Genomic DNA, 144179 nt, shown 5'->3' with positions numbered 1-144179 from the left:
TGGACTCTTCCGCTGAAGCCTGTAATTGTTCTCAGCAGTCACGTAAACGCTTTTTCTGAATTTGGTCCATTGTTCCCCAATTTTTGAACACAGCTTTTCACAGATCAGTGAACCTCTGACCATGTTTACTTCTGAGAGACTCTGCCTCTGTTCGCATCCAAGCTAAGAAGCATGGACGGGGATGATTATTATTTGTGGCAAAGACCGTAACAGTAACTGCTTTGCAGATGTTTTTAACAGAATGTCTATTTGTTAGATAGACTTGCTGAGATTCCATAACGATAGAGGAACGTAAGGTGGCATGATTAAATTAGGCCCAGCATTGGGGAAGATTTATCAAAACTAGGTCAAGAAAAGATGGAGCAGTTGCCCATAGTAACCAGATTTTAACTCACATTTAAAGCAGCAACATAATGGGATGCTATGAACATGTGCTCATCTTTTTGTTTATATCAATTTTCATAAGTCTCCACTACATTGTTAATATGAGTTTTGTGTAGAGTCCTTTATAGACTACTAGCCTCTGCCCACGACTTCATCTACATGTTGTTGGGGTCAATGATCCGCCTATATTGAGCAAATTGCTGTTGTCGATGGTTCGCCTGCTCTGGAGTTTTGGCAGCTCTCAAGCTTTCCTGCTGATGAACTTGTTCCTCACGCCATGCCTGTGATTGTTTCGGCATCTCAGCAGCTGGCTGGGATGCCATATAATGAGAGTGTTGTTGGCGTCGATGATCTGCCTGCTCCAGCGTTTTGGCAGCGCTCAAGCTGGCCTTCCGCTGAACGTGTTCCTTGCACCATGCCTGTGATTGTTCTGGCATCTCAGCAGCTCGCTGGGATGCCATATAATGAGCGTGTTATTGGCGTCGATGAGCTCCCTCAGCTCCGCTTGAGGATAACTCTGTTGACTTCTGGCTACCTTCAAAGCTGTCGTTGTTTTAGAGTTTTGCAACAAATTAGATTTTCTTTTTCCAGGCATGTTTAAAATTAGTAAATTGCCAATTTGGATTAATGTTGTTTTCCCATCCAATGTGTCAGCACACTGCCTAGAGCATATCAGATAATATGCAAATGCATGTACACAATGGACTCAAGGTTAGCTGTGTGTCTACATAGAGAGATAACAGACCTGGCTTTATTAGCAAACTCCAATTAACTGAGATAATGCTGCCAAGAGCAGTTTAATATAGTATATGAACATAAATTCATAACAGTCGTGAAGCCATGTCATTTATCGGGATAAAAAGTAGCTTATGTGTTAATCGAGGTTACAAACTATCAACCAAATCGGTTCAGCCGTTTTTGCGTGAAAGAGTAACAAACACACAAACTTTCACATTTATAATAGTAGGATTAGGTCTGTGGAGTTATCTCAGGTTAATTACATTACATTAAATTCATATTTTTTTAGTGTACATAGATCCTAACCAGTAGAATATAATTCCATATGCTAGGAAGGTGAAAGGACTTACATCAGGACTACTGAGTTTCAAGCTATGTGTGTGATAAAAATGTATCACTGAGGGTAAAGGTAACTGTACACCTTCAATAGCCATTGACCAATAACCATTCTTCCCAACTCCAACAAGTTTTCAGTGAATAGGGGGCCTCCAGAGATGACAAAGGATTAGGAATGTTGAAATATTCAACATGCCCAACATTTCCTTGCATCCCCTGTTAGGGTACAGACAGCTGGTCCAGCCAAAATATGCAAGTCCAGCTGCATTTGCTCTCAGTGCCACTATAACTTATAGTGAAAAATGGCCCTAGGGCCCGAATCTGAGCAACAGACTTTCTTCTCAGGAGAGCTCCACTTACAACTGGTACTGTTAAAGTCTATGACAGAGCAAGGAGCTGTAAAGTCCTTGCTCTGCCATAGAAGACTTACAGTTATGTGCAGGACTTCACCTGTGCCAGGCCTGGACCTTCACCTGGACCTTCAGCAGGAAAAGGAGTCAGCTGCTACACAGGATCACGGTGGGTGAATATTAGATTTATTTATTTATTTATTTATTCATTCATTCATTCATTCATATTATGTTGAAGAAAAAAGGGAGCAATAACAGCTGAGAGGGCACTTATTTATTAACTTGAGCGTTTTATTTATAAGGGGTATTATTTTTAGAGGGGGAACTATTATTTATAAAGGGGCTAATATAATGCGGAAATATGATAAATAATAGGCCCCTTAAAAATAAACATTTTCCACTTATAAACAATAGTTCTTCTTAAAACAAGTTTCACCCTCATAATAGTTCTCCCTTATTAATGATAGTTCCCCCTTATAATAGTTATAAATGAAGTGGAACTAATATTTATAATGGAGGGCTATTAGTTATAAATGGGGACTATTATTTAAAAGGAAAACTATTTATAAGTTAGTCCTATTATTTATAAGGGGAGACTATTACTATTAATGGGGACTATTATTTATTAGCGGGAGAAGTATTATTGAAAAGGGGGACTATTATTTATAATGAGGGACAATTATTGAGAAAGGGCACTATTTATAAACAGGGACCATTATTTATAAGGGGGCATTATTATTTATACGCAAGGAATCTTAACACCCTCCTTTTTATAAATAATATTTTTCCCCTTTTAAATAATAGTCCCTTCTTATAAATAATCACCATGTTACAAATAATATTGATAAGGGGGCAGTTACCTGTGAACTAGTATTTATAAGTGTGGAGGAATGGCCGCTTATATTGTATAGGGTGCGTAAGAAGGATATATACTATGTGGGATCCATTATAATTTAGAAGGGTCAGGTATGTCTAAGTGGTGGTGATGGAGGAGGGGGGGCACTTAAGAAATCTTTGCACTGGGCCCACCAATGTCTTAAAATGACCCTGTTTGCTCTTAAATTGATGGGCAACTTTCAGATGAGGGTAATATGGAAGACAGAGTCATATTAGTCCTAATCATTAGACTCACAGTCATAGATGTGAAACCATAGTACAGATACATGAACTGGCATATGGCTCATACATAAGATCAGTAATACTGAGAAAAGTAGTAGGAATGAGGCTTTACTGTAGCACATTCTAAGAAGGCAATATCCTTCCATTATGTACTTCAGTTCCATCTCCTCTATGGATGACACCACAGTTTTCTATATTAATTTTGCAGCACTGACCTTAGCTCCCATTGATTTGTTCAGACATCTTTGTGTGGATTGTGGTACTGTTGTCTGTCATCATTAAAATATGGATTTTCAGAGAAAGTGTTGTTTAAAGCCCAGTGGACTCATCTAGTAAAATGATCAGCCGTAATATATAGTCAATAATGTGGCTGATATCGTACTCTGCACAGCGAGCCGTCAGAGGGAAATATATTGACAGTATAGGAGAATATTTAGCTGAAACTTTCCCGCTGTGTTAAGTGGAAGGAGTAATATATATTGATGTCCTTATGTTGTTCTGACTAATGGAACTGTGCTCAACCAACCTATTCCTAGTACATACGTAGCATTAGGTAAATGGGGCCTGGACCTAGGAGCTGTTTGTTCTTAAAAGCAAATACTAAATGCATCATGGCGGTTGAGGAGATGTATGAGTAAAAGGATAAAATACTGCTTGTATCATATGTGGGGAAGTTAGCTTGGTAGAAGCAGTGGTGCGGACCCAAACAGTGTTTACAGGAAAATAAATAAAGCTTCACTTTACAAATGAGCAAAAACAAAATACAGCTTTAATGTCAGGAGCAGGACTGGAGCCTCCGCAGCGCCGTGCGAAAGCTGTTGGCCCTCCTCCTCCTGGGCTCCCAGGTCCCTCAATTCCAGGTAATGTAATGTAATGCTGAAGTTGCCGGCCTCCTCCAGAGCCAGACGGGGGACTTCCGGTTTGTGGCCTAGTGACGGGCTGGAACCTATTTAAGGTGGGCTCTGGCTCCAGCCCGTCGCTGGCTATTCAGTTGATCTTGTATCCTGATAGTAAGCGTTTTCCTGTGCCTGATTAGCTGTGTTTCTGACCCCCTTGCTTTAACCTCTGACCATGTCTTTGCTTCCTGATTTTGTACTGTGCCTAATCCTGTTTACGACTCCTGCTTGCCTCTAGACCTCCACTTCCTGAATTACTGTTTTGAACTTACTGACCATTTCTGTTACTGATCTGGCCTGCCTGACGTTCAATTGAATTACCCACTGTACTGTGTTTCCCTCTTGGTGATGACCCTGGACTGTACGACTACGCTTTACTCTCTGCTGCCATCCTCTGACCACCCACCACAGCCTTTTGGATCCTGGACATACACTGCTACCTGAAAACGTCTTCTGGTAGGAGATCTCAGTGTCTGATTTACTGTGATTTTTGCTGCACTGTGTGTTTGGCATTTCCTGACCCATACCGCTCTGCACAGCAGTGCAGCCAAATCCATCCCCACCATTTGGGGTTCTAGTGAAAACCGTTGTGGGGTTGGAGTTGGTGAGGCCAGGGAGATGTCGAGCACATGGTGCTGTATTTACCATTTAAATCTGAATATCTAGTACTTTTTGCTATTTTTTTGCTACTTTTCTTGCTATTAGCCCAGATCTGCATCTGTTATTCTAACGCTTAACTTCAGGCAAAAATAAAACAAATACCTGCTTGTCCGAGTGACTAACTAAACAGTAATAACCTAACTATACGTGTGGCTTACATGAAAAACAAGCACAACTTGGTTTCACCAGACTCAGGGTTATAGGACAGACCCAACACCTCTTCACTTCCTGGATCTGTCTTGAAGTGCAGACTCTGCAACCTTTTATGGCCCAGTCTATGACCCATACCTGGGGCTTAAACCTATTCCAGACCCGCATTGTACGTCACATAAGTCAGGAGTCTGGGGTTGATATAGGGGGACTCCAGCACTTTGCCTTTCACCTTTTTACACATATTAGAGAACGATGGTGAGAGCATCAATAAGGAAGCCCACATGAAAAAATGGGAGATACAGAAAGATTTTCCTCTTCATTCATCTTCTTTTAGATCTATTATCACCAAAAAGTAGGCTATAAACTACATTATATTACTACTGGTATGTTCATACGTAGTTATTTGCAGGCTGAAAAAATCTGCTTGATGAATTAGGAAAATTTTTTGACACTTTATTTTACACTAGCTGCTACCCGCAACTTCGTCTGCGGTGATTGTAGAAGTGGGTATATACAGGCGCGGGTAGGGTTTTCGTACAGTGTATAAGGGATGGGATATGAAATGTAACTGTGTATCTTGTTGTTGCTGTAATTCAGAGAATACGTGAGACTTTTGTGTTGAAGGTAATTTGTATTTGAGCTGCTATACGGTGTTGTGAGAAACTTTACATAGTGACTTTGGGACAGAAGTATTTGAAGTTAACCCTTTCCCGCCGATGGCATTTTTTGATTTTCGTTTTTGACTCCCCTCCTTCTAAACCCCATAACTTTTTTATTTCTCCGCTCCCAGAGCCATGTGAGGTCTTAATTTTTCCTGGGACACATTTTTCTTCATGATGCCAACATTATTTATTCTATATAATGTACTGGGAAGCAGGGAAAAAATTCTGAATGGGGTGGATTTGAAGAAAAAATGCATTTCTGCGACTTTCTTACGGGCTTTGGTTTTACGGCGTTCACTGTGCAACCAAAATGACATGTCCCCTGTATTCTGTGTTTCGTTACGACTCCGGGGATACCAAATTTATATGGTTTTATTTACATTTTGACCCCTTAAAAAAATCCCAAACTGTGTTAAAAAATTATTTTTTGAAAAGTCGCCATATTCTGACAGCCGTAACTTTTTTTATACGTGCGTGTACAGGGATGTATAGGGCGTCTTTTTTTGCGGGACCGGGTGTACTTTGTAGTTCTACCATTTTCGGGAAATGTTATTGCTTTGATCACTTTTTATTAAATTTTTTATCAGAATCAAAACAGTGAAAAAATGGCGGTTTGGCACTTTTGACCATTTTTCCCAAAACGGCGTTTACCGAACAGGAAAAATATTTGTATAGCTTTGTAGAGCGGGTGATTTCGGACGTGGGGATACCTAACGTGTATGTGTTTCACAGTATTTAAGTACTTAGTACTTTTATATGTGTTCTAGGGAAAGGGGGGTGATTTGAATTTTTAATCCTTTTTTATTTTTTATATTTTTTTTACTTTTTGTAAACTTTTTTTTTTTCATTTATTAGACCGCCTAGGGGTATTGACATGGGTGGGCGGTGTCGCGGATTGTCAGAGCGGTGGGGGTCGGCAAACATGGCTTCTCCGGAGCGTTAAAGAGAGCCTCCTGGAGTATCATTAAGGTGAGGGGCAAAGTGGTAAAGTCTATGTATATGTGATTGTGTGGGGTTAGGGGCGAGGCTGAAGAGGGCAAAAGGAATTTTGTGGCTTGCTATGGTCCAAAGTGTGTGAGATTGCAGAGATGGTGGTGTGAGTTTGGGTTTTGTGGGGGTCCTGGCACAAACGTATGTGCGCTATTGTGACAAAAAGAAGCCTATTGCGCAATCAGGTGTATTAACTATGTTTGTGGAAAATTTCAGCCAAATCGGTGGAGCGGTTTTTCCGTGATTGAGGAACAAACATCCGAACATCCAAACTCACAAACCCACAAACTTTCACATTTATAATATTAATAGGATGATGTGGTTTTTCATGTGTTTTTGTCACAGTTTTCTATCCCATCACACTATATTGACCTGGAAACTTAACTTTAAAAAATGCTAGAGATCTTTTTAATGTGTTTTTTGCAAAAACCAGATCAAAGAACACATTTAGTTTTTTCCGCCTCTCATATATTTCAATAGGTTTTTCAAAGTGGAATCTGTCTGAACTGAATCTGCTACTGACTCCCAATGAAGGTATAAAGTGTCGGTGTTAGAGTAAGTTCTCACAAAGATTTTTGGTCAGGATTTTGAGGCCATATTGAAATCAATGGGAGCCGGTCAGTTCTTTTTTCTGGGAGCCATTTCTTTCAGCTCCCGGGGGAAAAAAGCGAAATGTTCATTCTTCAGGCCGTTTTGCCCCACTTTTCGGCCTGAAGACACTACCTCCTACGGACTAGGCCCAGTCATTGGGCCTAATCCAGAGTGGAGTGCGCGGCTGGATTCCGGTGCAGTGCACCGGCTTTCAGTCGCGGCTACCTGTTTTTTGGTCCGGAACTTGAGGCAGCCTCCGCCTCAGGTTCCGGATCAAAAATCTCCGTATGAACTTACCCTTAAGGAACCCACCTAAATTAAGAAAGATAACCTGGTAGCTAATGGCCTTTTTCAAGAGTTAGGACTAAAAACTGTAATATTTGCCCTAAAAGCATAAGATGCGATTGGAGATGGTTTATGTAAAGTGGTGGAAAACAAAAATGAGGCAGTTTGTCACAACAACCAATCCAATGTCATTGTGTCTTTTGAAAATAATAAGAGCACTAATGTGAGCAGTTGGTATATAGACAACTGCTCCAGCACACCTTCCCACGTTGGATTATGTAGTAAAGTGCGTGACCTGTTACTGGCAGATAAATAGTAAAAAAAATAAAAAATGGCAAATCCTACTACACTAGACAGGTGCACTGGCGTAATACAGGCCATGTTTGTGGTGACCCTCTGATAATGGTGTATGTCAGTGAAGCTAAGAATTTACAATCCTGTGATAATGGCTAACAAGGAACAATAGATAACAGAACAATAGTGATTGCTATACCTTCTTCTTGATTCCACTCACTCCTCATGGACCCAGGAAACTGCCTTGGCTCTTGGTGAGCTACTGTACCACACCCAGAGCCTCGGCAGGTGCATGGACCAAGTGAGAAGATAATGCTGCCATAGCTCTCTAACCTGTTTGTTTGAATGTGGAAACCCATATACTAACAGTCAGTAAAAAGCATTTTCACAGAGTGGTGGTGTCCAAGCAAAAGTCTTTATGGAGTATGATATTTAGTGGCGACTGTGCTGTAATAGTAATATTAGTAAATTAAAAAATGGAGTTGGTTAAATAAGGCACAACATGGGAAATTGTAGGCTTATTACATTGTTATTATTACATTCATTGTTGTTTTTCATTTTATTATGGATTTTTTGGAATAAGGAGAATGAGTGGGTCAGTAAAATGTCCAATGTTTTAATGACGGTGGATATGCACTCTTAAAGGGTGCATTCAGACTACGTAACGCCGGGCGTGTATGAGAGCCGTACACGCCGGCATTACGGCAGACTGCCGAACACTTCCCATTCACTTCAATGGGAGCGCTCGTAAACGCCGCTGTTACGAGCGCTCCCATTGAAGTGAATGGGAAGTGTTCGGCAGTCTGCCGTAATGCCGGCGTGTACGGCTCTCATACACGCCCGGCGTTACGTAGTCTGAATGCACCCTTAGGGAATTTCACATGGAGTTTTTTGCAGGCGGATTTTGACATGGAATCCACGTCAAAATCCGCCTGCAAAAACGTCTCCCATTCATTTCAATCGGAGTCACTGGTTTTTTTTTCCCGCTAGCGATTTTTCTCAGCTAACGGGGAAAAAAAGCAGTATGCCCTATCTTTACATGGATTCCACAGCGGAGTCAGGCGTGGCATCCACAGTTTGAGACACCCTCCTGCTTTGGCCCATTTTGGCATAATAAGGAACGAGATGCCATGACGGGATATAGTGGGTAGCTGCACCAAAAAGCCACACTATGGAAAAGGTTTCCGCAGTGTGAACTTACCCTTAGATGTGCTATAGGTACTCATGAGTCCACATGGGAATCTGAATAGTTATTGAAGAGAGCCAAAACTTTTCCCCTTATTTGACACATGTATTTGTGTCTGCCTATTAAGCTATACTTTGGCTCTTTATTGTGATGTGTGCATTTTTGTATTTACTCTGGGTTGTATTGTACAGCAGGTCTGGTTTTGCATATGTATATATATATATATATATATATATATATATATATATATATATATATACTGTATATATCAGTTGTAAAACTGTATATTACGTGTATTAACTGTTAGATTTTGTAGGCAACCACAACCTTCTCTTTTCCAATCTTTTTATTGTTTTCACTTGGAACAATTGTTGGCTGCAATTATTTATAATAAAGATTTTTGTGTTCATCTATAATACATGGTATTTATTGTTGGGGGCACACATGTAGGTCTTTCTTTGTTACAATGGTAGATTCTGAAATCCACTGATACTCTCTCTGCGAGCTTGTATTAGCTAACACGGGTCATGTGATGTGATATGGAAGAAGGTCCTTGATGTGGAAGGCAGTGCTGGTATGTTTGCTATTGTGAATATGTTGGGATGCTGTAGTTGTCTAATAATGGTGTATGTCAGTGAAGTTCATAATCAGGGGCCTAACTACCGTGGTCGCAGCAGTAGTGGCTGCAACAGGGCCCAGGACATCAAGGGGCCTGGTGACAGCTGCTAACGCTGCAGATTTTTTTTTTTTTTTTTAATAGTCCGTTACCTGGTGGAGTAACTCCAACAGGTAAGTGGCCCTCCTGAGTATAATAATTCTTCATGGGTGTCACTATGCCATAGTGGCCCCTGCACACAGTATTATTTCCCATAGTGGCCCCTGCACACAGTATTACTCCCCATAGTGGCCCCTGCACACAGTATTATTTCCCATAGTGGTCCCTGCACACAGTATTACTCCCCTTAGTGGCCCCTGCACACAGTATTATTTGCCATAGTGGCCCCTGCACACAGTATTACTCCCCATAGTGGCCCCTGCACACAGTATTATTTGTCATAGTGGCCCCTGCACACAGCATTACTCCCCATAGTGGCCCCTGCACGCAGTATTATTTCCCATAGTGGCCCCTGCACACAGTATTACTCCCCATAGTGGCCCCTGCACACAGTATTATTTGCCATAGTGGCCCCTGCACACAGTATTACTCCCCATAGTGGCCCCTGCACACAGTATTACTCTTCATAGTGGCCCCTGCACACAGCATTACTCCCCATAGTGGCCCCTGCACACAGTATTATTTCCCATAGTGGCCCCTGCACACAGTATTACTCCCCATAGTGGCCCCTGCACACAGTATTATTTGCCATAGTGGCCCCTGCACACAGTATTACTCCCCATAGTGGCCCCTGCACACAGTATTATTTGCCATAGTGGCCCCTGCACACAGCATTACTCCCCATAGTGGCCCCTGCACGCAGTATTATTTCCCATAGTGGCCCCTGCACACAGTATTACTCCCCATAGTGGCCCCTGCACACAGTATTATTTGCCATAGTGGCCCCTGCACACAGTATTACTCCCCATAGTGGCCCCTGCACACAGTATTACTCTTCATAGTGGCCCCTGCACACAGCATTACTCCCCATAGTGGCCCCTGCACACAGTATTATTTACCATAGTGGCCATTCCTAGTTATGCCACTGCTCAGAATAAAGGCCCTGCAAGCTTCTATTAACTAATACATGTCTTTGATATGGAAGCCAGTGGTGCTATATTTGCTTTTGTTAATATATGGAGAACAATAGGTTGAGAGTGCTGAAATCCAGCCTAAAATCATTGTAAGCACATGATGTGTCCATATGGCAAATTTGGTACAGATTGGTCCTTGCCTTTAGCTGTGCACCAGCAACAAACAACAGAAATTCATTTTTATATATAAGATGTATGTATCAGACATAGCAAAATTAGAACTGGTGGACTCTACACTGACATCAGCAGGTCACAAATGGAATTGCAATAGTTGTGATCATTCAAAGGGTGGCTAGGACAGAGCCTTCTGTATATTACTTGTACACACTTAGTATTGTCACTGCAGTAGACACATTACACTCTTGTGAATGTGATTTTCTTGAACATTTTCCTAGAAATAATAAAACAGCAAATACAATACATACGTATTACAGGCTGCCCTCTTAGATATGACACATTTATGTAATCCAGACTTTATTCTAACAATATTCCAACAAAACTTCGTACACAATTCCATTTACCTTGTCGTAAGGAATCTCATTTTTTTTAATTAATATTTTAGAATTTTAGCAAACTAGTCAGTTTATTGGATATATACACTCGCCGGCCACTTTATTAGGTACACCTGTCCAACTGCTCGTTAACACTTAATTTCTAATCAGCCAATCACATGGCGGCAACTCAGTGCATTTAGGCATGTAGACATGGTCAAGACAATCTCCTGCAGTTCAAACCGAGCATCAGTATGGGGAAGAAAGGTGATTTGAGTGCCTTTGAACGTGGCATGGTTGTTGGTGCCAGAAGGGCTGGTCTGAGTATTTCAGAAACTGCTGATCTACTGGGATTTTCACGCACAACCATCTCTAGGGTTTACAGAGAATGGTCCGAAAAAGAAAAAACATCCAGTGAGCGGCAGTTCTGTGGGCGGAAATGCGTTGTTGATGCCAGAGGTCAGAGGAGAATGGCCAGACTGGTTCGAGCTGATAGAAAGGCAACAGTGACTCAAATAGCCACCCGTTACAACCAAGGTAGCCAGAAGAGCATCTCTGAACGCACAGTATGTCGAACTTTGAGGCAGATGGGCTACAGCAGCAGAAGACCACACCGGGTGCCACTCCTTTCCGCTAAGAACAGGAAACTGAGGCTACAATTTGCACAAGCTCATCGAAATTGGACAATTGAAGATTGGAAAAACGTTGCCTGGTCTGATGAGTCTCGATTTCTGCTGCGACATTCGGATGGTAGGGTCAGAATTTGGCCTCAACAACATGAAAGCATGGATCCATCCTGCCTTGTATCAACGGTTCAGGCTGGTGGTGGTGGTGGTGTCATGGTGTGGGGAATATTTTCTTGGCACTCTTTGGGCCCCTTGGTACCAATTGAGCATCGTTGCAACACCAAAGCCTACCTGAGTATTGTTGCTGACCATGTCCATCCCTTTATGACCACAATGTACCCAACATCTGATGGCTACTTTCAGCAGGATAATGCGCCATGTCATAAAGCTGGAATCATCTCAGACTGGTTTCTTGAACATGACAATGAGTTCACTGTACTCCAATGGCCTCCACAGTCACCAGATCTCAATCCAATAGAGCATCTTTGGGATGTGGTGGAACGGGAGATTCGCATCATGGATGTGCAGCCGACAAATCTGCGGCAACTGTGTGATGCCATCATGTCAATATGGACCAAAATCTCTGAGGAATGCTTCCAGCACCTTGTTGAATCTATGCCACGAAGAATTGAGGCAGTTCTGAAGGCAAAAGGGGGTCCAACCCGTTACTAGCATGGTGTACCTAATAAAGTGGCCGGTGAGTGTATGTATGACTATATATGGATGCATTAGGTGGCTGGGATGACATTTAGGCACAGATGCAGGACAACCACTATTCTCCCTATCTCCTTACTGTCACTCTGGGCTCCCCATCACCAATCATCATGCTCACAGAGCTAATGGAACCCTCATCTTAGACAGGAGTAAGGTAGTAGGCAGTATCGTAACTAAAGTCTTGTGGGTCCCTGTGCAATCTTTTGTCCGGGGCCCCCTACCTCATCTCTACAGTGATAGTGATGGTTATGGGAGTTTAATGAACCTTAGTGTGGTTCGGGTAATCTGTGGGTCTCCTTGTTTTATGGGCCAGGTGAAAGCTGCAATTTCAATACTGATGCCAGTGCTTATGGGCCCCCTAAGGCTCCTGGGCCCTGGTGCGGCTGCACCCTCTGCACCCCCTCATTTTATGCCCCTGGTAGCAGGCTAATACTGAAAAAAAAAGAAAAAGGTAATATTTGCATTTAACTGTATAATGTGCCCCAGAATAAGTTTTGCTGGTGGACCATAGACATCCCAGTCCAACACGCAGTCCATGTAAAAGGCATTGCTGTATGAATTGAACTTGAGCACAGGCACACATTGTTCCCAAAGATCCATATGTCATCAATGGATGGCATATTACAGGTTTGTACAATGCAGATCTATAACAGGACAATATGCATGGAGCCAATCCCCTCACTGTCTTGGAAAACAAATGCTCATGGACAAGCCATTAATAAATAGGAACCAGTATCTTCCCTTTCTTGGGGTTTACAACTATGAACCTTCATGAATGTAACTTTTATGTCACAATCGTGAAATAGTTTTGTTTCTGTGTCTTCTCTTTGGTTTCTTTCTGCAGTGAACGGAAACAGGTTACTTTACATTATGCACCTTTGCAGCAGAAATCAATCGCTTCCCATTACATTCTTATAGACATATTCTTACATACCTCTGTATTGACATTTACATCCCCTTGCTTTTCATATAAATTCCATAAATCTCTCTTTATACTCAGGCTTAAAAATTGTAGAAATTTGGTAAGCGCTGTAACTGTACACATCTGCCTGACGTGTTTATTAAGTATTCAATAATGCCACCGAATAAATGTGTGTGTGGGAAGTCTGGTGCAATCTATAGGTAGACATTTAATAATGATGTCATTTAGTTCCTTTAACCGCCCAGACAAGACCAGACATCTGGATAATACCGTCTTCCCCTCATCTAGACACAACAGGGATCTGATTTTCCCAATGGTTTCCCATTCACAATCTCTGACTCTTCCCTCTAGGGCTATTATAACTAGTATTGTTTATCCACTCACTTACAATAATACATTTGTGCTTTATATATACTGCATGTGTGGATAAATGAGAATGAGCCAGAAGCAAAGATACAATGAAATAAATAGACCTCTATAGAGTAACAGATAAAAGATAGATAGATAGATAGATAGAGATAGATAGATAGATAGATAGATAGATAGATAGATAGATAGATGAAGATGTACAGACATCAGACATATATTCTGTAACAGTGTAGTCTTAATTTATACATGGAGGGGTCACAAATTGATTACAAAGAACCCCTATACAAACACGAGCATACCCATAGCCCATAGTGGTCTGTATGTGTGCCATTGTTGCACCACAATATAATTTATACCAAGTGCACAGTCCAAATATTCAGTAGATATGTTCTTTCAGAATCCTGCTCCCCCCTCAAAGTCTCAGATGTAAGACGTAAAGTAAAATTTGAATGTGATACCTTGGGACCTCTGCTTATGAGCCAGATGAGAGAGCACTCACTCCAGTGGACTTAGCCTAATAGCTTTGGACCCTTGTCTATAAAGCCAAATCAGAGAGCACTCACTCCAGTGGCCCTGGCTTGATATCTTTGTACCACTATCTATGAGCCAGATCAGAAAGTACTCATTTCAGAGAACCTGGCCTGGTAGCCTCTGTCTATGAGCCAGATCAGAGAGTACTCACTCCAGTGCAAATGGCCTAATATCTTGGTGCCCTTGTCAAGGAGCCAGATCACAGTACACTCATTCCAGTGGACCTGTCCCGAAAGCTTGGGACCGCTGCATATGAGCCACATCAGAAAGCACTAAATCTAGTGGACTTGGCCCGGTATCATGGGACTCAGTCTATGAGCCAGATCAGAGAGCACTCACTCCAGTGGCCCTGGCCTGATAATGTATTGTATAAGTGTTCATTCATTTGAATGGCCTGTAAGAAAGTCTATATTTCCCCTGCAGCAGGATATGTCTGGAGAGCCACTGCTTATCTTGATAATAGCTGATTGCCCACCTATGCAGATTCTATGCTTGTATTTAATAGAACTGCATGTACAGAAATTCCCTAACTTTCTAATATAGCCCAGCAAGGTAGTGGCGAAGAAATCAAGTTCCCTATCATTTCTCTTAGGGCTCAACAGTAGATTACTGTATAAGAACGGTCCCAGAACATCCTAATACAGTTTGTGACTGCTGATGGATTGATTTTAACTCTGTAGCTACATTTCTGCTGTACTATCAGAATCAATCCGGCTGTTAAAAGAACGGTTCCAATAAAAGATATATATAGTCACAATTAGTAAGAGCTTAGATTGTGTTGAAATTCAGTTGCATAAATCCATATACAAGTTCTCTTACTGGCTTTATAACTACTATGGGCAGACAAAATATTCTTTTAAAGGGGTTTTCCAGGATAATAATACTGGCGGCTTATTGTTAGTATAGTGCATCAGTATCAGATTAGTGGGGACCTGACCCTTGGAAACCCCCCAATCAGCATTCAGGCCACAGCACTCACTTGAGCAGGGGTGCTAAAAGTTCAAGGTCATCAATTTTCAGGTACCTTGTGAAAATGCAGCGTTTTGAATGCGCCAATCCCATCCAAACACTTCAGAATAAAATCCAAAGCAGCAAATCAGCATATTCAATTCTCTTGCATTTTTTGAAAATCACAGCATGTCAGTTATACTTATAAAAACACTGGCGTTTTCCATGTAGGTATAATAGGTGCAGAGGGAAACTATGCAAGATCGCTATGAAAAATGCTGCAGATAAACCACAATGCGTTCCCGCTGCTGTATTTTCTCTCTTTTTGCGCTGTGGCTCGCCATGGGGGCCTTAGCCTGAGACTAAAGCCTCATGTTGGGGAAACGATGATTTTTTTGTTGTAGATTTTGCTGTGCTTTTTGAGCCAAAGCCAGGAGTGCATTGCTCAGAAAGTAGAAGTAGAAGTACTTCCTATATATTTCCCATTCTTTTTGTAGCCATTCTTCCATTCTTGCCTTTGGCTCAAAAATGCATCAAAATCTGCAGCAAAAAAAGGTGTGTTTCTGCAACATGGCGCCTCAGCCATAAAGGGAATATATCACAAATTTATTAAAATCAGTAAGTGAAATATCTCACTATTGTGCAAGCTGTTTTTATTTTCTGAATCTAGATTTTCTTATTTATTCGATTTTCCCTTACAAAATTCTCCAACAATCTACTGATGGTTAAATCTAAAGGGAACCTGCTCAGTACTTATTCCTGCGGATCTCTCATTATTATTTGACACTGTAGACCACTAACTCCTCCTCACCATGCTCCACTCTATTGGCCTCAGAGACACCACTCTCTCTTGTTTTCTTCCAATCTTTTCCATCACTCATTTAATGTATCATTTGCTTGTGACATTTCTTCTCCTCTTCCCCTAGCTGTTGGGGTTCCTCAGTCATTGGTCCTCTCATCTTCTCTCTCTACACAGCTCCTATTGAACAAACCTTCAGCAGATTTGGCTTTCAATGCCATCTTTATGTTGATGATACCCAACTATATATCTCATGCTCTACTGCTGTCTCTAACATTGTCTTTTCTTTATCTGAAACTGAATCTTTCAACAACTGAACTTCTTAGGTTCCCTCCATCTACTAACCGATCTAACCATGATATCTCCATTTGTTTCTGTGGTCTTACTATAACACCAAAGCAGTATGCCCACTGTCTTCAGTTATATTTGACTCAGATCTAACCTTCACCAACATATTCAGACATTTGCATGCTCTTGTCACCTGCACCTCAAAAACATTTGTAGAATTTTCCCTTTCTCATTGTGGAAATATCAAAAACCCTCATTGCCACTTTGATTCTCTCTCTTGGCTATTGCAATTGTCTTCTAATTGGTCTTCCCTTTACTAAACCCTCCTCACTACAATCTGTCCTGAATTCAGCTACCAGTCAAACAGGTACACAAATGCATCAACCTTGTGTCAGTCACTGCACTGGTTGTCTATCTACCACTGAATATAATATAAAATTATCTCTCCCACCCTTAAATACATCCATAGCGCTGCCCCTCCCTACATCTCTTCCCTCGTCACTGCTTACCATCCTAACCGTCCTCTCCGTTCTGCCATTGACCTTACACTTGTATTCTCTGTTATCTAAATATCCCACTCCCATCTCCAAGTCTTTTCTCAAGCTGCATGGGTGCTCTGGAACGCATAATGCAAACAGAAAGGACAACGTTACAAAGATCAACCATATCTTGCATGAGTGAGACAAAGCTGCAATATCATTGACGGCCTCTAGTAAGTACATGGACCAATGTAAACATTAAAGAGTATGGCATGTTCCTGCAAGTGGCCTTCAAACATCTGATCAGCCTAGATGTCAAGAGTCAGACACCCACCAATCTAATATTGATGGCCTGACCAATCCGACAAGGATATGTCATCACTATCCTGTTCCTGGAAAACCCCTTTAATGCCGACCATAATACAATGGTGTCAGTTCATGTCAATTTTCATATATTAGATGCCTAGTTGATAAAAAAAAAAAGATAAGGGTGTACATGCTGTTTTCTGCTGAAAGTGTCTACAATGGACATTTCTGCATCAGGAATGGACCACTAGGTAATGGAAGAAGGTGGCCCAGTCTGATAAATCATATTTTATATATAGTCATTTGACAGTCGGATATGTGTGTGCTGTTTAACTGGGGAAGAGATGTAACCAGAATGCGGTATTGGAAGAAGGCAAGCAAGCAAGTAGGCATTACTATGATTTGTACAACCTATATAAATATTGCTGCATACCAAGTACATCCCATTACATTCCCTAATTTCCTAACCTTTTTCCCCGCTGCTTGTTGCTTTTGCAACATGGAGCCTTAGCCTTAAAGTGGTTTTCTGATCCTTCATGCACTGATGACCTATCCACGGGATTGGTTGTCAGTGTTTGATTGGTAATAGGCCTAGAGTTGCAGCCCCATTCATAGCAGTGGAGCAGCAGTACAGCAGCATCTATTACTTGAAGAGGAGCAGAGATACTTCTGGCTTTGTCCATTCCTGTAGCTTGCCACAGCCAGGTTAGTTGATCAGTGCAAGTCTTGGTGTTACTTATCTCTTGCGTATGACCTATCCTGAGAATAGGAAGTTACCTGCTGGAGATGCTGCTGCTCATATCTGGTCACTGTTCATTAGTCAGTGGGAGACAGGGAACTAGAGGTATAGCTAGGGGTTTAGCACAAGGGTGGCAAACTCGTCCAAATGGGACGCAATTCAGGTACAGTCCTATGAAAAAGTTTGGGCACCCCTATTAATCTTAATCATTTTTAGTTCTAAATATTTTGGTGTTTGCAGCAGCCATGTCAGTCTGATATATCTAATAACTGATGGACACAGTAATATTTCAGGATTGAAATGAGGTTTATTGTACTAACAGAAAATGTGCAATATGCATTAAACCAAAATTTGACCGGTGCAAAAGTATGGGCACCTCAACAGAAAAGTGACATTAATATTGAGTAGATCCTCCTTTTGTCTCTAGTCGCTTCCTGTAGCTTTTAATCAGTTCCTGGATGAAGGGATTTTGGACCATTCCTCTTTACAAAACAATTCAAGTTCAGTTAAGTTAGATGGTCGCCGAGCATGGACAGCCCGCTTCAAATCATCCCACAGATGTTCAATGATATTCAGGTCTGGGGACTGGGATGGCCATTCCAGAACATTGTAATTGTTCCTCTGCATGAATGCCTGAGTCGATTTTGAGCATTGTCTTGCTGAAATATCCATCCCCCACGTAACTTCAACTTCGTCACTGATTCTTGAACATTATTCTCAAGAATCTGCTGATACTGAGTGGAATCCATGCGACTCTCAACTTTAACAAGATTCCCGGTGCCGGCATTGGCCACACAGCCCCAAAGCATGATGGGTAGCAAGTGTTTTTCTTGGAATGCTGTTTTTTTGGACGCCATGCATAACGCCTTTTTGTATGACCAAACAACTCAATCTTTGTCTCATCAGTCCACAGGACCTTCTTCCACACTGAAGCTGACTTGTCCAAATGTGCTTTTGCATACCTCAGGCAACTCTGTTTGTGGCGTGCTTGCAGAAACGGCTTCTTTCTCATCACTCTCCCATACAGCTTCTCCTTGTGCAAAGTGCACTGTATTGTTGACCGATGCACAGTGACACCATCTGCAGCAAGATGATGCTGCAGCCCTTTGGAGGTGGTCTGTGGATTGTCCTTGACTGTTCTCACCATTCTTCTTTTCTGCCTTTCTGATATTTTTCTTGGCCTGCCACTTCTGGGCTTAACAAGAACTGTCCCTGTGGTCTTCCATTTCCTTACTATGTTCCTCACAGTGGAAACTGACAGGTTAAATCTCTGAAACAACTTTTTGTATCCTTCCCCTGAACAACTATGTTGAACAATCTTTGTTTTCAGATCATTTGAGAACGGGCTGTCCATGCTCAGTGACCATCAAACTTAACTGAACTTGAATTGTTTTGTAAGGAGGAATGGTCCAAAATACCTCCATCCAGGATCCAGGAACTGATTAAAAGCTACAGGAAGCGACTAGAGGCTGTTATCTCTGCAAAAGGAGGATCTAGTAAATATTAATGTCACTTTTCTGTTGAGGTGCCCATACTTTTGCACCGGTCAAATTTTGGTTTAATGCATATTGCACATTTTCTGTTAGTACAATAAACCTCATTTCCTGAAACATTACTGTGTCCATCAGTTATTAGATATATCAAACTGAAATGGCTGTTGCAAATACCAAAATATTTAGAACTAAAAATGATTAAGATTAATAGGGGTGCCCAAACTTTTTCATAGGACTGTATATTGATATTATCAGTATACGGAGGCTGTATAGTGGTATGTGCCAGCTCTGCACAGGCCCTGCAGACAATTTAGGTGAATACAGCATCAGAAACATTTAGTGACTTGCAGGTGATGTCTCTGACTGTAATCTTTTACATTTGTTGTATCCTCCATCTGGAGCGCTAGGACCACTTCTTCCAGCCCTCACCCAAATGAATAATACCCCCAATGTGTCCTTAAATTAATAATGTCCTTCCATGGCCTTTTAAATAGTACACCTTATTAATAATCTCCCCTGTATGAATGAGGTCTAACTAAAGGGGTTTTTCAGGTCATCAATAAAAAAAAAATCAGAGGTGGTCTGATACCCAAGACCCCTGTTAATCAGCTGTGTGATGGGATCTACAGTGGTTGTGCAAGCGCCATGGCCTGTTCTGTTTACAAATTTATCATTTGTTTCATAGTGGCCATGCAATGTAACTACAACTTTGTCCTAAACACTTGTTTGATAATAGGCTGTAATTACAACACATAGTCGCTATAAAACAGATGGTGTGCAATGTAAACAATGAAGGTGTCACTGTACTGGCATGTGAGCCATAGACCTTTGAAACAGCTGATCAGATGGGGTCCTAGGTCTCAGAATCCCACTGATCTCTTATGGATGATCTATCCTATGGATAGATCATCAATAAATATGAGCTGATAACACCTTTTATAAAACCCAAGTGACTTCTTCTTCTTCTTCTTCTTATTGTTTATTTATATAGCACCATTAATTCCATGGTGCTTTACATTTGGGGGTTACATACAATTCACAAAGTATACAGGTACATATCATACTAACAGTGATCGGCTGGCACAGTGGGGTAGAGGGCCCTGCCCGCGAGGGCTTACAATCTATGAGGGAAGGGGGTAGAGACAGAAGGAGAGGGGGAGACTGTACAGATGGCGGTGCGGTGATAGTGTTATTGGAGCTTGTAGGCCTTCCTGAATAGGTGAGTCTTCAGGGCCTTCTTGAATCCTGTGATTGTGGGGGTCAGTCTTATGTGTCGTGGTAATGAGTTCCAGAGTATGGGGGATGCACGGGAGAAGTCTTGGAGATGGTTGTGTGAGGAGCGGATGAGGGCAGAGCGGAGTAGGAGGTCGTTGGAGGATATGAGGTTACGTGTGGGCAGGTGGCGGGAGATGAGGTCAGAGATATATGGAGGGGACAGGTTGTGGATGGCTTTGTATGTTAGCGTTAGTAGCTTGAACTCAATTCGCTGGGCTATGGGTAACCAGTGGAGGGACTGGCAGAGGGGAGCAGCCGATGAAGATCGGGGGGTGAGGTGGATTAAGCGAGCAGCACAGTTTAAGGTGGACTGGAGGGGGGCGAGGGTGTTTGCCGGGAGTCCATGCAGATTAATTTAATATTGCCCAATAATACCCCTTATATTCATAATGCCCCCTTCTATATCCCCATTTGTAATTATAAAGCCCCTAATGTCCATGTCCAGATATATATATATATATATATATATATATATATATATAGCACCTTATGTTCTTAATGTCCCCTTTTATAAATGATCCGTCATATAATCATAAATTCTCCTAATGTATCCTTACATAAATGATCATCCCCCTTAAATTCATAATGCCTCGCAATGAGCCCTCATATGAATGACCTACTCCATTATTTTTATAATGACCCTTATATAAATGATCTACTCATTATATTAATAATACCCTCTAATATCCCCTTTGATGCCACATATAAGGCTCCCAACTGCCCTTAAAAAAAAGGAAAAAAACTCGTCACCAATATAATTGAAAGTACTCCATGTGTTTATGGCCTGGGATGGTCCCCACAAAGTTAATGGACTGGGGTCGCTGCCCCCCGCATCTTCTCTTCTAGCTACACCTGTAGACTAGACACTGATGTAAACATGTTTGTTTGATCTACAAAATGGACCAAAGTAGTACATGCCCCCATTATCTCCACAGACCTCTGCATGCACCATTCAGTAGAACCGTGTATTATGTGTGCATGGCTATAATCCACAAACATGTGAATAAGTCTGAATACAGCAGGGTCCTGAGCAACTATAGATTCAAATATTATTAAGATAAGATAAGATATTCCTTTAATAGTCCCACAATGGGGAAATTTCAGTGATACAGTTTCATAGATGGTACAGTAGTATATAACAAGAGAGAAACACATAGAAGCTCATGGCAGATAGAGAAATCCTAGGAATCATAGCAACTAAAAAAGAAAGAAACACAGACATACTGCAGGATCATTTAGTTCTCTGTGCAGATTGATGTTAATAATAATAATAATAATTATAATAATAATAATAATACAGCCGACTTGGTTGTAGGACACGAGGAGGGGGGTCACAGCATGTGGATATAACAAGCAGAAATTTTGCAGAGGTGGGGGACATAAGCAGCTATCATGATAACATGTGGCAGTTCCTTTGGTAGGTGGTGAGATCTCCTGCTCACAGCTGATAGTTCGGCATCTTGCATCAGCACTATTGTCCTTTTAACCACAAAAAATGCCCCAAATGTCCTTCATCACAAGCCCTCCTCCTCCTCCTTACCACAGTGTTCTACTGCCCCAAGGAAGTCAGAGACCATCCAGGTATACATGGTGCTGCTCTCTTGCCAAGCTTCCATAACTCCTGGGGTAGGTGGGTGATGGTAGGTTCCCAGGTTGTAACAGTGTCCCACGTGTCCACAGTAATAGAAAGAAATACCAGTCAGCTGTAGCATCTTCACACATCAGCAATTGACGCCAGAAATCATCTCCTTGAACGAAGAAGTCCGCATTTCCATGTAGGTTTCTCTTCCATGCCGCATGTTGAGCCATGCTGTCCTAGCTGGGGGGATGGTAACAGGCACATGTGGAAACCAGCTGAATCAGGTCTTGAGTCCATGCTTTACAATGGAAACAAAAGGAACAAAAAACTCCACAGGGTCTTCCATTCGATTTATAGTTGCTAAATTCATAGTGCTAGATTGCTTGGTTACCGGATTCTTGAAGATATAGAGAAAAAGAGTGAAAAACGAAAGAAAAAGTTTGCTCCCAGCTTGGAGCACTGCATCAAAGGCAGCCAGCCTCTCAGGGGGCGGCGCCAAAAAAAAAAAATAAAAAAAATATTACTATAGAAATCTGAAATCTGTTCCATTTGATTTTTTCCAGTTGCTATAAAGTGAATGCTACGATTGTACAAGAAATATTGTAATATATGTGATATTTAGCACAACTGGAGTAATTTTTTTTTACTTCTAGTATTATCTAGGCTCTGGTGTACTTATGGTTAAATATTTGATGGTTGAGGGACAGATGTATATTATCTCCTGAGTGCTGGTAGTGGATACAGACTACAGCTGGATGTCACATTGTATTTTGTATCATTGTAGGGTAGGCATCAGTGTGTACTGATGTGAGGGCATCAGGGTGTGTGTTGGTAGAGATGGCACCTCTGTATGTGTAGAAATGGCACGTCTGTGTTGGTAGGGATGGCACCTCTGTGTGTGTTGTAGAGATGGCACCTCTGTGTGTGTTGGTAGAGATGGCACCTCTGTGTGTGTGTGTGTTGGTAGGGATGGCACCTCTGTGTGTTGGTAGGGATAGCACCTCTGTGTGTGTTGGTAAGGATGGTGCCTTTGTGTGTGTGTTGGTAGGGATGGCACCTCTGTATGTGTTGGTAAGGGATGGCACCTCTGTGTGTTGGTAGGGATGGCTCCTGTGTGTATTGTAGAGATGGCACCTCTGTGTGTGTTGGTAGAGATGGCACCTCTGTATGTGTTGGTAGGGATGGCACCTCTGTGTGTGTTTGTAGGGATGGCACCTCTGTATGTGTTGGTAAGGGATGGCACCTCTGTGTGTTGGTAGGGATGGCTCCTGTGTGTATTGTAGAGATGGCACCTCTGTGTGTGTTGGTAGAGATGGCACCTCTGTATGTGTTGGTAGGGATGGCACCTCTGTGTGTGTTTGTAGGGATGGCACCTCTGTATGTGTTGGTAAGGGATGGCACCTCTGTGTGTTGGTAGGGATGGCTCCTGTGTGTATTGTAGAGATGGCACCTCTGTGTGTGTTGGTAGAGATGGCACCTCTGTATGTGTTGGTAGGGATGGCACCTCTGTGTGTGTTTGTAGGGATGGCACCTCTGTATGTGTTGGTAGGGATGGCACCTCTGTGTGTGTTGGTAGGGATGGCACTTCTGTGTGTATTGATAGGGATGGCACCTCTGTGTGTGTTGGTAGAGATGGCACCTCTGTGTGTGTTGATAGGGATGGCACCTCTGTATGTGTTGGTAGGGATGGCAGCTCTGTGTGTGTGTTGGTAGGGATGGCACCTCTCTGTGTGTTGGTAGGGATGGCACCTCTGTGTGTGTTGGTAGAGATGGCACCTCTGTGTGTGTTGATAGGGATGGCACCTCTGTGTGTGTTGGTAGAGATGGCACCTCTGTGTGTTTTGGTAGAGATGGCACTTCTGTGTGTGTTGGTAGAGATGGCACTTCTGTGTGTGTTGGTAGGGATGGCACCTGTGTGTGTTGGTAGAGATGGCACCTCTGTATGTGTTGGTAGAGATGGCACCTCTGTGTGTTGGTAGAGATGGCACCTCTGTGTGTGTGTTGGTAGAGATGGCACCTCTGTGTGTGTGTTGGTAGGGATGGCACCTCTGTATGTGTTGGTAGGGATGGCACCTCTGTATGTGTTGGTAGAGATGGCACCTCTGTGTGTGTTGGTAGAGATGGTACCTCTGTGTGTGTGTTGGTAGGGATGGCACCTCTGTGTGTGTTGGTAGAGATGGCACCTCTGTGTGTGTTGGTAGAGATGGCACTTCTGTGTGTGTTGGTAAAGGTGGCACCTCTGTATGTGTTGGTAGAGATGGCACCTCTGTGTGTGTGTTTGTAGGGATGGCACCTCTGTGTGTGGTGGTAGGGATGGCAAATTTGTGTGTGTTGGTAGTGATGGCACCTCTGTGTGTGTGAGTTGGTAGAGATGGCACCTCTGTGTGTGTGTTGGTAGAGATGGCACCTATGTGTGTGTTGGTAGAGATGGCACCTCTGTGTGTGAGTTGGTAGGGGTGGCACCTCTGTGTGTGTGTTGGTAGAGATGGCACTTCTGTGTGTGTTGGTAGAGATGGCACTTCTGTGTGTGTTGGTAGAGATGGCACTTCTGTGTGTGTTGGTAGGGATGGCACCTGTGTGTGTTGGTAGAGATGGCACCTCTGTATGTGTTGGTAGAGATGGCACCTCTGTGTGTTGGTAGAGATGGCACCTCTGTGTGTGTGTTGGTAGAGATGGCACCTGTGTGTGTGTGTTGGTAGAGATGGCACCTCTGTGTGTGTGTTGGTAGAGATGGCACCTCTGTATGTGTTGGTAGGGATGGCACCTCTGTATGTGTTGGTAGAGATGGCACCTCTGTGTGTGTTGATAGGGATGGCACCTCTGTATGTGTTGGTAGGGATGGCAGCTCTGTGTGTGTGTTGGTAGGGATGGCACCTCTCTGTGTGTTGGTAGGGATGGCACCTCTGTGTGTGTTGGTAGAGATGGCACCTCTGTGTGTGTTGATAGGGATGGCACCTCTGTGTGTGTTGGTAGAGATGGCACCTCTGTGTGTTTTGGTAGAGATGGCACTTCTGTGTGTGTTGGTAGAGATGGCACTTCTGTGTGTGTTGGTAGGGATGGCACCTGTGTGTGTTGGTAGAGATGGCACCTCTGTATGTGTTGGTAGAGATGGCACCTCTGTGTGTTGGTAGAGATGGCACCTCTGTGTGTGTGTTGGTAGAGATGGCACCTCTGTGTGTGTGTTGGTAGGGATGGCACCTCTGTATGTGTTGGTAGGGATGGCACCTCTGTATGTGTTGGTAGAGATGGCACCTCTGTGTGTGTTGGTAGAGATGGTACCTCTGTGTGTGTGTTGGTAGGGATGGCACCTCTGTGTGTGTTGGTAGAGATGGCACCTCTGTGTGTGTTGGTAGAGATGGCACTTCTGTGTGTGTTGGTAAAGGTGGCACCTCTGTATGTGTTGGTAGAGATGGCACCTCTGTGTGTGTGTTTGTAGGGATGGCACCTCTGTGTGTGGTGGTAGGGATGGCAAATTTGTGTGTGTTGGTAGTGATGGCACCTCTGTGTGTGTGAGTTGGTAGAGATGGCACCTCTGTGTGTGTGTTGGTAGAGATGGCACCTATGTGTGTGTTGGTAGAGATGGCACCTCTGTGTGTGAGTTGGTAGGGGTGGCACCTCTGTGTGTGTGTTGGTAGAGATGGCACTTCTGTGTGTGTTGGTAGAGATGGCACTTCTGTGTGTGTTGGTAGAGATGGCACTTCTGTGTGTGTTGGTAGGGATGGCACCTGTGTGTGTTGGTAGAGATGGCACCTCTGTATGTGTTGGTAGAGATGGCACCTCTGTGTGTTGGTAGAGATGGCACCTCTGTGTGTGTGTTGGTAGAGATGGCACCTCTGTGTGTGTGTTGGTAGAGATGGCACCTCTGTGTGTGTGTTGGTAGGGATGGCACCTCTGTATGTGTTGGTAGGGATGGCACCTCTGTATGTGTTGGTAGAGATGGCACCTCTGTGTGTGTTGGTAGAGATGGCACTTCTGTGTGTGTTGGTAAAGGTGGCACCTCTGTGTGTGTGTTGGTAGAGATGGCACTTCTGTGTGTGTGTTGGTAGAGATGGCACCTCTGTGTGTGTGAGTTGGTAGAGATGGCACCTCTGTGTGTGTGTGTGTTGGTAGGGATGGCACTTCTGTGTGTGTGTTGGTAGAGATGGCACCTCTGTGTGTGTGAGTTGGTAGAGATGGCACCTCTTTGTGTGTGTTGGTAGAGATGGCACCTATGTGTGTGTTGGTAGAGATGGCACCTCTGTGTGTGAGTTGGTAGGGATGGCACCTCTGTGTGTGTGTTGGTAGAGATGGCACCACTGTATGTGTGAGTTGGTAGGGGTGGCACCTCTGTGTGTGTTGATAGGGATGGCACCTCTGTGTGTGTGTTGGTAGAGATGGCACCTCTGTGTGTGTGAGTTGGTAGGGGTGGCACCTCTGTGTGTGTGTTGGTAGAGATGGCACCTCTGTGTGTGTGAGTTGGTAGGGGTGGCACCTCTGTGTGTGTTGGTAGAGATAGCACTTCTGTGTGTGTGTTGGTAGAGATGGCACCTCTGTGTGTGTGAGTTGGTAGGGGTGGCACCTCTGTGTGTGTTGGTAAGGGATGGCACCTCTGTGTGTGTGTCTAGGGTTTTAGTGTCTCTGTTCCCAATGGTGAGAGTATATGTGCTGCTTCAGATGTAGTGTAATTTTAGACTGTCTCAGCCCCCTTCCTCCTCCTCCTCCTCCTTCCCCCTGGCTCTGTGTGGCGGTGGCAGGAGGGGAGTCTTAGCCTCTCTGTCTGCCTGCCTTTCTCTCTCTCCCTCCTGCCTTCCTCCCCTCCCCCTTTGTACAGTTCACTGAAATGTATGCTGGGAAGCTGAAATAGACACATAGAGAGACTGCAAAAATGGCTGCACCATGAGAAAAAAAACAAAATACATTTGCAATCCAGAGACGGAAGGTTTGCAAGCTGAGCCTTCTAGGGGGCTGAGGCGCTCTCCTGCGAGAGGGGGACCCCAAATCCAGCTCCATATTTGATTTTTTTTTTTTTTTTTTTGCTGGTTGATCACAGGAGCAAGAAGGGGAGAGAGAGAGAGAGATCCAGAGAAAGGAAGCTGAGGCGATTCTCTAGCAAGGAGGGCGAGACAGCCAAGAAACAAAACCCTTAAGATCCAACAAATAAATTAATGGATAGAAATTATCCAACCGCAGGCTTTGGAGATCCTTTGGGGGCTGGTACAGGATGGAGTTACGAAAGGACGGCAAAGGCAAGGTAGGACATGGAACAATCTAATGGTCACATGTATAGTGTGCAGTGTAACATACATGGGCAGGGGGTCGTGTGTGCTGCTTCATACGGCATGCATGGCTTCCAGGCTGCACAGATTTTGGCCCAGGTTATGGGTGAGGGGGTGGAGAGCAGCAACCTGGGCTAATGCTGTATTTACAGCTGCCCTGCCCCCCTTTTTTAAGCCTGTCTTACTTTAGGATTTACGGGGTGCACCCCAGTTGCACCCAGACATTCCAAGTGCAAACAAGAGGCGCCCTCCCGCATCAAATTCCTTGATGGTTGCAAAAGAGAGAGGAGCGGGAGGGAGGGAAAAAAGAATGAATCCAGCCCTGTCTGCTACAGGCCTGCAGTCTGCAGCACGGAGCACGTTGCAAGCAAAGGGATTTCCTTCCATTTTGCCTCATTCTTTCTGCTGCTGCTGGGGGATGGGGATATTGGGAACAAAAAAAAGAATGGGGGTGTTTATTGCCATAAAAATAATAGAGTGGGCATAGATGCCATTGCTTGTGGTGGGAGTGTGGGGCCAATTAGCCCCATTGTCTGAGGGCAATTTTGGATTTTTTGTAAATGTCTGGGTGATTGATTAGCTGTGAGGGGAGGGGGTGACTGGGGGGCAGGGGCTCTCATTGAGGGGCTGTCAGAGGCTTTGGTCAGTCAGACATTTTGCACAGTTTGTTTATTTTTGCATATGCAATGCTAAGGCCAGGTGTTGAGGAGGAGGGGACTGAGTGGCCATGTTCCCTCCCTTCATAACTAAGTATTAATTGCTATGGAAGCTCTCATGGTGCCCTTTGGTTTTGTGAAAGAGAAAGCTGCATCCCTTTCTCTGACCAGAAGCTGGATGCTTATCTGCAGGAGGGAAGAAGAAGATGGAAGGCATTGCGGTGAAAATCATTATCATTTCTGCCTTGTAACAATGCCTTGTAGACGCGACACCCGGGGGGTTATGGATTACTAAATAAAAAGATTTCTGCCTCGTGTTTATTAAAAATAAATATCAGAAAATATTCAATTTTTCATCTTCATGAGGAAAAAATTGTATGTTAATTGTATGTTACATTATTGCTTATTGGGGCCTAATGTAAGATTTCATGTGGTGTACAATATGCAGATTTTTTTTTTTAGATAAATTAATTTTTTTTATTTTTTAATTTGCAAGGTTATTTATTGAAGCACTTACATGTCAGACATGGTTATGCTAATAAATGAGCGAATGTAAAACAGATCACAGGGTAGTCACACCCCATATAAGTATCTTAAAGGGCATCACCACCAAGAATAAAAATTCACCCAGTCCTTGATATGTTCTCTCTCCTCTGTAATGCTTTATTTTGCCTGCTCTGCAATCTTGGAATATTGGACGTCCTCCAGTCTTGGCTGTTAAATTGGTTTCTACAATCTGGGCGACAACAAGTATCAGCACCTTTATTTCTTCACAGGGGTTGTCACCCAGCTTTTTAGTGCTGAACGGCACATCTATCTCCTAGTTCTATAGGATATATATAGTTAATGCATAACTAGATAGATTTGGGTCCTGACTGGTATATTCCCCTAGCTGAATTTCTGGTGGTGACTATGAATACTTCCTTCCACTTAATGTGAGTGACACCTCTGGATCCCTATATGCCTGTAATGTCGGGTGTCACCCACCATCTCTGCTCTCTGTTGCTAAGCAGCAACCCAAACATATTCAAGCTGCTGTTTAGCAAATAGCTTGGTAAAATAGACACAGCAAATATTGATTTATTAATAATTACACTGGGAAACTACATTTTATACCAGAGCTTCCCTTTACCAGCTCAGTGGGAAAGGTCGAATGAGAGATTTTTTTTTGTGTGTTATTCAGTAACCTCTGGTTTATGTTTGCAGAATATTTAGAAGGTGTTTTTATTGCATCTTTTCATATGTATAATTTATTTTCTTCCCATTACTGTTCAGTGGACGGTCATTCCTCTTAGCTTTTCGAGATAACTGAATTTGGTGTATAAAAATGACAGTTTTCGTGAACAGGAACCTTTATGTTAGATCTCTTCCTACTCATTACTTATGCATGACATTGGTGCAAGTAGTGAATATTCTTGTAACTGTTGCACACACAGAATATGAGGGTTACGTGAGACAATTTATTAATTTCTGTATTTATATAATGCCTGTATCTGTACTATTTCCATCAGGTTATGTTGTCTATTTTCTTTCATACGTTTACGTTTTTTTTTAAATCATTGGACAAACTTAATTTGCAAGGGTTTTACATTGTGTATTTCTGGCATTTTTCCAAAGGTCCCATCTAGGCAGCCAGTGCAGTTGCATTTTAATATTTGTGACCACAAAACCCGTATACAATTAACCATTACACCACCAAAGTTTGGTTCGCTTCAACCTGCTGGGATTTTGATATGTGGTAGCATATGGACATTAAAGTGTGGCATGATACAGTTGCAGTCTGCATGTTGTTTCTGGTGCACCTGTGGTCATTTACTGTATGGTACTCACCATTCATCAACATCCACTATATGGTACTCACCATTCATCTCCATCCAATGTATGGGGTCTACATCCACTATATGGTCCTCACCATTCATCTACATCCACTATATGGTACTCACCATTCATCTCCATCCAATGTATGGGGTCTACATCCACTATATGGTCCTCACCATTCATCTACATCCACTATATGGTACTCACCATTCATCTACATCTACTGTATGGTACTTGAATCTGCGCATCTCAACTTGGGTGGGGTGCGGAGTAGTTTGCTTGCTTGGTACTGAGTTCACAATAAATATTAAAAAAGTAAACAGTATCAGGTAGTTTCAGGTACTTTTTCACAGTGGAAAAGTGACAAAAGCAGGTAAAGTCAAGCCATTGCAATTTAGTGCAGCATTCTGGGCTTTGTCACTGAATTTTAGAGACACAAATATGTTGATATTACTGCTGCGCACATTTGTCCTTGGCTTGTAGTTGCATACTTTATTATTCATTCACCGAATTATTTTTTTTATGATGAATAACTGAGAAATTTACCTGCATACAATGTAAAAGTTATGAAGTTATGTGAGAAAAATATTTGTTGGGTGTCCCTGAGTGAAGGTTGGGTTCCTGGGCACGGCTACCACTGCTGTTTTTGCAGATGACAAAACGTATTATTCGCTGTATGTGGTTATGTGCTACATGAGAAAGGAAGATGCTGTTGTATAGTTTTGTGGTTGCTGAAGATCTTGCAGTCAGGGGGCTTTATTGTGAATTTTCTTTCATTTTGTACTGTACTATCTCAGGTTTTTACAGCTTATGTTATGTGTCAGCTACTTGCCAAATGTGTGATATACCACAGTAGAAACTGACTAGCCAAATATACACCACTGGAGTCCAAGGATATGAGGCACTTATGTGGGTTGCATTATATTTACTCAGAAAACCTGTTACTGTACTTGTAACTTTTTTCTGCCCTTTTTATGATATTGTGGGTAAACTACTTGCTTGTTTGGGATGTATATCTGTTTCTTGCTATGGAAAACATACATACGTCACCAAGAGTCTCAACATCAAACTAAGTCACAGTGCATTGTTGGGGATATCATATTGCACTCCATAATTCCTTTTTACATAGTCTAATAGCTGCATCATTTCCTTGAAATCTGTTTCTAGAAGTATACAAATGAAGCTGAAGTGTAATGGGGGTGTGCCAGAGCCTCCAAGTTTCCATATCCGCCCCCGTACACTGGATTGACAGTCTCTTCTTTTCCTACAGCTATGACTCCTCAGAATTCCTGCACACGCACCTGGTGTTTCCTGGCTGGAGACCTTGGAGACCCTGGCACCTCCCATTGCACTTGAGCCTCATTTGCATATTTCTAATATTTGGCTTTTTCAAGGAAACGGCCTATCTGTGACTTTGCTGGTGATCAACATAATGTCCACCTACTACTCGAGTTTCCTCGTCACCATTTCCCTTTAATTCTGCATCACTGTATATACATTTAAAGATACAGCTGTGCCTACAAATATATGGCAAATATCTCAATACACATTTATAGCTGTTCACTTATTACAGGATTTCCCACATTCCTTATGAGAGGGGTAACCCTGAAATGAAGATGTTCCAGTTATAATTGAATATTAAGGAATTACCGGGAATGGAACACTAGAGACTAAGCTGATACTGTGTTACGGCTAGTCCAGGTCCTCCAGCCCTGCTACTGATAGCCTCAAGGGTGGCTGGGAATGTGACACTTGCCATAACATATAATAAATTGTCACTATTGCATTTTCCTAATACAGTCATTCCAGTTGACTTGCACTTTCTCATTTGCCTTTCTTCAGGTGTGATTTGTGTCGATGTGTTAAAAGCTGGATCAGATTACAACTGCTTTGACAAAAGGCAGATTTTCATTGCTGGACTAATAGTGCAACCTGCTAGAGAAGAGGTCCATGACCCTGTAAATGCTACTGCTTTTTGGGTATATCTATAGTAACATATATGGCATCTGCAGCATGATACAACTATATATTGAATTGTAGCATAGATTATCGCAGGGACATTTGTTGCATTTCATCAGTCAAATCTTTCCATTCAGGGTTACTTATATATTATTGGTGGGGTTCATGTTGTTGAAGGACGTGATATTCCCTCTAAATGACATGCTTGCTCACAAGGGGAGAGGGGGGCACAACAGGTGTGTAACTTGGGTGCCTTTTCAGAATCCCGGAGTGTGCTGGCTAGGAACCCGAACATCGTGACCTAACGCCTTTGCTTTGCTAGAGGAGCTGGTAGCTAGAGCTTGTGCAATGGTTTCTGGCAGGCATATATAACAGGTGTCTGTATCCCTCCTGTGCTGTGGCCCCCAATATCCAATTTCACTGGAAGTGATGTACTGCCCACTCACAGCTCTACACTCTACAGATAAATCATTGCTTATTACAGTCAGGGCAGACATGGAATTGTATCAGGTAGCGCATACCCCTTGTGTCCTGCACTGCGGACTGGTCACTGTACCCCCCGGTGATAACAGGTCTTGCTTGTAACGATTCTTGGTCATTACTAATTAAACAGTTTATAACTATCAAAATACAGTTTGACACAATGGACATAACTGTTTAGAATAAATGCTAAGGGTAAGTTCACACGGGGTTTTTTTGTCAGGATTTTGAGGCCGTATCCGCCTCAAAATCCTGACCAAAAAGACGGCTCCCATTGAAATCAGTGAGAGCCGGTCAGTTCTGTTTTCCGGGAGCCGTTTGTTCCAGGTCCCAGAAAAAGAAGCGAGATGCTCATTTTTCAGGCCTATTTGCCTCTCGATTCGACCTGAAGACACTCCCGACTAGTTCCATTCATCGGGCCTAATTCGGAGAGGAGTGCGCGACTGGATGCCGGTGCAGTGCATCGGCATTCAATCGTGGCTACCTGTTTTTTGGTCTGGAACCTGAGGCGGCCTCCGCCTCTGGTTCCGGACCAAAAAACCCCTTGTGAACTTACCCTCATGCACTATTAGGGTGTATTCGCACATTGAGCTCATATTGCATTTTGTTCTGCATTGTGCATATAAGGGCTCATGCACATCTTAAAACTGCGAACAGAGTTCATATGGCTAGAATGGAGTGGTGCAGGTACTAATGGATGCTGCACGGACACATTACCTGTAGTATGTAGTGGAGCAGGCACAGCACACATACAGTGGCACTTAGAGTACCGATCTGTAGGGGGCGTCAGTTCCGCTATTCAGGTACTGTGCATAAACCCAAATGATAAGTATGATTAGTTACATTTAATTTACTATGGAGGATTCTGTAATACCCACTCACATCCAAAATAAGTGACACCCGAGGTGTCTGGTACTTACTCACTAACCTACATAGAAAATAATCTACACTTTTGTCAAGCTATTCAGCGGTCTTGTGTAACAGAAAGGCCAACAGGTAATTTATGTGTATGGCCTAGAATCTAATCCATGCAGTTAGATACAGGCCTTTGGGTCTTTTGTCATTCATTGTAATGAACGTTTTTGCTTTGGATGAGTCTAAGTTACGTTCTGATATGTTGTTCGTTTTTTGTTATAACACAAGGAAACTCCTATCTGTGATAATGTCCTTCGGTGTTGTTTTATTACTATATTTATGTTTTTTATTGCTTTAACTGCTTCCTAATTGGCCGTGTCTTAAGACTTTACTTGCATGTCCTAAATGCTCACCCTGGACACTTCTTTTATCCAGCGCAGATATTACAGGATTTAGATGATAAGCATTTTATCTCTTGCTCGGATTTGAACTCAACCTTTAAGTCACCTGCGGGCGGAGACATTTCGCGTACTGTTGGCGGCTTCTACTTGGGATTTTCCAGGCTCCTGAATAGTTAATTTTCCTAGTATGGGATTGTAGCATGCCTTTCTGATAAAATGACTCCTAGACATGAGGACTGTCTGATAGAAGGTGAGAAGTGAACAGAAGTGTCTCCGTTCGGAGCATGAGACATATGGTTAATTTTTTTTTTATCTCCAGCCGCTGCTTTCATTTTCAGCATTAATTATCTGAAAGTGAGGAAGAAAAGCGATCTTGACACAAAGACTAATTAAGACTAATACCATGAGAAAGGCAGGTTATAGATCCGCTGGCTGGAGATTTGCTCTGGTCTGATGTGAAGGCACTTCCTGATGGCTGGAGGAAGTGGCTGTCACACACATTTATGTTGTATTTCTCCTGCGTCAGGAAGTGTTCACAGCAAATAGACTGCAGGCCTCACTGCCTGGATTGTCAACACAGGCTGTAGAAGGAGAATGCACTATGCTGGAGCCCCAACATACAGCTCTGGGACATAGAACTCTAGATTTAATGTAGGCGGAAGGAAGGGGGTGACACACTTATGGGGGACAGCCTTCATTTTAATATTCTATGGAATATATAGCAAGTGTTTCTATTGTAGAGCAGTGTGTAGTTATGTGTGGGGAAGTGATGTCTTCCCATTTACAAGCTGTGAATACATGTGTGTAGTTGAGAACAGGCTTGGGAAAATAAAGAATAAAGTCCACATGCAAATCTGAATCATACTTAGGGTGTGTTCACATGTTGAAGATTTGGCACAGATTGTGACCTACACTACACTATTCAGACTAAGTGGGCACATTTATAAAGCTACCCGCGGCTTTTTGCCATCATTTTATGCTCCCTTTTTTTATGATGCATTTGAACTTTTTTTTTTTCAGATGTTACGCTGTTCTTCCCATTTTTGCTGGGGTAAGAGAGCATGGCCTTAATAGAGACGGCATTTATGACTTAAAAAAAAAGGGGGGGGGGATAAAGCGGTTCAAATGTACCCTAGTACATGGGCAGCCAGTTAGGTGAGAAAGTATTAAAAAAGGACAAAGTGCACATATCGTATCGAGGCGCATCTGACATATGTGCACACTATTTAACAAGGAGGTGTGTCTACATCATAAATAGGCACTACAGTAAACCACATATGAATGCAATTTTTGTAACTGCTCATTTACGTTACAAAGTATTTTACTGCAAGTCCGACTTCGTCCAAGGGATTCAGTTTAAACGAACATACACTGAAGATGCCCATTATAGCTTATGGGATTTTTTGGGCTACGCATGGGCTGGACGACCAGAACAACGGATATGCTGATGCTACTGTGAACCAAGCGTTAGGAAAACAAGACTGTATTCTTCAAGAAACAGTGCCACACCTGTCTACAGGTTATTTCTGGTATTGCAGCTAGTTCCCTTCACGTTAAGTGGAGCCATGTAGCTCCACTGGACGAAAGCAACCATTTAAGGTAAAGGGGTTTTCTTGGAGTTGTGTACAGATCCATAGAAAACAGAAAGAAGTGTGTATGGATGGTATCCCTGTGCAGTCTGTCTTATTTATGGACCCTATCAATAGAATAGACGAAACCAAGCCCCCAAATTAGGCAGTGATCGTACATGCTGTGTTTTTTAAAAATGCACATTTTTGAAAGCAGTTTTTTTTTCTTTCGCTTTTTTTCCCAGTTGTAAAACAAAATATCGGGCTTTAGCCTAACTTCTCGCTTATTCTTTACCATAGACTTGATTTTTATTTCATTTTCCTCTTTGCAGTGACAACAGGCGTGATAGTGATAGCAGTGATAGTATAGGTTTGCCTGTTCTGATGTATGAATGCTTGTTTCTTGGGTAACTGTTTTGATTTAAATTTCATTAGATTTAAGGTTTATAAAAAAAATTTGATGGTATGAAGATTTATTTTTTTAGTGAAAGGAATCATCCAACAATAGATGAGGAAAGCTGGCAGGTAAGGCCAGGCTGGGCAGAATTCAGGTCTCTATTCTGGGAGACTGTACTCCTTGTCATGGATGACTGCTTGTGTCTGCTTATTGACAGATCTGTTATGGAGCAGTTCCAATTGTAAAGAAGTTACAAGTTCATGTAAATGATGTTTGTATTCGTTCAGTTTTACCACATGGCGTAAACACTGCAGCAAAAACGGCAACATTTTACAGAAACTACAACATGGATGGGATTCTAGCAAATCCCATTCACACATTGCAGTAAAATATCCGCAGCAGACATGTTGTGATTTCAAAAAACGTTTCGCTTTAGTAAATTGTAGCAATGATACCTATGGAAACACTGATGTTTTCCCCATAGGTGTAACTGAAGCAGAAAGCGATGCATGAAAAACCGCAATGTGTTTTCGCTTTGGTTTTTCCTGCAGCGCTTTTTGGCTGCGCCATGCTATGTGGGGGTCATATACTTTCGATGTAGTACGGCTGCACCTGGTGATTCTGATGGGACTGACAAAGTATGTAATGTATATGAGTGTATCCTGACTCTTCCCTGGGGACAGCATGTAAAAAGGATTGGTCATTTTAGTTTTCAGCATGCCCAGTTTTTCTAACCCACTGGAAGAAGAATTTGGTAGTGTTTTATGCTAGATTGTAGGTTTTTCAGAACAACAGATACACTAGGTTCACACTAACATAGCCTAAGAGAGTGGCCACAAATTTGTGATATACAGTGGGGGAAGCTATTAAGATTGACGTTTCCTATGCCAGTCTTAATAAAGGCCCTGAGTGGTGCGAGTCTTCCCTAAATTAATAAGAACCTCCAGCCCCATAATAAATCAGGTACCTATGTACAAGAACCGAATTCTATACTATTAGCTGGCGAAGGTTCCCCATTCATTCTGGCTTCACTTATAATAAATATGTTGGGCTGAGGCATGCCCTCACAGAAAGTGGTGGGCGAGGCGCAGGATGTGGAATGTGACGCATCTTTGGAGCAGGAAAGGGCTGTGCCACAATACCCATCTATGCCTGAAAACTGATATAGATGTGTTGATAAACTTCCCCCCCCACTCTGATCTATTGCATGTGCGAGTCTTGTTTTCACTAGTTTTGCACACAGGAGCGAGGAGAAGCCACACCTCTCCTATGTCTGCCAGCATTTCTGATGACATAATGCCATTCACGCATGCTTGAGTTTTCAATCTGATAAACAGAAGAGGATGTGAGAGATGATGACAGATGTGAGGCAAATAAAAATAAATGGGGAGTAGAAACGCCCACTAAAATATTGTCATCCGTGAATTTGGGTTGTGTTAAACATGCAGCTGGTTCAACAAATGCTGGATATAGTGGAAATACCTGTATATGCAGCTGAGGCACGAGGCACCAAGTGTCTCATTATTTAAAAAATTGTAAGAATGATTTATTTTTGTATGTACTGTTGCTTTTAATATTCTAATTCCTTCAAAGGGACCTTAAATCTTGATGCTGAAGTCACTTAGGGGTGAGCTAGGTGCAATGTGCGGGTCACGTCCTCATATGGTCCATGTCTGCACCACAAGGCTCCAGGCTGGAATGCTAAGAGCAGTAATGCATTGCAGATTACCAGCTGTGTATTCAGGCCAAATGTGTGAATACTGTATGTATGTGTAATTGTGATAGGAAACACACTGACGCAGCCTGACAAAACACTAGTAACAAGTGTAATTCCAGATCTCGCCATATCTATGTAATGTGATAAAAAGACAGAAAATGTGTGTACTTCATTTGTTCCCATATAGAATGTGTGCTAAATATAGTCTCTCTTTCAGGGGCCAGTTATGCTTCATGTACAGTAGGATTCCTCTTGTCTGCCACCCACTGGTTTGCAAGGCTTGCTCTTTCATCATGCACCTGAACACAGAGCCACAACCCAATTGTCTGGCAGAGTGAAATTGTGTAATATTGTTTGCACATTTTCCATTACACTACCAATTGAAGCCTTGAACGTGAATTAGTTTGAGCAAGGTTATATGACCCTCTCATAAAAAGTAAATCCTATTACCAACTAATGAAGTCATTTTTATTACAATTTAAAATGATTTGATATTATTCTGTGCAGGTCCTTGCTTTGCCAACATGTACTTATCCGTAACATACTGAAAAAGGACATGTAGCCTTATATATACCGCAGTATTACACTGTGCAGTAATATAGAACCCACATAAGTCTATAGGCCCAAACATACATAGACTTTATTCTTCCTTATACAGACTCTGGGTGTAAATGGTGGAGCAGGAAGCTGAAGCTCTCTTCTCCTTGTCCATAAGGCCTTATGGGTAGTTTAATGTCCCAACCTGGAGGTCTCAGTAGGTTTTTTTTTTTTTTTTTTTGGCACCTCACAGAATATTTGGGAGAGTTGGCTTCTTTTAATATGATGCTATAAGGAACTCCATGTGGTAGGAGCATGAAGGCTGTGTGCTACAGCTGTGTCATATACCCATGAGGCCCCATGGCATTCAGACAGCCATAATACAAACACAGCTCATGGACCTCGTACAGTTCATCACAACCGGTACTAGGTTAGATTTGCACATTTAGGTTTTGTTAAGCTACAGGAACAGTGAGGTCCAAATCAGGAGAAGCTAAAAAAATAAAGTAATATCTGTTGTAACAAACAAGGCCTGACTATGTGAATATACCCTTACACTTTTTGATCTATGGCGGACGCTGGTGTACTAACTCTGTTTCTGATGGATTAGGGGATGATCCAGGTGTTGTGTCCATAATACTGGTGCAAAAAAAAAAACTTTGTCAGTCAGGTAGTCTAAGGGTCCATTCACACGGAGTAAATGCGCGCTCACTTTGGCAAAATACATGTGTAAAGAATACACGTGTAAAAATAAGACTCCCATTGACTTCAATGACATTTTACACATATATTTTGACGTGTTTTTTTTACACATGTAAAAAAATGGCATTGAAGTCAATGGGAGTCTTATTTTTACACGTGTACTTTGCCAAAATGATTGTGCGTTTACTCCGTGTGAATGGACCCTCAGTGGTCATCATAATGGCTGTGTAGTAAAGCCAACCTACTTTCTCCATGTATGGTACCGAACAAAAAATACATTAAGGATGTTGTACCCCCCTCCTGCAGTGCTGTGAGATATTATGGCTAGGACAACTTGAATATATTCTCTAAAGTGTCTTTTGTTTGTTTGATTTTTCATTTATTTTTATTTCTTCATTTTTATTTTTTATCGTTTAGCTTTAAGTTCTTATTCTACAAGCACAAACATCACAAAAGACAATAAAGCATTGGAAATGAATTGTCAGAATGCAATAATAAATTTGCTCATCTCCAGAGATTTATGGTGTGTAGTAAACTAAATGTTATGTCCCAGCAACTCTGTGTTCTTACTTTATTTTATTCAATCTATTTCTTCAATTTGTATTCATTTCTGAAATGCTAAATTGTTTGGTGCTGTATATCTCGTTTTAGAAGGTTTTTAGAAAGATTTTTTGCACCGTACTGCAAGGCAAAAATCTAATATTGGTGCCAAAGTTTTTTGTGTCAGCTTTTCTTTGGACTCTGGAGGCTAGGTTCCCACAGGACATACTTGCAATGGATTATCAGCTGTGAGGCACAGCGGTGGCAAAAGTGGGTGAGATTAAAAAAAAAAATTTATCCACTCAGCAGAAATTGACCTGCAGTGTGGGTTTTCAGGGCACATCATATCAATTTATGCTGCAGATTTGCACCGCAGCATTTCCTCTTTGAAAGCAATAGGATGGATGAAAGCAATGGGACTTCCATAGTGTTTATCATGGGAATTCTGATGCAAAACCTACTCCGTTTTGTTTTTTTTTTAAACACACATTACAGAAAAACTGGTTGGTGGGGGTCTGAAACCTGGCATCCTCAACGATCAGCAGACACAGAGAATGAAGCAGACAGTGCTGTTCTCTGTGTAGTAGTTGGACCAGGTTACTTCAAATAATCTTCCATATACTTGAATGAGAGGTAAATTGCAGTGACTCAGTTCAGCACTACACTAAGAAAAGAGCTGTCTGCTTCCTGCTCCATTCTTTGTCTATCAGCTGCTGGAAAGGCTTACCTGAAGGGGTTTGGGGTGTCAAGCCCCAACTGATCTAATATTGAAGACCCCATTAACATTATCTTATGTCTGGTGAGTTCTAATACTCTCAAAGTGTGTGAACCAGTTCAGCTTGGAAATATTAGTTGGAAGGTCAGATACATTAAAATATATAAGCATTACAGAAAGTCTTTGTATTGAAACAATGGAGAAGGACTGTAGAGGATGAAGAAAGCATTTTATATAGCTGGGAACATAATCTTAATAATGCATGTGCCTTGAGTATCCAAAATAAAAGGAAAAAAAAAAAGGTCTTCAACTTCTGAACTGAATGTGGTTTTGTTCACACCTGTGAACAATTTTTTCCCCGCATATATGTGAAATTTGGATTGGATTTGGATTACAATGGCTTATCCACCAGTGGAAATTGGTTCCATATGTTGCTGCAGTGTGTCTAAGGTGACCTGAAGCCTCTCCTTCTGTTAAGAATCAATTGATATCACCTGGATAGATGAAAGGGGTTGTATGCCATGAGAGTAATGGTCTGCATTTTTTATATAATAAAATAGGGTCATGGTTGTGCATGGGCTTGTCTTCTATTGTGGCTCAAATGGTTGAGGCTCACGTGCAGTACCTAGCGGTAAAGACAAGAGTGGTGATATTACTGGGAAAAGCAAATTAATACAACCCCTTCAAGGTCAGAGTTATAGAAGACTCGCTCCTTCATAAAATTGTGCCACACAGACAAAAGCTAGCAGTATAATATATAGTGTACATTAGTACAGCATCATATACCAGCACAGAGCTAGTGGAGCTGTAGTATACTCATGGCACAAAGACCCTCATACAGGCTAGGCCCTCATATACTACCAGGCCCTCATATACTGTGTATACTTTGACTGTAGAGATACAAAGTAGGGTTTAACATATAGAACATTACAGAACACTTCACAAGCATTTCAGATACCGGGAGCTCTCACAAGGAGACTCTGATGCTACCTGCACTTGTGGACTAGGCCTTTGGTTATTTGTGTCACCATAGCTGTTTTCATCACATTTTGGACCACTGGATGGAATGGTTCAACTCAATTTGACTTCCAAAAGTTGTAAAGGCTCCTCTATATTTAGAGACCTTATTTATTTTTTTTATAAGCAGGGGTGTTTGACAAGCAAACATTGAGAAACACTCCTCTATAATAAGTCATATTGTCCTACAGGTCCCCCCAGTCCTGCAATATGTGCAGGGCTATAGAGTCAGTAGACCAAACCACCAACAGCTCTTTTTTGACAGCCTGACGCTAGGTTCACACCTGCGTTCATCTGTCCGTTCTGAGCTTTCCGTCTTCTGCATGCCAGAAGTCGGAAAGCTCAGACCGGGTCCGGCCGTGAGCGGCGGTGAGCATTTTAGGCTCTCCGCCGCGAAACCGGATTTTTTAATCCGGACTCAGAGTACTGCATGTCTGACTCTGTGTCCGGATTATAAAACCCGGTTTTGCGGCGGAGAGCCTAAAACGCTCACGGCCGGACAGCTTTCTCACCCATTCAAATGAATGGGTGAGAAAGACTCCTGCAGGTTTCCGTCTCCTGCTCTGTTTTAGGCAGGAAATGGAAACCTGAACTACGGAGTTCACAACACAGATGTAGATGTAAGATGTGTGGACTATGACTCCTGCTCCAGTTTTTTCATACATGGATGACAGCCTTAGACAGAAGCAGGAAAGATCTTCTAATTTCTTAAGAAACCAGTGAATAAATTACTATGAAAGTAAATTTACAAGAAACGATGCATCCCAAAAATTAAACATTTCATCAAGTGAACACATACCCAATGTCCATTTAGTAATACTACCATTCTGCATTAGCAATAATTGCATAACATAACTCAGAATAAGGAATCCTTTAATTTTGAAGCCAGAGTCACTTATGCGACTCCAACTCCACCCAGAACTGGCCATGACTGACTTAACAGCTCTGGTGAGGAGGGCTGAGGTTTCCCACTATATGTATATGTGTGTATATATATATATATATATATATATATATATATATATATATATATATATAATACATGTTTAGTTATATTGCTGTTTTCTTGGGTGAATTGCGGCTAGCGTATAATTTGGATGCAGTCGTTGAATTATCTTAGGGGTGCTGGATACCCTCTGGTGAATAAAACATTGCTCTTGTTGGGGTGAAACCTATTTATGCCTAATGTATATGGCCAGCATTTTGGCCTCTTAACCTAGGCGTCACATTCTAGTTCTCCACTTCATCACGGTTACGATAGGCCTGTCAGTATGAAGCATGGCCTCCTCATGTGGGTTTTAGGGAGAAAATCCAGTAGACTGTGAAAAATGGCTTCCCGCACAGTCATAGTCCTTGAGGACTGATGGGTAAAGGCAAATATCCATTTGAGAACAGTTTTGCTTCCACATGTGTTCACCATCTGTTTAACTATTTCCTGTCCAGATCAGATGCATTTTTTTTAAACCTCAGGAATGAGTTTCCCATTTAATTGCTGGTGTCCTGGTATTTCTCTCCATCGGCCTTGTTCACAGTCACTGCTGGTTTGTTTTAGCAGGCTTGTAATACTGAGCGGCACAAAATGGATTACTTACTTTCACTCCATCTAATTGTTTAAAGAGAATCTACCACCTCCCCCAAGCATATTCAACTAACCACCGTGTTACAGAGCACATCACGGTGATACACATCATACCTTTGCTATGTATGTCACTTTAGTAGATGTGGAGAAATCTTTTGCAACTGAAGAGGTTGGTGCACTAGAGGTGGTCCTTCTGCTCCCTGGAGCACTGCTCTGGCTGCTCCAGTAGGGTTGGTGATGTCATAGCAGTGCGAGGATCATCTCTCACTTCAATGGGGTGCTTCAGGCAGGAGATGGTAGGGGTCTGAATGGCAAGGACGTGGTGTCAACATAGCCTAATGTGGCAGGAGAGAGTTTGTTTGCCGATATTTCAGTTTAAGGTTAACACTTGGTTTTTTTCTTCATTAGCACCTCATGACAACCTGTAGTGGCAGTGTATTCAGAGATGGTATAACCAAAAAAATATCCTTTACAACTCTGGAGCGTTTGCCTGCTGCATTATTTTATGAATTAAAATCATCAAGTGTTCTTTTTCAGACCGCTGGATCACAGCCAAATATTACATCTGTAACACTATAAAGAAGTTTGGGTCAGCACAAACATTGGGTATTTATTATGGGATAGTACAACCATCTAAAACTAGCCATATTTGAGATGGCAGAAAGTTTTTTTTATTGGTTCTCACCCTTTATTATTCACACCTGGTTTTCCCCTCAATACTGCTACAAAAAGCTGAACATGTGTCCTTACCCTCAGGGTAAGTTCACATGGGGTTTTTTTGGTCAGGATTTTGAGGCTGTATCTGTCTCAAAATCCTAAAAGACGGCTCCCATTGAAATCAATGTGAGCCTATCAGGTCTTTTTTCCGGGAGCCGTTTGTTCCAACTCCCAGAAAAAGAAGCGAGATGCTCATTCTTCAGGCCGATTCGCCTCGCGATTCAGCCTGAAGACACTCCCTCCTCCCGACTAGGCCCATTCATTGGTATTCAGTCACGGCTACCCATTTTTTGGTCCGGACCCTGAGGCAGCCAGACCAAAAAAAAACCATGTGAACTTACCGAAAAAATTCTAGTATATAGAAATGGTTACTTAAGCAGTTTCCTATTCCAGTCTTTAAAGTGGTTCCACTGTTCTCTCCTGTAGTGGATGTCATTCTGCGGATCTCAATTCACGTAATGTACACAATGATCATTGCAAATTATGACTGTCCTCCACAAATTCTAGGGATTTTATAAATTTATGATGGGCATATGAGGACTCCTGAATTGGAAAGATTAGCCCTACAAATCTTACTCTAGTCACAATGTAAATGATGGGTTTTGGCATCACTAACACACCAGGCAGCACAGAGTCATTACGGAGACAGTGAATCAGAATTGCCATAAAGGAGTCATTTAAAGTGCATTAATGTCATTTCTTACTACAGATCTACAGCCATTACTACCTACATACTTTATAGAGATGGCTCATTACAGCTTATTTACTGCAATGGTGTAAAATAAACCCCAGCCACTATTTAGTTATTGACTTTCATCTGCGTAATGCAAATCCAAAATCATTTTCATAAGCATCAGGTTGCTGTGGGAAACATGGCAAGCGTATATAATTTGTACCTGGTAGTACCAACTAAAAATAGCTCTAGTGCATTGTGTTGTCGAGTAATTAAGGGGATTGTTCATAGAACTGTTGGGGCATTGCTTGAGTAACACTTCTGCAATATAATGTAAGGCCTGGTTCACATATGCATTCCGTTCGGGGAATCTATTTGGGGACCCCTGAACGGAATACCAAACGCATTAAAAAGTGGTAAAGAATGAAAGCACACGGACCCCATAGACTATAAAAAGTACTTCAAGAACTACTTTTCTCTCTGCACTATTCATGCGGACATCGTACATGGGGTCCATGTGCTTTCATTGCTCCCCACTTTTTAATGTGTTCGATGTTCCATTCGGGGGTTCCCCAAACAGACTCCCCAAATGGAATACCGAACGCAGATATAAACCAGGCCTTAGCAGCAGGCATCAGCAGAAAACACCATGAATTTTGTCATTGTATGCACATAGACCAATTTCATAGCCTGCATTTTCTTAAGCAACTTTTGCATTGCCTTAGTTGTGTTCTTTTCACAGTGGTGATTTGTCTTGAGGTAAGGTTGGAAAGGTCTTATTCACACAGTCTGTTCAAAATCGGATATGTCTTGATTTTGTCCGCTTTCACGAATTCCCGTCTCTGAGAGATCTGTCGAGATGGCTGCCCCTTGGATGTAAAATGGCTGTGAAATAACAGGCCACTGCATCTGTCATTCACATCTGTTTTGCAATGTGCATCTAGCCCAAGATTGAGGTCATATAGTGGCTGCAGTCATATTGTGCTTGAAGCCCATACAAAGCATTGGGCTACTATTATACAACGACATTCACCGTATCTCATGCTCAATATTCATGATGTATGCCACAGCCAGCCATTGTCCATACAAATTTTACCTACTGTTTTGTTTAGCTTGCACTTTCCTTATAAATCTGCTTGTCAACCTCTTGTCTATGGTATGCTTATATTCTATACATAAGTGTGCTCAGTTGAGTCCCAGATTGTTAACAACTGCATATGGACAATACAGGCTGGAAAATTTGGTCTGACTGGGATACCTTGCGCGATAGTGATGTATGGTGTGAAGTGTCCCTGCCAGCGCGTCACTGTCCTGTACCGAAAGTCTGGCTGATGTTCTGACTCACTTTTCTGGCCCAGATTTTTCTGTGTATATGGGGCCCTATGAGTTTGGAGAATTGAGCTACTTCTTATTCAGAAACGAGCCCTTCGGTTGTGTCTGCTATTTCATTTGCCTCCCATTCAAATGACTAGGGCAAAGCTGCAATAAATAACAGTTCTCTGCCTTGTGGGGTTTCCCCTGTTATCTCTCCTAGAAATTTATGAATACATTGACAACTTGATGTTAGCTCTCTTGAGGCTACAGGGGTGTGTACATGTATATATAGGGACACCCACCTAAGTGATAACATCCACTTATCAGTCTAGGAACAACAGAAGAATAACACGTTATAGACTAGTTATAATAAAAGATGCTCCACTATTGTTTTTTTTTTTTTTTTTTTTATAAAGAAACAAGTTTTTTGTAAAACAGATATGTCAGGAGAGCTGTGAGGTTCAGTGTAAGAGAAAAGGCCTTTGTAGAGACGGCCAGAGTTGGCTCAATGTGCCATAGCCTGTCGTCTAAATGAAAATGTCCCTTTCATTGTGAGTAAAGTGTCCTTGGCTGCATGGAAATTGATTCAGGGGCTTATATGCAAGAGCGACAACAATCAATACATTATTCCATCCCGCGGTTTTATGACTGTGCAGATACCTGCATTTTTTCCCTGTAAGCAGCTGTTCTATTAGGATTATTAATCTGTGTATGTATCAGTGGAGCATGCAGCACGTTTCGCTTGCTCTCCATCTTGCAGTGAAGGGCTTAGCACAAAGGTGAAAACTCGTTCTTCAGAGCCGCACTGCCAACTGGCGTGGTACAGAAGTGACATTCCATCTGTTGTCAGTTTATCTACTTCAGAGCATTTTAGTGGAGAGCTTATGTGTGCAGGCGGCCTCCCTCCCTCCCTGCCTGGCTCCGACTCACATGTTCACCTTCTGATGATGCTCACTGGGGCTCTGTTAGGGAATCATCCACTTACAGAAATTTGGAAAGGAATACATTTTAGTTTTTCAGTATTGTGAATATCTAGCAGTGCATTGTCAGGCTATGTAGTCTCATGGGTGAGATTTTCCTTATGCAAATGTGGAATGGATTTTGCAAAGGAAGTACAGCAGAAATTCTAGGCTGAAACTCTGATTTCTGTTCTGGATGTGCCAGCAGATCTGCCTGCCGTTTAGCTCCTTTGTAATATTCCTTGCAGAATCTGCAGCAATAATAAAGCTGATTTCACCATTCTGCTGATTTATTGAGAGCAGCATTTCTCAACCTGTGGGTCGCGACTCCTTTGAGGGTCAAACTATTATTTCACAGGGGTCGCCTAAGACATTCAGAAAACACATATTTCTGATGGTCTTCAGAACTGAGACACCACTCCCATACCTCCCAACCGTCCCAGATTCTGGGTCACGTCCCACAGTTCCAGTCGGCAGGTGGTATGTCCAGGATTCAACTCCTCTGCCATTGGAGAAGACACAGATGAGTTGAATACAGTGGCGAAGCGGCAGTGGACAGCCCCTACTTCACCACTGTGCCCCCTATGAGCTCTGACTTCAGGAGCTGTAGGTGTGATGTCATGACGTCTCTCACATCACTCTTTTAGCTACTGGGATAAGAGACTGCAGACTGCACAGCAGGGGAGCGATGAGAGGTGAATATCAGTATTTTTTATGTTAAACTTTTACAGCTCAAGACCTAGATTAAACTGTGGGGGCAGATTTAGGGGGGCATATAAGGGAGACATATTGACATAATGATAGATTGTGGGGGCAGATGGAGGGGGCATTAAACTGGGGGAACTGGAAGGGGACATTAAACCTAGGGGTAGCTGAAGGAGGATATTAAGATGGGGATAACTTGAGGAGGACATTAATCTGGAGGCAACTAAAGGGGGACATTATACTGGCGGCAACTGGAGGAGGACATTCAATTGAGGGAAGCTAGAGGAGGACCTTAACCTGGAGGCAGCTGGACGTTAATATCCCCCTCGGTTGCCCCCACGGTTTAATGTCGCTCTCCAGCTGCCCCAGTTTAATGTCAGTTTAATTAAACTATGGATTATAATTACTGGGTAAATGTAAAATCGTCAACTACTGAAAAAAAAGGTAACAATGAAAATACATCCTGCTTATCAGATATTTACATTATGATTCATAACAGTAGCAAAATTACAGTTATGAAATAGCAATGAAAATAATGTTATGGTTGGGGGGGGGTCACCACAACATGAATAACTGTATTAAAGGGTTGCGGCAATAATAAGGTTAAGAACCACTGCCTTAGAGTGACCTTTAAGGTACTTGTCGCCCTCCAATTGACATTGGTTATATAGTTAGCTAATGTAAAAGCTGATGTCTTTTGTTATTTATCTTGATATGCTTAAAAAATTGCTACCTTGAAACAATGAACAAGTAGGGTCTCTTCTGCTGGGGACAGAGCTAGATTCAACTCTGTTTTAGTACAAGTATGTTTGAGCAAAACTGTAATACAGCATCCTATCTTATAGGGAAAAAAGCAGGCTTCTAAGCGGTTGAGGTTTTCTCAGAAAACTATGACAACCCATCTAGAGCTATAATAATGGTTACGTTGGTTGTCACCCAGCTTTCCCTATTTCCCATGGCTCAGGTATTATTATAACTTGCTGACTGATGATGATGCGGCACAGGTCACAGCCTTGAATGTGAATTGCGTATTACTTGGAGCATTTAGTGGGGAGATTATGCTTTTTCCGCAGAGTACCCTTTTATTGTAGGGCCAGGAAATGCAAAAACACACATTTCTTTACTTCCATTTGTCAATGTCTAAACACAGATGTGCTGTTTGTGCACTGATACCTGTGCAAATACTCCAGGCGTGCCAGTTGCATGTGGAGTCTGTACACAGACACTGGAGGTGAATCACTGTGACTCCCTACCCTTCATGGATCTGTGATATATGGACATGCTAAACCTATAAAAGGCCATATAAAGCACACTTGCAGCTTCCCATATTTCCATGACTTGAATGTATTGGTTTGTGTGTTTTCTAACTTTGTGACATTGTTTGATCCGTTTTTCCTTTCTGGCCTGGTTTCTTTTCATTTCTATGTATTTATGCGCTCAGGTTTGGTAGTTTGTCTTCTTGCTGTGGGAAATGATGTAAACCTTGTCTTTCCATAGGTAAATAATCCTGAAGCCTTGTTTGCTGATGCTTGAGGCTGTTTCCTGACAGAATCTTCTAATTAAACAGAACCTACAAGATATTATTTGAGGGTACAGGCGATCGTACCCGGCCCAGCAACCTGCTCAATTAGCAAGAGTGTCTCCTGACCTGGAGGTCATTATAATGGTCAACTTTAGAAGAGGGATTGTCATGGTGGGAAACCTGGATGGTTGAGAGCGTTGTTCTATCTGATGCTTTTATTCTCTTCGGAAATGAAAGGTGCCAGATGGGTCCAACCATTGCTTACCATCCATGAAGATGTTTTGAGTTGTAACTGATCACCTTTATCTGGACTCCCTGAGCAGACAGATTAGGTCAGAGGTCAGTTTTGGCAATGGATTCTACCATCACACCTCAATGCCATCTATACTCATTGACAAAAAAAAAAAACCTTCCAAGAAGGAGTTTTTGGAATCAAATAAATCTCTAGATTAGTGAATGTAATGATGATATATGTAAGGGATTACAATATTAGAGCGAAAAGGTAGGTTTACTGGGGAAACTGCAATTGAATGTAGGCTTTAGCATCCTTTTGTGCTGACTCTTACCTGGATACAGTGGATACAAGATTGCATGGGGTATATAGGTTCCATATACTGTAGTATCCTATAGCACATTTGTCCACAGAGGTGGTAGCTGAACATGTAGATCCTGAACAGTCATGGTTGGCCAAAACTCGTGTCCCAGTTGGTCCCATAAATGCTCATTTGACGATAAATCTGGTGACTGGGCAGGCCAAGGAGTTGTTGCAATGTGAGCAGACATTCCTAGAAAACCCTGTATGAATAAGTGAGAGAGTAATACGTATTCCAGATCTAAGAAGCAGAGGGGTAAACCGCTAAAAAACATTGGATCATAGATCGTATAATGACCAGAAATAGCGTTACTCTTATGAACACACAGCAGTGTATCCTGAAGCTACAGATACACTTTTAGGATCCAGATGGGTTAACCAGTTTCATTTTTGTTTTTGTTTGATTAATCTCCCATTGTTTATTGTGATATAATTATAATTTATTATTTTACATGATTTGTTTTGTTGAGTAATTTTATACCACAGGTTTTGTTGTTGTTGTGCTAGCGGTCTGTTAAGTGTGTGTTCAGCAACTAGACCCTACAAGTCTGTATAATGCATCTATTTTTAGGTAAATCTGACACTTCTTATTCCCTTGTTGGCAGTAACTGGATAAATATTCTGTTGGTGCTACTATAATATGGAGATCAAAAAATGGAAAAGGGGAATAAAGCAAAAAACAAAAAGGTGCACAGTAAATAAATAAAAGATACAGTTTAATGGACTGTATCACTTAGGAAATAAGTAGCGTTGCAGATTGTAGAGTTCAATTTATTAAAGCGACAGGCAGAGTATTTATCCAGCCATCATTGTCTTGGTAAACGTTAATATGCAATCCATCACATTGTTTCGCTGTATACAGCAATGTTCCCCAGACTCTCAGTGGGACGTCCAAGACAAATCAGATTTTAGGAATAATCAATCACGAAGAATAAGTGTTCACACAACTCCAGAATGTGTGATGAGATGACTGTCCCCAATCTGTAGAGATCTTCAAGGAGAATGTTCCTGTTTTGTTATGCAGTTTTTCTGACGCAATACAGTTTTTGGGAATATCTTAGTGTTTTTCCACACTTCTGGATGTGGAGAATATTTGGGATAATAATACAATGGGTGAGGTGAGGCAAGGTGTTGCCCATAGCAAATATTTTATATGATGGAAACCCTGAAAAGTTTATTTCTCTGTTAATACAGATTTTCATATCCATGCCTATACCTCAAACAAATTGGTTGCAGACATTTCTGGATCCATCACATTCATCTGCATGTGCATGGCCTCCAACACAATTGAATGGAAGTGATTTTCATTCATACAAATGTCTGCAACAAATTTGCCGATGGGAACATTCCCCAACAGACTCCCAGAAAAACATATCCGTGATTGCCCAGAGACAGAAGGTGCAGCCAGATGCATCGCAAGATGTAGTTCAGCAAGTTTGACTGTTCTTTTGTAAGGAGGAACACAAGGGGATGAATATTGTTACTTCTTTGTCATATTCTGAGTGACTCATGGGTTTTGTCGAGCCACAGGCAGCAAGGCAAGGGCATTCTGCATTATAGATGCCTTACTAAACAAAAACTATGACTGAACTTTATACTTATGTGAACTTGCATGTGTGTCACTTAGGTTTGTTAGTAGACATCCTGAAATATATGAAAAAATATATATATTTATAGGAGGATGTTACTTCAGAAAGGTAGTATTAAAGAAGTGCTCTCATATAGCCCAACACATTCCTTAGACTTGGACTTTCTTATGGACTAGAAGCCAGAATAGAAAGCTGTTGTACTTAATGTGTGTGTGTGTATATATAATATATACTGTATATATAAATATCTATATATATTTTATTTATTTTTTAAGGTGGCAGTATTACTTTTTAGATGACCATTGTGACTTTTGTATTATGTTACCCCATTTTTAAAAGTTAAAGAAATACACATTTTTGCCCTGGCATCAGCAATGCATGTTAGTGCAGTTTTGCAGGGTCGATGTCTTCCCACCTTTCTAACCTGTAAGCTTTGATTAGCCCTTTAAAAAAAATAAAAATGGAATTTTGGGGCACTATCACTCCATAACAATTAGGCATTTGTCAGGAAATTCCTCTGCCCCATAGATAAGACTTGTTAACACCAGTATAGATCTGGAATTTTAAGGCCAGTGGAGAATTCCTGTGGAATTAACAATAAAGCGGAGTATTTCAGGAAGCCTATGAGGCAGTCCAGTCTCTTGAGTGCCAGAGGGTCCGTAGTACCTTTCAAAGCAAAAAGGATTAAGGAGGTTATCTGTGTGAGAGGCTGTTTTTCTTCTTCTTCTCCTTCTTTACTGTTCCTGCTCCTGCTGCTGTTCACCCCTTTACTTCCCCCACCCCAGGACTGTGAGCCATGTAAATCCTGGCTATCTGCCCAAACTAGAGCAAAGTGAACAAGACAAAACCCCATTGACAAGGAAAGGAATTTGATCCCTGGATAATTTAAAGAGGGGTAGGACATGCCTTCATGATCACTCTTCTGCAGGAGGGAATGGGAAGGAGGGGGCTTAGAGCAGGCAGAAACTCTCCCAGGAGGCAGATCTGTATATATATATATATATATATATATATATATATATATATATATATATTTATATAAAAATCAGTATTTTGGGAGGGGGAGATAAAAAAAACACTGTTGACATGAATAATACCTCAGGCCAAATATGAGCAGTCTGGTTTCAGAAAATTGCAGAATGATAATAACTAGCACTAGCTTTATTATAGATTATTAACCCAGACTCTAAACCCTATGACAGGACGCATTGGTTGTTGTGGTATAAACACAGGATTATATTGTCAAAGATAAATTCCAACAGAGAGATTAAAGGGGTTTTCCTACAAACATAAGAATACTTAAAATCAAAACATTTCTGAAAATATAAATAATTTTAAGGAATTTTCTCTAACCATCTTGGCATGAGTTTTCACTCATCAGATGAAATCTGTAACAAGCAGAGCATATAAGCTGATATAGGGAGGGAAGGATTCAGCAACCCAATAGCGTATATGCACCTAATAATTGTCCCTGGCAAATTATAATTTACCTTCTGACTAAATGTATCAATACAGGACCCAAAAGGAATAGATTCCCTTTGTTACAATGAATAAAATGTTCATATGCTAGCCCTACTAAGGATCTAAGGATCTTCTAGCACTATAATAGCCATATATATTCAGGGATGCCCTGATCAGGATTAGTCTCTATTGCCCCCATGCTTGTATTCTGCTATGTCCCTCATGGCCCTTTCCCTTACATAAAACCGGAATTTAGCAGGAATGCAGCTGGTTAGGCCACACTGACATAGGCTGAGACAATGGGAGGCAGATTTAAAGGGTTTTTCCATGCTGATTTGGATGTGTTTTTCTCTATATCTTTATTATATGCACATACATGTGCGAGCTGGGTTTGATCAAGGTACTGTGCTTGATCCTTTTCCCCAAAAATTTGCAACTAGAGGATAATAAAGGCAACCTATACTTCAGATGCTCATATGGTTTTAGGAATTTTCTCTTTAGTGAAGCAGGCAATGGCCAGTTTGATCTGGGCAAGCCAGAGGCTACAAAGATGACAATCTCTAGATATGACCACTAACAGTAAGCAATCGAGGTATGTTCATGTCTATGGTGGGCCAAGTACAAAGGCTCCTAAGTAGCGTGTTCCGGCAGCAACACGTTCTGGGGTCGGTTTGTCATCCAAAGACACTTTGATCTAAATTAGGTTGTCCAGGATTCAAAAAATATGTCTCCTTCTCCAGACATATTACACATGTCCATGTTTGGTAATGAAGTGAATGTGTGCTACATATGATAGAACCTGTTGTTTGGAGTTGTTTATTGTTGATTTCTACAGAAACACTTATTGCCCATCTACTGGAGAGGTTTTACTCACTCATACCCTTAATTTGTCCATCTCTAATATAATATGTCCTGTAAGTCTTTATATTTAGTGTATTACACTTTGCAGACTCCACTACATTTCACTATTGAGTACAATGACGTATTAGCCATGCATTAAGGAGATGTAAACAAGCAAGGTTGTCCTCAGGAGTCTCTCTTGGCCTCACTTGTACTTTTTATGGAAAATTATCATAAATCTCTGGGTAAAGTAGAATCTGACATAAACAGAATGATGCCGACTGAGACAGAAGTGTGTGCTGCTTTGTGTTTCCCAGGGCCTGCTGTGCTGTAGGCAGTGCTGCTGTGTCCATCTGTCAGTATGTCCAACCGTCTGGTCAGCTGCAGCTGCGTTTGTATATACTGTATGTATGGAAATACATGGGCACAAACGTACATATAAAAAAAACACTCGCACATATTTATTGTATGACACTCTGGGTGTAAAAAAAGGAGAGCAGAGTAGTTGTTAACAGGCAAAAAATATATTTTGGTAAATGAGGTTGTGCGATTATAGTGCATTTTAGGAAACCTTAATATCTAGGGTTGGCTATGTGTGTGTTAGTATTGCGTGCGCCTCCTCCATTACTCATATTAATTCATTGCTTAATACACCATACCCCCAACCCATGTTAATAAATATAACTGAACATTTTCCAGAAGTGCAGCCAATGTTTAGTTGACATTTTCATTTTGTTTCTAGTGAATTTGGTAGAGGTGGGTTGAGGATAACTAGCCGTGCTTAATCTAGAGTAATATTACAATTACAATATTAGGCTGCCTTTTACACATTGGTATCTATAAGCCAAAACCAGGCCTGGGTCCAAAAACAGAAAAAGTGCAAATCTATCCGTTTCACACTTTTTCTTTTTTTGGTAGAAGAGTCACCAATACAAGCAGCAATAATCGTGGAAAGGAAAGGATCGCTCGACCCCTTGTGACTATCTGGATTTACAATGGTACTCACATAGCGAGTAACAATACCCACAATAGAGAGACAAAGTAAAGAGTAACCTCAATAATTTCTTGTTAAAACTTCATTTATTTTGGCTCATAAAAACATAGTCCATGCACTTTCCTCTTTCCCCGCATGGATGTTTTCAATGAGCTGAAATAAACAAAGTTTTAACACAGAATGGTGAGTTGCTGATTTTTACGTTATTCCTTCTAGTGTGGATATCTATTTTCAGTTTTGGTTTACAGAAGACCGAGATACCGAAAAAAAAAAAAAAAAGAAAGATGCATATCTAATAGGAGTCATATCAGTGATGATGATAATCCCTTTAACTTTTGACATAAATGGTCCATTTGGAGGAGTAGTAGATGTAGCGTCCTATATCGATGATAATGTTACTTATAGTATCTATGATTAGTGCCAACCATACCTATGGAACACAAAACATAATAGAAAGTCTATTATTGTTTATTGTCTGTTGTTTTAGTTACGATATATATAATCATGAAGGATACTCTTGGGATGTAGGCAGTAAAAGCTGTAAAGCAAACCCATGCTGAAATGCGCTGTTCACACCTTGTGACACAGATGGCGAGGTTACATATGGTATCCAAGGCTCTATGTGTCAGAACTTTTGCACAAGCTGTATGGGTATGAATCTGGAATAGCACTGCACACATCACTTTTCTTCCAGTCATGATGACCCTGGCCTCCATGGTGAATACAGCCTTTGGATGTTGCATGTTGAGGAAGGCTGTGTTCACACTGACTGGCCTTGCAATAGACTATTTTGCTGTGGATTTTCATTGGGTTTCTTTTGTATATTTGCATTCATTGTGCAATGGAGCTTACACTGCCAATATGTTTCCCAGTAAACACAGTTCTACGATGAATGTTAGAACATGTAATGGCATTACAGAAATCAAAGAATAATAATCTTTTTTACTGTAGTTCTTGCTGTGGTCAGCACGTGGGAACAAGCCGTGTCTATCACGTATACAGATTTTTTTCTGTATTGACTGATGCTACGTTCATCAAAATGGAAATAAATTTGTACATTTAAAAAATTCTTCCTATAAAAATACAAATTTCCACAGTATAGTAAATGTGTATAGAGATTATAGTTTGTCAGTATGATTGACAGAAGTCATGGCTATAATCCCCTCATCCTATAGAGAAGTGACAGTAATGTATTCCCCCCAGAGCACTGATAGCTGCAATATTCTCAGTGTCTGGCAATGAATAGAAGCTTTTGTGTGAGGATTTATTCTTTTGGCTTAAAAAAAAAAAAAAAAAAGTCATCTCAGAAGACAAAGTCTAGGAGAACGCAGATAATTTACCACTAATTCTGAGGAATGCAGCTCCTCTTGTCAAGTAGGAGAGTATTGTTACCCAGAAGACCATGGCTTTCTAATGGTCCGAGTAAAATAATAGGGCTATTCCGGTTATAACAAGTTACTTGCTGATTGGTGGGGACCCCCCGACCATCTCTGGAGCGATTGGTCTTACAACGCCTGCTGCTCCGTTCATTAAATAGGGAGTACCAGAGATAGCCGAGTAGCTAGTATGACACCCACCGATCATCCTTCAGGTAGGGGGTAACTTGTTCTAGCTGGAATACCGATTTAACAGTGTGTCTGTCTGTTGATACAGTTTAAAGGGGAGTACCTTATTAAAGCTAAGGCTATGATTCCTGTCGCACGACCAAAGGTTGCTATGTCTCCCTGCGACAACTCCACTCATGTTAGTTAAGTCGCGCTGTAACCATTGCAAATAAAGGCGATCAGTGTTCAACTTTTTGCAACTAGAAGTCGCAGTTGCAGCAACCTAGGGGTCGCAATGCAGCTCAATTCACTACCATGAGAGAAGGCAGTCACAGGTTAACATGGTGATCTTTGTTTGCGCAGCGACCCCTAGGTTGCCGCAACCGCGACTTCTAGTTGCAAAAAGTTGAACATCGCTGCCTTTTTTGCAAAGGTTGTAGCACGACTTAACTAACATGAGTGGAGTCATCGCAGGACGGCATGGCAATCTTTGGTTGTGTGACAGGAATCGTAGCCTTAGCTTTAAAAAGGTACTCCCCTTTAAACTGTATCATGAAGATGGCTGCCATTTCTCCTCTGAACCATGGCAGGCTCGAATATCATTGCATTGGGGATATTTATCACAATTCTAATCCCTCATTACAATATTTGATAAATCTTCCTGAAGATGTGATGTCCTGTCCCCAACACCATCTGTGGTGCAGGCAGCCATATTGTTCAAGTATTTTCATTGATCTTGGAAAATGATAGGAAATCTCTGCAGATGTTACTTTTGCAGATTACCATGTAAATGGGCATGAAATAACGAGAGAATTAAAAAATAAAACTTTAAGGTGCCTGTTCAGAAGTACACAATATGCTTGTTTTCTTAATTTATTATTAAGCCTGTGGTACCATGAGCTTCCTCTTATCGGAGGTTTTTTGGAGTCTTGTTTACTTGTAGTGTTATCACAATTTGTGCTATTTGTACTTGTTTTTGTGTAAATATATGTATTATTTGTTTCACTTCTGCACTATGAGACATGATGTAACCCAATAAACATTGTAGCGTAGGAAGATGTCAGATTCATTGTTCTAGATAGAGATCTATCAATGTAGGTTTTTTTTTCTTTAATGCGTAGCGACCAAGCTATTGCTTCTTCATGGTTGTACCACCAGGTGGTGCCATTGCTTGTAGCTGTAGAGCCTTGCATATTTATGAATGGAAACTGATGTTTTGTGGCATGTTTAAATACACAGATGTAGCATAGCAAAGTAGTAGTAGTAATAATAGATAAAATAAACATGTATTACATAATATTTCTGTAACACCAAAGACTCTTTGGGTAATAGATAACTTCATAGCATGGTTACATGTGTCTTAATCACAGTCACTGGCATTACAGGGTCTTCAGTGTCTGATCTGTTATGGTCCAACACCCGGACCCCACACAGATTAGCTGTTTCGGCAGCCTCCAGTCACCAGAAGCTGCTGCAGAGCATGGGGGAGGCTATTGCTGATTAGATAGGGCACATATAGAAAGAAGGGACAAAACTGGACCAAAATATGAGATTTGTTATCTAACAACACAGTTTACAATATGAGGACAACAGTGGTATTTGCTATAATCCCAGAGCAGACCAAAATAGCAATACTATCTTATCCTCCCAGTCCGTGTAAGATAATAATGGGCCATGGTCATAACCTGTCACATGTCAGCTATATAATGTAACCCAGTACACAGCTAAATCACTCAAACAATACAAAAAGGGAGAGGAAAAATTTACCTTAACAAGTCACAACATTAAAGTCAGTCCTGGCGCCAGTCTCAAAGCACTTTTCAGGACCGATTTCTTCCGGTAATAGGAGCAGCCCTATCAGCCATATAATAGCAGGTTTTGGGAATTGCAGTGCCATTGCTATTACTTGAATAGGAGCAGCCTGCATGCATCCCCCATTCACTGCAGCAGCTTTCGGCAACCTCATGGCCCCCCACAGATCATATACTGATGACCTATCTTGTGGAGGATCAGATCAGTATGAAATATCCATTTGGGGCCAGAGTAACCCTTCTAGAGGTAAAAACTTCTTAATAAATCAGAAAACTGGCATAGATGGATTAGTACATTTCTCCCATTGCTGCCACTTGTCTCCACTGTAGGGACAGAAAACAATTTTTTTTTTTTGTCTCAAAGATTCCAAAAGATTCTACCCAACATCTTGCTGCTTCCATTGTCCATTCCGATATTATCAGAATTTTTCTGGTTGTTAGTGTAGCGGTGAAGATCCAACTGACAAAGTTTCTTTCATGTTCCAAGCCTGTAAATGGGACCTGTTGTGCCCAATGGTATAGGAGTGTGTATTTGTAGTGGGCATATTGCGCGTGTCTCTGATATAACCCAGTAGACAAGTGATGAGATGCAAGGAAGTCTCGGCTCTTTCTCGCCTCCTCCTGCTTATTACAGTCGTAGCTCATTATCACACACTGCGCTCCTGATTTTAATAATTGTCAAGAGCGGGGAGTGCGAGGCTTCCTTTCTTCTCGCACTGACAAATTGCTGGAGGATTTTATTTTGGTGTGAAAGGCCGGCTCAGGTCCTGTCTCTGTATTCAATTATTATGTAAACATCGTATTTGCTCTAGTTAAGGCAGAAGGCGACACGCTGAGCGTGTAAAAAAGAATAATATACGTATAATAGCCATGGCGTGTGTATCGGGAGAAATCTAACAAAATAATCCGTCATTATTTCTCGCAATCAGAATACCTATAAATAGAGAGGACTGCGTAGCTTGTGTGAATTAACAGCTGCTTCACGTATATATATTTAATGCATAACCTCATGTTGTCTCGTACGTGTCTGACTCAGAAATATGTTTCTGTCGGTAGAACTGAGACGCTCTGCCTGTCTAGACTCACGTGTAGCGGGAAATAGGAAGAGGTTACTAAATGAGTGTCACCGTTGTGCTTGGCCGATCAACAGCGCCCCCTTCCAGCAGGGCTGTAATAAAAGCTAGTGGGTACAAGGGTCTGATTTTCTTCATGAGAGAGGGGCAGAGTGACCTGGGTGCTGGTTCCAGTCATGTGGCCCTGTGATCAGGACCCCCAGCTCCAGCTTGGAAATATCTCCAGAGGAAGTAAGAAAGATGAAACTTTCTGGACAACCACTTCGAGGGACATTGTAAGCATAGGAGATATCATAGGGGTAAATGTAGTTTATGCTATAAATATCTGATAGTAGGAGATCCCCACTTTTGAGAAGATGAGGGTCCTATATAGCCTTTTATGAAATCCAGTCCAGTTTGTAGTGTTATTGGAGTTCGGGAGGCAGATGAATACGCTGGTTCTTCAGTTATATGGTACAATGTAGTGGAGGACGCATTGTAATGCGTAAGCATCCCCATACTCTGCTCTGTGCTAAACTTTGGGCAGCATGGTGGCTCAGTGCTTAGCACTGTACCCTTGCTGTGCTGGAGCCCAGGGTTCGAACTCTACCAAATACAACCTTTGCAAGGAGTTTTTATGTTCTCCCCATGTTTGTGTGAGTTTCCTCAGAGTACTCTGGTTTACTCCAAAGACAATATAGGGATTCCTGATAGGGAATGTAGATTGTGAGCCCTGTATTGGACATTGACCACAATGTCTGTGGAATATGACAACACTATACAATAATAATAAATACATTTAGTCAAAGGCTACGTTCTGCTTCCGAGTTTACATTAGGAGACTATGTTGCAGTGTTTGAAATATGAAAACAAGAGACCTACATACATGTTTTTTTTTAGTGAGGGGTGACACACTATGTACCTGGTTGTAGTTATACCTGCACTTAGTTCTGGGGTCACAGATACAGTCACTAATTACACTACACTACAGTCACTCATTAATTCCAGGCTTTTTTACCCCCATCTCCTCCCAGGGATCTTGAACCAGCGATCATTAGATTGCTTCTGCCATACATTACAATATCAATGTATTGGAGCCTAAGGTAAAATTCTTGTATAACTACTGAATCCTGCTACGGGCAGGCCTCAACAGTTATATACAATGGCAAGCAGACAAACCTTCAGAAGCAGAACGATCTTAAAGTGTGGGTGCTGTTCGGAGGTGATGGGCAGGGATTGAGTGAAACCAACAGAAACCCTTAGGTACTGCTGTCACATCTGATCATCTGAGGGGTTAAGTGCGATCAGAGATATCTCCGATCACAGGCCCTGCTTTACAGTCTCTGCTGTCTGCTATGGCACATGCTCTTTATGTGGGTGCCGTATTTAAAACATAGCATCTACTGTACTATTGTGGTGGATGCCGGGAAAATCGAATTAGATGATTCTGTTAAAAACAGAATAGTCTGAAACACTTTGGGCGAATTCATTTGATTAATTTCCCAGTTGTACCAGAGGGTTTCTTTTTAATGGCTGTTATCATACATGTGATACTTATAGTAACACGTGCTATACATTACTGCAAGTATAAAGTGCATGCCGTTCTTCAGCAAAAAGCAATCGGTCCTCACTTTTTGTCATTTAATTATTGCATACATTGCATCTTTCCTCTGTCTGGGAAGCAATAGTCTTCTTTATCCGGAGTTATTAATATAAAGCTGGAATACAGTAAAAACTGACACAATGTGCAGTAAGAAATAGGGAATAATTCAGATTTTTAAACCTGTCTGGGTCTGTGGAAATGCAGCTTTTCAGAGACCTGCTTCTATTTCTATATGACTAGGCACAATGTAAAATGGTTGCCCTATAACAGCCCCCTTCTTTCAGGGTTTGCAGTAATAAATGTTTGTGGGTAAGGGGTTATGTAAAGGTGAATACAAGCTAGCCTTTACAAGCACAATGAAGCTGCGCTGAGTGATTCTCCATTGTTTAAGCATTTAGTGCGCATTGCTCTCAGGGACAATAGGGTGATATAATGTCAGCGCTCCGCAGCTACAGACTGGCTCGAGTCTGTGGCTAGGTTTATTTTTACGTGGTTAATGCATTCTCTTGTTACTACTGAAACAATGTGCCTTGACACATAGCTGCTGCTGTCTGGACCTGGAATCTGAAGTAGAATTCCCATCTCAACTCCGGTACGAGCTGATCGCAGTGGGAAAAGATGACACAATTCTTTCTGTGTCTGTATTACTATTCCATTCACAGTTTGTACTATTATCTAGTCTTAATGGAGAATACACTAAAAGACAATGATAACAGGCCCAGTTCTTCAGATCAAAACTTTAAAATCAGGTTTTAATATATTACTTTTATGAGGCGTCACTACTGAGATCTGGTACAGGCTCAGTTTTGTCATTGAGATTAGGACATACATGTCCTAAAGGCAGCCCATAAAGCGGGTATGGAGCCATTCAGGGGAGTAGTCGTAGCCCTGGTTGGTCCCCATCCCCTTGCTTTTAGGTGGCCGTAATCTAGCAGAAGTCACGTAAAGAAGGTCCAGGCAGGATAATCCATATGGAGACCTGGTATGGATGAATTATCACCAATACCTAAAATATATACTGACCTACATGGCTAGAATAGGCAGTGGATATGAACATTCATGTTTTTAGTGATGTAAGTCTGGGTAAGGTGTCCTCGATAGCACTTGGCAGCAGGTATGTGGGGTTAGTAGGCCAAAGCACCAATGACTCCTTCATACATGGCTGACGGTAATGGTCAGACAGAAGCAGTAAAGATCCTTTAATTCCTTAACAAGCCAGTGATAGAATTCCTATGAAAGTAACTACACAACAGATTCTGCATCGAATTATACAATATTGATAATCGTATAATATCATTGGAAATAATTAACCAATTTATTTTGAAGTGAGTTTGTAGCATTTTTCTAACTCTGATGGTGACTTGGACTCCACCTCAAACTAAGCCCAACTCCAACTCTACAGCCTTGCTTGGCAGAAATCAGAAGAATATGGCAGCCCTGTGGCTTTAAGCAATAGTAACTGCATAGAGATAAGATAGATTCTCTCTCTCTCTCTCTCTCTCTCTCTCTCTCTCTCTCTCTCTCTCTCTCTCTCTCTCTCTCTCTATCTCTCTCTCTATCTCTATGTTTGCATGTTGCCGTTGTCTTGCACTTGTTTGTCTTTTTGGCAAACCTGTCTTTTATTTGTCACAATTTTTGGAAAACGGAGACATAAGCCACAATATGGCCACGCATTGATGGATCTTGGTGAATCTACGTGCGACTATATTGTACTTTTGTGTATTTCTGCTAGCACATGGATCTCATAAGGTGTGCTTTATTTATCAGCATACTAACTTGGTACTTGTTTCTTGTTATTCTGCACATGGTATATCGCATTTTACCAGTTATTTACCAGGCATCCATGTTTTCCAAGTGACTTATGAAAGACAATAGCGCTGGCATGGGATGCCATTTTGCTTTTATCTACACAAATAGTCCTGGGCTCTAAGTGAGATATTTCTGGCTTTCCCGACTATAATTGCTGCTTTAGCCAGTAGTGCGCTAATAATATCTGAGCTTGAATCTCTTGGCATAGATGGCTGGCACCTCCTGGCTCTTGTTTGGCTGTGTGTAGATCTTTCTGCGTGGGTGAATCACAGTGAATCAGAGTCACTTGGGTGAAGACACTTACTGACTGCTGTCACTGCCTTTGCTCATTGTGATCAAGGGCTTTTCTTGGGATATAATGATTCATGTTCATGTTTAACAAATCCGTTATTACACACGTAGTACCAGACCTTCTACCTAGAACGTGGTTGCTAAGCAAACATCATATTCTTTTCTATAGAGTTGACGCTTCCTGTGGGGTTATATGTCACTCTGCATACTGAGGATGTGGTTTCATAACCGTTAGATCAAATTAGTTTAATCATTTCCTCGATAGTCAAAAATACAAGAGCGAATCGTATTCCCTTGCTTCTTGGGTGCATCTGTTTTTTACACACTACTTTCCTTGACTAGTAAATGATATCTTGGCCTTGTTATTAACCTCTGTGATGGTAGTCAGATTAGATGTCATCCTGCATTAAAGAATGTTAAAGACAGTCTGTCAGCAAGACTGGCCCTAACAAATTAGCAACATTGCTAGACGTATATGTACATATTCAGATGTAGTGGCGTTAACCCGAACTTCTGCAGTTGGTTAAAGTGCTGCAGCGGGATATCTTTTCATACAAGACAACAAATCCATTACAAAGTCTGGTTGGCACTCTCTATTTAAAGATGGGTCTTTGCTGACAGACTCCCTCTAAACTTGATCTGTCGTTGTGACTTAACTTTGTTTAATTCCAGTATCAGAATAAATTCTTTTCTACTTGGTCTTTCGACATTTGTTCATTTTCTACCAGTATGTGTTTGCTGACAGTAAAGGTTTGGTGGCCAGAACTGGGCCAGTCGACCAACTCCTCCTCTGATTCTGACTCCTTCATCTATGGCTGACAGCCACGGTCAGTCAGAAGCACTAAAGATCCTCAAATTCGTTATTAAACCAGTAATTGAATTCCTATGAAAGAAAAACTGTAATAAACTATACATGTCATTATTTAGTACTAGTTAGAAAATTTTTAGTGTTTTTTTTTTTTTTTTTTCAAAAAAAAAAGCTCTTTGTTTCCCCAAAAAAATTGCAGCCTCCAGGACCGAGACTCTGTAGCCCTGCTGATGGCGGCACTATAATACTTTTTTTTAATTTTATTATTGTTCGAGGTTTCCTCACAAAAGACATTGTGGCATATACACAGGATACGCCATAAATGTCTGATAGATGCGGGTCCCAGGCCAAAGCCACCATGCCCTGCTACTTAAACAGACACAGCATAACGTCTGAGCTTTGTGTTGCCTTTTTTTTCCTACAGTATGAAATAACAGTAAGGTGTAGCAGACATTACTATACTTGTCACCTGTATGAGAACTGCCAATACACCAGAGGTTTTCAGTGTAATGGCCATCATCATACAGGTGACATATACTGTATAGTAATAAAACAATATCGACTTCTCTGATTCCTAGCGTTCCAGTTGAGATCTGGTAGTCCCACCAGTCTTTCTTTACTATTGTCGGATAACCCCTGTAAGGGTCAGCACTTTGTTTGCAGTATCGGTTTGGTATCTCTTTAGGTGGGATTACTGGATATGGAATAAGGGTTTTCTGGGACTATGATATTGATCCTTTATCCTTGGGATGCATCATCAATGTAAGATTGGTGGAGGTTCCACATCAGTACACCCACAGATGAGCTGAGGGATTGGACTACAATATTTGGACAAGTGTTCTAGCTTCTCCCCTGCCTACCAAGCTCAGCACTGCGACTCTGCTTGTTGTTGAAGCTTAGCCCCATTGATTTTAAAAGGATTGAGCTGCATCTTGGTCCTATGGACAATGGATGTGACTTCACTGGTCTATGAAAAGTAGGTTGAGCTCACCTAAGAACTGCATACTCTTCAAACATCAGCAGAGATCTTAGGTGTCATATGTTACCAGTTTTAATATTACTGGTCTACGGTATTTTTAAGGACAGGTGACCAATATCATATTCACTAGACAACTTTTTAATTCTACCTTTTTGGACAATCCATTTTTATCAGGCGGTTGTCTCGCTTGACTCTGACCACAGACTGCCAACCTCCACTATTGGAGTTCCGTGAGCAAAACCTGTTTCCTGCAGCGCTACCACAGGTGAAATGAAGCATTGCATAGAACTAGTCAAAATGATTGAGCTGACATTAAACTCTGTCACTGGGAAACTCCATATCACACCAGCCACAGTACATTGTAGGGACTTTATGCTGAGCACCATCATACTTTTAGATGGTTTGGTCATCTTATTGTATAAATATGCCAATGAATCTCAAGTGCAATGGAGGTGTGCCAGAGTCTCAGGATAGAGATGCCTTAAAGGGTCTGACATGCCCATTGCAATGGGCCTCGAATACATAATGGGTTAATATCTGGTTTCCTGTTGATAGACTTCCTTTAATACTTGTACTATACATTTGGGGGTATTAATGCAGGCAGTGTCTCGCTACAATTGGGTTGCTATGCAAATGCCTATGTCTGTGTCACAATGCGACCCAACCCCATCTTTTTCTTCTGTGGTGCTGACCCGAATTTTGGTTTGTGATATTTTCTGTGGATTCACAAATGTAAATAATATATATGTAATTTTTTCCCCACAGTTGTAACTGAAAACTGAAAAGTCTGTTCTATCTTGTATTGGTAATGTTAGCTTTATCAGCATGCCGGGCACAGTCACCTGTGTCAGACATATTTATAGCCAAAAGATTGTGCGTACTGTACAGCCTGAAAGCAATAAGACTGCTGTAAAGGCGGCAATACTAACATGTCATTTCTCTTCTCATTGCTAGCTTGGTCTATGGAAGCTCAAGAGGCTCCCACCCCGAGACCGATATTTTGCACAGACAGGCGTATGCAACACCTCACCCCCTTCAGGGTTACGCCACCAACCACCACCCAGCAGGTAAGGCCTATTTAGGAGTTGGGGACATTTTTTGGGGTGGTATTGCTATCAGTGTTGTATGTGCCAGTGCTTGCAGCTCTTCTACCCCCTGTGATGCCACATTTTACCGATTCACCATCCTCTTCAATGGCCATGTAGGAATGACAGGCATTTCTGTCTGTGGACATTGATGTGAATGTTGATTTTGGGTATGGAGGGTTATGTCTAAACTGAACCAAGACCATAATTTTTTTTTATAGAGGGCATTTTATATAGTAAATGTAGTAGTTCTTTCTTAAATGGGTTTTCCATGTGTTTTGGACCCCATGTGTTATGGGTACTGATACCTATCCATAGAATAAGTCAGTATCGGTTGGTGGGTGTCCAACACCTAAACTCCTCATTGATCAGGGAATTTGGCTGCTGGAAACCATATACAATGTATACGGCTGGAAACACCTCTTCTCTTAATCAAATGAATGGGAAACTGCAGCTTTTCTCCTGTTGTCACCACTGGAGCTGTGTACACTTTAATGGTGACTCTGGGGAACTGCAGCTCTTTTTCTATTTACCTGTATAGGAGCATTTACAGTTGCGCTATTTCTTCCGGGCAATATTGCAATCTATGAGAAAATCACTGTGTTACTATTGAGACCTGCCACATTCTAACTACTGTATTTTTCGGACTATAAGACGCACTGGACTATAACATTTTAGAGGAGGAAAATAGGGGGGAAAAAAATTTGAAGCAAAAAAAATTATAAAATGTTAAAATAATATATGGGAGTTGTAGTTTTGCAACAGCTGCAAGGCCACATTGACAGGTGACCCTACAGCTGTACGGAGATCCATAGAGCGTTTTTTTTTTGCAGGGCCAGATGTACTTTTTAGTTATACCACCTTTTATTTAACCCCTTAGCGACACATGACGTAATTGTACGTCATGGGTCGCATGGGGATGTATGGAGCGAGCTCACACGCTGAGCTCGCTCCATACAGGGCAGATGCCGGCTGTATCATACAGCCAGGACCTGCCACTAACAGCAGCGGTCGGTGCTGTTAACCCTTTACACACTGCGGTCAAATGTGACCGCAGTGTGTAAACGGCGCCGGCGGCACGGGCGCCGCCATGTTTAGCCGATTGCCGCCCTCCTGAACGTCACATGAGGGCGGTGATCGGTTGCTATGACAGCCGGAAGCCTATTGAAGGCTTCCAGGCTTGTCTCTGCACGAGATCTATTAGACGATGCCAGAGGCATCGTCTAATAGAAGTGCTGCGATTTTCCTATTCACTGCAATACTGTAGTATTGCAGTGAATAGTATGAGCGATCAGACCCCCTAGGTTTCAAGGTACCTAAGGGGTCTGATCATAAATGTATAACAAGAAAAAACAAAGTTTTTAAAAGTATTGAAAAAATTAAAAAAAATATAAAAGTTCAAATCACCCCCCTTTCCCTAGATCAGCTATAAAAGTAATTAAAGAACATTAAACATAAACATATTAGGTATCTTCGCGCTCCAAAATGCCCGAACTATTAGAATATTAAAACATTTATCCCGTACTGCGAACAACGTAGCGGCAAAAAAAATAAAAATAGCCAAATAGCGTTTTTTTCAACCCTTTGCCTCCTATAAAAAATTTAATAAAAAGTGATCAAACCATCAGATCTTTCCCCAAATGGTATAAATAGAAACGTCATCTTGTCCCGCATAAAAAGACACCACAACCAGCTCCATACATGGAAATATGAAAAAGTTAAAGGTGTTAGAACATGATGACACAAATTTTTTTTTCTATTTTGCAAAGTTTATCATTTTTTTAAAAGTATCAAAACATTTCAAATACTATATAAATTTGGTATCACCGCATTCGTACTGACACGTAGAACACAGGTAACATGTCATTTGTACCAAATAGTGAACGCTGTAAAAATTAAACCCATAAGAAAATGGCGCAAATGCATTTTTTCTCCAATTGCACCTCATTCTGAATTTTTTTCCAGCTTCCCAGTACATTGCACAGCATATTGAATGGTGCCATTACAAAGTACAATTTGTCCCGCAAACAATAAGCCATCATGTGACTCTGTGAACTGAAAAATGAAAAAGTTATGGCTCTTGAAATGTGAGGAGGGAAAAACGAAAATGTGAAACAAAAAAATGGCCTGGTCCTTAAGGGGTTAAATCAGAGGCAAAACGGTGAAAAAAAACAAAGCACGGCGGTTTGAAAAATATCAGTAGACCGGGCATTTTTGGACACAGGGATTCCTAATGTGTATGTGTTTCACTGTAATTTTCTACTTTTATATGTATTCTAGGGAAAGGAGGTGATTTAGAAGTTTTATTTATTTTATTTTCTTAAAGCTTTTTTTTTTTTTTTTCCACTATTTTATTGCCCCTTCCCCCTAGGTGGTTTGAACCTGCAATTATTTGATTGCAAGTCCCATAGACGGCAATAGAAGTGTATTGCCGTCTATGGGAGATTCTTTACATTACTATTACGGCTGGTCATAGACCAACCGCAATAGTAATATATCTATGACAGGCCAGGGAGCCTTCAGTTGGCTCCCGGCTGTCACCAGAACAGGTCGGCTCCTGCGACCTCGTCGCACAGGAGCCGGCCTGCAACTTTAAAGGTATGGGGGTTTATTTTACACTTAGAATGCATTCTAATTGTGGGCATTAGCTTTGGGCCTCCACGTATAGCGAAGATCCGGTTGCTATGGAGACCGCTCTGCAGCAGAACGGCCGCCATTATTCTTACAGTCCCGGCATCAATTCTTCCCCGGCAATAGAACGGCGGATGCTGGGAAGGGTTTTAGACGCCGGCACAGGTGCCGGGGCCTGCAGCATTGCCACGCTCCTGTCGATGCAGGAACAGCAGCGGCAGGAACATGACCACATTCACACTATAAGACGCACCCTCATTTTCCCCCCAGATTTGGTAGGCCTGTGACTATTTAGAAGGCTTCATTGTATACACTGTATATACAGTACATATACTGAATCAAATGGTTTCTGTGATCTTACTAGATAGAAAACTGAAAGTAAGTACAGCATGCATAGTAAAAGTGTCTGGCTTGTTAAATTATATCTGGACTTGTAATCGTTATTTTGCATATGGGAATACCCAGTTTATTGTTAAATTTAGCAGACTCTATAAGCTTTATAAATAACTGGGCATGGTGTACAAATTCATTGTTGTCCTATATAAAAATAAATAAGAAATGGCATATTTTCCACCACTTCAATGCCGGGCAAATTTCTTTGGTTCAGGACCAGACACATCTTCGGGTTTTTTTGCATCTTTTTTTCAGTGACACATAAGGCTTTATTTTTGGTTTTAGTTTTACATGTTTTTTTTTTTTGTTTGTTTGTTTTTTAATCTGGGAAAATATGTTTTTCCATTTTTTGCTCTTTATTTAAAAGCACAAAGTGCTACTAAACCATTTTTTTTTTAAATAGTTTTCCCTCTCAAATTTTTATTTTGTATTGTGTCATTGGGGTTGGGGCTAGAACCTTTGATGAAGGTGTGGTATTGGCATATTATTTATTTAAATTATTTTACCGTATTTTCCGGACTATAAGGCACATAAAAACCTACGATTTCCTCAGAAATCGTAAGTGCGGCTTATAGTCCGGTGCGGCTTATATATGGATGGAAGCGGCGGCAAAGACTGCGTGCCGCTTCCATACATACATAAAAGGCACCGTAAGGGTGCATTCACACTACCGAACGCCGGCGTGTATCACAGCCGTACACGCCGGCGTTACAGCAGGGCTGCCGGACACTTCCTATTCATTTCTATGGGAGCAGGCATGCGAGCGCTCCCCATAGAAATGAATGGACAGACACTTCCCATTCATTTCTATGGGAGCCGGCATGCGAGCGCTCCCTATAGAAATGAATGGAAAAAAGCAGTCCATTCATTTCTATGGGGAGCGCTCGCATGCCTGCTCCCATAGAAATGAATAGGAAGTGTCCGGCAGCCCTGCTGTCACGCCGGCCTGAAACAGAACGTGAAACTTACCCAGCGGTGCAGGGCGGGCGGGCGGGCATTCAGGCCTCCTCTGCCTCCGATGTTCCGTCCTTCTCCTCCGGCGCTCGCTGATAATGGCCGGGGCGCATGCGCAATATCATAATGCTTCTACTGCGCATGTGCCCTGGCCATTATCAGCTTACGAGCGCCGGAGGAGGACGGAACATTGGAGGAAGAGGAGGCCTGAATGCCCGCCCACCCTGCACCGCTCGGTAAGTTTCACATTCTGTTTCAGGCTTTTATTTTAAAACGGGGGGGGGGGGGGGGGGGGTAGTTTAACCTAACGTTTACGGTTGGGCTCTATCAGCATGATTTTGCTGATAGAGCCCCTCCTCGCCTGCCGAGCGCTTCCAATAGAAGCGGCTGGCACGCGGGGGGGTTAAGCGGCCGCTGGCAAAGTCTGCCTGCCGCCGCTTTCAATAAGATATAATGCGCACCGGACTGCGGCTTATAGTCCGGTGCGCCTTATATATGAACCGAGACGGACTATAAGGCGCTCATGGGCAATGCGGCTTATAGTCCAGTGCGCCTTATAGTCCGTAAAATACGGTACTTTTAATTTTTACTTTTTCCTTTTTAATCCAAGATATAGAGATAAAATTGTTAAAAGCTGCTTAATAAATAATGGACATAGGGGTAATTAAAAAATCTAGTCTATCCTGTCAATATGTGTACATTTTATCAAAGTGCCACAAAGTCATGAACGGGCGGTACAGAAAAGTACAAAAATAGATCTGTGTTTCGCCTCTAGAGGAAGCTATTGACAGGCTGTACTATATTTTTATTAGCCCCTATGTCCATTATATATTGATCTTCTTTTTACAATTTTACCCCTATATTTCCCTCCTGGTTTCGTATTCCTTGTGCTATTTCCTGTATTTGTATGTTCCCCAATGTGATTATGTTGTATGCTTATTTGTTAGGTATTCAATAATCGTGAATTTATTTTATTTGTTTGTGGGCATAAGTTTTAGGAGCTATTTTATATAAAGTGAATTACATTTTGGTCCAGCTTCACCTGCTAGATTAAATGAGACTAAGTTGTCTGAAAAGTTAGTGACCGTTTAAATGATATTTAGCCCAAAAATAAGGTGAACTCTTTAATCTACTATAACCTCTAGTTTTATATTGTAGCTTTATTATTGAATATGTTCTCTTCGTAGGATTGTCGGGATTGTTTGAGACTGGGCTCCATCATGCCAGTAGTGCAACCCCAGACGCATCAGTGATGAATCTCATTTCTGCTCTTGAGTCTCGTGCACCTCAGCCTGGACCCTCTGCTTCATCCCTTCTCTCTCAGTTTCGGACACCTTCATGGCAGACAGGTAAACCCATTATTATGTAATGGTTTTGTTCTACAGGCCGCAAAACAGCTGCTGCATTGTCTAGTCTGAGGTAGTCTGGATTACAGCTGCGCTGTTTGTCTTATTGAATGCAGTGACTGCTGCTTTGCCTCTACTCCATGCTTTACACTGCAGCTGTGCTCCTTCAAATTCAGTACTGTAAATATTAATCACATCAATTGATAAATCTATTTTGCATCTTGCTATGTCAAGTTTTCTGAATACTCTTGTGCAAATGATTTGGATGGACAGAATGAGATGAAGTCAAAGGGGGTTTCCACACTTGGAAATATGGCTGCTTTCTTGCAGAAAGGCCTCCACTTTCCCTTCTCAGGCAGTGGCATCACATCTCTTAGTGACATTGCCATGCCGCGGCTCACATACCATGCGAACAGCAGACATGATGTCACTGTCTGAGAAGAGGAAATTGAGCTCTTTCTGAGAGAAAGCAGCCATGTTGTCTAAACCTGGATAACCCCTTTAATTCAATTTTACATACCTGTTCCACTGCTTAGTGCTGACCTCCTCCCATCCAGGCCACTTGCATTACACATGAAAGATCCTGATCATAAATGGCTGGTATGGTATGCTATTGCCGGCATCTTGGCACCAAAGTGTCACAGCATCCTGGGTGTTGCAGCACGCCTGTTGGAATCGGGCCTGGTTTACATCTGTGTTCGCTATTCTGTTTGGGGAGACCACTTAGGGACCCCCCTAACGGAATACCAAACGCATTAAAAAGCGGTTAGCAGCGAAACCACACAGACCCCATTACAGTCTATGTCTAGTTTTCTGCGCGGTGTCCACATGAGTCATGCAGAGAGAAAAATACTGCAAGCAGCACTTTTCTCTCCGCATGTTTCGTGCGGACACCGAATGGAAACCACATTGACCCCATTATAGTCCGTGTGGTTTCTTCTAACCACTTTTTAATGCTGATTTTTATCCACTGCACTCTGAACTTGAGCGCTGGAGATCAGTGAGAGTTGATTTGTCCTTTTATTTCTTTTTTTAAGTTAAATCATGGACAACCCTATTAAAGAGAAGGTAATGGTGCTTGACAGTGTCAGACTATTGAATATATGATTAGCTGGAAAGAGTTTGAGACAACGACCTCTTACCACCAGTTTACTAAATATTTCCCTATATGAATGATGGGAGTAAAATTAGACTACATGAGTTACTCCAAAGTATCTGTATATAGTGATGATTTACTCTTTATCTGGTTCATTGTTTTCTTATGGCTTTTTTTTCTTTCTTGGTTTACAGCCATGCACACCCCTGCCCCAGCAGAACTTTTTATATCTGGAGCCATTCCAGGATCCGGTACATTTCCTTCATCATCTGCCCTTTCTGCTTACCAGCACCCAGCATCTTTCAGTGGTAGAAGCTTTCCTGTAACATCTTCACTAACGCTTCAAGATGCAACATTTAGCCCCACTTCAAATGGACTCCTTTCTCCTCATGATCCTCTCCTCCATATAAAGTCATCCCAGTCTTCAGTTCCATCTTCCCTCAGTTTTGACCGACTTGGCAGCACTGTATTAGGCACTGGACTTCCATCTCAGAGCTCAGCCTATCGCAGTGCCCAAGAGTCGGCTTCACGACACCTTCCCTCCCAGTTCAATCTTCTCTCCTCCTCCCTTGGTCCTTCTGAACAAACATCCCAGCTCTACAACGCTTCTGTGTTTTCAAGCTCTCCAGCTTCTTCAATTGAAAGAGCAATGCCTCGACAAGACAGCGTTATTAAGCACTACCAGCGGCCCTCCAGTGCCCAGTCCCAGCTACCGTCTGCAGCAGCTGCTGCTCACTCCTTGCAGCATTATTTAAGCTGTGGAGGTAGTTACCAGCAAATGCAACATCGTTCCAGCCTGTCCTGCAGTCCGCTTGGTGATCAGTCTCCTGTCAGTAGTGAAGGGTCACAGCAGAAAAACTCACAAGCGCGCCAAGAGCAGTCTCAAAGCTACAGACCAATCATTCAGTCCCCGGGTTATTCAACATCTTCCTCTTCCAACAAGTCCAAAAGCTATTCAGCTTCTAGGCAGACTCCTCGATCTACCGCCACTCCAAAGTGCCAAAGTATTGCATCCACAGGACAGACACACAACTATTCCTCATCCACTCCAAAGCCCAGCTCTGTTATTGCTAGCCAGTCTCAGGCTTACTCCCCTGGACAGCCGCAGAATCTTCTTTCTATGTCCCAGTCACAAAACTATGCTGTAACTCAGTCACAGAACCTTTCAGCAGTCACTCAGTCACAAGGCTTTACATCTAGTCAGGCCCAAGATCTTACCAGTGGGAGCAAATCACAAAGCTATACAACAAGCCAATCTCAAGGCTTGCAGACATGTGTGAGCCAGAATCAAACCTACTCCCCTGAGCATTTGCAAGGGTTGTCATCCGTGGGCCAGATTCCAAGTTACAGTGTCCAAACAGAGTCTCATGTGTCTGCCAGCCAGGCTCCTAGTTATGTCCCTGCTCATTCACAAGGTTTACCAACTGCCAGTCCTTCTCTAAGCTACAGTACTGGCCATTCCCCAGCCATGTCTAGCCATGCCCCGTCAATTGGGTATTCTTCAGTTAGTCATGCACAAAATTTATCTGATTCCAGTCCTTCACAGATCATTCGTCCTCTTCAGTCCCCTTCATCAAGTCGTTCTCAAAGTGTTGCTTCTCCTGGACAGTCTCAAAAGTATTTGACATCAGTACTTTCACCGTCATTCATGCAGGCGTCACACTCGCAAAGTTACCAAAACTCCCAACCCACCCTAGAAAGAACACCTTCCTACAGCAAACCCAAATCTGATTCAGACCTACTGTCCACTGAAAGGACAGATGATGAAGACTTCCTTATTCAGCACCTATTACAGTCACAAAGTCCCCCTCGAGTCTCCTCCGAAAGTCTTGTGGAATGTGAGGAAAGATCTAGTAAATCAATGGGCTATGAGATGAGCAAAACAGAGGAAAGATATCATCTGCAAAGTGTTATAAGGACTAACTCAAATTTGGACAACCAAGGATTAGAATTATCGCTTCAGAGTTTAAAAGACAAGAAAAAACCTGATCGGCATAAGGACTATGCGAACACAAGGTCAACTCCAGAATCTTTGGGAACGTCTGTTGTCCATTATAGTCATCAGACCGGTCCCATGGATTCCTTCACTCAGGACATTAAAAAGTCAGTAGATCACCTACCACACATGGACACCTCAAGTAAAGACTTGAACTCTGCGCATTCATACATGCAAAAGACTCCTGAGCATGCATCACAGGCTCACAGAATGGTGGCTGAGAGTCAGTCAATGGAGACTCACAACATGCTCCAAAGCCAGCAAGGCACTCCAATGATGATGGATACATCTCCTGATCTGCCACTTTCTCTTACCCACCAGCCAACTACTCAACAGTCACAACTTTTGCAGTCTGTTCTCACTCATACCCAGAGTCAAATGCAGGCACACCAGAGAAAAGTACAGACACCCATGGATGTACACCTTTTGGAACCCCAGAGGATCCAAGCTGAAGCACAATCTCCACAGCTACAGATGCAGCTGCAGTCACAGGCTCTGGAGGCACATTTACAGTCACAACAAATGCAGGCTCATGTCCGCTCTCAGTCCCTGGAAGTACATTCTCGTTCTCAGTCGATAGAGGCACAGTTGATGGACTCCCACCAAATGCAGGCAGACCAGCAATCCCCTCAGCTCCAGGCACAACTCCAATCTGAGCGCATGCAGGCAGAAATGCAGCCTGAAAGGATGCAGGCTTCACTTCAGTCTGAAGCCATGGAAGTACTCCCCCAAAATGATGCAATGCAGGCATTATCTCGTCCTCAAGAAATCCAGGACTTTTTGGAGCCTGACCTGAATTTGGAAACACATTTGGGCCAGAGTGGTCCTGTGCAGGGTCAGCAACACCTCATGAATGATGCAGGGGACCCCTTGCGTTTAGATCCAGAGTCCTCCCAACAGGTGCCTCAAGCACAGATGGAGCCTAAGGATCAATTTGATAGCCCTAGTCCACAAGGATCCAAGCAGCGGTTTGTTCCTTTGACCTCAATCTGTTTTCCTGATTCCCTTTTGCAGGATGAAGAGCGAAGTTTTTTTCCTGGCATGGAAGATATGTTTTGTCCACCACCTTGTGGAAATGATGAGTTCCCCAAGTCAAGCTGTGGTGGTGATGATGGCTCCCAGAGTATGGATAGAAATGATGCTATGAAAAATAGTTATGAAATGATGCAGTCTAGCCAAGGTTATTCAGGTTACTGCACTTCTGAAAGTAATGACAATCAGCAAAATGTTCATCTAGGCCTGGACTCAGTATCTGTAAAACACGAGTTACCCTCTACTGTCAATACAGAGCAATTAGGACTTATTCAATCAAGCCATGGACAGCAATCCTCAGAAGTAAAACCTGGCCTAACCTCACCCATATTCTGCTCTTCCAAACCCAAAAAATTACTCAAGACATCATCTTTTCATTTACTGAAGAAGAGAGAACCCTCTTTTCAGCCTCCCAAGAAAAACTATGCCCAGGAATATGAGTTTGAAGATGATGAAGATAAAGAGGATGTTCCTGCAGATATACGATTAAATAGTCGTAGGTTGCCTGATCTTCTCCCTGATCTTATCTCTAGTTGTCGTACTAGGCCTAACATCAGTCCTATGGGTGATATTGATTTTTGTCCCCCGAGTATGGATGGACCAAAGCGACGAGGCCGGAAACCTACAAAACCTAAAAGAGAGGGACCCCCAAGACCCAGAGGAAGACCAAGGATCAGACCACTAGTAGAACCTCATGTATTAGGTCATGATGGTATTAGAAAGCCTCGTGGAAGAGGTAGAGGGAGAGGCAGGAGGATAAGCGATGAAGGAAGGGAGAGTATGCCAATGGAGCCACTGAAACCACTAAAGGTATGTGGATTATTTTTCCACAAACTGTAAATGGAAACATTACAAGTTAATATACACTAGCAGATATTGAATGGACGTCGCACATTGTTTTTTTTTTTCTTTTTGTCTATTGTATATAAAGCTTTAAATGGACATGTATGTCATATTTTTATTTTATTTTGTTTTATTTATTTATTTTTTGATAATATAGCAGCTGGTTAATAAGTTGATCAATTTCCCAAAGTTCATAGGCTCACACTGTGCCTTTATATCTCTTTGGGCAGATCAAACTGCAAGTGCCAAAAGGGAACAATACAATGCAGATGGATCAAGCTGAGATGCTTCCTCCTCCCCAGGAGAATGCTTTGGACAACAGCCAGACACGGGAGAAGATCAAACAGAAGATCAGAGAGGTAGAAGAAAAGCAACCAGAAATAAAATCAGGCTTCATGGCCTCCTTTTTGGATTTCCTAAAGTCAGGAAAGAGGCAACAGCTGCCCACAGCCAACACCAGCCCCTCAAAGAACCGACCACCATCTGCCCAGCAGCCTTCACAAGCTTCGTTTGGTATGGCTTCTCAAATGCTGTCTGGGCCTCTAGACTCAACGGAGAGTGATAGTTTGGTTATGAGCTGTACCAGTCCTTGCAAGAGATTGGATGATGAATTAAAACGGAATTTGGAGACCCTGCCTTCCTTTTCTTCAGATGAGGAGGACTCTGTTAGCAAAAATCAAGATCTACAAAAGAGCATTTCTTCAGCCATCTCTGCTCTCTATGATCCTACTGACCGAAAAGAGTCAGAAAACACAGGTCAGTTAATGCATTATTGTTATATGCCCTTAAGTAAATTTGACTATTCCATTTCACTAAGTTAAAGGGAGCCTATCACCACCCCTACATACTTTAAACTGCTCCCATAGTGCTTTAGATTCTGTTGGTAGAATACAAACCATACCTTTCTTAATTTTCAGAGCCCCTGGGATGTGGAAAAAAAACAAACACTTTTATTCTTTATTCAAATGAGGATGTTGGAGCACAGGGGGCGTTTTCTTCAGCCACTGAGCACTGCTGCATCATCACTAAACTCATCCCATCCTGCATTTAGCTTGTCCCCCTGGGCTGTGTGAAATTCTTTTGAATGCAAAGTTTGCTTAAGTAGTCCCGGGTGTGCTGGAACATACTGAACATTCACCATCTCTAGGCTCCGCCCTATACCCAAAAGAAAAGGAGAGGCTTCTTCTCTTCTGAGTATAGAGCAGAACAAACAGATGGCACATGCTCTGTATTATATATTCAAGCACACCCAGAGCTACATGAGCAAACTTTGAATTTAAAAGAATTTTACTATGGCTCTCCATGATGTTGGAGCAGTGGAAGAATCAACTGATACTGCCCAGGGGAATGAGCTAAATGCAGGATGGAGTGTTTAGAGGTGATGCAGAAGTGTTCAGTGCCTGAAGGAAATGCCTCCTGTGCTCCAAGGTCCTTATTTGAATAAAGATTAAAAGTGCATATTCTGTGCATCCCTGGGGCTCTGAAACATAAGAAAGGTATAATTTTTATTCTGCTAACAGCATCTACAGCACTATGGGAGCAGTTAAAAGTAGCTCAGGGCGGTGATAGAGTCCTTTTAAATCTGAAGCACGTCTAGACAGATTCTTAAAGATAATCTGTCACCTGTTCTGAAATGTATTTGTCTTTTAATAACTGTTCTGAATCATCTTTACTTATAACTTTGGGTTGTTACAGCCCTTTCTTATTCTTACTAGAAATTGGAGCAGCCAAATAGGCATTACGAGCTTGGGGTGTGTCCCTGCAAAGGCTGGCATTTTTGGCACTATTGAAACATGGAGTTTACAAGTATTTACTACAACAAACACGTCAGAGAAGGTTGCAGCAGACACATGTGGCTCTTTTTGTATTTATTCATGCTGTGGTTTGTTTTCATTCAGTTACCAGCATGTCACCACCAGCAGTGGCGTGTGTACTTCATAATTATGGGTTTAAGAAGAATTGACTGGAGGATCTGTTACCCGTAGGGGGCATTTGCACTACCATTGCCAATGTCCATTGCTGTCTTCCCTTATGCACGACTTTATCTGTTGTTACACAAGTAATCAAACATGACGGAAGATAGCCTCCATCTTGTTGTTTACATTAGTGTGAAAGGGAACAGACACAGAATCAGTCTGTGCCAGTTTAATGTCCGTTGCTGTCTTTCTATGACGGAAGACAGCAATGGACTTTGGCAACGATAGTGTGAACTATCCCCTTGGGTCTGATCATGTGACATTAAATAACAGTAGTGTGAACCCACTACCAGTGTATTAATATCGGTTAGGGCGGGTTCACCCCTGCTCCCGATCTACTCTTTGTGGGTTTCTGTTTTCTGACCTCGAGAAACTGGACAGGAGAAGGAAACCAGCAGTCAGTTTTCAAACCTAGTCACTTGAATGGGTTTGTAAAGTGTCCGCTCGTGAGCATCTTGTGCCTCTCCATGGCAAAACCATTTTTTTTTAACCAGACACAAAGTCCTGCATGTCTGACTTTGTGTCCGGTTTAAAAAACTGGTTTCGCCGCGGAGAGGCACAAGACGCTCACGGGCAGACACTTTGCAAACCCATTTAAGTAAATGGGTTTGAAAACTGCCTGCCGGTTTCCGTCTCCTGTCCAGTTTCTCGGGCAGAAGACGGAAACCTGCAAAGTGGAGACCGGGTGCAGGTTTGGACCCGCCCTTACAAGCATATGTCCATGTTCTCAAAAGCCTTTTTTTTTTTTTCCTATCCTCTTAAGCACCTGCCGTTGTAGAAGAGAAGGTGGCAAGTCCTGTGCCTTCTGAACCTTCATCACAGCCAGAACCACCTGTTGCAGTTTCACCACCATCTCCGCAAGAAGCTCCAGCTCCTCCTCCTCCTGAAGAACCTCCAGCCCAGTCATCTCCTGAGCAGGAAGAACCAGAAGATACCAGACCTCTACACTTGGCCAAAAAGCAGGAGACAGCTGCTATTTGTGGAGAGACTGATGATGAAGATGTTGAAAGTAGTGGCGAGGGTATCTTTAGAGAGCGAGATGAGTTTGTTATTCGTGTGGAGGACATCCAGGCACTAAAGGTAGACTTGACTAACTTGAATACATTCTACACAAAAAAAGGTGCAGAAAAGGAAGACTTAAAGGGATCCTATCATTCAGACGAAATTTTTTCTAAGTACCACGTCAGAGTAGCCCAAAATACCTTTCGTTGTCTTCTCCGTGCCGCTGTTCGCCTACAATCCCGGATCTTGTCTGTATGTAAATTAGCTCTCTCGCAGCACTGGGGGCGGGCCCCTGCGCTCAGACAGCACTGGGGGCATCCCCAATGCTGCGAGAGAACTCTCTCCAGTGCTGCCTCCTGTTCTTCAGCATAATCATCTTCAGCCTCTTCTTCCGGCGGTGGCTTGTAACTTCTAAGGCCTTCGGCCTTGGGCAGAACAGACTGCGCATGCCCATAGGCCATGAGAAAATGTCCGCTTGCATAGTATTGTAAGTGGCCATGTTCTCGGGGCATGTGGGCATGTGCAGTCTGCTCTGCCCAAGGCCTAGAAGTAAGAAGACACCGCCAGAAGAAGAGAATGAAGAGTCCGTTCCTGACGAAGATGGAAGCGGCGCCGGAGAGAGTTCTCTCTCAGGATTGGGGCCGCCCCCAGTGCTGTCTGAGCGCTGGGGCCTGTTCCCAGTGCTGTGACAGAGCTAATTTACATACTGACAAGAACCGGGATTGTAGGCGAACAGCGGCGCGGAGAAGACAACAAAAGGTAGGAGAAGAATAGCCTTTCTTAAGGCTATTTCGACGTGGTACTTAGAAAAAATGTCGTCTGAATGATAGGATCCCATTAAGTAACTCTTTTGTGTTACAGCATTCACCATACTTGAATAATGTTTTTAATTTCTAGTTAAGGCATTTTTAGACCTGTTTGACTGAAGCATCAGAAGAGTTAGGCCTGGTTCACATCTGTGTTTGGTATTCTGTTCGGGGAGTCCGCTTTGGGAACCCCCTGAATGGAATATCGATCGCATTAAAAATCGGTTAGCTAAGAAACCACACAGAGTACTGCAAGCAGCACGTTTCTCCGCTTGATTTGTGCAGACACAGTGCAGAAAACAAACGGACCCCATTATAGTCTGTGGGGTCCTTGTGGTTTATAAGCTAACTGCTTTTTAATGCATTCGGTATTCTGTTTGAGGGGTCCCCAAGCAGACTCTGCATTAATGCGTGTATTCTTAAACTGTATATTGATTTTTTTTTTTTTCCTTTTTGTTTTATTTGTTATCTTTAGCTTGCATTGCAGACTGGGCGGGAGCCACCTCCAATATGGCGGGTACAAAAAGCTTTATTGCAGAAATTCACTCCTGAAATAAAAGATGGACAACGCCAGTTCTGTGCCACTAGTAATGTAAGTTACTCTATGAACTCTGACATCATGCCTGGTAATCTTGTCAAGTCAGAACCAAAGATACTATAGAACGGGTTTCCTTAAAAGTCTGTTGGAAATGAAAGAGTGCATTCTGTTCAGACCACCATAGATAGATCACCATCACTCATGGTCTGTAGCATATCATCTGGGAAACAGATTGACTGACTTCACTTAAAGAGGACCTGTCACCATTCCTAACATAACTCTGCATTTCAATGAATGAATTAACAACTAGCAGTTCTTATTGCACTTGTTAAAGGGGTGTGTCCATTAGTGGCAGATTGTCAGGAGAGCCTGTACCTCATGAGTACACCATACTCTTTATTCATAGTGATGATATAACATTGCAGCTATGAACCTGCTTTCACTGGTGCCGTTCACTAGTACCGTTTCCCACTGTTAGAAGGGTGTTCCTGATAGTCTAGCTGGGCTGTGAGGAACGCCCCCCTGACAGTACTCGTCCATAGCCCTGTACTGTTAAAAGGGGCGTTTCTTACTGCTCAGCGATGACACTAAGCTGTGAAGAACGTCCTTCCCAGTACTAGTCTATGGACGAATACCGTCACCAATATCTTCAGCCCCGTGCACATAGCTGGAAAGCCGACAGTGCAATGAACTCAGCGCACTGTCGACTTTCTAGTGGTATATAAAACTGCATGTGCCTGAGGACGTGAAAGGTCCTCTTTAATAGTCCTCTCTTCCCTACACCACATTCAGGTACAGGTACTGTAAAAGGTTGTAAGGCCTATCCGCATAATACTGCAATACAGAATTATTTCTGCTAATAGAACTTGAACATGTTTAAGTTCTAATACAATCTAATATATACCTTATCAATAAGAACCCTTTCTATAAAATAATACATTTATCCAGTAGGGTTAACACAAACAAATAAGAGGCTAAATAAACTTACCTCCAAAATGATACCATTGCAAAGTACAGTTCACCCTGCAAAATCATAAGCCTGTAACCAGTGGGAAAAAAAACAATCTCTAGTGTGAACACCCCAAGTATTTTTCTTAACAAGGCTTCCAGATGAAGTGGTTTGGAGACACTGGCAATAATGATGATCTAAAATTATGTTTTGTATGACTACTTGAATTATAATGTTGCTTATTATTTTTAATTTTAGTATTTGGGATATTTTGGAGATGCCAAAAACCGCTACCAGCGACTGTACGTCAAGTTCCTTGAGAATATCAACAAAAAGGACTATGTGAGAGTATGTTCTAGAAAACCCTGGCATCGTCCTTTGCAGACCATGAGGTAACTTGTTCCATATTTTCAGGTTTTAAGAGCAGTTATTTGCTTTCATGTAAAGTCATGCAAGCCCAGGGTTTACAATACAGGTAACTTAAGATTTTCATAGAGGTGATGAGCCAGCTCATTAGTAGGTGGGCTCTAAAAATACAGGTATACTTAGTATCTGAACCATGAAGGATAATTGGAGAGTAGATAAAAGGAAATGTTTCATCGAGTTCCTCTGGTGTGTGCAGATTATAGACCATTAGGAAGGTGACTTTGACAAGTATCCTCTCTATGAGACTTCCATGCTGATCAGAAGGTCTGATGTTGCAGCAGTTTGGCAGCAGAATTATGTGTGTCATATTCTCCCTCTTAGTAATAGATTATGTGACTCCTGAGCACTCTCCAAGAATGACCTGGTCTGACAGAGTCAATTTTAATCAATTAGAACCAGAAAATACCCCAAGAACAGAATGCTAGCCAAAAACTCAAACAACAAATAGTAATAATCACACAAACCAAAAATTAGAGCAAGAGAAGAATAATGCAAAAATATAAATTTATTAATAATATATTAACATCAAAAGGCAAATATAACAACAAAATACAGTACAACACTGAAAGCAGCAGTCAGATTTAAAATATAGTCTATACAACATCAGCGGGAGAGATTCCAAAAACATCTGGGAGGACTAATGAATAAAAGGTATGTCTGGAATAGCCTTTCTAAAGGTTATGCGAATATATGCTTAGTTAAAAATCACTGTAGCCAATGATTCCCTTAAAAGGACAGTTATGCTGGGCATAGGGGCATTTCGCCCTGTTCCAAATAACAAATATTCAGTCATTATTGGAACATTTTCTTTTTTTTAAACCTTTTTGGCTACATGGCTTGTTGATTGTACACAAAGGAAAAACCTTCTATGACTCACCTTCAGTGAATGCAGACCGGTAGTTTATAATGCTACAAAATACAAGTAGATTGACATTGTTCTTATGTATGTTAACTATCCAGTACCTGGCTTTATTTGTTATCTGGAGGCTTAATCTGGTAATGCAGAACGTGATGCAGATATTTCTCTAATGCTGATATCGTTCTGCATCTCTTACAGGAGGCAAAGTCAAACAAAAGCACCTGGAGCTAAAAGTCCGGTGGCCGTGACGAAGTCAGAGAAGTGTGATAAACCAGATCGCTTAGTCAAAATGGAGCTGGTGCAAAAACCTGAAAAGACAGAGGTTGGAGAGAAGACAGACAGACCAGAGAAGCCTGACAATGTTGAAGAAGAGGAGAATATTGAAAAGAATGAAGCTGTTCGCAATTCTGAAAAAGCAAATATAGTGGAAGACCAAGAACAGCAAAACCTTGCAACCAGTATAGTAAAGGAAGGGGCTACTGTAGAAATGGAAAAAGGAGAAAAAGCTGATCCAGTGGAAAAGACAGAGCCCTTGCTTCAGAATGACAGTGAACTTCTGGTTGAGGCTACTGAAGTTTGTGAGCCAGTAGCAAAGAAGGATAAAATTGGGGTTGTGGTGAAAACAGATAAAGCCGAGACAGTAGTCAAGGCAGAGAAGACTGAGCCTGCGGCAAAACCAGAAAAGACTGAACCTGCATTGACACCTGAAAAAGTTGAACCAGTGACAAAATTGGAAAAACTAGACACAGCTGTAAAAACTGAAAAAACCCTACAAGTGGCAAAACCTGAAAAACAAGAAATTGTTCCAAAGACTGAAAGAATTTCATCTGCTGGAAGGCAAGAAAAGTTGGAACCAGGTACAAAGACTGAGAAAGTTACCACAGGTGGTAGACAGGAGAAGCCAGAAAACATCTTAAAGACAGAAAAGGTTTCCACTGCTGGGAGACAAGAAAAATCTGAACGTAATATAAAACAAGAAAAAAGTGTTCCAGTCACAAAGCAGGACAAAGTAGAACCTGTTGTAAAGCCTACAACTCCTGTAAGACAAGAGAAGATGGACACTACAGTCAAAGCAGAGAAAACCATTATGGTGGTCAAGCCTGATAAGACGGAACTAAAGCCAGAGACAAAAATGGAGACCTCCCGAAAAACTCTAAAGACTGAAAGTCATGGGAAACTGCCTTTGCCAACAGAAAAGCCAGCGAAAGATGTGGCATTGGAGGTACCAGAGAAAGAGGAAGTGGTGAAGAAGACTGAAAAACCTGAAGTGCCCAGTAGAGTGGAGCAGAATGAAACCTCAAAGCGACAAGCTAAGCCAGAACCAATGGAGCAAACCACAAAATGTGACGTACCAAACAGATCTGAAGGAGAGATATCACAAGAAAAAGCAATGAAAACTGAAAAAGGAGATAAAAGTTCAAAGAATGACAAACCTGCAAAGACTGAGCGCTCGGACAAAATTGGGAAGATGGAACGTCCAGAAAAACCAAACAAGACAGAAAGAGCTGATCGATCTCCAAGGTCAGACAGAGCAGAAAAAACAACCAAGGTTGAGAAGCCTGATAAACCTGTTCGTGCTGAGCGATCTTCTAAAACTACAAGAACAGACAGGCCTTCAAAAATGGACAAGTCTGAAAGGCCGGAGAAAATGCCCAAATTAGAAAGAATGGAAAAATCACCAAAGCTTGAAAAAGTGACAAAAAATGACAAAGTTGAGAAACCTGTCAGAACTGAGAAAATTGAAAAGCACGTAAGGGTAGAAAAACCAGAGAAAGTAGAACCAACACCACCTAAAGTAGCACTGAAACCGAAACAGAAACCCACAAAAGTAAAGGCTGAACCACCTCCGAAGAAGAGGAAAAAATGGCTGAAAGAGGTGGCATCATCCTCCGATTCTGACTCTTCCCCTGACCAGCAAAGTGAAGAGGGTGAGATGGTGGTTGGGAAATTTACAATTTATATGAGTAGCCAATAAGCTAAATCTAGATGAAACGTGACTACACTCTTGTCTTATCATTTTAGGAAAATGTCAGAGTGGTAACGTTTCTTATCAGCATCAGTATTGTCTAGTTTACACAACAGCCTCTGTTTCCGCCCTGTGAACTAACCCTAAGGAAACATCACTAAGTAGTCTGTTCCAGTAGGCATGCTCCTTTCCATCTGTCCCTTACCAAATGGATTTTAGTATAGTGGACATATGGGAGAGAGTGTAACTACAAGGCCTGAACAAAAAGTGTGTCATATTTTATCTTGGAAACATATAGGTCTGCACTGGAACTGTACAAACAAATGTATAAGACATATTTTATTAAGACATTGCACAGATAAAAATTGGAGCAGTGCGAATAAATACATAGGCACACATAACGTTACGAGGTCGCTATTTATGCAGTTAAACCAATACTTCCATGCATAAACACTGAAAACAATGGGAGTATTTTTGAAAGCAGATTTTGAAGTGGAAAATGTCTTTACAATGCTCTAAAAATGCAGTGTGAACATACCCCAAAAGATGTGTGCAAATACCTAGCATCTTTATAACAGGCTTGATTCACTTAACAGTTAATACAACTCTTAGTGGCACTGGTGGGACCTAAAGGGGTTTTCCGGCCCTACTATATATTGATGACCAATATTTCTGATAGGTCATCAATGGGGATGCAACACCCCTGGGCCCCTTGCCAATAAGTTGTTGAAGAGAAAACTGCATTTGGACAAGCATTGTGGTCTCTTAACTGAAAGCAAAGCACAGCGTTGAACATTGTAGTGGCTGTGCTTGGGTTTACAGCTAATCCCCATGGACTGGACTGGAACTGAATTGCAAGCAGGCCATGTGACCAATGAATATGGTGCCAAATTATCTGTAAATTGAAAACTGTTGCTGATCACTGGGATTTGGGGTGTTGAACCACCACTGATCTTTGATTTAGGGCCTGTCTAAAGGTCAGTTCATCAACCTTAAAATGCCAAAAATATGTTTAAAGGGATTCTGTCACCAGGGTGTGACATATTAAAACAACAACACCAGATAGATCTGGCTTAGCTAAAAGTAACACCTTCTCCCCCATGAAAATGATTGTCTCTGTTGCAGAAATATTAATTTATTTCACAATATGCAAAGTATAAAATCCGCCTGAAGATAGGTGAAGATAGGCAGAATCTGCCTCAAAATCCGCCTACAAAAACGTCTCCCATTCATTTCAATGGGAGTCACTCGCTTTTTTTTTTCCTGCTAGCGATTTTTTTTCAGCTAACGGGAAAAAGAAGCGACATGTCTTATCTTCCCGTGGATTCCGTGGCTGAGTCAGTCGTGGTGCCCGCAGCTCAAGACTCTCTCCTGATTAGGCCCATTCATTCAGGCCTAATCAGGAACGGGATGCCAACGCACTGCGCGGAGAAGTCACACAGTGGAAAATGTTTCCGCCGTGTGAATATAACCTAAATGAATGGGAGTCGTTTTTTGAGGCGGATTCTGCCTCAAAATCAGCTTGCAAAAAACTCTGTGTGAACATACTATAAGAGATTGGTAGATTTGCATTTAATGCAGACAGTACTCTAAACCCTAAGGGAGCCTTCACACGGAGTTTACGCTCTGCTCATTCTGAACGTAAACTCAGATCCCATTGATTTCTACGGGTGCCGTCATATGCGTGTATCACATTGAAAGCAATAGGTAAAAAGCCTCCCATTGATTTCAATAGGGAGCGTGCGTATGCGGCACCCATAGAAGTCAATGGGATCTGTTTTTTACGCCGCTCACTCTGAACGATTTTTACGTTCAGAATGAGCGAGCGTAAACTCCGTGTGCAGGCTCCCTCAGTATGTAAGGTATACTTACACATACTAGCCATATTCTTTTGGTCTCTGTCTAAAGTGTTTAGTTCAAGGGGGATTGCCTAGAATGGGAACAACTGTAGCAAACCCTCACCTTCAAGACGTTTTTTGTCTGTCTTCATTTTTTAAGAGGCTGAATGTAAACAAGACTGTTCCACAGTGATAGCAAACGGAGATCTTTCTATTATGCAACGCAGTGCATGAAGCAAAGTGAATGAGATTTCCTTTAATTCCATCCATAATGCAGAAATAAATGTTGCATGCTAATTGTACCTGCGAAAGGAACTCTGCATGTTCTCTATGGATTTGTAAAAGGAGAGACCTACAAATGCAAAATGCAGCAGAAAAGTTGTGAAAAAAACTTAATAATTTTGGGATTATTTGACCTAATATGTATTTTTGCTGTGTAACCCATGGGAGAAATCCAAGCCTGAGCCTCAGATATCTGCCGTTTGTCATCTTGAACCTCTGTAGTTCAGTTGGCAGCAAACAAGTTTTTTGTTTGTTTTTTTCCTTCCCTTTCCCCTTCATTTGGAGCCTGCATGCTGAAAATTTCGCACTGTATGAACTATGGAAAGGATTCCCATTGAAATTAATGGGATTCGGTATTTTCCATGCTGTAAATGAAAACCGTATTTGAATAAGTGTGCAAATAACGTGTGAGCAGAACTGTAGCGTCTGCAGCAATAGATTAGTCCTGTCTTGTGCCTAATGTCATTCTTGAGCTGAGATATATCTGCCCATTGATCTCCTAGTACATGGCTCCACCTGCAGGCATGTACACAGTAGTACACCTCTATAGATGTAGCACATATGTATTTACTCCATAATGAGTATGTCTCATCGAGAACCTGGCAACTCATGATAAAAGATATATATAGAATACTTATTATTTATTTAGGAATCTACTGGCTTCTACTAACATTTGTACATGTGCTTTCTAGAGCGCATACCTGTCGGCCGGGTATTGAACACAAGAGCCATGAAGGAAATGTACCGAAGTTATATTGAAATGTTGGTCAGCACGGCATTAGATCCAGATATGATTCAAGCATTGGAAGATACTAGTGGTAAGTAGTCGCTTGCAGTTGTAGAGCCTCTCCTGACATACATGACTTAGTAAATCCTTATACTGCCCATGAAATAACTATATAACAATTGTGGCGTGTCTTTTATTACAAGTCTTCAGTCAGAAGTACACTATATGGACAAAAGTATTGGGATCACCTACAAAAGATTTATTTGGAGTCCTCCCCTTCCCATGAATCTAATACTACTCCAGCTCTAATGGGAAGGTTTTCCACTATATTTTGGAGTGTGTCTTTGGGAGTGTTTGCCCATTCATTTGGAAACTGCATTTGTGAGGTCAGATACTGATGGTAGACTAGAAGGTCTTGCCTTCTTCCATATTGAAGGCTCCACCATACCTTTATGGACCTTGCTTTATACACCGGGGGAACTGAAAAGAGCCTTCCAAGCCGTTATAGTGTATAAAATGTCTTCACGGTGGCTAAGTGGTGTAGACCAAACCCTGACATATGGCATATTGTAGTCAGGTAGGTCATCTGGTATCCACCAAGCCCAGATTTGTCCCATTATACTGTCTCTATGTAGCCCAGTCAGTGACACCATGTGAATTCATAGCTCCGTTTCCCTTAAGTAATATCACTGTTCATCTTCTGTGTCTTTCCAGACGAACTTTATCTTCCACCCATGAGAAAAATTGATGGAATTGTAAATGAACATAAGAAGAAGGTTTTGAAAAAGATCTCTCTGAGCTCGTCTATTCAGGTAAAGCTGTCCCTGATGTCTTTTGTGCCATAGTCACAGAGAGAGAGGAATTTGTTCATTAAGAATTGCTGGCTTTGGGGGTAAGAGAACACTTCCATTAGGTTCACACCTTATTTGCTTAAAAAGTGGGTACCTGTGGACCCCATAGACTATAATGGGCTCTGCTCAGTTTCCACCTGAAAATGGCTGCTGGCAGGACCTTTCTCTCTGCATTTGTTTAAGTGGAATGAGGGATGGAATCCGGGTGCAGGTGTGACCCGGGCATTTGTTGTCTTATTTTTGGAGGCGTCATTTTCCCGTAAAGTAGATGATCTGCTGATCATGTACTGATTTATTTCACCATATGTCTTTCTAAAAGTTTTAGTCCTGTAGCTGTCGAGCTACTTGAAATAATTCTGCCATTGCTAGAGGGAGCTTATTGTATACATACACATATAGTAAACTGCCAGCTAAGCTTAGGCCTATGGTTACGGATAACTCGCACGCTTTAGTGCTAAGGCTGTGCTATATCTGGACTTGCCTTTGTTTCAAATTGCAATTTCAGATGCAGCGAAGCAGTAAGTGGTAGACGGCAAGCACTGTGCGCAGCCACTAATAGCACCCTAACAGTATTGCAAGGCCCTCATAGAGGAAGGCGAGCTGTGATTGTTTTCAGACATAATTCCTGGTGATTTGGGCTTTTGCAGTGTTTCCTTCTGCTTTTTAAGTATTAGATTTCCATATTTATTTTACTGTTTTCTGGATTATTTACTTAGCACATGTCTTTTCTAATGACCTGCAGGAGGCGCTTCATACGTTCCCACAACTGAATATTGACCCAGGAGAATCTAGTGTGAAGATGAAACCAGGAGGAGAGCCCTACAACCGGAAAACACTCAACAAATTAAAAAAGAATGTAGCCAAACCACAGGTAGAAAATGGTGCTGGTTGGATGTTTAGGACAGAGCCAAAGAACCCAGTACAGTATAATGATCATACAGTATATTGAGTGACAGTACTGCTGATGTGGACCTTAATGCTAGTTTAAAGCCCAATAGTAGAATCTTATCTCTGATTGAAACCCAAGTGTATATCAACCTATCAAGATTCTAAACCAGTTCTGATGAAACTGAATAGATGCACAAAATGGCAGCTATTTGTGTGTGTTCAATATTACATCTCTAATGTTAACTCTTTGCTGTATTTGAGTCCCTTGTTTTTGTTTTTTCTTCAGGAATTTAAGGTGGATGTTGAGAAGTCACTTTATTACTCTCTGTACCATTCCTTGCATCACTACAAGTATCACACCTTTCTACGTTGCAAGCAAGAGGTAAGTGAATTCCATAGGTAATGGTAATTGCAGGTTTCCATCATGTTGGAAAGATTTAAAGGGGCTCTATCAGCAAAATCACGCTGATAGAGCCCCACATATGCGTGAATAGCCTTTAAAAAGGCTATTCAGGCACCGTAAATGTTATATTAAACTAACCCCCTGTCTTAAAATAATACCCTAAAAAAGAATGTGATCAACTTACCCATCGTGCATGCTGGGCGGGCATTCGGGGTCCGCCGTCTTCTTCATCCACGCCTCCTCTTCTTGCGATGTCCTCAGGTCCCGTCTTCCTCCGGCACTCGCGAACTGACACTGCACAGCCTGGGCGCATGCGCAGTAGCATGCTGCTTCTACTACGGCTACTGCGCATGCGCCCACGCCATTTTTTTTTTTAGCAATGTCAGTTCGCGAGCGCCGGAGGAAGACGGGACCTGAGGACATCGCAGGAAGAGGAGGCGTGGATGAAGAAGACGACACACCCTGAATGTCCGCCCACCGTGCACGATGGGTAAGTTGATCACATTCTTTTTTAGGGTATTATTTTAAAACTGGGGGGTAGTTTAATATAACATTTACGGTGCCTGAATAGCCTTTTTAAAGGCTATTCACGCATATTTGGGACTCTATCAGCATGATTTTGCTGATAGAGCCCCTTTAAGAACCTTTCATGTCTTCGTGAATGTGCGGTTTTAGACACCACTAGAAAGCTTACAGTGTGCGGATTTTAGGGACTGGAAAGAGTTAGTGGATACAATGACTTGTACACTATATTAGGGATCCAGTACCCTTACTTAACTGCAAAGCTTCCACCTGATTATAAAGCACCCTTTTTTTTTCTTAGAGAGGACATTTCATGTCCACATGAATGTGCAGTTTGATATACTGCTAGAAAGCAAACATTGTGATGAATTCAGCGCACTGTCACGTTTCACAGTATGTGCCCCGGTGGTGGAGGTATCGGTGCTGTTAATTTCGGCATTGATATCTATACACTCGTCCATAGACTTGTTCTGGGAGGTTGAGAGTTCCTTACAGCTCAGCACCATCGCTGGGCCTCCTCTGACATGTTAGAGTACAGTCGGAGGAGGCATTCCTCACAGCCTAGAATCATTGCTTGTGGGGAGAGATTGGTGCCAAAATTAATGGCACTGACATCTCTACCACCGGGGCACATACAGGGATATAAGACTGCACATTCACGAGGACATCAAAAGTCCTCTTAAAGAAAAATAATGTGCTTTATAACCAGGCACCAGCTTTGTAGTTAAGTAGGGTACTGACTCCCTAATACAGTGTACAAGTCAATGCACCCACTATGGCTTTCCAGTCCCTACCCAAAATGTGATATCTGAAGAACAGGTCAGTGACTCATGTGCTTAATCTGAAACCACTAAGATTACTCTGTGCTTTTAAGGCCCCATGCACATGACTGTGAAAAACAGACGTGTAATGAACGGACCAGAAAAGTGCTGAAAGATAAGTGACACACTGATGGAAAACAGAGTAAAAACTGACACCTTCATCCACTTTTGATGTCCGTTTTTTTCACTGTTCACGTAGCCTAACTGATCAAGAGTAACAAGTGAATATTGGCAGTTCGTGGAAGCCATTATGTATCATTTAGCGATCACAATGCTGGTCTTTAAAGGAGAGCAGATAGGTAGTTACTGTGTTACAGAAACACATAATGAATAAAAAATAAAAAAAAAAGACACAAAAAATATTAGAAAATTAAACATTAAAAAGTCTCCTTTGTACATTCCAATTAATACAATAGTAGCAAATCCTATTAATATTATAAAAAGTTTGTGGGTTTGGATGTTTGGATGTTTGTTCCTCAATCATGCAAAACCCGCTCGACCGATTTGGCTGAAAGTTTCCACAAACATAGTTAATACACCCGATTGCGCAATAGGCTACTTTTCGTCACAATAGCACACATACGTTTGTGCCAGGACCCCCACAAAACCCAAACTCACACCACCATCTCTGCAATCTCACACACTTTGGACCATAGCAAGCCACAAAATTCATATTGCCCTCTACAGCCTAGCCCCTAACTCCACACACTCACATATACATATACTTTACCACTTTGCCCCTCACCTTAACGATACTCCAGGAGGCTCTCTTTAATGCTCCGGAGCAGCCATGTTTGCCGACCTCCATCGCTCTGACAATCCCCGACACCGCCCACCTATGTCAATACCCCTAGGAAGTCTAATAAATGCAAAAACAAAAAAAAGGGATAAAAAAAAGTTAAATACTGTGAAACACATACATGTTAGGTATCGCTGTGTCCGAAATCGCCCGCTCTACAAAGCTATACAAATATTTTGCCTGGACGCTTTACGCAGTAGCGGCAAACATACTGAAAAGTCCAAAACTGCGGTTTTTTCACTATTTTCATTATCATACAAATATCAATCAAAAGTGATCAAACCAATACAATGTCGTATATCGAAGTATATTAACTTCAAATACCTCTGTCCCAAAGACACTATGTACAGTTTCTCACAACACCGTATAGCAGCTGAAATACAAATTAGCTTCAACACAAAAGTCTCACGTATTCTCTGGATTACAGCAACAACAAGATACAAAGTTACATTTCATATCCCATACCTTATACACAGTACGAAAACCTTACCCGCGCCTGTATTTACACACTTCTACAATCACCGCAGACCAAGTCGCGGGTACCAGCCAGTTATTTCATAAGACTACATCTGCCACAACAGTATAAAAATATCTATATACTATATTATGCTGGGTTCACACTAGCGCCTGGACTCCGTTCTGAGCTTTCCATCTTCTGCATGCAGAAGACGGAAAGCTGTCAGAGCGGGTCCGGCCGTGAGCGCCGGGGAGAGATTTATGCTCTCCGCCGCAAAACAGTTTTTTTTAAAAAACTGGACACAGAGTACTGTATGTCCGACTTGTCCATTTAAAAAAAAAAAAAAAAAAAAAAAAAAAACGGTTTCGCTGCGGAGAGCATAAAACGCTCACCGGCGCTCACAGCCGGACATCTTTCAAACCCATTCAAATGAATGGGTGTGAAAGACTCCTGCAGCTTTCCGTCTCCTGCTCTGTTTTGTGCAGGAAACGGAAACCTGTATGAACGGAGACCGGGCGCAGATGTGAACGAGCCCTTAGGCTATACTATAATTTTAAAAAAAAACTCCCTATCTACACTATTACTCTCTTCTGTCCCTATCAGTCCTTGACTGTAATCTATTATCTTTTTTTAAAAACAAAAAAACAACAAACAAACCTATATTTGCCTGTCCCTGGTGTTCCCGTGTATTCCATCGTGGCCAGGTCCTGCTGTTCTGTTCTGGGTGTCTTGTTTTGACAGAAGTCCCTAATACATGTGACTGCTGAGGCCAATTAGTGGCCTAAGGAAAGGAAATAGGACTTCTGCTGGAAGAAAACAACAGGACCAGACCACGCTGTTTTGTTTTTTGGGTTTTTGTTTTTTTTACCTTGCACGGTCTTGTGAACAGAAATTACAGACATTTTCCAGGAGACTGAGGAAGGTATGAAAAAACCCCAAAAATCCACACTCGCCTGTCCCTGGTATAGCAGCACCCGGGATGTTCCTCACATCGCCTGTGACGTCCAGTTTCTTTCCTTAGGCTAGTGCTGTCCAAATCATAAAGTGGATGGGATTTATTTTCAAGAGTCACCCAGAACCTAGGTGGACACCCAAGTACTTATAGCTATCCAACATTTTCACAACTAAACCATAAAGAAAAAAAGTCACTTCTCTACATTTCCTATTCTGGTCAATACAATATTTTTTTTGTCTTTCCTACATTGAGAATAAGACCAATCTCAAAATTGTTGACTTGATCCCTGTCCTCCTTTTACCTCCATTCCCTACACACCACACCACCACGTATCATCAGAAAAACGGGAGTTTCTGGAATATCTTCAGTCATGGTAATTTATGTACAAGAAAGATGATCACCTGAAGTAACAGGCCCAAAGCTTGAAGAGTGGGGCACTGGATGAATGCAGGAACATTCCTTACTCAAGTCATTATTATTTTTATTTTTTTTGTGACTGGGGTATCTTCTCGTGCGTACACTGTCCCTATCCACAATAAGGAAATCATAGCTGGTTTTCTGATAAGTTCTAAACCATAGAAAGTTCCTGCATTCGTGGTTGTATCTATCTAGAGAAAATCCTTAAAACATTGCAAAATTTTTAATAACTTATATTTGCAAAAATATTTAACATTTCATTGTCTGCAAAATTCTTGGGAATACACCTTTAATGTACAAGAATTGGCCCTTTATATAGTTTATTCACACTTTCCAATCACGTCACAATATTTGATGAACTTTTCTTTTTAAATGGTGGCAAACGCGTGGCAGTTTTTACACATTTTGGGAAGAACGACTGCTGTAAAACTGAAAGCTGTAACAGGCCTCTTTTAATCTTAAAGAGGCCAGTACTAGTCTATGAAAGAGTACTATCAGAAGGAGGGGGGCTTTCTTCACAGCTAGCGTCATGACTGGGCGGTAAGGAACGCCCCCACAGTATAGCACTACACACAGTACTGTCAGGAGGGGCGTTCCCAGTTAGACTGTAAGGAACGTCCTTCTGACAGTGAAGAGGTATCTGCAAATGCACCGATAGCTCTTCCACATAACGGAAAAGCCGACAGTGCACTGGATTCAGCGCATTGCCGGCTTTCTAGTGGTATTTAAAACCGTAAGCGCCCTGAGGACATGAAAGGTTCTCTTTGAAGACTATCTACCATTGGTGTGTTATTCGGATATGCAGGCAGGTGTTTTTTATTATTTAAACTGCAATATTTCTGTGTAACCCAAGTAGAATTATAATATATAAAGTTTTGTTCATTATGACAGGTCATTTTCTCTTGAGTTTATGCACCAGGTTGGCTCTAACCATCACTGTTCACCCATCTTTTGCAGACCAACGCAATAGAAGAACAGAATGACGACTTGGGTCAGGAGGAGGTGGTTCAGCAGTGCATGAGAAACCAACCTTGGCTTGAAAAGCTCTTTGATTCTTTCATCGACCTACTCACGCAAGCACAAAATAAGTGTGCATGACCAAACTCATGTCAGCTATTTGAGCTGCAGTACAGAATGAAACCTGTTTACCAGGGATTCAATAGACAAACTGAAACCATGTGACTCAAAAGATGAGAAAGAGAGACATGCCAGGCAAAAAAGGCAAAGTGTTCTTTCCTGAACTTAACTTTGTGGCCGCGGAGACCAGCCACACAAAAGCTATAAGAGGAGTAAATGAGATTTTGAGGCCTCAACTTGACTTTCAGGCCTCTGACAAGTGATGCTTGAATGGAGGTGTCCTCTCTTTCTCTTGACTTCTGTCTTCTTCCTTTTTTTGTTCTTTATCTTTTTCTCCTGCAGAGAATCGTTCACTAAATGTCCGTTGTTTTCTTTCTCCTCCTTATGCCACCCCCGTCACACCCTAAAGAGGATTTTTGGCTCTGCCTTCTGCTCAGACCCGCTTCCAATGACTGACATACTCTGACAGAAGACGGCAGGCTGACATTTGCCCCTGATTATTATTTATTGGGAAGCATGTGTGTATGTGTTTGTGCGTGTGTAAGAGCCAGAACCTCTGTTGGCCGGGGTGGTGGGCATTTTAGATTTTGGATTAACAAATCTTTTCAGCAATGAGGGTAGCTCACCACAAAATATGAAACGCTCACTTTTTACTACTAGTTTTAGTTTGGTCACGCACTAAAAATGTAGAAAGATTTTTTTTCTTTGTTTTTGGATTGTATTTTTTTTTTTACATTGAGAGTGCAAACCTATTGCCTTTTCTAATGTTTAACCTATTGGCTACTTACATTCATATTTCTCACCCTTAGTTTTTGTTTCCTGTGGACAGAAAGTCATGAGTTCTTTTCATAGATTTGGCTGCAGCTGGCCTGGGAGAAAATGCTAAAATCTTCTAAAGCGGCACAAGCCGAGCTATGGCCACCTTACTGGAGGTGGTAGGTGTAAAGAGGAGGAGGAGGAGGCATTCCTGAGCTTTTCTTTTAGGAGTAAGAAAAAACAGGGTAGAATTACACATACAGCTATTCTCTCCAAAGATGTCGAATAAATTGGGAAAGATAATAGTTGTAAGAAAATGGTACCATACCTGTGTTCTGCTGTATTCATGTAACGTAGGATCATAAACAAAGCTTTGCAGCCTCTTGCCGTCACAGTAATAAAGCTTTGTTAATCCAATATCAAAAATTTAATTTATTCTTTATTTGGAAAGTCAGCTTACTGTTAACTTTACATTCAGTATTTTTCATGGCGCAGGATCATTTCTATATGTCTTGTTAATGTCCCTTGACACAACCATGGTGTTATCTACATTTTATACATGATTTGTTTAATTTGAGAGGACGGGTGGAGCGACTCTTATGGTGTTAAGCTCGTATGCCATTGGAAGTTTGGAAAAAAACGTAAGGAAAATTATTAGGCATTTTGTAAAGAAATTTCTGTTACATTTTGCTATTGTTTCCATATTCAGATTCTTCATAAGCCTTCCATTAGTATAAAGGCTAATAAGTTATTTTGCCCTCACTTATTGAGGTTACACAAGCAGCCCTTAATCTACCCTGATATAATTCATTAGCGTATCACTCATAACAAAAAGCAAGTGTGGTTTTTTTGTTGTTGTTTTTTTGGGGGTTTTTTTCAGTAGATACTTAGGGTGCAGGGGCTGCTGCTCCTTTTAAATATTAAAGGGTGAGGCAGAAAAAAAAATAAAAAAAAAGCTAATTTTTTTTTTTAATTCACAGTTCTAACATTACTTAAACATTATTACATGGTAATTGTATCCCTTTTTTTTTTTATTCTTGTGCATAAACAATATAAAACCGTATTTTCCCAGTATGTTGCAATGATGAAATGACAGCGGGAGATGAACTGTTTGTGTGTTTTTATTTTATTTTTTAATTTTTTTTTTTTTTTTTTTAAACTTACTGTAAATATTGTATAGGAGAAAAATCTATGTACAATATTGTATTTGACTATATCTAATTGATAATGATGATGTTGCTTAGATGTGAAGTGTTCAGTTTAACTGAACTTGGATTAGTATTTTGCTCAGAAAAATAAACTTAGAACAGAGAGAAAAAGAAAAAAAAATGGGGTATTCTTAAGCTACATTGACATTTTCCACTACTCTTCCCTTTTTATCTGATTTAATTTTTTTCTGAAGTGGAGGGATATTGACTGTCATGTTTTATTCCCTCTGGCATGCATCTGCCCGTTTTACAGTCGCCACTAAAGCGGTTTGTTTTTAAAACCTTGTTACCTGTGTCCTATGCATGAGAGAATATATGACATGGAAGGGCGAGTCAGAATTTGCCTTGGCGTGATTGTTTTTCGTATAAAATCAGTGACCTTAAGGCTGGGTTCACACAGTTTTTTGATATTTTTTAATCAACTAATAAAAACAAAAATTGAAGCCAATCAGCACATGTAAGTACAGCCTAAAATGTGTGTTATATTAGCAAGTACAGCGACATCAGGCTTGCAGGTTGAGCTCTGCTCTCACATGTCATTTTAGCTGTTAATTTTCTCAAGAAAAAGCTGCAAGAAAGACACATGTAAACACAGCCTTAGGCTAAGGCCCCACGTTGCAGAAACGCATTTTTTTGGGTTGCAGATTTTTCTGTGGTTTTTGGAGCCAATGCCAAGATTGGATTGAGCAGAAGGCAGAAGTATAACTTCCTATATATTTCCTATTCCTTTTGTAGCCATTCTTGGCTTTGGCTCTATAAATCACAGCAAAATCTGCAACAAAAAAGCTGCATTTCCGCAACGTGGGGCCTCAGCCTTAAATGGTTTGTATCACGTTACCCGCGTCATAAGCCACTTGTCCTTTATCAATGTGTAGTATGAGCGCCATAATTTATTTACGTCTGTCTTTACAATTTTTGAATAATGGAGATTGGACAAACATATTTCAGGAAGTCTGTTCCCCTCTCTTAAATCCACTTGTCAGCAATGTATTCACCTCTAAAAGCTGTTGTGTTAGCAAATGATTTAATGGAAAACTGCAGTCAGAAAATGAAAAATCCTCATCATGTCGTAGTGTATGTGCAAACGTTTTATAGCGCTCAGACCCCACCACCAATTGACAGCTCTGTAGATTAAAATTCTATATGAAGGGCTCATGGACCTGGTTGGTATTTAGTATTATGAGCTCTGCAGTGTTTGGCAGAACCAGAAACTAGAAAAACTTGCCATGCCCAATCCAAGAGCAGGATATGATGGGGGATAAATCATGTTAGGACTCCTTGGAGATAGAGTCTGGTTTGCCTGGAAGTCCTGTTATTATAGTCTCTGCTTTTTACTCCAAATCCTCTAAACCTATATTACAGAGCTCAACCTCACTCCTTGGTCATATGCCGCTCACATACAGGTTCATACAATGTGGGCATTTAGTAGCTGATTTTTCAGTTTTGACTGTGATTTTCTATTAAGTTACAAGGTACTCATGTAAGTTCCTATATCTGAAGACGCTTGTTAATATAGGCAGTGCAACACTGGTTGCTTTCTTAGAAATGGAAGCAGAAGTGAATGCTTTGTTAATGCGTACCTCTGGTGTTTGGGTAGTTGGTAGAATGGAGAGGACAATACCTTGAAGGAAGTACCTAAACCCAGAGGAGACACCATATTCCCAGTACAGGGTGTTGCGTTCCCTATCACTGGTACTACATGAAATATGATTTTGCATAGGATGACGGCGGTTTGTAGTTTTAGTGATATTTTTTCTTCTTCCTTTTGTATACGTTTTTAGGTGACATGATAATCTACTGCAGTATGTAGGTTTTGGTAGCACTTTAGAGCTAATGTCTTCAGGTAATTTTTTTTTCTTTTTGTGATAGCTTACTATAGATGTAAGTATACTTTAACAAAGTGTTATGAAACTCCTTTACTATTGGGTTTAATGTAAAATACCAGGATAAAGGAAAATGGCAGCCATTGCCCACATCTGGTTGGAGTATGGGGGTATAATGGACTTGTATGGATGACTGCTTTCTTGTTTTCATTTTTGTTTCCGGTTACTAAATGATATGAATAGGATTATATGGACCCTGATATCAATGGATTTAGAGAGGTGAGTCTGTTAGGTAACAGCCGCTTTCCATAGTGTATATTGTAGACTGGCTTTGAATGTTGCTACATTTTAATGCATCTATCTACACAGTGGCCATTTTCCGAATATATTTGCTAAGGGGCAAACCTAGATAACAGTCTTGCCCTACTTCATCAGTAATAGCAGACTTTTATTAGGCCTGGTTCACATCTGCGCATAGGTTTCCACTTGGGGACCCCCAAAACGGAAACCTAATCCGCATAAAAAAGCAGTTACCTAAGGAAACCCGCAGACCCCATAAACTATAATGTGGTTTCTGCACGAAAAATGCGAAGAGAAAAATGGTGCTTGCACTACGGGTTCATTTGTCAAGATGTAGTGGAGCTAAACCTCTTATTGTAGCATTTTGCTGACGCGTTAAATTGAATGTTTTAATCCAAATTTCTGTGCTGATTTACCTTTATTATATCTTTATAGTTGTGAGAGCTGAATGCTTGGGATGGCTCCAACATCCAGTGCACCGACCTGGTTGGCTGCACTTTTTCACCACCAGCGGTGGGTCTATGCACGTACTATAAAGATATAGGAATTAGCAAATAACTTTACATCTATTTACATGAGAATGCTTTTCATAGGTGCACAGTACATGAAGTCTAACGCCTAAACAAAACTGGTTATACACGTAAGATATTTATCTACAGACCTCTGGCTGCTAAGTTTGGCGAATTCCATCTGCTAAGAATCTGATCTAAGCGGTTGTCATACATATAAGATTAGTAGCTGATGCTGAACGTGCCAATGATCTACAGCTAAATGTCTGGCCTATAGCCAGCTTTACACATTGTTATCTCACAATGACACGCGACAGACTCTGCTTTACTACATCTTTTACTCCAGTCTGCATCGTATGTACGGATATTATTGTTGAAGAGGCCATTCGAATACTCAATACCATGTGCAGTGCATGGGTCATTCCTAAATCACACACTTTGGAGAGAATAGTGGATGTAGTTGGTAATGGGTATCATGGGAAAATTGGTAATTTCACGGTCGATGATGTCAAGTGTAAAAATGTAATGACAATTGTCAGGTGAGATTCTGTGAGTATTTTACATACAGCAATATCTATTCATGAGAGGGTGAAATCATGGAAATGGCTGCTCTAATGTAAGTTGTCCACCAATTATAATAAATGCCTTTATATTAAAGGGGTTGTCTAAAATTAGGAAAAAACAAACTTCTAGAAATGGTGCCAGTCTCGATCACATGAGGTGCCTGGTATTGCAACTTGGCCCCATTCAAGCGACTGCGTGTGTGCTGCCATAGCAGGTACCTCTGTGGACCAGAATGGCTCCGCTTCTCAATATTAAGCAGACTTGTGTTTTTTTACTACTCTTCTATACCTTTAAGACATTGGTAAGCTAGAAGCTATACTGATATGCTTTCATAATATTTTATGTCTTGTGTGTAATGTCTGTTTGGCGACTGTTAGTTTACATTATTGTGTATGACATAAGGATGATGGGCTCAGGTTGTGACAAGCAGTAAGGGGGAGCAGAGAGCTGCACCCCTGACCGAGGTTACAGATCTTGTGACCAAAATATGTATCATATTGTAAACAAAGGACTCAACGGTTCAGGGCGGTTTTGCAGTGAAAGACGGTGACAACATTGTATCTGAAAAGTTTTGGGTTTTAATAAGCAAACTGACTTTGTAAGTAGTAGATAAAATGGGTGTAAAAAGTATTTAAATAAGTAAAAAATAATAAAGAATAGCCAAATGTTCACTGAATAATTATGGCCCCTACCATTCTTCTGTGGGAAGGGGTGGGGGGGAGTTTATTTTTTAATTCATTAGCTTGGTTGGAAACTCAAATAATAATTTCTCTCCCCATGTTACCAAATGTATTTCTCAGCTAAATCCATAACAGCTCCCGATGCCCCGTTCACTTGCTCCTTTTTATGTGTCCTAATCTAGACCTTTTTTACGCTGTGTACTGCGTGTATCTTGTTCTTGCCTCAAAGGTATTGTTACAATAATTGAATTTGTGTTCCTGTATGGATGTTATTATATATTTTTATCGTCAATTAGTGTCTGACGTTTTTCTCTCAATATGTACAACTCACATTGTATAATGTGTACACAAAAGAAAAAAAAACACTTTTCTTTGCATCCTGTTTGCTCTTCTCGTTTTCTTTGTGTTTGTGGTCTGTGACATCTAAATAAGCTTTTCCAACCCCTTGACTAGCTAGCACTTGTGTTTTCTTGCAGATTCTCAGTGCCTACAGTCCCCACTAGGTGGAGCTCATGTCTCAATGTATATAGCAGTCACAGATCCAGGTAAAGTGAGGAAACCTGGCAGTAAGCATTTAAAGGAGTTTTCCAGGACTACATTCGGCACAGGCCTGACACTCTGCACACCTACCCATCAACTAAGTGAAGTGGACATCATATTTATGTCACATGGCCTGACGGCGGCACAGTCTCATTCAAGTAAATGGGACTAAGCTGCAACACAAGGCATAGCCATTATACTATTTACTGCGCTGTTCATGGTAAAAAGTGAAGAGACCACTGTGCCTATGTGAACACTGCCGCTTCTCCATACAGATGGTTGGTAGGGAGTCATTGCCAGAAAACCCCTTTAATTTTAGTGTCGCAAAATCAGAGGAAATTAAGCATTACATACAACCCATTGAATGGTACCATGCGGAAATGGGGAACAGGATCACCAGGGTGCGAGACACTCCATGTAACTGCTCCCTCATCTAGTCAACAGATGATGGTATTGAACTGAGGAATTCTTTCTTCTAAGGCTTCCTACACATAACGGTGTGGAGTTTTTGTGTTTTCCAATATACTATAGGATCTGCTCTATAAATACAGAACATTGTATGAAGCCTGGCTCTGAATTCCCTAATGCGGTGTATAAAATTGTTATTGTATCCATTTAATGTGGGGTCCAGGGAGAGAAATAACTGAAGGTAAACTGCCTGACTTTCCTTACGTATAAACTATATGGAGTTACTGCTTTGTCCACATATAGGGAAAGATTTAGCAAAATGCACTAGAATTCTGGCGGAATTAGGGTATGTTCACACAGTTTTTTTTTGTAGGTGGATTTTCACACAGAATCCGCCTGCAAAAATGCCCCCCCATTCATTTCAATGGGAGTCGCTCCCAGTTTTTTTCCACTAGGGATTTTTTATTTTGCTAGTGGGAAAAAAATGTGACATGCGCTATCTTCATGCGAGCGAGATGCCAATACACTGCACTGGCATCCCGGCGTGGCTAGCTAAGCGAAAATGCCACACGGCGGAAAAAGGTTTATGTGAGTTAACCCTTAGTGCCAAATAAAACTTAAACAGCACATTTTATCAAGTTTTTTTTTTTTTTTAAGGCACTTTTACCACTTGCATGGAAAAGGGGTGTATCCTCAAGAAAAGGATGTAGCTTACTATGCTCCAAACCAGGTGGTATAATATGACAAATTTATCAAAGCCTCTGCCCCACAGTGTATAGTTTTACTTTGCTGCTGCTGTATTTCCCCATGTTGTAATATTGTACCCATCTCATGAACAAAGGTGTCACCGTTTATGTATGAAAGCAGCCAGCCATGTATTGTGATGTTATATCAAGTATCCCACTACACAACATGGGAGTCCTATAGGGATGGTTAGGTATAGACGCAGTTACAAAGTAACACAATACCAGGCAGGATCATTACAACATACCATTACTTTAATGAATGTCTGAAGACAAGGATATTGTGATTATACTTATGTTGACTTGTAAACAATATACATAGAAATGAACATGGTCTTTTGGCTGAAATACACTGCTTTTCATGGCATTGTTGGTAACTACTCTGATACGGACAAGTCCCATACGTTTTATCGTAATTTCATCGGTTCTTTTGGAAATAAGCGACTGCAGGCTGTAAAAGCCTTGACATCTCCATTCCACAGGCCAATAAGAATCTTATATTACAGGATATAAACCGTAGGATCTTTTGTCTATCTTTGCTCTAAGGCCTTAGAACACGGATTAGAAAATAGAGAATTTGGCTGAGCTGCAATCCTAAACACAAGTTTTTGGAGGAAAGCTCCTATTTTCTAATACTGGGTAACCTTCTTAAAGACTAGAACATACAGTAATCTTTTACCATGAATCCCTGTTGGGCCCTCATGCGGTGCTCACAATACTAAAAGCATGAAGTGGATGCTAAATAAAATTTAAAGACACAACTAATGTAAGTAATGTGGGATTTAATGGGAACCCGTTGTGTGAAAAATACTAGTAAATCTACAGGCATCATTTTATAGAGCAAGAGGAGCGGAGCAGATTGATATTTAGGTTTGTGGGAGAAGATTCAGTAGATATTACCCCTTTAAGTATCTGCTCTTTCTATTCTCAGTAGTCAAGGAGGCGGTCCGGTCATTGACTGACAGCTATCTCTGTGTGAGGGAGGCTGGCAATTGCTGACAGGACCGCCTCCTTGACTTCTGATCATACAGCAGAGATTTTCATGGATAAATTACATTCTGCTCTATAACATGATGCCTGCAGATTGCACTGCATTTTCCATGTCACAGGTTCCCTTTAAGGTTCATTTTCAAGAGCCTCTAAATTTCTGATATTTTCTGAAAGGGATTAGGGCTATGAAATATACTGACATATACAAGCCTTTAGCCACGTGAGATCTTTAAGAGCTCATCTCCAATTAGGAGATATTAGGCGAGCCACCCCACTCTTAGTGCTTGTGGACTTGGCCCATCTGAATGGCTGCCATGTAACTCTACAATTCCTTTGGCAAAATCAGTTGTGCATCGAGAGCAAGTCCTCCGGGCGATCAGCTGATCAGCCTGGGAGCAGCATTTTGAAACTAGTTGTCTGAGTATAATAGAAGCTTTACCTTAAGTAGTAATATTATAATAGACTTCGTCCATTAATGTCACACTGGACCGTTTCTTTTACTACATCGGTCTACAGGGATAAATCCGCTGCATACAAAGACCTATATAAACATTGGGTTACTCCTTGTAGGAGAAAAGAAAGCTAGAGAGTACTATCATATCTTTGGCACAGTAGCCATTAAAAAAAAAAAAATGGACAACCCCTTTTAAACTACAAGATTAAATGGCAATGGAAATACCCCTTTAAGTAGTTATTATTACTCACTGCTGGTAGTGGGGCCATAAACACATAACAAACCAGCTCTCCTCCTGCCAATATTTCCATCTGTATGCAGGTGCTGTCACTTGCCCTTTTGTGAACCGGTCACTGCTGAGGCCTGCGACTGGCTGCAGCATTTCCCTCACACAAACAGGACATCAGATGAATGGAGCTGCTGCCACTGGTGAATGGGACCCAAGGACTGGGATGGGACTGGGTTTTGTTTTTTTTTTAACTAGTGTTGTACCCATTTAGCTTGCTGTTTATTGTGCCTCCTCAGCTTGTTGCCTAGTTTCCGACCACCTCGGATATCCATTAGCAGTTGTTGGGCTGTCCCTGTTCATGGCCACCTTTTTCTATTCTCTGAATGACAGCTAATGGTGTCCTCTGTCAGCTCTTCAAAGTGCACTTGGTTGCTGAGCTCTGATAAGTGTTAGAGCAGGAATCTGTAGCCCCCGGCTGTTGTACAACTACACTTCCCATCATGCACACTTGCACAGCTCTTCAGGTGTGCCTGGAGCATGCTAGGAGTTCACATCTTTGTTTGTCCTAAACTGTACCCTGTTATCTCTAGCTTTACATATAGTCTCTGAGTACACCGATGTCCTGACCTGTACATCACATGGACCAAGGCTGAAACCAGGGAAAGCAAAGAGGGCAGCAGGTGAAACCAATACAAGGGAAGACCCCTTTAACTTAAACAAGTTAAAAATAAAAAAATGCAATGAACTATTACAAAGGCACATATAATTTGTAGAGAAGGTAGCGTGAATCTTTTTACTGTAGCTGTATTTGAGTTATCAGCTCACCTCTGGTCCTCAGTGGTGTCATGTGACAGTCACTGACTCTCCAACAACCAGCAACTCTTATGGACAGGCAGTAAGCTTTTCTGTGATAGCATTTTTCAAAAAGTCAACAAAAATTTTTTTTTTTTTTCTTTGTGAAAAATTGATTTTTATAAATTGAAGACTCATGATTAAAAACAATAAGGCCTTATTTGCAAGTCAGAGTATTTCTGGTCAGCACATGGTCCAAGACTCAGGATCAGTTGCAGTTGGAGAGTCTTATTGCTGGTGGTCATGTAACATAATTGAGAACTGGAAGGGTGTGGATAACTCACAAATCCAGCTACTGCGGAGAAGATTATCTTCACTATAGTTTACTTCAGGCTTGAAGTTACTAAAGATAAAAACTCATGAAAAGGCAACTACTGGTATTCACACAAAGAAGGAGTTGAAACAGAACCACAATATTTTTTTTGCATTGCTCCTATGGGGAGAAGGACACAACATACAGGCTTCTATGGCTGCCATCAGGAGACAATAGATTGCATAGGACTGCAGCGTTAAGCAATTGATATGGTCTCAATATTTAAGAGGCTTCATATAATGATCATGTGTAAAAGGTTTTTGAAGGAAGAAAAAAAAAAAAGTGAACCCCAAAGTAGTTCTTATAAAAAAAAAAAAAAAAGGATTGCGTGTCGATGCCGGGCTTGGCAAGACATGTACACGTGAAATGTTCTCACAAGATGAGTGAGAATGTCAGAGTGATACTAGTTTTCAGAGTACTCAAAGCCGACCCACTAACTGGGTAGAGCTCATTACAGTAACAATGAGGTCATTCAGTCTGTGCTGTAAAGTGGTCTGCAACTGGCAGTGCATGCTGGGCGCTACAGTTCAACAAAAGCTGCAGGGTGCAGACCCCAGATGTAGTGTATGCAGGTGAGTAACTTCACAGCTTTGCAGGGAGCAGCAATATCTATTCCAATGCGGCCTGCCAGGTTCTGCCCAGCACAGTCTAGGTGTATGCCATCCTGTAGTGTAGAAAAGACATTGAAAGAAACAGAGAAAGTACCGAGTCTTCCGTTAGTGATAGAAGAAAAAGCTTACAGAGCTGGGGTAGGTAAGCATGCCTTTCTGGTATTTGGTCTAAGATATAGAAGAATCTCCACCAATAGTCTTTCCAGTACGCACCTTTGCTGCGTACATTAAAGCTCATGGAATACTACTATAAGAGAACATAAAATATATATACAGAATATATATTTACATGCAGATCCCAGCATACAAAAATAATGAAGCATCGGCACAGATGAAAGGAGTGTGTGCAAACTGCATTTCTTTGTAGTAGAATAAAGCATCTCGCCCTGATGCACGGAGGGATGGGGTGGGGGGGGGGATTTGTTCGGCCTACAGAGGAGCCTCCAGCACAGTGGTGCTGGATCAGCAAGGGGAATGTGTGATGTGTCTATTAGATGCAACCCCCAAGTGTCTGCAGGGTTGGTATGACAAGTTAGCTGAAGAGAGGACCATTCATGTGCAGCCTGGTGGCACCAACAATGCCTGTTTTTTCATGAGTGGTCAAAGCCCCCCTTTCCCCCAAAGCTATTGCTGCATCTCTCTGGTCAGGCCATCTGGGCGCTTCATGACACAAAGTTACAGAATCACACAGGGGCAGCTTTTAGACTCTTTCTTCTTGGGGTTAACAGCCGGTGTCGGGGGGCACTCCAGCTCTTGGAATTTTCTACAAAAGAAAATGGAGAAAACAAAAAACACACAAAACATTAGAGCGTATATAAACCATAGGAAAGACACTTAAAAGCATACCTGCAATTACACAACGACTCTTCAGAAATGAGGAGTGCAGGCAATGTATGAAACTAATATATCTTATTAAATAACTACGTTTCCTTTTCCACTTATCAGACTGCTTTAGTCTTTCCCGTCTTCAGAGTTACTTCTGAGGAGGAGACTGCTGGAAGACAGCGACATGCTGCTGTTACCTTCTACTATACTTAGGGGACATTCACACTACTATTAAAATAATCAGTTGCTCTTATACGTTATATCTCTCCGTGGACAATCTGTGCTGACACTGGCATCTAGTGTTTCATTTTCCCTACAGCGCCTCCATTGGCAAAAAAAAGAAACATTACAAGGTCATTTAATGGGCTGTGCCTTCATTGCACAGACATGTCATGTCTCCCATAGTGATGCTGTGGACTAGACTATATGGAGCGGTGACTGAATGTGCGTATCACTCTCACACATGTGTTTCCATTCCAGTCATACAGTTATATGACCATGCCTCTGGGGGCAAACCAGTTCCAGTGATCTGCGCTGGTACGAACTGCTTGAACATTCCCCAGGATAACATTGATCACTTATCTCGTGGACACAAGAGAAATGTTCACTGGTGTAATACACCCTTTATAGGATAACAACTGAGAATCTCCAGCAGTCAAAGCCTTTTACCAGCTAACTGGAAAGTGAGGAGAATAGAAAACTTTTGGGACTACTTGTCAACTTTTTAGTCAATTATTAAACATTAACTATTCAAGGCTTTTTATGTTCCATATTTACTGGGGATTACAGAACAAAATATTTTTATATTACAGATACAGGTTATGTTTCAAATATGGGCCTATGGAAGGTGACAAGTGGGACTCTAGTTTTATTATGAGAAGAGCCCTTTTACAGCCATGTTGAGAGGCCTGAGTGATGGGTAAGCATGAATGCAGTTGTGCTATTCGTATTCTATGGAAGATGCAGAGAGACAATCGCTGCGACGGTGACCTAACATTTATAAAGGGATACAATTTGATGTCACTTTGCCGTGTAATACAAGTTTGCATACTGCACTGCTTTAGACTAGCCAGAAGGTGGAGATATTATACATGGTAAATGAAGAGTCAGTACTCTATAGCATGGACTAGAAGATCTGAAGATTTGCATGGTAGTTAATTACTGGGATAAGGCAGTGAGTTATTTATTACATCAGTCACATAATGGAATACATCAGTATGGCTGGACCACTCCCTTTAACCTAAGAGTGGACAATGATAACCTGTTGGGCATTTACCATGTGTAGATGCCCTGCTAACCTCAGCTTTATGGCAGCCTGGATTCTGTACCCTCTCATTTCAGTATTGCAGAAAACATGGTAACAACACAGGATGAGATCAGAACAGGCTAAATCTAATAGACCTTAAAGCTCCTGTGATGTACTGCAGCGTCTACCGCACTTACTGGGTTAGCCATATCTTTCAGATGATCTTGACAAGTGTTATGTTGGTGTAATGTGTCATAGTTATAGGGTGAGATCATCGCAGTGTGAACATGTTCTGCTTTGTTGAACCAGAATGGATTACAACATGGAACAGAGCTTCTCCTGCAGTGTTCTGCTCTCCATCTATTGTCACATCTCCTGCTTTAAGACAACGTAGCCTGGGGCAGCGTATAAAACGACATGTGTTTCTACCAGTTTGCTAGCAATACCATCTACAACAGAATTGTGCACATTTATGCAACAGCTTCAATAGGAAAAGTGTGATCTGCTACCGCATATGGCTTTAAATTCATTTCCTCATCAGAGAAAACATTTGGACTTTGAGTTAGGCCTAAAGGCTGGGGGCAGATCACATCTACAAAATCGGCAGCAGCTAACCCATGGCAAAGTACAATAGTATGGTTAATGGATTTAGAAAACCTGCAGTGCAAAGTATCTCGAGCTGTGGGTTTTGAACATGCAACATGTCAATTTTAGCCTTTGCAATGCAGAGCTGGGGTCAGTTGTCAAAGAATCTTAACTTAAAACAACCAATTTTTATCGAATTAGTCTCCCAGTTTGTCTTTTTGATCCCCTTGCGGACCTGAACGACAGAGCCTTTCCACTAAAAAAAAAAAAAAGCAGTTACTTGATGGACTATAATGGGTTCCAACGAGTTTTTGGCTGAGAGATAAGTCCCCTGTGCAGGACTTTTCTCTCCACTGATTTTAGTCGGAATCTATGGAGGAGTCTACATCGCAGATGTTAACCTAGCCTTATTCCAAAATTCCATTAATTTACCAGATGGATTCTTTTGGTCTGTCAGGTCAAAGTTTGATTGATTATAAAATTTTAATATCCCCTGGATTCTACACAGATTGTTCAAGAGATAATACCTTACCCAGATTACTAGAGGTGTAGCAACTGCCAGCCTCCATCTACATGGGTCATAGAAGCTGTGCACACCACTAAGTGCCTGGTATTACATAAGGGATTAACACAATTCTGTGCATTCACCAACTCCACTGTCTGATATCGTTTTTTTTTTTCCATAATAATCGTGTAATACTAATGCTGTGCAGGGGGGGGGGGGGGGAGTGTCTAAATACTATCAACATTTTATAGCACTATGGAGCAGATACTGGTAGTGCACAAAGATACTGTAACAAAAGGTGCCACAATTTTTGGTCAGTGCCATTATTTTTGCTTACACTTACACCACTATGGGGAAAAGGGGAGTCAATATAAATGATGCCAGAAAACAAATCTAAGGGCTTGTTCACATCTGCACCCGGTCTCCATTCTGCAGGTTTCCGTTTCCTGCACAAAACAGGGCAGGAGACGGAAAGCTGCAGGACTCTTTCATACCCATTCATTTGAATGGGTTTGAAAAATGTCCGGCCGTGCGCGCCGGTGAGCGTTTTATGCTATCCGCCGGGAAACCGTTTTTTCTGCATGCAGAAGACAGAAACCACAAGACGGAGACCCGAACGCTAGTGTGAACCTAGTGTAAGCCAGTTTCTAACTTGTTTAGATTTCAGTTATGGCACATGACAGTGGCCCAAGTAGTGCCACAATGATTAAATGACATAGGCAGCATATTCTGCTTATCGGTAGAAAGTCAGGGACTCCGGCAAAATTATTCATAAATCTGAAGCTCACTCCAAACACCTTTTCCATCCTTACTGCTCACAATCCAACAACAATGGTAATGAATATTCCCCCATGCTACAAGTGGTTCAGCGCTCTATTCAAGTCACATTTCACAATATATTGTTGGAGTTTCAAATATTTTTTTGTTGTTGCAGTTGGTAATACCCTCAAATTTCCAACTACAATCCCCATTCCCGACCCCCGTACCTGATTGCCCTGACCAGTTCATGGAAAGATTCATCTACATTTAACCGTATCTTGGCTGAGGCCTCCATATAAGGGATTCGATTCTCCCGTGCAAAGTTTAGAGCTTCCTCCTTGGTCACCTAATAACAGAAGAACCAGAAGTTACCTCAATAGTCATACAAAGGAACTGCCATTCAGTTCAACTTCCTCAACAATTATACAGTATTTCAGTGAAGGTTTATTTAGGTACATTTCACTGGCTAGTTACATAACCTATTGTAAAAAGTTACAGTTCAGATCATATACCCAGCACAAACCATTGGACAGGTGTGGGTTGGGTTGTTTTATGGACCATGCCAATGCCAGTATTCATACCACTGGTATGGGAGAAGAATATGCCTCATTCACAAAGCACTGTACCTGGATTGAAAACTATGCCAACTCATAGTTGGCGTATCTTTCCTGTATCATTTACGGCAGTAAACTGGCATAAAAGGGTGATAAATCTGTCTATACCCCTTGCCATGCACCCTTTTTAGAAAGTAGCGAGGGCAACAGATTTTTTTTTCTTTTTAAAGATACAAAAATTGTGACTTTTCAAGCCTTGTGCACCAGAAAATGGATGTACAAGGCATGATGAATCTGCCCATGTCTCTACAGCTTGACACTGCCCCATCAGCTCATACACGGTATGACAGACACAGCTCTTTGACAGGGTCAACAGTAACAGCCAGTTGTCCATTTACAGTCCTATGAAAAAGTTTGGGCACCCCTATTAATCTTAATCATTTTTAGTTCTAAATATTTTGGTGTTTATAACAGCCATTTCAGTTTGATATATCTAATAACTGATGGACACAGTAATATTTCAGGATTGAAATGAGGTTTATTGTACTAACAGAAAATGCGCAATATGCATTAAACCAAAATTTGACCGGTGCAAAAGTATGGGCACCTCAACAGAAAAGTGACATTAATATTTAGTAGATCCTCCTTTTGCAAAGATAACAGCCTCTAGTCGCTTCCTGTAGCTCTTAATCAGTTCCTGGATCCTGGATGAAGGTATTTTGGACAAAATTCAAGTTCAGTTAAGTTAGATGGTCGCCGAGCATGGACAGCCCGCTTCAAATCATCCCACAGATGTTCAATGATATTCAGGTCTGGGGACTGGGATGGCCATTCCAGAACATTGTCATTGTTCCTCTGCATGAATGCCTGAGGATTTGGAGCGGTGTTTTGGATCATTGTCTTGCTGAAATATCCATCCCCGGCGTAACTTCAACTTCGTCACTGATTCTTGAACATTATTCTCAAGAATCTGCTGATACTGAGTGGAATCCATGCGACTCTCAACTTTAACAAGATTCCCGATGCCGGCATTGGCCACACAGCCCCAAAGCATGATGGAACCTCCACCAAATTTTACAGTGGGTAGCATGTGTTTTTCTTGGAATGCTGTTTCTTTTTGGACGCCATGCATAACGCCTTTTTTTATAACCAAACAACTCAATTTTTGTTTCCAAAATGAAGCTGCCTTGTCCAAATGTGCTTTTTCATACCTCAGGCAACTCTATTTGTGGCGTACGTGCAGAAACGGCTTCTTTCTCATCACTCTCCCATACAGCTTCTATTTGTGCAAAGTGCGCTGTATAGTTGACCGATGCACAGTGACACCATCTGCAGCAAGATGATGCTGCAGCTCTTTGGAGGTGGTCTGTGGATTGTCCTTGACTGTTCTCACCATTCTTCTTCTCTGCCTTTCTGATATTTTTCTTGGCCTGCCACTTCTGGGCTTAACAAGAACTGTCCCTGTGGTCTTCCATTTCCTTACTATGTTCCTCACAGTGGAAACTGACAGGTTAAATCTCTGAGAAACTTTTTGTATCCTTCCCCTGAACAACTATGTTGAACAATCTTTGTTTTCAGATCATTTGAGAGTTGTTTTGAGTAGCCCATGATGCCACTCTTCAGAGGAGATTCAAATAGGAGATCAACTTGCAATTGGCCACCTTAAATACCTTTTCTTATGATTGGATACATCGGGCTATGAAGTTCAAAGCTCACTGAGGTTACAAAACCAATTTTGTGCTTCAGTAAGTCAGTAAAAAGTAGTTAGGGGAATTCAAATCAATAAAATGATAAGGGTGCCCATACTTTTGCACCGGTCAAATTTTGGTTTAATGCATATTGCACATTTTCTGTTAGTACAATAAACCTCATTTCAATCCTGAAATATTACTGTGTCCATCAGTTATTAGATATATCAAACTGAAATGGCTGTTGCAAACACCAAAATATTTAGAACAAAAAATGATTAAGATTAATAGGGGTGCCCAAACTTTTTCATAGGACTGTATTTATACATTTCCAAAAGGAATTACGGAGGAACTGCCACAAGGAGTAGCAGAAAACCTTTTACAGTAAGGAAACACTCAACCAAGAGTGATGATGGTAATACAGACATGCAGCGGAGACCTCACCTGTCTCTGAAGATCCAAATCTGCTTTATTGCCCACCAGAATCATTGGAAATTCATCCCGGTCCTTGACACGTAGGATCTGTGTGTGAAACTTGCTGATCTCATTGAAGCTGGAAGAGATGAAAGTCAATGGTTTTAGATAAATTAGAGTACACCTTTACGTGGGTTAACAATGAGGATCTGCGAAATATTGATCTTTTAACACCTTAATTGGTTGCCAAAGGCTTGCAGTCTGGCTTTGTATTTCAAGATACATCAGTAGCCTGTATTGAACATCTTATTATGTTAGAAGAATAGATCTGAAAAACATGGCTGCATCCACTATAAGGATATATACTAGAGCTGGGTGATTAATCGGAGAATAACCAAAACTGAACATTAACCTGGATAACTAATGTGATTTTGTTCACGTTGGTTATATCTGTTCGGATGCTGGTCTCCCCACAAGAGGGCATAAAAGTACTTCCCCACAGCCTTATAAAAAGGCTCTCAGAGGCTACTTTTATTAGTGTAACTCTTGGCGAGAGGTCATTAACTGCTAGACAAGGCCCTGCAATGCACTCAAAGATATTTTGCTCGGTTGAAGACTTTGAAAGAGGGACCATTACCGGACAGAGAGACAAGGTGATCGGTTCGACAAACTGTCTGCAATCTAGACCTTTCTGACCTAACTATTAGGAGCTGTTGGGAGAATTGTTATGTGAGGGCACATAAACATGGCGGACAGGCTTGGGATGGCCCAGACAGACCAGCAGTACATGGGAACATTTGGTATGCCAACAAGCACAAGCAGCTGGCACAGATTCTCTGTCCTCCAAGGAGGTCTTATTTGCATATTTCTTGTCCACTGTACACACACACACACACACACACACACGTGACACTCTCATTACACACCTGTCTCTGCCCAGACCATTCCAAAGTGCTTAGCTGAAGGAAATTTGGTATCATTCGGCCCATTCAGAATTTTGCTATGGGGCCCTATGATGCACCCATGATTTTATCATAAACTAGAAAATGCAGAGCTTTTCACTTCTATCTTATTTGTTAGAATAGTCCATATAGACTGCAGCATGTTCCCATTTTAGTTGTGAACTAAGGGGCACTACAAAATTTCACATCACATAGCACACCCCTATCTCCCAGGAACTCAGCAAATGTCTGGTAATTGGAAGGCTTCCACGTATACATAAGTATCGGACATGTCTTTTCTGCTCCTATTCCTCATGCACTCACCGTAGTTCAGCCCCAATTTAAGGGAGTATTAGATCAGGGTCTGACATCAGCTGCATGGAATACTGTACATCAGGCATGGACAATAAGGCTTTGGAGATGCATGTGTTGTATTATATCAATGTATAATTTGATCATAAAAGCCATAATGAAGACAAAATATAAAACGATATCAAACGCATCCTTGTTCCTGTCTGCCATTGTGTTGTGCAAGGAATTATTGGCAGCGAACTGTAGGATAAGGCTATTTTAAGTATCCAGACATCACAGACGCCAAGTCTCATTTCCTCTCTGTAACACCAACTATCAATTATTAAGAGGAGGGAAAAAACGGTCGGACAATTGCAGACAAAAACGTATTTATTTCCATTTTTTTGTGTAGACAAATACCTTTTAGTATCCTATGTGCTATTAAAATTGTGCCCAGGCTGTCCAAACCACCTAGATGGCACGACACTTGGTATGCACTGTGCTCTCCATAAAAACAGAGGGCTAGGTCATTTTCAATAGACTTCTATTCAAAAGAATATAGCATGCTGAGTCTCTCACTTTACATGTGAGTCCTCAGGTAAGGGTCAGTATTTTGTAAATTGTTCGCAGCAAGCTGGAAATTGCTTCAGAATCTATGTCTACCTTACCGAACGCTCACTAACAAAGTTATGGGGGCACTCGTCCACATTAGGGAGAGTGTTCGCCTACATAGGCAGTACGGAGACTTACAAGTCATTCCTGCTCCGCTAGGGATTATGGGTAAAAAATATGCAAATCTAGTCTCCTGGATGGAATTATTAAAAGACTTTATAACTGAGTCGTTCATGATGTTTAAGGATGCTGCCCTCTATAGGGTGGTGTACAGAGTGCACTCTGTTCTCCTAATTCCATCCAGGAGAATAGATTTGCATATTTTTTAACAAAGTTATGTCAGTTATGATAGAAAGGGAACATTGTGGTCTGGAGCCACACTGCACTACTGTCAGTGAAGGGACTGTGGAGCAGTAGTCAAGGGGTTCATACAGATTCCACAGGGACAAGCCAAACACCTCCTGACTTCTCCGTACACAGGAAATCTCAGGTCACTGAAGCATGTATGCATTTTCAATAGAGAGAGAGGAGTAAACTACTGATAAAGACCATTGGTAGAGATTTCTCGCCAGGGGAATCATAAGGATAGTGCAATGAAACTGAACATGATTTATCCTGATGTCACCGGGGCAGTCAGGAGACCCACTGAAATCACCATGGTTAGGGGGAATTTCTCTAATATTGTTTATATGCTGATGTAGTAAATATATTCCATAGAGTTAGAAAGGTACCCAAGGCAGAGGTCACTTAGTAATCCACCTAGTAGTGAAAAAGGAGTGTGGAATAAAAGCACCTAGGCTAGAGAGTTCTTTTTAGGAGAACAATATATTAAAATATGTAAAAGTATATTGTCAGTTTACTATTCTTGCTACAGAGATGTGCGTGTCAAATCCAGGAGGAGGAGGCTCTGAACACACACAGATAATCCAGACTATATGGAAATGGAACATCTGTTTTTGTGGAGTCTCTTGTTCTTCTGTATGAGGGGGAGGAAAAGGTTCTGCCATTTTCACTACTTACCTTCCTCGGTCATTAATGGCAAAAATCAGCAGGAAGCCTTCCCCTGTGCGCATGTACTGCTCTCTCATCGCCCCAAACTCCTCCTGTCCGGCCGTGTCCAGAACTAATGAAAGAAAGAAGCTCAGAATTTTTACATGGCAATACATTTTCTTTTTATTCTGATGTTAAACATCTTAGTGAGCAGAAAGTGATTTTGTGGGTGAATTGTATCCTTAGGATAGGCCATCACTACAGCAGTCATTCCCTTTAATGTTTATGCGGGCACAAAAGGGGCAGATATTATCCTGCTTAAAAGAAAGACCATCTTTGTCGCTTATAGCAAGCACACTAACTATAGAACATTGGGCAGTGATTAGTTGCTATGGGTAAACCATTGGGTTATCTGTATGTGAGGATCATAGCTCAGTCTCCCTTCTGCTAAATGGCAAGAGTTTCTGGGGTTAAACCGCCACAAATTTATGGATCGTCAATATTTTACCCCAAGAAAAGCCCATTAAGAAGATTAAATATGTTCTACTGTGTGTGTGAGGTGGGTGCAGGGCAATTTCCTCATTTACAAGAAGTCCGCATAAGGTTTCCACTTTGTTCTCTTCCCTCAGGTTGGGAATTTCTGTTTATCTGAATTCCTTACAACTTATTTGCAAAGATCACCGTGTCAGATTCCAGACATTCCTTGAGCACTCCCCCAGGTCCCTCCTGCTCCTCACACCCTGGAGATTTTACCTTTCGCCTGCAGCAATGCTAGGCCTAGTACTCTCTTCAGGGTACGTGACCAAGCAGAACCCTCACAACTAATGGTTGTCTGAAGAAAGTTACAAGATGGGCAAAGACTGTGAAAATAATATCTGCACGTTCTGCCTTTTTCCTTCTCTCCCCAATATATAACGGCATAACTCATGTATCCTATAACCAGTAACTGAAATCTCTTTCTATAAAACCTTTCATACAGGAAATCTGTGGTCTCTCCAGATCAGACACTACAGACAAAATGATGTTCTGATATGTCATAACCACGAGATGATGATATTCATGAAGTTTTTGTTTATTCTGGTAAAGCAGATGGGAAGCATATGTGGAGGAAACCTATGTAATGCACCAGAAAGATTCACACAACCTCCAGACAAAGCCTTGTCATGAACAGAATAAACAAGTGTCATCCTTTTCAGTTAAAATGGACCAAGAATGGCAGCCATGTACTTACTGTCCAGTCGGGTCTGCTTTCCATCAATGGAACATATCTTTGTATAGGAATCCTCAATGGTTGGATCATAGTCAGAAACAAAATAAGACTGCAAGAGAGAAAATGATGTATAAAGTGTCAAAAAGAAGTCTTAAAAGTCACATGAAATATTTTTAATGTCTTCTGTAACGATAAAGTAATAATTTCAAACATTTCTGATGTAGCCTTTACATTATAACGGTAGAGCAGTCTTCTATAGAAATAGTCAGAATGTGCCATGAATAACAAAGTAACAGGATGAACATCTAATGCTGAGAATAAAGATTGAGGCTTCCACATGTCGCTGCCATATACACTGTGTTCACATTATTAGACAGATGGGATTTAAGTGTTACAAAGATGTCATCTTTAGTTTTTCAACCAAACTCATGGCTGGTATGGCGTCTCAGGGCTCTTTATTCTCAAAAAACGGTGATAATTAGTTTGCCATGTGAGCCCAATTAAAGGAAACCTACTTAAGGCCAGGCCCATGGGAAAAATCGTGGCTTTTTTTTAGTCAGGGCAAAGTGGATGGCATTCTAGGGAATCCCATGCCCACTTTGTGGCAAAAAATATGTGGTGCGGAAATGCCGGTTTTGGAAAAAGCATCATGTCAATTATACCTACGGAAAAAACACAGCGGCACTTTTCACAGAAAGTCACAGAAGCCCCCTTATAGCAATACCTTGGCTCAGACAGAAGCATATACCCATGTTCCAAACCAGAAAGACCAAAGGAGTAGCACGCCCTTTCTATTACAAAGACACTGTGGTAACTATCTCATCTCTAGATCTAAAGCCTGCTTGTATGTGACAGGAGGTCCTTAAAAATGATAGGTTGTGCCATCTGGACTAATACGAGATCAATATGCGAAGTCTGTAAGGATGCCCATAATGGTTGGCCCTCAGCTTTTGAGCTGAAGGTACCTTCTTTTACTTTTATTCCTGGAAAAACAAATGCCTCAGCCTTCGTATCCTCCCCCACCCCTCTCCAGGCCCACTGTAAGAGGGTAGTTATAACCCAGAAGCTCCCGCTCAGACGACCAGCAAACAAGGTGCAGACTAAGGTTAGGTTATTACTTTAGACTTTGTTCAGATGGTGATGGCAGTGAACCAGTTATATCAGCCTGGAACGGAGCAGCCCTGTTACCAAACACACAGCTTGATAATATGAGAGCACTACTGAGATATCAGCACAGTGATCCAGACACAACACTGACATGGCAGAACAGAGGATTATGGGCAGAATACACGGCCTTCCTTCTGGGAGTTGTAGACCACAGGTGGTACATGGCACTGCGTATAACCCTCAATAGGTTACCTGGATACCACATGGCTTCCTGTCTCGGTGACCTTAATTTGTGTACCTGTACAGAAACAGGAAGCTCTACCTGCTGTACAGTAAGCTGTTCCCTTTTACAAAATAAAAATCATGCAACATAACCATAAAAAGGAAGGGGGCATACCCAAGGCTTGGGGAGATTTTATTTTTTATTTTTTGAAAAAGCCCCTCCATGGAAGCCCTCGCACAAGTGTGTACTGGTGACACAGAGTCAACAACTTTATCTTCTCTGCAAGTTAAACATCCTGCTATTTGTACAGGCAGTAAATCAAACTGTCTGGAAATAGGTCATGGCTGGACCTCGAAATGCCAATACACAGGTCAAGTTTCCGGACAGACCCTCTCACCAGCAGGCTCAGGTTTCTGGGAGTTGCAGAAATGTAAGGAAGTTGTGGCCACCCACAGACCAGGAATGTCATGACAAAGAATCCATGTCCACGTAGTACAAGAATTATCCTCCATTCATATAAATGCCAACCTGTTATACTTGTGCGATGGTCACAGAGAACATGGGAAGGCGATGAGCCAGGTATAGCCACATATTTATCCTGGAAAGATGGACTGGAAGTGTGGAGGTATTAGAAAATCCGGGCCGGAAACCATTCATCTATACCCGGCCAATACTGAGCAAGAGGCTATTTAACATTAAAATAATAGTTGAAATGTAAATATATATGTTATTCAGAGTTAATTCAGTCTATGTAACTACAATGAACTGCTACAAGCGACTTTGGGTCAGGTTCAGCATAACGCTCACACACACACAGCAGATAAGGTTGCAGATTTTACACCACAGAATTGCCATAGTAACACAAAAATCTGCAGCGTTCAGTCTTTGCGGTCACATGATCGCACCAACACCATTTTCTTTGATGATTGGCATAGAGACACTTCAATATCTCTATGAAAACCTCTGCTGCTAGGTTCTGCAAAAATGGATGCCACATGGAAAACATATGCTCGATGTCTGTCATTTTCTGTGTCCCATAGGCTTCTAAGGGCAGAGCAGAATAGTACATGCTCGGAGTTTTGCGGCACAGACAGCTTGCACACATGCCTGTAGAAAACATGATCGTACGCATGGGTCCATTGAAATTAATGGGTTGGTTTGCTATCTGGAAATAACTAGCACACTGAACTAGCACATGGTTGTCAGCAGGAGGACTAAGGGTGTAGTCATACAGCACAATTAAAGTCATACTGAAAAAAAAAAAAAGCCTCAAAGATAAAGAAAACCCTTTATTCACCTCTCCCTAGGCCACAGCAGCTCAGTGTTCAGGTTATCACAGCAGTCATTGATGAGGCCTAGGATTGGCTGCAGCGATCCCCAAGCACAAACTGGGGATATGACTGGTGACGTCAGCCAGGGGACCTGTATACAGAAGACGGGAGCTGCTGGTGCTGGAAGCGGAGGCCCAGCGAGATGGGAATATTTGTTTTTTTCTGTTTATGGGACCCTCCAAAGCACTACTGAATAATAGAATAAGTGCAAACACCCCTTTAAATAAATGTTCTCTGCATGTAAAGCTTGCAAAGTCTAAGCTGCTATAAAGTGACTTGTGCAGTTTGGAACAACACTGGTTTCTTCCCTCCACAGGGACAACCAATATCTCCACTGCAAAAGATAGAAACTAAAAACTTAGGATTTACTCATTTCTTATATTCTCCAAGGCTTTTTACTGGACTGAAAGAATACCATTCAGGACCCCATGAAAGCTGTGACAGCAGCCATGTTGGTTCAACTTCTCCAGATATACCTAAAGGGAATTTTCAGCAACTTGATGGACACAAATAAGTTAAGGAGCCATATTTACAAAGTCCTCCATACAAAGATGCTCTGGTACCACATTCCTTTTCTGACCAGCAGGACTGCCATTTTTTTTGTTCAGTTACCAGGCGTGACTCACACATAACACACACTGTGTTTATACAGGTGAAGAAAAATATATACTCTATTCCCGTAACACTACTTGGGCAGTCAATTACAGGAGCGCCTTACAAACAAGCAGCCGAGTGTGTGACAGAGCCTGTTCTGCTCTATGGATGAATGCTGGCATTCTATTACCACATGACGTTCAATGGCAGACAACTTACATACAGTTCACAGATGTCCCCCACGGAACCTGCAGTGAATCCACCTGCAAGTATTCAAGAGCTACAGGAGCAACTGGCAGGATGCCACTAGGTCATGCTAAAGAAGAAAGTCATCCATTAAGGAAAAGAAATAACTTTCATACTTCGATATCCTACAGTACGCACATATAAAAAACATGCAAGCAACACTTTTCTCTCTGCACGTTTCATGCGGAAACCACACAGATCCCATTATAGTCTATGGGGTCCATTATAGTATGTGGACACATACTAGGCTTGAGAAAGCACCTGTATTGGTGCGAAATGGCTGTTGCCACCACCACTGTATGTCACTTTCTCTCTTCTGACTGTTTTTAACAAAATGTTTCAATAAAAGTTCAAAGAATTTTTAAGAAAAAGATCTTCATTTGGGAGAGTGCCCCCCACTTTTTTCTTCTACAAAGTTTATGCTATTTTGTCTCTTTTGTGATGTTGAGCACCACCCAGAAGATTCCTATGTGATTAGCTATACATGGTGTTAGATATTTGGAACATGAAGCAATAGTGCCACTGTTTTCTTCAGAATTATATACTATTTTTTATGCGCATAGGTTTCCATTGGGGGGGGGGGGATCCCCAAGTGGACTCTCCCAAAAGCAGATGTGAACTGGGCCTTACCCTCCCTACTGCTGTATACACAACTCTCAATCAGTGCTGTACAGCTATGGAAGCCACCATCTTGAAACTTCCTCCCAGCTTAGCGGTCATGTGATCACCAGATGCTGAAGAAAATGCAGTAGTTGCTGGAACCTGGAATATCCATATCAGCTCTGCAGAATATTCTAATACAGGCTTCTATCAACTACAGTTACAAGAGAATTCAGCAAAAAATAAAAACAAATGCCCCCTAAGAAAAGATATAAATAAAACACATTACACACTCTATCCCTGTCCCCAGCAACACAAAATAATGTGTCAACTACAAGAAAATTACCAGAACACAGAGCATAGATTATTTAAAAATATACATGCATTTTAATTAAAAAAAAAAAGAAAAGGGGGGGGGGGGGAACATTTCCCTTCCTTTTCCTCAATTTTTTTTTAATTAAAGAGGACCTTTCACCACTTTTGGGCACATGCAGTGTTATATACTGCCAGAAAGCCGACAGTGCGCTGATTTTAGCGCACTGTTGGCTTTCCCGATCTGTGCCCGGTGTAAAGAGCCTACGGTGCCGGTACCGTAGTGCTCTATGGTCAGAAGGGAGTTTCTGACCATTAGCCAGAGACGTCCTTCTGCCTCGCGGCGCCTATCGCGCTGTGCTGTGGAGCGGGGAGGAACGCCCCCTCCCTCTTCTGATAATACTCGTCTATAGACGAGCTGTGTGAGCAGAGGGAGGGGGCGTTCCTCACTGCTCCACAGTACAGCGCGATTGGCGCCGCGAGGCAGAAGGACGTCTCTGGCTAATGGTCAGAAACGCCCTTCTGACCATAGAGCACTACGGTACCGGCACCGTAGGCTCTTTACACCGGGCACAGATCGGGAAAGCCGACAGTGCGCTGAAATCAGCGCACTGTCGGCTTTCTGGCAGTATATAACACTGCATGTGCCCAAAAGTGGTGAAAGGTCCTCTTTAAAAAAGTATAAAAATAAGCAGGATAAATAAATAAAGCTATAAAGCTCTAGGTCTCACCAAAAGCTGCAAAAATCTGAATAGTCAAATGAGAAAAGCGGCATAGCTTTTATAAGTGCGAGAACTGAAAAAACAAATCAAAACTGTTCATGGTCATGAACCCATGAAAACGGCCCAGTCATGAAGTGATGGTCCAGTTATATACTGATTAATGACAGCAATAAGCGGCAAGTCTATGTTATTTCCATTTACTGCATACAATCCTTGTCATGTTCCACAGGAGACCCTCATGAGCACAACCTTACCTGAAGCCTCCATCCACTATACCCTACTTCTCACCAATCTACTAAACATATCCAAGTAGTAAAGGATAGATCGAGATCACACAGATTTTTATCCTGGACAACCCCTTTAAATATAAACAGTACTTCTGTATCTGAGGACACAGGGAGGCACTGAGCCAAGAGGCTGTGGGTGGCATTTGCTAAAAGTAATGTAATCCACCAACACTAAGACAGGACTTGAACCTTGTGTAAACAATAGAGATGAGCGAACAGTGTTCTATCGAACACATGTTCGATCGGATATCAGGGTGTTCGCCATGTTCGAATCGAATATCGCGTGGTAAAGTGCGCCAAAATTCGATTCCCCTCCCACCTTCCCTGGCGCCTTTTTTGCACCAATAACAGCGCAGGGGAGGTGGGACAGGAACTACGACACCGGGGGCATTGAAAAAAATTGGAAAAAGTCATTGGCTGCCGAAATCAGGTGACCTCCATTTTAGACGAATAGTGGATTTCAAATCCGGGTCATATGAGAATGTGAACTTTGTGACTATGAGACAGGGATAGCTGTACAGGCAGGGATAGCTAGGGAGAACCTTTATTTAGGGGGGAATGTTATTAAAAATAACTTTTTGGGGCTCTATCGGGTGTGTAATTGTGATTTTTGTGAGATAAACTTTTTCCCATAGGGATGCATTGGCCAGCGCTGATTGGCCGAATTCCGTACTCTGGCCAATCAGTGCTGGCCAATGCATTCTATTAGCTTGATGAAGCAGAGTGTGCACAAGGGTTCAAGCGCACCCTCGGCTCTGATGTAGCAGAGCCGAGGCTGCACAAGGGTTCAAGCGCACCCTCGGCTCTGATGTAGGAGAGCCGAGGGTGCACTTGAACCCTCACTCTGCTTCATCAAGCTAATAGAATGCATTGGCCAGCGCTGATTGGCCAATGTATTCTATTAGCCTGATGAAGTAGAGCTGAATGTGTGTGCTAAGCACACACATTCAGCTCTACTTCATCGGGCTAATAGAATGCATTGGCCAGCGCTGATTGGCCAGAGTACGGAACTCGACCAATCAGCGCTGGCTCTGCTGGAGGAGGCGGAGTCTAAGATCGCTCCACACCAGTCTCCATTCAGGTCCGACCTTAGACTCCGCCTCCTCCGGCAGAGCCAGCGCTGATTGGCCGAAGGCTGGCCAATGCATTCCTATGCGAATGCAGAGACTTAGCAGTGCTGAGTCAGTTTTGCTCAACTACACATCTGATGCACACTCGGCACTGCTACATCAGATGTAGCAATCTGATGTAGCAGAGCCGAGGGTGCACTAGAACCCCTGTGCAAACTCAGTTCACGCTAATAGAATGCATTGGCCAGCGCTGATTGGCCAATGCATTCTATTAGCCCGATGAAGTAGAGCTGAATGTGTGTGCTAAGCACACACATTCAGCACTGCTTCATCACGCCAATACAATGCATTAGCCAGTGCTGATTGGCCAGAGTACGGAATTCGGCCAATCAGCGCTGGCTCTGCTGGAGGAGGCGGAGTCTAAGGTCGGACCTGAATGGAGACTGGTGTGGAGTGATCTTAGACTCCGCCTCCTCCAGCAGAGCCAGCGCTGATTGGCCGAATTCCGTACTCTGGCCAATCAGCACTGGCTAATGCATTGTATTGGCGTGATGAAGCAGTGCTGAATGTGTGTGCTTAGCACACACATTCAGCTCTACTTCATCGGGCTAATAGAATGCATTGGCCAATCAGCGCTGGCCAATGCATTCTATTAGCGTGAACTGAGTTTGCACAGGGGTTCTAGTGCACCCTCGGCTCTGCTACATCAGATTGCTACATCTGATGTAGCAGTGCCGAGTGTGCATCAGATGTGTAGTTGAGCAAAACTGACTCAGCACTGCTAAGTCTCTGCATTCGCATAGGAATGCATTGGCCAGCCTTCGGCCAATCAGCGCTGGCTCTGCCGGAGGAGGCGGAGTCTAAGGTCGGACCTGAATGGAGACTGGTGTGGAGCGATCTTAGACTCCGCCTCCTCCAGCAGAGCCAGCGCTGATTGGTCGAGTTCCGTACTCTGGCCAATCAGCACTGGCCAATGCATTTCTATGGGGAAAAGTTAGCTTGCGAAAATCGCAAACTGACAGGGATTTCCATGAAATAAAGTGACTTTTATGCCCCCAGACATGCTTCCCCTGCTGTCCCAGTGTCATTCCAGGGTGTTGGTATCATTTCCTGGGGTGTCATAGTGGACTTGGTGACCCTCCAGACACGAATTTGGGTTTCCCCCTTAACGAGTTTATGTTCCCCATAGACTATAATGGGGTTCGAAACCCATTCGAACACTCGAACAGTGAGCGGCTGTTCGAATCGAATTTCGAACCTCGAACATTTTAGTGTTCGCTCATCTCTAGTAAACAAGTGTCTAAGTAACCGTGTAAGAAATGTGATGGAGGCCAATAAGAAGCTAAGCCTGAGTTCACACAGAGTTTTTTGGTCAGGAATCCACCCTTAAGTCAGCCTCCAAAAAAAGCTGAATCTTTTCCCACATATCTATTTCTCCATCTGCTCAGCTCCTCCTGCTCTATAGCCTGACACTTACAGGGTACAAAGCATTTTCGTGGGGAGCAGTTCCTTTTAGGCCTCAGGCTGAGTTTACAGAGTTTTTTTAATCAGGAATTTGGTCAGGAATCCGCCTCAAAATCAGACTCCAAAAAAAGCCTCCCAATAGAGTTCATTGTTTACAAGGAGTTGGTATTATCTCCATCTATTATTATCTCCATCTATTATGTTCCTCCATCATTTGCATGAAAAGATCAGGTGGCCCTTCCCGCACTATAAGGGTGCATTCACACAGAGTAAAATGGAGTGTAATTTGGAGCGTTTACGGAGCATTTACGGAGCGTTTACGGAGCGTTTACGTAAACGCTCCGTAAACGCTCCAAATTACACTCCATTTTACTCCGTGTGAATGCACCCTAAAGAACAATAACATATAATACAAAAATTCTTTATTATTCCAAACCTGTGAATAAAGTCCTATGACATCAGCAGATCACATAAAGCACGCTGGCCTGTATTGTTTCCAGCCGTACGTGGGTTTATTTAGGAGAAGAGCAGCGGACTATTAAGTTCTCGCCATTTCCTGTTTATCAACAGACAAAGAAATGGTTTATTTTTACAGTACAGTGCGAGGAGGGTGGAGATGACAGCAGGTTATCCTATGCCAAGCCTCTACTTTAGAGTATACAGCCTTCCCCTCTGGGAGGACACTTTATTATCTCTATTATTATCCCTTTTAGAACACTGACCGACAGGTTAGAGAAAAAAAAATTTTTACAGACTGTTACTTCCGTGCATCGGTCTTAGAGGCTTTGTATCTAAGTTCTCTCCAATATTGGCAAGAACATATACAATAAGTATATGACCCTAACCTAAACTCAACAAAAAACACCCCAGAAATGAAGTGACATTTATCTGGAGAAAAAAAAAAATCTGCATCTTTGGTCTGCACCACAGCTAGTCTAGTTGAAGGCTGTACACATATACTCAAGTATAATGAATGATACATGCCAATGTAGTGGAGCGGCATACCGCCAAATCATTTTTCTACTTTCTGTACCATCAAATGACACCTATTATTCACTGTTCAGCTATTCAGGCTTGGAAGAGGAAGACTATGGCCCTTAGTCAAATAGGTTGATTGAAATAAAATCTACATCTTATTAAAGAAAAAAAAACTACAAATAAAATTGATAAATATGACGTCTTCACAGCTTATTAATACACTTTCTTTTCTTTCAATAACGTGGCAGAATGAGGCTCTTTTTCTAAAATTATTCAGGCAGAAGAACAATAGAAGTGTAATAAAACTAGAATGCATCTAAATAAACAGAAGGGTGGGGGTACGCACGTATTTAAAGAGGACCTTTCATCAGTTGGGGCACATGCAGTTTTATATACTGCTAGAAAGCAGACAGTGCACTGACTCCCGATCTGTGCCCCCGGAGAAGAGCCATCGGTGCCGGTACCGTAGCTCTTTACAGCTAGAAGGGCGCCCTTCCTCACAGTAGCACCTATAGCGCTGTACAGTGTGAGCGGGGAGGAGCGCCCCCCTCTTCCTAGTACTAGTCTATAGACTAGTACTGTGAGGAGAGGGAGGGGGCGTTCCTCCCCACTCTCACAGTACAGCACTATAGGCGCTGCTGTGAGGAAGGGCGCCCTTCTAACTGTAAATACTAAAGTCCATACCTAGCCCTGGAAGGACGTCCCACGCCTTTGTTATATGAAGCTCCAACCACTTGTTAGGTCTTATATTTACTGACATAGGATTTCATCCTTTCCTTGAAGAAGCATTAAAGGGGTTGTCCCATGAAAAGCATCCTATCTATACTGCTAGTTTATGTGGATTTAAGACTTTTCCTAAATCCATTGCTTTATCAAAACTGCTTTGGCTGCTATCTTAATTTATTCACTTCATTGTTGACACTGTGTTTCTATGGCCACTGGGCTTATCTGTTCATTTCCCAAGTGACATAGCTGCCTGCTCTCAGGGGGGGGAAGGGAGGGGCTGACAAGCAAAGGAGCTCCTCAGATAGGGGAGGGGGGGAGGTGAGAGCTCCGGCATTACTGTGCTGTGTATCTTCAGCTTTTCCACTTATCAGCCGGTTTAATTGAATTTGACTGATAAGGGCTGAGATAAGGAATCCGGTACCTCTCTATGTAATGCAAGCTGACTCAAATCCAGCTCTGCTACATCAGTTTCCACATCAGCTTTATACTGTGGTAATGCATTTACAACCAATCCCTCATTACTGACTGCAAACATAGCAGATAGCAGAGCAAGTGAAACCCCGCCCACCAATGTGCCAGGAATCCAGGAAGTGAAGAGAGCACAGAGCCTGCAGAAGAAGAGTTATGGGAATACCCCTTTAAGGGTATGTTTACACATAGCAATTTGGAAAGGAAGTCGAAGCAGTCGTCTGATGTTTTAAAGAGTATTCTGAGGCAGAAAACCGCTTATAAATTCCTCTCCATATTACACTATATAAAAATACACTAGGGTCGAAGGTCAAGTTATACGGCAAGAGACAGTTATCATGCACACCTACACAGAAAATGTGCACAGACGTCCTTTATAAAGATATGAGGTACCGTATTTTCCGGACTATAAGGCGCACATAAAAACCTACGATTTCCTCAGAAATCGTAAGTGCGCCTTATAGTCCGGTGCGCCTTATATATGGATGGAAGCGGCGGCAAAGTCTGCGTGCCGCTTCCATACATACATAAAAGGCACCGTAAGGGTGCATTCACACTACGGAACGCCAGCGTGTATCACAGCCGTACATGCCGGCGTGACAGCAGGGCTGCCGGACACTTCCCATTCATTTCTATGGGAGCCGGCATGCGAGCGCTCCCCATAGAAATGAATGGACTGCTTTTTTCCATTCATTTCTATGGGAGCCGGCATGCGAGCGCTCCCCATAGAAATGAATGGAAAAAAGCAGTCCATTCATTTCTATGGGGAGCGCTCGCATGCCGGCTCCCATAGAAATGAATGGGAAGTGTCCGGCAGCCCTGCTGTCACGCCGGCGTGAAACAGAACCCTGAAACAGAACGTGAAACTTACCGAGCGGTGCAGGGTACGCGGGCGGGCATTCAGGCCTCCTCTTCCTCCGATGTCCTGACCACTTCCTCCGGCGCTCGCTAACGGATAATGGCCTGGGTGTATGCGCAATATCATAATGCTTCTACTACGGCTACTGCGTATGCGCCCAGGCCATTATCAGTTCGCGAGCGCCGGAGGAGGAGGACAGAACATCGGAGGAAGAGGAGGCCTGAATGCCCGCCCACCCTGCACCGCTCGGTAAGTTTCACATTCTGTTTCAGGGTTTTATGTTAAAAGGGGGGGGGGGTAGTTTAATATAACTTTTACGGTTGGGCTCTATCAGCATGATTTTGCTGATAGAGCCCCTCCTCGCCTGCCGAGCGCTTCCAATAGAAGCGGCTGGCACGCGGGGGGTTAAGCGGCCGCTGGCAAAGTCTGCGTGCCGCCGCTTTCAATAACATATAATGCGCACCGGACTGCGCCTTATAGTCCGGTGCGCCTTATATATGAACCGAGACGGACTATAAGGCGCTCATGGGCAATGCGCCTTATAGTCCAGTGCGCCTTATAGTCCGTAAAATACGGGTAACTGATCACAAGACAAGGACATTTCAGTCACTCATCCATCCTGCTGAAGAACACTATAGATAGACAGTCTCTCCTGAAGTGTCAGAATAGAAGAATATAGGGCTGGGCAAAGTTCTAAATGAAAATTAATTGGACATTTTGCCGTTTAACGAAAGATTATTCCAGGGCAGTCCCCTGATTGAATTCCACACCACTGAATTTTGATGTCACTCATGTCACCAATCCTGGGTGGATAGCACACAGTGAGTGACATATCCTTTAGGCCATGGCAGTGTGAGAAAAGGACGCAAAATAACTGAAATGATCCATGTCAGTAAATTTCCAACTATTAACTTGTCTGACTTTGGTTATTTTGCCCTCTCCTAACTGGAAGGTAGTAGACAGATTCTAGATGTAGGCAAATACTACACAGCGACTTTAGTTGGCAACCAAAAAGGAAGTGTGTCATTTATCTGTGCCATTGAATTCTTGCGGCCATTTTACAGGGGGGAGGGGGGTACAATTAGAAAAAAAAAAACAACTGATGTGTCATTAATGAGTGGCTGTCACACGCGTCACCCTGGACTCTGTTGATGAACGTTGTTTGCGATTTGCAACATCTAAGCTAAAACTTACAAGGTTTGGATATTTTGCAACTATGGTGTCATGGTCAAGTCACATTGCATGTAGTAATGCAGCCACATTTAGTCATTACTGGTAATGTCACAATACAACCTTGGTGTTGTGTGGCCAATGTCGCTATCTAGTGTTAGTGTCCTGGATATGGATTTGTCTTTTACAGTTAAAGAGGTTGTGTTCAGCCATGAATTTATGGAAAAATCTGAAAACTTGCTAAAATACCTTTATCTGGGTCTGGCAGGGTGTCCATATAATTGGAAACGCAGGTTGGAAACTCATACGGTTATACAGTGATCTGCTTTATCACCCCTAAAGAGATTAACTGAAAATATAGAGAAGTCCAAAACATACATAGTAACAGGGAAGCTTATGAGAATCCACACCAAAAATTTTAACATAAAACTTTAAAATAAAAAAATTTTTAAAAAAATTATAGCAAAACATTCCCTTTAAGTGAGAGTTTTTAGTAGAGTTTTTAGTAATACTTTATAAAGTTGTACTGCGGAAACATGAAATAACCTCACCTGACATATACATCAAATATCGACAGCCCCCAATGCTGTATTCATTCTGTATTCTCTATAACTTATGGAACCGCAGGTATCAGCCAGGTATCTCTACATTGTCTTCTATGACATGATAAAATGACTTCATTTCGGTCCTCAGTGGTCCAGGAGTCAGGGTGCAGACATGGCTTCCAGGAACATTACCTCCAGCTATGCAATGCTTATAGGCAAGTGAGTCAGCGCACATGTGCTCCGGCTGATGTATACTACACTCATCTAACAAATCTCTATATTAGATCACTCTTACTACCACTGACCTGTGTCAGGTGACATGCTGTACTCAGACCAGTCACATATTCCTATTGTTTCAATCTGGTGTCACCTAGACCACCTGATCCTATGGATGTGCCATTCAGGTGTCTGGTAAAGCTGTGTGAGTAGTTAAGCAGTCATATTCAATTGTGCTGAGAACTCAGGCCATAGCTGCCTTTTTCACAGTATCCATGGCATAGATCCCAGAATTCAGCCCATGTAATTGGAATGTGAAATATTTCATTTGCTTGCTGTACCCATGTCAGAATCCTGAACATGTGAACATGGCCTAAGTGTTAAAGTTGTAATTTAAAGGGGTTTTCCAACAAACATCACCTTATTTAACTTTGTGGACAATTTTAAGTTAAAACATTTTTGCAGATATAAATAAGTAAAACGTTTGCAGAGTTATAATGATAGGTTGCCAATGGATAGACCCACGAATACAGGAACTTTCTATCATCTGATACTTGCCACAAACCTAGCCATGATTTCCTAATTGTAGTCTGTCTAAAACAAGAAGGTAAGTTTCTAATAAGTCTCAGACCATAGAAAGTTTCTGTATTCATGGTCATATCCATTGGCAACCTATCAAGACAAAAACACTACCACCACTAACATGGTTACAAAAAGAAAAATGCTATTTCTATTTATTTATTTATTTTAAATTCCTTACAGTGCAAACAAAAAAAAAAAGTTTTAACTTTTAAGTGTCTACCAGTTTAATAATATGGTTTATGTTCATGGCAAAATCCCTTTTAGCTTAGGGCACATGTTGCATGAAAAAAGTCATTTCTTTTTTCCATTTTTTGAGCCAAAGCCAAGACTAGCTTTAAAAGGAATCGGAAATATTAAAAACAAAAAACTTTAGTCTTCAGTAGTTGATACCTTTTTTAATGGCTAACTAATAATGATGACAGATTACAAGCTTTTGAAGCTCTCGGCTTCTTCCTCAGGTAAATGTAAAAACAATTTCTGAAGGATGCCACCTTCTTCCGCCCTCCCTCCTAAAATTCTATTCCTATGTGTCCTTCTGTACAAAAATATTAGAGATGAGCAAACAGCGTTCTATTGAATATCAGGCTGGTTGAGATATTCAATTCCAATCGAATAGCACGCAGCAAACGCACTAAAAATTCGTATCGCCTCCCACCTTCCCTGGCGCTTTTTTTGCGCCAATAACTGCGCAGGGGAGGTGGGACAGGAACTACGACAACGGAGGCATCGAAGAAAAAAAATAATAATCGGAAAAAGTAATTGGCTGGCTAAATCAGGTGACCTCCACTTTATACGAATGGTGGATTTCAGATTCGGTTCATATGAGACTGTGAACTAGACAGGGATAGATGTACTGGCAGGGTTAGCTAGGAATTAGCTTTATTTAGGTGGGAAACTTACTCAAACAGCTCTTTGGGGCTCTATATACCCTCTTTGCCAGCCCGAGATACATGCAAGAGTATGGTCAATGCATTCCTATGGGAAAAAGTCAGCTCCCGCATACCGCAAACTGCCAGCGATCCCAACTAGCATATGGTGCGCTGCCACAATGTGTTTGCATTGAACTTACCCTCGCATTTAGCTCGGGCTGGCAAGGTCTCATCACTTTCAAACTTCACCTGCAAGCACATCTCGTGGCAGCCCATTCATTATATGCTAGTCGGGATCCCTGGCAGCTTGCGTTTGTGCGGGAGCTGCCCTTTTCTCATAGGAATGCATTGACCAGCGTTGATTGGCCGAATGCATACAGTGTACAGCATTCGGCCAATCAACGATGGTTCTGCCGGAGGAGGCGGAGTCCAAGATCGGTCCATAGCATTCTCCATTGTGGTCTGATCTCAGATGTAGCAGAGTTCAGTGCACAGCTCTGCTACATCTCAGCTGTAGCAGCGCTCAGCCAGCTCTGTGTTCAGCGTACAGTCAGCTCTGCTATATCTCAGATGTAGCAGAGTTCAGCGCATAGCTCTGCTACATCTGAGATGTAGCAGAGCTGGCTGTGAGATGAACACAGACCTGACTGTGCGCTGCTACATCTGAGATGTAGCAGAGCTGTGCGCTGAACTCTGTTACATCTGAGATGGGACCACAATGGAGACTGCTGTGGACCGATCTTAGACTCTACCTCCTCCAGCAGAACCAGTATTGATTGGCCGAATGCTGCACACTATGGCATTCGGCCAATCAACGCTGGTCAATGCATTCCTATAGGAAAAAGTCAGCACCTGCATTATTAGTGGCGTAATACAGAGACTTGGACATGTTAGATACCCCCAGGCATGCTTCCCCTGCTGTCCCAGTTGCATTCCAGGGTGTCGTCATCATTTCCTGAGGTGTCATAGTGGACTTGGTGACTCTCCTGAGTCGAATAGTGGTTTCCCCTGAAACAAAGCTTTTTTCCCCATAGACTATAATGGGATTCAATATTCATTCGAATAGTCAAATACTGAGGGGCTATTTGAAACGAATATCGAATATTTCAGTGTTCGCTCATCTCTAATAAATATGCATCCTTCAGAAATTGTTTTTAAATTTACCTGAGGAAAAAGTCGAGAACTTCGAAAGCTTGTAATCTGTCATCATCATTATTAGTTAGTCATTAAAAAAGGTATCAACTACTGAAGACTCAAGTTTTTTATATTTCCTACCCACTGGCTAACATGGTACGAGAACAAACGGTTTTCCTTATAGGAAATACTAGGAAAGCTTATATTTTACTCCCCTCCTAAATATAGCACTGAAAAAAAAAAAAAAAAAAACCAGCAAAGTCTAACAGCTAGGTAGTGATGAAGTGTATGATCTCAGAGACATGCACTGACCACACCTCAGGACATGTTAGGGCAAATAATGGAGTTTGACCTTTTTGCCCTATTGGAGAACATAACTCACCCAGCCTGGAATCTCTTTACCAGACAACCTCCTCCATGGAACCTCCTGACATTAGCCCTTCTCCTGTCACCACTTGAAAGCCACTGCCCCAACCTGCTCTGATCAAAGAAAACTCAGATTCTGTCAAAAATACCATCTTACAACTTCCTTTAATCATCTGACCATGTCATTTACACTGCCTATGCAAGAACGTATCATACAATACATTGACTATACTTCAGTCTGCAGCTTGAGGCAAGTCCATCCTGAGACCACCACATGACCAGGTATATACGGAATAGTCCAAAGGCACCCATCTGTACACTGCCTTGTTTGGGAACTCTTCTCTTCATCAGAATGGAGTATAGTTTTAGGCTGGTCTTACACGGCTGTAATGTAAGACCGCAAATGAGGGTTTTCAATTGCGGACACATTATATTCAATGCAGCCTCTTACACCACCGGATATTTTATCCGTGGTGTGGCCGGGCCGCAACAGTGGTCTGCACCTTATAGCGCAGGTCCGCAAAGGCCATGAATTGCGGCACTGCAAAGACTTGCACATAGAACTCTATGGGCAAGTGCGGCAATACACCGGCGTCTGAGGTGTCTATGTTGCTAGAGAAAAAACTGGAACCATGTTGGCATCAGTGCAGCAGATTCTAAGAACTTTAATTGGTGGAGGTGGCGAAAGGTCCTCTATAATGACATTTTGCAGGCCACTTTGCACACCGGAGATCAATGGCAATTCCCCATTGGTAAACCAACACTATATATTAGAGGATTACAAACATATCAATCCCCTCACAACACATAACGCACTTAATCCCTCCACAGCCACGCTGTCAGCTGACACAGACTTTTCAAGACCAATTGTACCTATTATAGGATGACATAGCTTAGGTAGAGAGAGCTTCTGATATAAAGTATATATTAAGAAATTGCTGTTTATGCAGTTCCATAATACTTCAAGTATACTTATGAGTGAATAGACATCTTAACTCACGTCTCTCTAATTCCAGTGTATTTTCTGACCTGTATGGTTTCTCTTAACAATTACAAAATCCCTAGGAAAACCAGCAAGGACAAAGTGATACATGATACGTATTTAGCATGGAGTATGAAAGAATATTAGAGCTAGTAGCAAATCTACCCTAAGGTAACAGCTAAAGTAAGCAGGGTGGGGCAGGTTAGATAAGAATGCTGAAGGCTCCTGCACAATGAACACAAAGCCTCTGCACAAATCCACAATTCCAGGCTGGAATGTAACTGCATGACAGCAAAGTATACCCTCACCTGAAACGGTTTAGCCAAGGCCCTTCCCAGAAGCCAAAGTGGTGGAAATTTTCACAGTCCCTAGTGGTCCCCATACAGTGGCTCCCACTGAGTATTTACCACTCTGCTCCTCAGTGCCACCCTGTCTTTGCTTTGGGTGCACTGCTGTAACATATCAAGTGTCCGTGAAGCAGTAAGGAGCAGGACAAGACGGGAGCACAGAAGGGAGTACTGCAGTGACACCACTCGCTTCCTGCAGCTTGTTGGCCATAGACTTATCTGTCCACGGTTACATCAGTGGTACCAGGGAAATGCAGCACTGCTCCTATTACTTGTATAGGAGAACCTGCACGTCTTCCCTGTAACTGCAGCAGCTTCTGGTTCCTGGAATCTTCTGGAACAGCTGATCTGTAGGGGAATCTGGGTGTTCGATCAGATACTGATGATCTATCCTGTTGGCCATTGGTATTACAAATCCATTTGGGGCAGGAAACCATTTAAATAGGTCCCTGTAATGAATATCAAATAGTATCAACCATCACCTGGAGGGATCCGTCAAAAGAAATATGTTCTGCACATTACTTTTTTTGTTTTGTTTTTTTACTGATGAAAAGAAATAAAAGAAATAAGATGGCAGCTACTTCCAAAGAAAGGCCAAAAAACAAACTTTTGCCATTATAATAAGTGCCTATGAGTGTTGTGGGGGAACAATAATATCTTATGAAAAATTGTGTATAGAGGTGGGGGCTGAGATGGTTCTATCTGTCCATCTCTCTCTCCCAGAGAGATGCAGTTTGGATCTTGCCAGACTGGTTATGTAAATACTATGCTCTGTGTATTGGGTGATGCTATCTTACAAAGAAACTAATTAAAATGGAGACAGTTCGGCAGGAACCACGGGCATTGTTAGGAAAGGATCAAAGACCAAAGACCCTTTTTAAGATAAAGGGACAAGAGAAGGGTAATTAAGCTAATTGTCTCCAACAGGATGCCTATTGTCTTTAGAATACCATGAGATAGACATCTAGGGTGTGTATTTGAGACATGTGCTGATGGCTGCCATTTTGTGTGACCATGCGGTCACCATACCATGTGCTCACAAGACTCCATTTTAGAGTCCTCAGGGGGGGGTGACCTCTCTCCAGTTTCTTATCCAATAGATATGCATCAGGGCTATTGTTACAAACTTCTCCACCAATGGATGTATGCTAATTATACTAGCCAATCCTGTTCTGTCTATGCCATGTGATATATACTTTGTTCTAGCCACCATTAAAGTAGAATCCATTTTGATACACGACCACCATGTGTCTTCATGATTCTCCAGGCTAAAAGATGGCGGAGGCCGATCTTGGCCTGTTAATTATTTTTCCTTTACAGACAGCATATCTCTGGGGTATTATGATTTGACCTCAACAGAAATTGGCGCCCAACATGGGGCTTGAGAGATGAGGAGACGGTTTGCTGATCCCCCGGACGACCAGATTACAGGAGTGCTTGGAAATACAGATCCAACAAAGTCAGCGCTGCAAGGTAAGAACTTTAATCTTACCAGTTTGATCTGTGTTTCTAAGAACTTTTGTATTCCTGTCCGAGTGTGAGGTAAACACATATGTTCCTTATATAGATAGCTCAAGCTTTTTGCAAAGAACCTAAAAGAATATATATTGTCTGTAAAGGGGGATGGGAAATCTCACTCTTTGTATACTGTCCATGCTGTGATTTGATTGATACATCTGTTATAAAGTGTATAAGGCGGTACAGGCAGTCTCCATCCTTAGTTAAAAGACAGAGATTAGTTCAGTGAAAATGGGGAGTAATCTGTGTGATCCCCCAAATAAATCTGTGTGGTTCCGGGGAGTAATCTGTGTGATCCCCCAAATAAATCTGTGTGGTTCCGGGGAGTAATCTGTGTGATCCCCCAAATAAATCTGTGTGGTTCTGGGGAGTAATCTGTGTGATCCCCCAAATAAATCTGTGTGGTTCCGGGGAGTAATCTTTGTGATCCCCCAAATAAATCTGTGTGGTTCTGGGGAGTAATCTGTGTGATCCCCCAAATAAATCTGTGTGGTTCTGGGGAGTAATCTTTGTGATCCCCCAAATAAATATACCCCATATGAACTAATAGAGATGAGAGAGAGAAGTTGCCGCCCAAGTAAAAGAAAAAATAAATAAATAAATAAATAAATAAAAAAAATCCTTAAGAGAGCAGGGGTTCCTAAGATAGGATTGTTTGATAGTAAATGTTGGGAACCAATGGAGATTAGATCATGCAGGACAGATACAGGAGCATAAGTTACAAAGAGGAATAAGCTCTGATTGAAGAACAGAATGGGGGGAGTGCAGAGTCAGCCAGTATGGAAATCAACCCAAGAGATAGTTTAAGGAAAGAGCAGTTAGAAATGGAGGTGAGAAACTGCTGATAAGATATTGGATAGTTGGATAACAAATTAAGTAAGGAATGGTTACAGAAATAAGGTATTAAGTGTTTGTATATCTTTCTTAGTGTAAGGGAATATATAGTGAGCACTCACAGTCCAGATAAAGGGTTAAATCTGGTCTGCACATGGCATTGTGTTGTTAGTGCCATGTGAGTGATGATGAAGGTCAGGCCCCTCCCCCCAGTGTGACTCGTATATATCCACAGCAGAGGTATCATGGTATACAGGTTTGGTAGCAAGAAAGGGGGAGGGGAGACACGGCAGTTAGCTAAGATTTCAGCTATGAGTGATACGATGTAACATCATTGGTATAATGTATGGAGAATTATGAATATATGGTTTAATAATTTGTAACTGTATAATGTAAGCTGTTTTTAGAAATGCCAGTATTTGATTTTTAAACCTTGTGTAACAGTGGTAAAAACTTTGATTGAAATCTCATAAAGAAAAATGTTAAAATTCTGGCAGTTGGCCCTTAAGGCAAAACCTCAAATATAGTTTAAGAGTTTCTGAGCATCTGTAGCAACTAGATGAGTGGGGTCTGCCATGGAAATATTCGAAGACTGCACAGAAATATTAATATGTAATGTTGGTATCAGTATTGGCTGTTTAAATCATATTTAATGTCTTTAGAATTGGATTAATGTCATAAATTTTAGATAATCATCATTATGTTTATTTTCCAGTGATATACACATTGAGGAGAAGACGAAGGCATCTAAATCACATGTTTTGTTTATTTTTCTTCAATATTCAGCTGTGCAGGAATTATAACTAACTCTGTGATTATTTGTAGGAAAATATGAAAATTTGACAAGTTCTTTATGATTTAATGGATGTGTGTGTGTCTGGAGCTCCAGTGTGAAGTTTGCATGTATGTATATGAATGGGCACATATGTGTTACATGTATTTGCTATATGCACATGCTCTGTTTGTTCATGTTTATATTGTTACATTTTTAAACTCCACAGGGAGCAGATGAAGAAATTGAATGCTGATAGTCCCACAGAGGGTGGTGACAAGTAGATATGAGTTCTTTTCCATCGTTGAATATATATATATGTCTTCTGGTGAATATGAGATGTACTTGATATACCATGTACATGTACTAGGTACTCTAGGTGTTTATTGGTTATGAGTTTATACTGTAAACCCATGAATGTTAACAATTGGGAATTATTTTGTGAAAAAGTTTTATCTAATACTTGTAAAATGTTATTGGTCATTTCTATTCAGATTGATCCTTCTGATATGGGATTAGGCACCATAAGGGGTAGGCAATGCATGAGAGCTATCTTAATATGTACACGCAGGTAAAGATAAATCATAGTTTTACAAAACAAAAGTGGTATTTCTGTGGCATTGTTTGCTACAAGGTGATAGACATCTGACTAAGTAGATTAGAAGTCACTCGGATGTCTGCTCTGTAATGTGTTTTTGTGTATAAATTCTTGTTATGACGGGGGAGGGGGGAGATAGATTGATCCCTTAAAGTTTTTGCCTTCTCTGCTGATATATTTTGAGCATTTAATGAATTAGTTGTGATTCTGAAATAATTAGAAGTTGTAGAGAATTGAATTTACTTAGGATTGTATAAATAAGTCTGAATACAGGTTTGGCAAGTTTTAGCCAGCCAACCACTTACAATGGCTGTACCCTTAAACAACAGAATGTCTTAATTAGTGTCTTAATTAGTGTCAAAAGTCCTATTGTATAATGGCTAAAGGGTAAATAGAGTATTGTATTGCCCTGTGTAGCTTAAAGTGAGACACTGGAAATCTAATTAGAAGTGTCTCTTATTATCACCTTAACTAAAAGAAGTGATAGCAAAAACCACCAGTGTATGAAAAAGATTAGACAAATGTTTTATGGGAGATTAAGTGAATATTATTGTGGTATGTTGATAATTTAAATTTTTTTTTTTTATTCTTTGTGCCACAGATAGACAGACATGAACCTGATGTGTTTTCCTCTATCAGAACGGTGGTAAGGCAATCCTCACACAGATAGACAGATGTCATATTTCTTTGGCAAGATAGAGTAACATGGAATTTGCTCTACATCCTCCTCAAACATCTCATTTCAGCGTTATTTGACTTTTGAATCCTGCAACTCTTATACCAGTAGGAGTTCATGATTCAAAGGGGGGGAGTAGATAATGAGATATTTGGTAGATGAGATATTTTTAAACTCCCTCTCAGAAGAGGCGGCTTCGGTCATGTCACTGACGCCCCATTGGAGAATCCTGACTATGAGATATTTGTGGACGGTTCCAGGTACCTAACAGAAAAAGGCAAATTTGAATACAGGGTATGCTGTAGTCATTATACATGACACCATAGTATAAGAAGCCCTTCCACCACACATGTCAGTATAAGAGGCTGACCTTATAGAAGCCTGATAGCACAGCAAACATTTACACTGACTCCTGGTATGCTTTTGGCATTGCACATGGTTATGGTCCAATATGGAGGTCTAGGAACTTCCTGATGGCACAGGGCAAACCAATTAAGAAAGGAAACTTAGCAAGTCAGTTGAGATATGGCCATATTGCTCCCTAAGCAGTTGGCAATTGTGAAAGTCAGAGCTCACACAAAGGGAAGAGACCCTGAGAGTATTGGAAATAGGCTGAGTAAGCAGCGGCACTACCGCCATGGAAGGGTCTCAACCAGGTGAGAAAAATAGCAGACCCCAAGGGGCTGTACTCTAAGGTGACTGGTGAGGAAATTGAGAAATGGACAAAGGCTGGTGCCAGAGAATGTGAAAATGGGGGATAAATCAGTGTACCCCCAAATGGCTGGTTTGGCCCACGGTAAGGTGCACGCCTCTTGAAATGCCATGGAGTCATTAGTGGGTAAACTATAGTTTGCCTCAGGTTGGAAGGGCTGCAGGGAATCACGTAAAAGCATGTCACATATGTGCTCTACACAATCCAGGACAGGTAGTTAAGACACACCGCATGCACACCAAAACCCCTGTATCCATTACATACAATTGCCTGAATTTACAACATACAAATATGTGTTGGTCTGTGTGTATTTTGTTCTCAGGTTGGATCAGCCGAGCAACAACGCAGGTAACTGCCAAGAAATTGATATCTGAGCTTGTGTGTAGATTGGGGATACCTGAGATGAGAGAGTCTGATAGAGGGACACATTTCACAGGTGAAATAATGAATAAAATAATGTATGTATTGGGGATTGAGCAGAGTTCAGGCAAAGTAGAAAAGGTTCAAGTGCACACTCAAGGTGCTTTATGGAAGGGTGCTTAGACTAAGGGTTGTATTTTCCCCAGACTTCACAACTTAAGTGTGATAAGTACTGCCGGCTATGTCCAGAGCTCATGTCAAAGACTGAAAATAACACATGAACAGGCGTTTTCTTCTATTCTAGACCCTGTTTGATCTTTTGATTTTTTTCCAGGAGCACATAGCTTGCAGGTGGTGATTGGGTGATAGTGAAAAGACATATCAGAAAGACGGCCCCTCCAAAGTGCTGATGACAACTGCCACCTCCGTCAAATTGGAGGATACCTGCTTCCCATTGTAAAAAGATTCCTGAATCACGGCAGGAATGAAGAAATGGACATTATTTGTTTTTGTTTTGCTTTCCTAAAAGATAATGGGGATATGGCAAAACATTGTACAAATTGCCATGGTCATATTGTTTATATATTGTTTTTTTCAAGTTAATTTTGATATGTTTTAATAGATGTTATGATAAAGATAGATATAAGTGGTAGACATTTATAAAAAAAAAAAAAATATCAGATGGGGAATCCAGCAGGGCTGGCATTTAGGGAACTAAGTGAACGTACTCATCTGATATGAAAAATAATAAATGTCTTAATGGGGGAATTGTGGGGGAACAATAATATCTTATGAAAAATTGTGTATAGAGGTGGGGGCTGAGATGGTTCTATCTGTCCATCTCTCTCTCCCAGAGAGATGCAGTTTGGATCTTGCCAGACTGGTTATGTAAATACTATGCTCTGTGTATTGGGTGATGCTATCTTACAAAGAAACTAATTAAAATGGAGACAGTTCGGCAGGAACCACGGGCATTGTTAGGAAAGGATCAAAGACCAAAGACCCTTTTTAAGATAAAGGGACAAGAGAAGGGTAATTAAGCTAATTGTCTCCAACAGGATGCCTATTGTCTTTAGAATACCATGAGATAGACATCTAGGGTGTGTATTTGAGACATGTGCTGATGGCTGCCATTTTGTGTGACCATGCGGTCACCATACCATGTGCTCACAAGACTCCATTTTAGAGTCCTCAGGGGGGGGTGACCTCTCTCCAGTTTCTTATCCAATAGATATGCATCAGGGCTATTGTTACAAACTTCTCCACCAATGGATGTATGCTAATTATACTAGCCAATCCTGTTCTGTCTATGCCATGTGATATATACTTTGTTCTAGCCACCATTAAAGTAGAATCCATTTTGATACACGACCACCATGTGTCTTCATGATTCTCCAGGCTAAAAGATGGCGGAGGCCGATCTTGGCCTGTTAATTATTTTTCCTTTACAGACAGCATATCTCTGGGGTATTATGATTTGACCTCAACAGTGTGTTAAACATTTGTGCCAGTGCATGTTGTAAAATATACTGCAGATGTAACAAGTGGCATCCACATAAAAGAATACGATTCTGATTGATTGTATAGCGATGTCATAATACATCCTTTTGGGGGGAGAAATTAAAGACCACCCGCAAATTCCAATATGAAGGAGCTTCAAAGCCTTTCACAGAATCAAAACCCCTTTGGCAAAGGAAAATGGTCAGACATGTCCAGCTTGTTTTCTTAGATGACAGCATGCCATAGGTGGGCTAAAATGGTCATTACCCGACAATCACATGGATAATACTGCCATTTCCATCAATTTCAGTGTCATTCATTTGGTTAACAATAAAGTTTGTAAGCATTTTTACCTACAGTCATGCACGTTTGCTTTATGGTTCATTTTATATTAAGACAATATCTTAGATGTAAGAAGGGGTTAAGAAGATACTGCAGGCAGTATTAACCAGCAGTGTGCAGATGTGTCCTATGGCATTAAGAAGACTTACGCAATGATTGAATTACACCGAAACTGAATCACTGAATAAAAAGCCCCCTCCGGCAGGAGGAATCCGTCCTCCCTGTACTGCCCGCAGGCTAAGATCATGAATAACCTTGCACAGGGTGGAGCTGGATTTGCACAATATCTTCCATCCAGCAAAGATCTACCGACAGATGTAAGCATTACTGACATACAAGGAAAGACAGACAAGCAATGGATTCCGACAGACCCCATTGACTAGAAGGGGTTCATCGGGTTTCCATTAATTTAACAGATGTCACTGGGCAAAAAAAGTTAGGCCTGCAGGACTTTTTCATCTGGGATTTAGGATGGACTCTGCCCCAGAGGTGGCTGATCTGTGCTCCATTGACTTTACATACATTATGTTTAAAAGACTTTTCCGGGGTTTCTTGATGGCTGATTGCAAAAATATCACATCAGTGGAAGGCAAAGACCCCGACCAACCCACCCGTGCAGTATGTTTTTTGTGGCAAATTGGAGCCGAGCTGTCACATTCTAAGTATATAATATGGAGAATATGGCAATAGGTATCCAAAAACTTTCTCCTGTAGACAAGCAGTACCTGAGATTGAATTGGCTGCTGTTGTGTGCAATGCACAAGAATCTCCTCATAAACAAGGAGCCAACCAGCGGCAGGTCAGACATCGCAGACAGTTTTAGGACATTTTAGCACGAGTATTATAGCTACAACGTCAGGCCCTTCTGCATTTCAGTCCCATTTACTAGAACCATGTGAGGTCATTCTGGTCAGGGTAGTCTTTACAAACTGATCCATCCAGCCAACAGTCTAAAGTCCCTATAACAAAGGCTACCCACTCCTATGTACTACTGTGCAATATATTATCCAGTTATAGTAGTAGTAAATGGAGGTCCTGACATAACCCCCCTCCTTAAAGAGGATCTGCCACTACTCTTAAGATGTCCATTTTCATAAATACTTATATTTTTCATGAAATAATTCTGGAACTTGTTTAGTTAGAGCTCCTCTCTTATTCCTACTAAAAATAATAAGAATAATCTGAAGAATGGGTCTTATTAGTTATTAATAATAATAATGTATCCACACACAATCAGTCCAATCAGTGCTGCCAAAGCCTGACACGTCCCTTTGACAGAGTGGAATAGTAACAAGCAGTTGTGAGTTTAGTCAGAAAATTTCCAGGAGGAGAAACAGAGGATCGGTACAACACAGAATTACAAGAGAAGGTGCTCCGGAAAGGTTTTGTCATGGAGAATAAAACATTTACCTCCTCCCACAATTGAGATGATCACCAGCTGGGACCTGCCAGTACATATATCATGGGCAATCTCTTTCAGCAGTTGTCACCTCTTGCCAGTAGATATGGGATGTACCCATGTTAACCAACAATGGTGCCGCCCAGGTCAAATCCGCACTGATTATTTTTTTTTACTACATCAAACAGTACCAGAGACTACTGCCATGTCAGAACTATTCAAGACCAACACAGCACTGGGTCAGAAGTGACAGTCAAGCAAAAGAGTGTCCTGAGATAATGTAGGTATTACATGGGGAGCCCCGAAATCTGAAATGATAGCTAGTCAATATGCCATCAATTCACTCTCAGCTCTGGACTGTGGACTGATTAACTATACCCAGCCTTGCTAGAAGTGCATGCTGGGAGTTGTAGTTTATATACAGCAGAAGAGTTACAGGCTGAGCACACAAATACCAGAGAACTAGTAAAAACCCCTAAAAGGGAAAGAGTTAGACCGGCCATTGATTGTTTTAAATCAGATTATTCCATATTAACCCTTAGGTGCACCAGGACGTACAGTTACGTCCTGGTGTACCTGACTAAATATGGCGGCCTCTCTGAAACAGAGCTGCCACACTTTTTGCAGAGTCTGTGCTGTTTCATACAACAGAGACCCAGCAGCATTGCCCGTGATCACACGGGCATTTAACCACTCAGATGCCGTGGTCATCACTATGGAATCTAAGTGGTAATTTAAATTTTCCATTTAATGTTCGGTAAAAGTGTGGTCCCCCTGCGCTGCGATGGTCGGAGACATCCCGTTACTATGGCAGTAGTATTGCAGTATATGGCACCCTCTGGGAAGTGTTAAATAAAAGATAAAAAAAAAATGCCGCGTCATAATCTGGACCAAAATGCCGCAGCTCCGGATAAGGCCCAAATGAATGGACCTAGTCCGGAGGGATTGTCTTGACGTGGACGACGCGGCTGTTACCACCGCGGAATCTGCGTCAAGGACAGGTCACTTCTTTTTTTCCGCGAGTGGTAGAATACCGCTTGCGGAAAAAAGGAAATGACCGGCTCCCACTGAATTCAATGGGAGGTGGGGTTTTTTTTTTACCCAGATTTTGACGTGGATTCCACGTCAAAATACGGACCAAAAACTACGTGTGAACTAGCCCTTAGGTCCAAATATGTCCGAGCTATTAAACTATAAAAACATTCGTCCCATACGGTAAAGAAAGTAATAGGGAAAAATTAAAAAAAAAAAAAAATTAGCTGATTTGCCCTTTTTTTCACCAAATTGCATCTCTAAACAAAATGGAAAAAAAAGTGATCAAAAAGTCACACATTCCTCAACATGGGATCAATGAAAACTACACATTGTCCTGCAAAAAATACACTTTACACAGCCCCATACAATGAAATATAAAAAAGTTACAGGGCTCAGAATATGGTGATCCAAAGAATTTTTTTTCTTCAAAATTTAGAATTTTTCTTAAGTTATTAAACGAACATTATATAAATTTGGTATCACAGAGATCGTACTGACCTGCAGAATAGACCTAACATAACATTTTCACTAAACCAAAACCCGTGAGAAAACGGCGGTACTGCGATTTTTTCTCTCAATTCCACCCCATTTCCCCCTTCCCAGTACATTGTACAGAATAATACATAGTGCCATTTTGAAGTACAACTTGTCACACAAAAGACAAGCCCTCGTAGGACTACGTAAACCGAAAAATGAGAAAGTTATGGCTTTTGGAGTGCAGGGAGTAAAAACAAAAACTGTCTGTGCCACGTAAGGGTTAAAGAACTGTGCTAAAGGACAGTAAGCCCATGGCTGTGGTAGTGAGGGCAAGTACAAGCCAGCATTGGGCTCAGAGGAATCCAGCGGGTGGGGTGGGATCGATATGCACACATACACACAGATCTCCTCTCTGCACAGCCCACACCTCTCACACACCCTGTGCACAAGTTTCCATGCCCTGAGGCTACACAAACTCCCCAGCTCCGTGTACCGGCACCTTCCTGCAGCCCCGGCCCCCTCTCGTCACATCGCAGCAGCAGCGGGGTCTTACCTGGATGAACTGGATGGTTAGGGCACTTTTGCCCACTCCCCCTCCTCCTACCACCACCAGCTTATACTTCTCCACAGGGGTAGACGAGTCCTTGGCACTCATGCTGGGCACAGGGCGATAGACTTAATATAGGAATAAAAGAACAACTTCTCTTCACCTCAGCAAACTTTCCATGGAGTCAGTCCTTGCAAAAATGGCTGCCCTGCCTTTTTTCCCCCTTCCCTGGGCTCCGCCTGGGGTGTTACTCAGCCATGCTAATGAGCTTATGAATATTAATGAGGACGGAGTGACCGGGGTCTGATTCACTAAACTTCATTTCCCTATTTGGTGAAGGGGCTGCGAGGCGATTACGGAGCGGTCAGCCCCGGCCCCCCGCGGTCCTAGCGCCGCTGTGTACATGGTAATAGCAGCGCTCCAGTGTCTGTGCCTGCAGATGTTTACGTTGCCCAGAGTAACCCGGATATTAACTCAACACAACGGGCTCCTTATAAGGTGGACTGGCTGCTTCTTATAGAGCTGCAAGACAGTCCTGACAAATGAATTGTACTGGAATGTGTGGAAAGGTGACATCAAGCAGCCATGGCCCTGAAGGCGCAGATTCTACAAATCTTCTGCAAATGTTCCCTCTATTAACACTTACATGACACACATTTTTCATTTTTGTGTTTTTCGCTTTTTACTCCCTGCATTCCAAAAGCCATAACTTTCTCATTTTTCCATTTACATAGTCATATGAGGGTTTGATTCTTGCGTGACAAGTTGTACTTCAAAATGGTACAATGTATTGTTCTGTACAATGTATTGGGAAGCGGGAAAAAAATCTGAACAAGGTGGAATTGAGAAAAAAATGCAGTACCGCCATTTTCTTACCGGTTTTGTTTTTACGGATTCCAGGTTTATTCTGCAGGTCAGTACGATCATGGTGATACCAAATTTAGGGGGCATTCACACGGAGTAACGCCGGGCGTGTATTACAGTCATACACGCCGGCGTTACAGCAGACTGCCGAACACTTCCCATTCACTTCAATGGGAGTGCTCGTAACAGCGGCGTTTACGAGCTCTCCCATTGAAGTGAATGGGAAGTGTTCGGCAGCCTGCTGTAGCGCCGGCGTGTACGGCTGTAATACACGCCCAGTGTTACTCCATGTGAATGCCCCCTTATATAGTTTTCTTCATGTTTTATTAACTTTACAAACATTTTAAATTTTGAAGAAAAAAAATTTTCTTAAAAAATATTCTGACAATATTCTAACTTTT

General features: G+C 41.8%; 2 protein-coding genes across 2 annotated transcripts; one reads left to right on the top strand and one right to left on the bottom strand.

The window, feature by feature from the left end:
* Positions 1-26715: 26715 nt before the first annotated feature.
* PRR12 (proline rich 12) lies at positions 26716-95918 on the top strand. The gene is made up of 14 exons (XM_075280262.1): positions 26716-27182; positions 64366-64478; positions 69662-69823; positions 71111-74754; positions 75018-75543; positions 77527-77843; positions 79047-79163; positions 80317-80450; positions 81542-83271; positions 86122-86247; positions 86871-86968; positions 87750-87878; positions 88182-88277; positions 93227-95918. The coding sequence occupies exons 1-14, from the start codon at positions 27097-27099 to the stop codon at positions 93365-93367; spliced, it is 7419 nt and encodes a 2472-aa protein (XP_075136363.1). The 5' UTR covers positions 26716-27096; the 3' UTR covers positions 93368-95918.
* A 5192-nt stretch (positions 95919-101110) lies between these two features.
* Positions 101111-143137, bottom strand: RRAS (RAS related). The gene is made up of 6 exons (XM_075280261.1): positions 142921-143137; positions 114968-115055; positions 113767-113869; positions 110933-111041; positions 108474-108592; positions 101111-105089 (listed from the first exon to the last, which is right to left on the bottom strand). Exons 1-6 carry the CDS (start codon positions 143020-143022, stop codon positions 105002-105004), a joined length of 609 nt encoding a protein of 202 aa, XP_075136362.1. The 5' UTR covers positions 143023-143137; the 3' UTR covers positions 101111-105001.
* Positions 143138-144179: the final 1042 nt, after the last annotated feature.

Source organism: Leptodactylus fuscus, chromosome 6 (assembly GCF_031893055.1).
Source record: "Leptodactylus fuscus isolate aLepFus1 chromosome 6, aLepFus1.hap2, whole genome shotgun sequence".
Taxonomy (NCBI): Eukaryota; Metazoa; Chordata; class Amphibia; order Anura; family Leptodactylidae; genus Leptodactylus; species Leptodactylus fuscus.
Note: the sequence above shows the minus strand (reverse complement) of the source record. Positions and strands in the feature narration are given on the sequence as shown.

Excerpts from the sequence above, each read along its gene's own strand:
- PRR12 (XM_075280262.1), top strand. The coding sequence starts at position 27,097 with ATGGATAGAAATTATCCAACCGCAGGCTTTGGAGATCCTTTGGGGGCT. Across the intron at positions 64,479-69,661 it reads CACCAACCACCACCCAGCAG|GATTGTCGGGATTGTTTGAG; the intron begins GTAAGGCCTATT and ends TTCTCTTCGTAG. Across the intron at positions 80,451-81,541 it reads CGTCCTTTGCAGACCATGAG|GAGGCAAAGTCAAACAAAAG; the intron begins GTAACTTGTTCC and ends CATCTCTTACAG.
- RRAS (XM_075280261.1), bottom strand. The coding sequence starts at position 143,022 with ATGAGTGCCAAGGACTCGTCTACCCCTGTGGAGAAGTATAAGCTGGTG. Across the intron at positions 115,056-142,920 it reads TAACCATCCAGTTCATCCAG|TCTTATTTTGTTTCTGACTA; the intron begins GTAAGACCCCGC and ends TCTCTCTTGCAG. Across the intron at positions 108,593-110,932 it reads ATTTGGATCTTCAGAGACAG|GTGACCAAGGAGGAAGCTCT; the intron begins GTGAGGTCTCCG and ends TTCTGTTATTAG.